At 34.7% G+C, this 141,938-nt stretch overlaps 19 protein-coding genes, 1 non-coding gene and 2 pseudogenes across 36 annotated transcripts in view; 12 read left to right on the top strand and 10 right to left on the bottom strand.

The window, feature by feature from the left end:
• The window catches only part of LOC129318625 (E3 ubiquitin-protein ligase ATL23), a 1,043-nt gene extending 156 nt beyond the window's left edge, over nt 1-887 (top strand). Inside the window, exon 1 of the mRNA XM_054963484.1 lies at nt 1-887. This exon is cut by the window's left edge and continues 156 nt beyond it. Coding sequence (XP_054819459.1) covers nt 226-612 — 387 coding nt within the window. The 5' untranslated portion in view covers nt 1-225 and the 3' untranslated portion in view covers nt 613-887.
• A 14,988-nt stretch (nt 888-15,875) lies between these two features.
• LOC129317662 (probable nucleoredoxin 2) lies at nt 15,876-19,513 on the top strand. The gene is made up of 2 exons (XM_054962008.1): nt 15,876-16,205; nt 18,010-19,513. The coding sequence occupies exons 1-2, from the start codon at nt 16,062-16,064 to the stop codon at nt 19,120-19,122; spliced, it is 1,257 nt and encodes a 418-aa protein (XP_054817983.1). The 5' UTR covers nt 15,876-16,061; the 3' UTR covers nt 19,123-19,513.
• LOC129317661 (RNA pseudouridine synthase 2, chloroplastic) lies at nt 19,005-24,438 on the top strand. Of its 3 annotated transcripts, none has more exons than XM_054962006.1 (8): nt 19,005-19,145; nt 20,631-21,009; nt 21,621-21,734; nt 22,238-22,501; nt 22,630-22,832; nt 23,213-23,291; nt 23,695-23,870; nt 23,961-24,438. In XM_054962006.1, exons 1-8 carry the CDS (start codon nt 19,123-19,125, stop codon nt 24,061-24,063), a joined length of 1,341 nt encoding a protein of 446 aa, XP_054817981.1. In that variant the 5' UTR covers nt 19,005-19,122; the 3' UTR covers nt 24,064-24,438. The 3 variants fall into 3 exon arrangements, with proteins under 3 accessions (XP_054817981.1, XP_054817980.1, XP_054817982.1); XM_054962005.1 differs by having other exon boundaries at nt 21,621-21,764; XM_054962007.1 differs by lacking the exon at nt 23,961-24,438 and having other exon boundaries at nt 21,621-21,764; nt 23,213-23,301; nt 23,695-23,833.
• Nucleotides 23,658-27,834, bottom strand: LOC129317663 (uncharacterized). 6 transcript variants are annotated; one of them, XM_054962014.1, is made up of 2 exons: nt 27,296-27,834; nt 23,658-24,151 (listed from the first exon to the last, which is right to left on the bottom strand). In XM_054962014.1, exon 1 carries the CDS (start codon nt 27,776-27,778, stop codon nt 27,320-27,322), a length of 459 nt encoding a protein of 152 aa, XP_054817989.1. In that variant the 5' UTR covers nt 27,779-27,834; the 3' UTR covers nt 23,658-24,151; nt 27,296-27,319. The 6 variants fall into 6 exon arrangements, with proteins under 6 accessions (XP_054817989.1, XP_054817984.1, XP_054817990.1 ...); XM_054962009.1 differs by having other exon boundaries at nt 27,272-27,833; XM_054962015.1 differs by lacking the exon at nt 23,658-24,151 and adding an exon at nt 24,714-25,044.
• Nucleotides 27,835-29,929: 2,095 nt separating this feature from the next.
• LOC129317804 (pentatricopeptide repeat-containing protein At1g20300, mitochondrial) lies at nt 29,930-31,763 on the top strand. Its single transcript, XM_054962191.1, has one exon. It carries the CDS (start codon nt 30,084-30,086, stop codon nt 31,659-31,661), a length of 1,578 nt encoding a protein of 525 aa, XP_054818166.1. The 5' UTR covers nt 29,930-30,083; the 3' UTR covers nt 31,662-31,763.
• A 4,085-nt stretch (nt 31,764-35,848) lies between these two features.
• On the bottom strand, nt 35,849-37,714 carry LOC129318593 (uncharacterized). 8 transcript variants are annotated; one of them, XM_054963442.1, is made up of 4 exons: nt 37,572-37,655; nt 37,174-37,219; nt 36,884-37,000; nt 35,849-36,293 (listed from the first exon to the last, which is right to left on the bottom strand). In XM_054963442.1, exons 3-4 carry the CDS (start codon nt 36,975-36,977, stop codon nt 36,151-36,153), a joined length of 237 nt encoding a protein of 78 aa, XP_054819417.1. In that variant the 5' UTR covers nt 36,978-37,000; nt 37,174-37,219; nt 37,572-37,655; the 3' UTR covers nt 35,849-36,150. The 8 variants fall into 8 exon arrangements, 6 of the variants coding, with proteins under 6 accessions (XP_054819417.1, XP_054819413.1, XP_054819418.1 ...); XM_054963438.1 differs by lacking the exon at nt 37,572-37,655 and adding an exon at nt 37,413-37,565; XM_054963443.1 differs by lacking the exon at nt 37,572-37,655 and adding an exon at nt 37,428-37,469.
• A 2,699-nt stretch (nt 37,715-40,413) lies between these two features.
• LOC129318979 (uncharacterized protein At1g76070-like) lies at nt 40,414-41,405 on the top strand. Its single transcript, XM_054964007.1, has one exon. It carries the CDS (start codon nt 40,502-40,504, stop codon nt 41,225-41,227), a length of 726 nt encoding a protein of 241 aa, XP_054819982.1. The 5' UTR covers nt 40,414-40,501; the 3' UTR covers nt 41,228-41,405.
• Nucleotides 41,406-43,825: 2,420 nt separating this feature from the next.
• On the top strand, nt 43,826-51,404 carry LOC129318183 (uncharacterized). 2 transcript variants are annotated; one of them, XM_054962812.1, is made up of 14 exons: nt 43,829-44,155; nt 46,038-46,149; nt 46,275-46,387; nt 46,527-46,649; nt 46,726-46,928; nt 47,240-47,315; nt 47,477-47,563; nt 47,667-47,747; nt 47,840-47,872; nt 47,954-48,007; nt 48,148-48,189; nt 48,521-48,599; nt 48,683-48,753; nt 50,927-51,404. In XM_054962812.1, exons 1-14 carry the CDS (start codon nt 43,988-43,990, stop codon nt 51,008-51,010), a joined length of 1,326 nt encoding a protein of 441 aa, XP_054818787.1. In that variant the 5' UTR covers nt 43,829-43,987; the 3' UTR covers nt 51,011-51,404. The 2 variants fall into 2 exon arrangements, with proteins under 2 accessions (XP_054818788.1, XP_054818787.1); XM_054962813.1 differs by lacking the exons at nt 46,038-46,149; nt 46,275-46,387 and having other exon boundaries at nt 43,826-44,155.
• Nucleotides 51,405-53,992: 2,588 nt separating this feature from the next.
• Nucleotides 53,993-59,210, top strand: LOC129318351 (phospholipase D delta-like; annotated as a pseudogene).
• Nucleotides 59,211-59,716: 506 nt separating this feature from the next.
• LOC129318350 (plastocyanin B'/B''-like) lies at nt 59,717-60,408 on the bottom strand. Its single transcript, XM_054963075.1, has 2 exons — nt 60,394-60,408; nt 59,717-60,253 (listed from the first exon to the last, which is right to left on the bottom strand). The coding sequence occupies exons 1-2, from the start codon at nt 60,406-60,408 to the stop codon at nt 59,717-59,719; spliced, it is 552 nt and encodes a 183-aa protein (XP_054819050.1).
• Nucleotides 60,409-66,054: 5,646 nt separating this feature from the next.
• Nucleotides 66,055-66,126, top strand: TRNAP-UGG (transfer RNA proline (anticodon UGG)). The gene has a single exon. It is a non-coding gene; the product is annotated as a tRNA-Pro (tRNA).
• Nucleotides 66,127-66,649: 523 nt separating this feature from the next.
• Nucleotides 66,650-67,348, bottom strand: LOC129318187 (plastocyanin). The gene has a single exon (XM_054962817.1). The coding sequence runs from the start codon at nt 67,264-67,266 to the stop codon at nt 66,763-66,765; it is 504 nt and encodes a 167-aa protein (XP_054818792.1). The 5' UTR covers nt 67,267-67,348; the 3' UTR covers nt 66,650-66,762.
• An 8,640-nt stretch (nt 67,349-75,988) lies between these two features.
• On the bottom strand, nt 75,989-79,974 carry LOC129318182 (L-ascorbate oxidase homolog). The gene is made up of 7 exons (XM_054962811.1): nt 79,730-79,974; nt 79,518-79,627; nt 78,663-78,933; nt 77,692-77,797; nt 76,761-77,472; nt 76,575-76,653; nt 75,989-76,487 (listed from the first exon to the last, which is right to left on the bottom strand). Exons 1-7 carry the CDS (start codon nt 79,871-79,873, stop codon nt 76,275-76,277), a joined length of 1,635 nt encoding a protein of 544 aa, XP_054818786.1. The 5' UTR covers nt 79,874-79,974; the 3' UTR covers nt 75,989-76,274.
• Nucleotides 79,975-80,734: 760 nt separating this feature from the next.
• Nucleotides 80,735-84,020, bottom strand: LOC129318188 (uncharacterized). Of its 2 annotated transcripts, none has more exons than XM_054962818.1 (2): nt 83,597-84,020; nt 80,735-81,151 (listed from the first exon to the last, which is right to left on the bottom strand). In XM_054962818.1, the coding sequence occupies exon 1, from the start codon at nt 83,940-83,942 to the stop codon at nt 83,610-83,612; it is 333 nt and encodes a 110-aa protein (XP_054818793.1). In that variant the 5' UTR covers nt 83,943-84,020; the 3' UTR covers nt 80,735-81,151; nt 83,597-83,609. The 2 variants fall into 2 exon arrangements, with proteins under 2 accessions (XP_054818793.1, XP_054818794.1); XM_054962819.1 differs by having other exon boundaries at nt 80,735-81,148.
• A 3,739-nt stretch (nt 84,021-87,759) lies between these two features.
• LOC129318180 (neutral ceramidase 2-like) lies at nt 87,760-90,885 on the bottom strand. The gene is given in 10 exon segments (XM_054962809.1): nt 87,760-88,206; nt 88,209-88,374; nt 88,458-88,627; nt 88,760-88,823; nt 88,917-89,045; nt 89,160-89,418; nt 89,521-89,776; nt 89,857-90,156; nt 90,264-90,472; nt 90,569-90,885. Coding segments are annotated over 10 exon segments (2,268 nt in total). The 3' UTR covers nt 87,760-87,808.
• A 2,834-nt stretch (nt 90,886-93,719) lies between these two features.
• On the bottom strand, nt 93,720-94,703 carry LOC129318186 (dehydrin ERD14-like). The gene is given in 3 exon segments (XM_054962815.1): nt 93,720-94,145; nt 94,148-94,204; nt 94,315-94,703. Coding segments are annotated over 3 exon segments (564 nt in total). The 5' UTR covers nt 94,540-94,703; the 3' UTR covers nt 93,720-93,863.
• Nucleotides 94,704-97,367: 2,664 nt separating this feature from the next.
• LOC129318189 (uncharacterized) lies at nt 97,368-99,835 on the top strand. The gene is made up of 2 exons (XM_054962820.1): nt 97,368-97,655; nt 99,082-99,835. Exons 1-2 carry the CDS (start codon nt 97,540-97,542, stop codon nt 99,287-99,289), a joined length of 324 nt encoding a protein of 107 aa, XP_054818795.1. The 5' UTR covers nt 97,368-97,539; the 3' UTR covers nt 99,290-99,835.
• A 378-nt stretch (nt 99,836-100,213) lies between these two features.
• Nucleotides 100,214-103,718, top strand: LOC129318181 (ATP-dependent zinc metalloprotease FTSH, chloroplastic). The gene is made up of 5 exons (XM_054962810.1): nt 100,214-101,771; nt 102,083-102,329; nt 102,409-102,592; nt 102,728-102,899; nt 103,024-103,718. The coding sequence occupies exons 1-5, from the start codon at nt 100,440-100,442 to the stop codon at nt 103,243-103,245; spliced, it is 2,157 nt and encodes a 718-aa protein (XP_054818785.1). The 5' UTR covers nt 100,214-100,439; the 3' UTR covers nt 103,246-103,718.
• Nucleotides 103,719-110,161: 6,443 nt separating this feature from the next.
• On the bottom strand, nt 110,162-110,998 carry LOC129318349 (uncharacterized). Its single transcript, XM_054963073.1, has 2 exons — nt 110,800-110,998; nt 110,162-110,622 (listed from the first exon to the last, which is right to left on the bottom strand). Exons 1-2 carry the CDS (start codon nt 110,840-110,842, stop codon nt 110,162-110,164), a joined length of 504 nt encoding a protein of 167 aa, XP_054819048.1. The 5' UTR covers nt 110,843-110,998.
• A 5,917-nt stretch (nt 110,999-116,915) lies between these two features.
• On the bottom strand, nt 116,916-119,513 carry LOC129318185 (uncharacterized). The gene is made up of 2 exons (XM_054962814.1): nt 118,615-119,513; nt 116,916-117,891 (listed from the first exon to the last, which is right to left on the bottom strand). The coding sequence occupies exons 1-2, from the start codon at nt 119,116-119,118 to the stop codon at nt 117,118-117,120; spliced, it is 1,278 nt and encodes a 425-aa protein (XP_054818789.1). The 5' UTR covers nt 119,119-119,513; the 3' UTR covers nt 116,916-117,117.
• A 14,329-nt stretch (nt 119,514-133,842) lies between these two features.
• On the top strand, nt 133,843-137,578 carry LOC129318346 (protein EARLY STARVATION 1, chloroplastic-like; annotated as a pseudogene).
• Nucleotides 137,579-140,762: 3,184 nt separating this feature from the next.
• LOC129318190 (uncharacterized) overlaps nt 140,763-141,938 on the top strand; it is a 5,506-nt gene continuing 4,330 nt past the window's right edge. The window contains 1 exon segment of the mRNA XM_054962821.1: nt 140,763-141,092. Within this exon segment, the coding sequence (XP_054818796.1) occupies nt 140,868-141,092 (225 nt within the window). The 5' untranslated portion in view covers nt 140,763-140,867.

The raw sequence follows: 141,938 nt of genomic DNA, 5'->3' as shown, positions 1-141,938 counted from the left end.
AACCCCTCCACGTCACCGTCTGAATCAAACTCTCTCTGGTATTCATACACCATATTTCTCTGTAAGTTTTTTTTTGGCTTCATTCATAACCATAAGTCGCTATGGTTTGCATCTGTGGTCACGGCCCATCTCCTTCCCCTTCGCTTCTCTACCAACCGCCGCCACATTAATTGGCCTCTCGCTCCTCTATTCCTCTGCCCCAATCGGAACATCCCACGCGCCAGAATGATCGATTCCGTTCTCCTGGCACTCTTCTTGCCCTGCCTTGGCATGAGCGCCGTCTTCATGGTCTATATGTGCCTTCTCTGGTACGCCACCACCCACCGCCCGCAGGTCGTATTGCCGTCCAAGCCCGCGCCGGAGAAGGGCTTGTCGGCGTCAGAGCTGGAGAAGATGCCCAAGGTCACCGGGAAGGAACTGATGATGGGGAGTGATTGCGCGGTGTGTCTCGACGAGATCGAGAACGACCAACCGGCTCGGATGGTTCCGGGTTGCAACCACGGGTTCCATGTGGAATGCGCCGATGCCTGGCTTTCCAAGCACCCTCTCTGCCCGGTTTGTAGAGCCAAGCTGGACCCTCAGCTTCTCAATTCCTGCGAAAATCCCTGTTGACTGTTAGCTCAACTTTCATTGATGCAACACTCGCCGCCGTTCATCGCCGTTGGGGAAATTAATACAGGGTGAAAACAGCTCGTTTGCCGTCGGCGCTCTGCGTCGTGTAGAAATTAGTTATAAAGTGGTGTGCGTTCTGGTTCTGGAGGAATGTAGCCAGGAAAGTTTATGTTTCTGGGATTGTAACATTGATTTGCCTATTATGAGTGTGGAGGCGGAGGATTTATGTTCTCAATCTGATTGATTGATTATATATTCTGTTTTCGGCGTTCAAATTTTTATTTATCGATGAATTTAACAGGTTATGGCTTGTGAATTGTTGGAAGCACAAAAATAGCTCCAAATTTTCCAGAATTTTCATGTCTGAAAAGGAAAATGAAATGGACGTTTGGGAGTGACTGGTCTGTGAGAGGGAGAGGGAGGGAAGGGACCAGCGGGGTACTCACGCGAATACACTCAAATGTTATGTTACTTAGGGATTTCGTTGAAGGCAAGTGGAGGAGAAGACTGTCTCTCGTGTGCTTTTCTTTTCCCATGAGAAGAAACGGAGTCAGATTCTGATTTCTGATTTGATTTTACTTTAAAGCACCAACTTGATGCCAGCTGCTGTTTTTCCTTTTGCCTTTACCACCATCCATTCATTCACTCCTTTCAACCATCCCCCTCTTCATAAATATCTGCCCACATGAGCATAATTAAAACAACACCATAAATAAAATTTATAGAAGGAAGTTATTCATTTCATTCATCTCCAACAATATACACTCATTTTCTATGCTGGTACAAGGCCAGAGTCTAATTATAAAATGAGCATCAGTGAAATGAGTCACAACGATAGAGGGTTGTGATTTGGGTTTTGTTGTGCTAATGTGGGGAGGTTCATTAATTGCGTGCTGGTGAGCGTTTTGACAAAGGGCTGCATCAGCTGCCTTCCTGGCTGGCTTATAGCTTGCGGCCCTTGTGGCTCCTCGTTTCATTTTTGCCCACCCTATGTGTTTCTAAATATAACAAAACATGAGTTGCTCCAGTATTTGTAAATTCTATTGCCATATTAATGATTTAAGGTATGTGTAAAAAAATATTGTACTATTTCTCTAATTTTAAGGGAGTTTATAAAGAACTAGTGAAAGAAACCGTTGTTGTAATTCGTTTTAAGCGAGCAAGAGAGAATTGTCACTGTCAGCAAGTCGGTGAAAACATGTGATCTAGTTACACGTAGGGGAAACACCATGGTTTACTAGATATTTCTTAGATGTGGGCCAGAAATAATCATCTAAACGTTATATAATTATTTTTCATCATAAAAAAATAGAGTTGCAAAGAGGCCATTGTATTGTAAGAAGAATGTTAAAGAGAAAGTGATCGATGCTTGGTTCTACTCATGAAAAACAGTTGAATTACCTTATTTTTAGGTTTTGGTTCGAATTGTTAAATATGCAAATGCATTAAATAAAAATACTGAAAAAATCCCTGAAAAGTGATTTGAAAGACCGGTCTTATGCGGGATGGGTTCGAATTAATTTGAAAAGGCATTGATATATACCCAAGGTTTTTAAAAAAATCAGTTGATGGAATAAAAATAAAAAACAAAAGTGTCACGTGGAGCTCAAAAGAATAACTTTTTTAATAAATTTTATATTTATTTAATATTAAGCATGAAAAATAAGGGCATGTTTTTTAATCTGTTACAAAACTGACTTTACAATTTTCCATAAAATTATTTTGACATGACTTCGCCCAAAATCAAATCCGCCAACACCGTGAAACATGCACTTGTTCATGAACAACACTGTAATTACTCACTAAGCTATGTGAGTGGAAATAGACCTGCCCACCTGACGTTCCTTTGCGGTGTCGGGTTTAATTAATCATATTTAATTATAAGAAAAAAACATGACATGTCCAGCAATAAAGGCGCGTGGTGAGTACATAATGGAATGGCATGTCCCAATTAACAATTAGTATTAGACTTGATGGAGATTCGATTTAAGGTTCGTTGGCCTACACACCTCTCCTAATTAATCATATCGCCAATAAATACGAAACAAATGCTAAAAATCTCACATCCCTCGCCTGTGTTGCTTTCTCCTGCGTAAGCTTGTTCCGCAGATATGCTGCCAGGTGGACAGAAAGAATTGGGAAAAATATTTTCTGTTTTGGCTGTACTTATCCTCTCTGAATTATAAGTAATTAACCAATACTTTTCCATCATGGATCTCCAAACGCCATATTTAGTATTAAAATAATCGATATTAAATTGTTCCTTGACGTTCTTATCTTATCTGAATACACCCAGTAATCAATTTTATGTTTTTATTTTAAATAAGAAAACCTAAAGGAAGAGTTCATAATTGCCTTTTTAATAAAATAAGCACACACAACCCCATAAAGAATGCTTCCATGGGCTGCAACAGTTAATTAATTTGACCTCGAATGATTCCAATGAGAACTTGCTAATGCCTACTACTTTAAAGAGAAATACAAAAACTTCTAATTAAGAAAATTTAAACTTTTTAGTGGCATATATAGATTTTTTTTTTCCACGTCAATCATAGGAATCGTAGATATTTTATTTCAATTCGGGAATCTCGAGACTCAATTAACGATGAACTTTAGATATTTGAAAAGATATTTGCAAGGTACTGAAATCAGACTATTCATTGAAATGATCCAGGTAGCAATCTATGGATTAATAGGCCGAACCATGTATAAAACCAGTTCACTAGTTTACTGATCAAACCAACTAATTTGAGTTGAGTTTCATTACCATAAATATTTGTAATTTATAAGTTATTTTAAATTAAAAAATCAAGAGTAATACACTCTTCAATCCATTTTATAAATTACTTATAATTAAATCACTAAAACAATGTGAGTTAGTTAAAATAAAGGATGTCCATGGGCTTAGTTTGGTTCAATAATTTTTTTTTAAAATAAGCCGATCCAAGCCAATTGATTCATTATAGTTTGGAATCTAATTGGCTTTCTCTTTGAATTAGTTTGGTTTGATTTCTAAGCAGCTTGATCTAGGTTGATTTAGATTTAAATCAAGTTTAAATTTTTTGTGAGATATTCTTCATAGTCATCCACATGCATTCATGCTCCCCGGTAATTTCTAGCTATTAATTATTATTTGAAATGAAAAAAAAAATCTTTTGAGCACAAAAAATATTTTTAAGCATATTTCACAATTAAAAATTAATATATTATTTCTAAAACGTTGATTATAAAAGTAAAAAATTATCATAAATAATTATAAATAACATTTAGCTAATTATAATATATTTTTAATAATAATTTACGAATAACTAAACTTAAAAACGGGAAGAAAACTTAAAAAAATTTATATAAATAAATATAATAAATACAATAAGACTTACTTCGGTTTGATTCAAATTTTTCAAAGTAAAAATATGAACCAAACCAAACTTTACTTATAATTAATTTTGATAATTTAATTTAATGTAATTGGTTTGAATTGATTTTAAATATTTTTATTAAAATAATAAAATTGTCTTGATAAGTAGTATTCTCTTGTCTTAAATTATAAGATACTTTTAAATAAAATTTTACATATCAATAAAGTTTATTAAATATACTTTACAATCTTACTTTTTCAGATTAAAATATAAACTTTCAAAAACATTGTTAATTTAATATTCTATTAATAAAAGAATGTTAAGAAAAAAATATATAATAAGGGTTATATTAAAAAAGTATCATTAATAAAATTTTATTTTTATTAAAATATTTTATATTTTAAATTATTAAATTTTTTTAAAAAATATTTTATAATTTGAAAAGGAGAGTCCTTGAGCGGATAAAAATGCTTCATTCCTAATCTTGTCGTTTGTCATTATGCCAGTAAAAAATGAGTGATAATCGAGCTCTAAGCATCGCCTTTTCCTTATCTATGGAATTCGAACATGACACGACCTTTCAAGCTTTGATGTCTGTTTTCCTTTAATATGACAATAAGATGAACCGTGACCTGTAATTTAATAAGTATAAATTATCACTGGATCTATATAATCTTGTCCACTTGTTTGAATTTTTTTTGTCCAGGCATCTCATTATATTTCGTACAGTCTTTTTTTATTCCTTTGATATTTTTCTATATATTTCGGTAAAGTTCAAATACTCTAGAGAATAGGCATGCTTGTCTCTTCTTCTTCTTCTTCTTCTTTTGAAAAGAATTTACCTCCGAACAGTTCTTCTATCTTGTCCAGGATCCCTTTAAAGACACCTATTTTAACCCTTAGCAATTATTAGTTAATAATTTATCATCAAACGTTAGCAACTAAGGGTCTAAAAGAAATATTTCATTAATCGGGGTTAGATCAGCTGATTAGGGTTGTTTTAACTTGACCACAAGTCTTGAGATCAAGACGTGGGTATGCAGCACTGCCAACCTTAATGGTTCTATAAATTAATCTGGGGCCATTGACGTAGTTGAAAGATGGCCTGTCCCAGGATATTGGGTGCTCACGCAAAATAAGAAATATTTCATTATGCATCAGTATTGGATTTAAATAAAAGGAATTTGTGCGAGATTTAAAAATTAAAGAACAATGCATGATGGAAATATTACAGATATAAAATCATAAATAATATTTCTTCCGTTGTTTTACATCCATTCGGTTTATGTTACTTGATTATACTATATCACAGAAACTCCAAATGCATAAAAAATGAGTTTTCGAACATGCACTTAATATTCAATTCTTAAACACATGCTGGTCTTGTTTATATTGTATACAATTAAAAAAAAAATACAAGGTTTCATTGTTAAATCATGAAATATTTTATAAATGTTAATTTGAAGTGAGTACGTGTTAACAAAATAATTTGTACCAAATTGAATGAGTGATTTGAATGGATGCTCAGTATAAACTATAAAGCGATCGGTAAACAAGATAGCGTCCAGCTATGAAAGAAAGCAGATAAAAAAGACAAAGGCGTGGATTGCCATGTAAAAAGAAATGTCATCATTGCACCATATCCCTAATGGAATCTATTAAACTTGTTTGAGTTTTAACTTTTAAGCAAGTTTCACACCAGTTAATTAGGCGATTAATTATTAGGTCCCAAATGTTGATCATGACTTCCTTCATCTATATCAGATTTTTAAGTATTTTCTTGACATTTTTTTTTTCTAAACGTTTTCCTTTGCTTATGTTTTGAATTGGATTTGGCAACAAAAACACAGATATCACACGAAAGGGTGAAGAGGTCTAATTAAAATATCGAAAAGACAACACAAGATGAAGAGATGTGTAGTGATAAATTGGTAAAGCTGACAATGAGCTGAATAAATAAATAATTTTACATGACTTGATAGTTCTTTCATATTTTATCTCTTTAATTTTACTATTTAATTTCAAGGAGTTTTATGTGTATATACTTTTTTTAAAAAATATATGTATGTATTTTTACAACTATAACTCTATAAGTATGCCAACGGCAACAGGCAATAAAAATCAAGTGACGACATCAAAAAGCAACAGGAAGGCGCTGGCTGTGCCTGTACGTGATAACGTAGAGTTTAAAAAATGTTGTTACTCACAGTGGCTTAAAATTTTGGGTATCTTCAATAGATTTTTTTTTTTTAAATTATCTTCATTTATTTTTTTTTAAAATACTCTCTTAACCCAAATTAAAAGATAACTTTGGAAAAATTTTATTATGAAAAAAACACAAGGCAGTTTGAGAAAAATAAATTTTTATTAATGATATTTTTTAACTAAAATTAGATGAGGATAAATGCTTGTATTTTAGAATGAAGGGAATATTTTTGAAGTCCCGTTGATAATATGTTTTTATGGATTCCTAAAATATTGTTGGCAAAAAATTATTAAAATGTCCTTATCTTATCATATATCAAAAAAGCCTAATCCGCAAACATTATTGTTGGAGTTCCGACAACAGTGACATTTGGAGTTCTGACAATGGAGGGTTGAGTTTTTTCTAATTAAGCATGAAATAACATAAGAGATTTAAATATTATGTTTAAAATTTTACATTTAAAATTTATATATTTAAAATCAATTGTTTGAATAGTATGAAAAGTTTAAAGATAAAAGAGAAATAGGTTAAGATTCAAAGCAAAAATAGAAAATTTAAAGTTATAATTTTGTAATCTATTATTCAGTTGAACATGAGAATGAGAAATGAGAGGAGTGATGAGACTAATGAAAGTGTTGATAATGAAAACATGAAAAAATGAAAGCTTTGGAATAGATAGAATTTTAAATAATTAGGATATAAAGTAGATTTGAAATTATAAGTTATAATAAAATATAAATTTGGATTTAAATTTAAAAAATATTACGTATCCAAGTAAAGGTTTTGGTTGAAATCCAAATCATTTCGCATCGAAACACAGCATAAGAGTATCTTAGTAGTCACAGATTAAATTATATCCACATTAAAGTGATAAATAGAATTTTAAAGATATTTTAACATATCACGGGCTTTCATTGTATTTTCAATTTTCTGTTGAACTTTATAGGAATTCTCCATTCTTCTTCTGTGATTGGGCCACGTCCACCCCCAGCCCCAAAAACCAAAAAACAGCTGTCAAACCTTTTTTTTTTTAAAAAAATGAGGGTCCACATACGATGTTTGAGTGTTCCTCGAAAAGAGTAAAAAAAAAAAAAAAGGGAAACTTGAGGAAAGGAAATGATAAGGCTATTTGCATCAAGTGTGAGGCGAGCGGTGTGGTGGTGGATGGCCTCACGAAGAGACAAAATCATAACAAAGAAAATATGCTCAGCAATTAGCCCTCATGATGACTGAATACGGAAGATGAATGGAAATGCTTTCGTTTTCGGCCACTTTAAGGAGAAGCATTTTCAATGTTCTCAATTATATATGTCGAGAGAGATATGTACGGACGCACGGTCGCAGGGCCGGGGCTGCAAGATCCGTGTGCTACCCATTCGTTGTTTTCCTTTCTTTTTGTCATCCTTTGCTCACTACACCTATCCACTTGTTTGACCATTTGAACCCAATGTGCGTGTCCCTCAACTTGCAGCCCTAATTTTTGCTATTTCTCTCCCACACGTTTCTCTCTCTCTTCTCTTCTTCCTCATGCCCACGCCGCCTTCATGTCACCTTCATTTTACATGCGTGTCATTACGTCCCTGCAACTAACCCACCCGCGTTGGTGTTCGTATTACTTAACATTGTACATGTGTGATAATACTGAGTATGGAATTAATAAGTAAGCTGTGTCTTGTCTGATTAGTCTGATTAACATGCATATACTTAGTAATGTTTAAGTATGCGAGTATGTTTACTGTTTGCATAAATTTGACGCCAGACAAATTATGTTTTTCTCAAATTTCAATTTTCCAACATGAGCAGTGGAAGATTGTTTTTGTTAAATGCATAGTCTAATAATCTCTGCATAAATGAGGAAGAGGAGTTCAACTTGAGTTTGGATTTGGTTTGGGCCAACTTATTAATTGAATTTGAGTCTGGAAAGGTAGAAATTAAAGAGAAGCAGAAAATGGCAGCTTTGAGTACGAGCTAGCCAGTTGCCGCTACGTAAGTCCGAACTCTTAAAATAATGCAATGTCTAAAAGTGTGCCGATGTGTTCTTTACATTTCTACATGACGTTGATCCTCTCTTGACATTCCACACCGTCGAAGCCTAGATTAATCTGATCAGGGGGCAGTAACATTGTTAACTTTTTCAGAATATTAGACGATAAAAAGAACCGATGAAATTCCTTTTTCTCATCCTCCTCTCCCACGTAGTGTAACTGCTTGAGAGGCGAACAAATTTAGTGTATGTTAATTTGTTAACATGTTTAGTAATGATCAGTTCGTTTTGATCAAATTCATATAAAATAACGTTTTCAACACAAATCTAAAATACAGTCCAAATTGAGCATGGCCACGCTTGCAGACCCAACGCCTGCTGGGTCGGGTGAAAAGACGAGGCATGAAAGAGGAAACAGCGATGACATAGTGCTTTCTCATGTTCAAAATATGAGTGAAACTTAAAAAAAAAAAAAAAATTGCATCCAATAAATTCATCACCCCCCTAAAAATATATATACTTCCTGATCATAGTATAAGGAATGGTTTAAAAATCTTACCTAATCTAAAATATAAAATATTGAATAGCTTTTATATTTATTTTTTTAAATATGCCCCTACTTTATTTATTATCCTTTTAAAAAAATCATACATTAAAATTTTAATTATTATTATTAAGATTTTTATATATGGTATTAATGAAGATATAAATGAAAAAATGCAGATATTTTTAAAATTTAAAGTATCAACTAACATTGTTCTTGAATCATGAATTTGTTAACTATAACTTATACTTCTTTCGTTAAAAAATGTAAAACAGTTTTAATCGAATCTCACGTTCAATAAAATAATTACTTATTTTTAAATTAACTCTATTTTTTATATTTATTCTTATTAAATATCTTGCAATAAACACGAAGTAATTCATTCAATAGGACACTTTAAAAAAATAATTATACTTTAAAAAATTAAAAATACTTATATTTTTTAATGAAATGAATATTGTGATTCAAAGAAAGTATTGGTTTTTCTTTTTATCTATAACCTTAATTATTAATGCACTTCGTAATAAATAAAAGATACATTCACACAAATATAAAGGTTAATAGATATAAGGAGTAAAATAATTATACTTTTAATTGGAAAATCCTCTGAAACCTAAACGCTCTCACCTATGTCCTTAAGGCCTCAACGCCGGCTGCTCTCTCAGACTGGGAGTAATAATTGTTCTTTTTAATATTTAGACATGAGTTTAAATTATTGAGTTTTTTATTTAAATTTAATTTCTATTAATATAATTTCTCATGTTTCTTTAAATTATTACATGACTCTTTTAAGTTTCAAAACAAAACTTGATATTGAAAACAATTTGATGGGCAGAGTATATTGATGAGCTGACGGACTTGTATAAATAACTAAACCAAATAAGTTAATTTTTAATATTGTTTATTGATTTTTCTTGTTCTGCTTCGCAAAGATTTGGCATGTGTGCCTGTAAAATTCAGTTTTAGTAATTTTTTTCATTAATCTACGTAGTTGCTGGCTCTATGTTCCATCATCCATGTAAACACATTTTAACATCATCCTTTTTTAATACAGTAAAGACTACTTATTCTTTTCAATAAAAAATATAAAATATTTTTAATTGAATTTCACTCATAATAAATTTTTCAATTGTCTCTAAATTAATAACATTTTTCTGTATTTACCTTTAAATAATTTATTTATTAATAAATGCATTTAAAAAATATGAATTATACTTTAAAACATTAAAAATATCTTATATTCTTAAATTTTATTTTTTAAAAAAAATGACTGATATTTTTAATGAGTGAGCATATCTATTTTTATAAAACTATCAAAAATGTTAATGAATACTCCCTTCAATCTTATTTATAAATTATTTCTACCAATCTCATTAATATCAATATAATAAAAATACAAAAAATAAAATTTATAAAATTTCAAACATAAGTTTTAAAAAATAAATAAATTATATAATATTATTTTTTATCTATCTCTCTTACTTTTAAAGAATGATTTAAATATTTTATTTAAAATAAAATATTATTATTGATTTAATAATTTATAAATTAAATCATTTTCCTTTTTTAAAAGGCAATCAATAAAGTGAATCCGAAGAGTACAAATTAAACTTGACCAAGCAAATTAATGATAAGAACTGATTCAATGTACCAATAACTTCATTATCATCGTTGGTGAGCTACTTCAAAGTGTAGGAGTCCTAGAACCAGCGACGCTGTGTCGCTGTGACACGTCTGCACTAGGTCTCAAAGTTTGAGCGCAAATTATTGCTAGAGTACAGCTTTTGTTTGTCTTCAGTGTCTGAAACAAATCTTTACCCTTCAACACTTGCAGTCTGAAATCAGGTAGCTTGATGGCCCTTGTTATTTCTTTGCGGCCCGGTAACGTGCATTTGTCGCTAAAAGCATGCAATTTCAATTGATTCAATTTCTTCCCTTTCACATGGCTCGTCGGACAACGTTCGCTTCCAGACTCTTCTCATAAAGCCGCGATTAGCTAAATTCCTACTCTCATGGCAGAAAATGGGACTAAAGCCTTTGCTTGGCTTGTTATAACGATGACAAAGGATTGCAGGAAATTTTTCCATGAAAGAAGCTTAAAGAAACGGGCCATTGGGAATCAATTGGAACTCAACTTTATCCAATTTAATTATTTATTTCTAAATGAAACATATTTTTGTGTTATTTAGGATTATGAATATGATGATGTAAATTAGCACTCACTTTACCCCAAACCATAACACGAGTTTTGATATATTTTGTTGTCTTGAAATATAAAACAATTTAATAAAAATAAAATTTCACTAGCAATAATTTTTCAATATAACTATTTAAGTGAAGAGAGAATTACAATGATTACAGTATAATAATTAAGTGTATATTTCTAAAATTTTATTAAATGAATGAAGAATATTTTTAAAAATTTATATTTATATTTAAAAAAAATTTATAAAATTTCATTTTTCATTTTTATTGATGTGCATGACGTTATCTAAAACTAATAGTCCAAGACAAGATGCAGGTTACAATTATTGGGCTCGTTTGGTCGTCAGAAAAAATATTGGGCTGAACTCAAATAACACAAAGACGATGTCCGAAAAACATACAATTATAAATTATGAAACACACGAGGGACACGGCTCTATTATTAATGTACTGAGGGGGATCGTACATCAGAGTACAGATGTACAGGGTACATTGGTACATGGGCGGAGGAAGCGGACGGCAGGGGAGGAACACTAATTGATGGAATCAGATCCTCCCAAAGGGGCACGCGTCCCTTAGCAGCTGCCTTACTGGTTTCTCACATCAATCCAAAGGACTGCCTCTGCCTCGCATCGTCGACGTGTCGAGGCCTCTGTGGGCCCACCCCCGAGGTTCAAATAATTGAAAGACAACAACTTCCACGACTCACGCATCTGCTGACACCTGTCCGGCCTTTTTCAATACGTGTCCCTATCCGTACACATCTCGTTCTCTTCCACGCTGGTCCTGCATCACCCTACTTACCGTATTCCCCACCAAGAATCCGATGCCCTCTGCTCACAATTTCAATTTTCAAACCTTGCTCCGCATTTTTATACCCACCAATTATATTGAATGTCGATCGCATTTTTCCATATCATTCCCATGCCTCTGATTTTTCGTTCATTCTCCAAAGTTTTATTGCCCTTTCATGTTAGAAGCATAGTAAAACCTTCAAATTGCATCTCTTCTATTTAAGTTCATCAATCACAATCGGATCTAAATTTTATTTTTCAATTTAAATAATTATGTTTTGTTCAAAAGTAACTTGAGTAATTATATTATTGTTTTTTATAAGCCTTAATTTCTAACGACCAAATAAACATATATGTTGTATGAAAACTAAAAAAAAAATTACTCTTTTGGTTTAAAACCAAAATCGCAAAAGGGAATAACATTGAAAGGATAGGTCCAAGTGACAATAGAGGCTTGGTCCGTTATTAAAAGGAGTTGTGTCTTGCATGTTCTCACCATAACATTTAAAATCTAGAGTGATTGAGCACGGGAGATTGTTGAAAAAACATGATAATATTATTTGACGTGCCATGAATATTGCAAGACCGTGCTGAGTGATCATTGATATTTTGCACACAAACTCTGAATTTTTCAGGCACGACAAGCTTAGCCAAATAATTAAAAAAAGGGGATTACTATCACCACCACTGTCATTATTATGGCCAGATATACAGTACACCAAATTTCATAGCTTTTCTTTATTAGTTATTCTTGATTTAGATTTGAATTTATTTTCAGTCTTCAAATTGTAATCGTTGCAACTTTATATCTTATTTTTATATTAATTAAAACACATTTTTTTAATTTTTTTGTGCCTTCATATTTGAATAAATTAAAATAAGAAAACTCGAGAACTCTATAATTGCCTTTAGACTTAGTGTTTCATGTTTAGTTTTTATTGTTCAAACATCACATCTAACTTACAAAAAATATTTACATCATTCATAATTCATGTCTAATATAATTTTTTTAATGATAGTATTAATTATTAAAAGAAACATTTGACAGCGCATCTAACATTGGGGAGAATGATAACTGAGAACCTTATAATGAGATTAATATTAAACGAGGATCTCATCATAACATTTCTTTTAGCTGCTATTCTCTTTTAATAATTATTCAATAATCTTAGATTCAAGGAGTAAATCCTAACGTTATGCGTTAATAATTGTTAACTGCTCATCTACAGAAACCATATACATTGGGAAACATGTTCGGCTGTTCAAAATATGAATTTTTTTGACAACAGGTAAAACTCATACTTTTTAACGCGTTCGAGTATGTTCTTTACCATCGATGATGCATAAAAAGTCACGATGAATTTAAAATTCTTGTTCTTTGGTTTGAATAAAATGGTCGGTATGACGGTATATGTTTTTTCTTTTTTTTAAATACATGTGGATATATATACATATTGCTTTCATAAATAACAAATTGCAAAGCTAACATTAAAAAAGGTTACACGTGCCGTAACTTTTACGTACATCATGACAATTTATTGCCCGAGCCTTTTCAACTCAGCCACTTAAAATTTTGCAGATCAGCCCGTAGACTATACTTTTACAGTCAGAGCCACGGAACACACCTTTCAGTGCACGAAACTTTCCCACTCTCGCTCAATTATCAGCTTATTGTGCTCTCTTTTCTTGTATTTGAAAATTTTTTATTATTAAAAGATTTAGATAAATTGAGCGTCGGTCCCCTAAAAGCTAAAAGTTTTTAACGAGCACATGTTTCAAATTTCAAAAAATATTTAAAAGTATTTATATATTTTTGAACAATAAATTTTTTATATCATAATAAAAAAGTTGATCGGACAATTTTGTAAATTATAGATTTAATTATTTTCAACTGTGTATCTATGTTGGGTTTGTCGTGCTGACACGTGGATCTCAGGGGGCATTCAAATCAGTCCGTGTTCAATTTCCTAATTGTCAAGGCCCAGGTGTGCCGAAGAAGTCCCCATCATTAATTTGACGTTGTCTCTGTTATTACTTCAGGGGAAGGGATCCCCTTCCTTTCCTTTCCATTCCCATCAAATTTTAATATTCTAGATTTAGTATTTATCAATTTTTTAATTTACCACGATGACAATATTATAAAATGTTAAATCTGAGTCATTGAAAGTTAACTGAGTGGTGGGGCCGAGAAATGGTGAAGATTGGGGACGCAGGATGAGTAAAATTAGACCCCTAAGTATTATCAATTACGGCTATCCTTATCGGTTACATACTTTTTAAACATAAGAAGCGTACTTTATCTAAAGTAGAGAGACTCCCCTGAACTGCTATAGTAAAAATATTAAATTTGGATCATTTAAATTTAAAAATAAACGGTCCTGTAATCCGTATCTCTCTCGCGGAAAGTGTGGAGAGGAAGGGATCTCCGTAAATGATGTACGCAAGGGTGCGAATTGAGCCTTTGATGACTCGCTTAGATGCTAAGAGCCTGACTTTTCTGCTCATGCCAAGCTTCACTCGGTTGCCTGGTCTTGTCTAACTGAGTAAATACTTTGCAGGGGAAATCATGGATCAATCTTTTTGAAATAATAATAATAATATGGTTTTGTGAAATGTAATAATAGCAGCGAGGTTTCAAGGGTTTTCTTGATATTAAATTTGTATGTAAAATTATTCTGACATATCCTTATAATTTAGAAAGTTGTAATTTTTTAAATTATTTCAGTTATTAGTCAAATTAAACTTGTAAATATTTACATCAAATTTATTGATAATCTAAAATTAGATGGATTTTATTGATAAAAAGTTATGATTTTTTAAATTATTTTAATTATTGATGGAATCAAATTTGTAAATGCTCATATTAAACTTGTATACGATATAAAACTAACTGAACTTTACATAATGAAAAAAATTTATGATAAAAAGTTATAATTTTTTAAATTATTTCAGTCATTGTTGGAAATAAACTTTCAAATACTTATAATGAACTTGTGAGCCAATAAAATTAGCTATTGGGGTATTCAAATGATTTTACATAAAAAATTAATTTGAATTTTTTTTGAGAACTCATTATTATTACGACGTGTTGCAAAATTAAAGGAGTTTTTCTGTTATTCTTCTTGCTTAGCATGGAGGAGTTTAAACGAATTTCCTTCCTTGCATTGAACGGCGGTATTGTCTTTTCAAGATCATGGATATACAAATTCAAAATGACACTTCTATACTCTCAACCTCTTTAAAACTGCGTTGTGGAAGACGCATGATGAAAAATACACCATGCCTTATCTAATATCAAATAAAATATAACAAACCAGATCTATTTTATTTTTTGCTGGCACCTTATAATTGTATTGAAAATTCACTATCAATTTTCGAACAAACTTTATAACTATAATTTTTTCAATATAACGGTCGCGCTCTTCACACCTGTATCGATAATATCTTAACTATTCCTTTTCAGTAAAAACTGTTTCTAGAATATGTAAGTAAGATCGTAGATAAAAAGGAATGGAAAAATTACAAATTATTACCACCCCGTCTTTAATTAAAAAATGAAAATGGATTAGCAGAGAAAGAAGGCAGGACTAAGTTTAGTAAAATCTCATATTTTTTAATTTAAAATTTACAAATTATCTAATTAATTTTTATTATAATTTTTTTCATTCAATCTCTATTAAATATTAAAAAACATATTATTAAAGCATGTGCAAGAGAAATAATATTAAATTTTTAAACATATTTAATGAATTTTAAGTTTTTTAAAATTATTGTTAAATATATTAGAACTTGTAAATAAATGAGATGAGTGAAGTCGCATATTAATTAATTAATTAACGTATTTTTAGAATCATTCGTTCGTACGAGTGTGCACTTGCCACGTTACTGTGGAAAATAAATGCTTTCACTGTTCAGCGGAGAAAGGTCGTGACAGAAAAGCGAAGGAACTTAAAAGGATTGACAGGTGTCCCCATAGTCTAATCATCATCATCAAACCTCTATTATGACACCACGGACCCGTTCTCTCTCATCTCAGCCGCTGGATCATCGGCAGCATTGTATCGAGCAATCTAGACCGTATTTATACACCTCGGTATCATCCTCAATGTGTATGCAACGCATACTAGCTGTGTCTCGGTACTGCCGATGATTGCAACGTGTGATGCACGATAAAGGACGAACAGGATGTAATGACGTGGAAAGAATGTGGTTCTTCGGACAACACATCAGTTCGCGTCTGATGTTGCTTTCGCTCCCCATTTAGCCAAGGGCTTGAGCCCCATACAGAGTGATAGACAGAGGGAGGCAGCGTGCGAGCGAGAGCGAGAGAGAGAGAGAGAGAGAGAGAGAGAGAGAGATGAGGACAGAGACGACGACGAAGGATGGGCCTGCTGGAGCTTTGTTGAGCAATGGACACTCGGGAAACTTGTCAAGCTCTAGATTCTCGTCCCTTCTTGCCTCCGAAGATCGTGATTTTCTGCTCTCTCCAACTGGGACTCAGGTTCTCTCTCTCTCTCTCTCTCTCTCTCTCGGTTCTGCTAAAATTCGGAAAAATTAAACAGTGTCTGAAAGCATCCATATATTCCGCTTCTTCCATAATATTATTTTGTTCGGCTTTTGTGTGAGATGGCGACCAGTTCCCTCTTTTTTCTGCTAATTGTTACGTGATTCATATGAAACTAGAATGAAGAATACTTTATCTTTGCCGAACCTGGTCATATTTCCAACTTTATATACTTTGCCGGAAAAGAACAAAAAGTTCCTGGAGTCTGTTAAATGACAACAGTCCCTATATATAAAAGAAAAAGGGAAGCTGATTTTATTTCTAGCTAGGAATCAATTAATATATATTATATGAGTTACTTTTTGTTTATTGGGTGACTTCAGCTCATTGTCTACTATCTTGTCTTTGGCAGTGGATATGATTAATTTAAAAATGATTGATGTCCCAATATTACGTCTATAACTTGATTAACTTCTGGTTTGTTTATCGGAGAGACTCGCTTTAGCCAGATGTATTGAGTCAGTCTTGCTTGCCTATTTTAATCCTTGCTTAAGAGAAAAACGTGACACGAGCTTAGTCTCTCTCTCTGTCCTGTTCTTTTTTTTTTCATATTACTGGTTGGATCCTTGGTCCAAATCCAACCTGCCGAATGCTGTGACATGCCTAATGCTTTTGACACCCAAATTCATGAGGTATCAGCTCATCAACTACAACTTTTGAAAGTTCAAGAATTTGAAATAACCTGGTAAACCCAGTTCGCTTCAGAGTTTGGCCTCCGATCAGCATCAAGATCATCTAATATGTGCATGGTTAATGTATAATCAGTATCACAATCATGAGTTATGACATTGTTTTTGATTGCCTGTGAAATGAGAAGCGTAGCTAAGAACCTGGCCATCCGAGTCCTTTTTTTACTCCTCCCAGAGAAACGGGGTAATATCAGAAAAAGCATTTTACTTTTGGACAGATGGTTGACTTTCTAATCCTTTTGTCTCTTCGGAATAATTATTGATTTGGCTTCATGTCCTGAAATAACTGCGATTGCCATTAAATTTTGTTAGGTTTTGTGGTGGTTCCCACCGACCCAGGTAAGATTCAAGAGTTGTTTAGAGCTTTTTTAAATTTTCCACTTGTGTTTTGAATGTAAGGATTAAGAGCTATTCCTAATTGCGAAATATTATCTTAATGGCTTTTGAGTTGCTTTGTTGGTGTACTAATTAAACTACTAATCGCTTAGCTTTCAAGAGTTAGAACTCACGAGCTGCACATGTCTTATGTATTAGTCCCTGTCAGTATACGTGAGATTCCACGCTGTGCGTGTCGTGCACAGCCAAGCATCCCAATCGAAAGGACTGATGTCACCTATAAACCATTCCTTTAGCCCGGCAACAACGTTGTTGCTTGTACACGTGGCCCATTTAGGTCCCGTCATTTTCCTACATATATATCACTTGTTGATATGGATAAGAATCCGCGCCAGTCTGTTCTTCAGTACCCCTCCTTTTTACATCCACTGTTATCATATTTTTGTGACTTCGGTTTTCTTTTGTGTTATTCGTTAATGATTTTTATAATAGATAAAAAAATATTTGAATCTCGTCTAAATAGTGAGCCCTTTTGACAATTTTATGCGATCTTTCCTATTTAATGATGAGCTACGCATTAAACTTATGCACGCGCGCACACGCATTATATAAGCTTTTAAGTCATCACAACTCATATTATTAGCAGCTTGATTTAAGGACATCAGCAGAGAAACCTATTCCAATTACGATTGCTAATTGGGGTATTGTGGGTACAGGTGAAAGTTTGTGATCTTGAAGGGAAAGTGGTGGGTCTTCTATTCGGTGCTAACTGGTACGCACCGTGCCGGAGATTCACAGAAATGCTGGTCAGCATTTATGAGGAGCTCAGGAGCAATGTCCCAGGTTTTGAGATCGTGTACGTGTCCTCCGATGAAAACCTGACTGCCTTTGACGCCTATTACGCTGAAATGCCTTGGCTTGCAATTCCATTCTCAGATTTGGAATCAAAGAGAGCCCTGAACAAAAAGTTCGACGTCGAAGGCATGCCTCGTCTAGTAATATTGCAACCCAATGATTATAAAGACGAGGCAATTGTAGATAATGGGGTTGAACTCATTTGCCGCTATGGAGTCCAACCCTTCCCGTTCAGTAAAGAGAGGTTGGATCAGCTGAAGAAGGAAGAGAAAGAGAGGCACGAGAACCAGACTCTGACAAATTTACTGACAAACCAACATAGAGACTATGTTCTGGGTCCCCCTCAACCTGACATCAAACATGTGCCTGTTGCTTCATTAGTGGGCAAAACAATAGGACTCTTCTTCTCAGCTCAGTGGTGCCTCCCATGCCTCAACTTCACTCCAAAACTGATATCAAGCTACCATAACATCAAGAAGGTCGTGGGCGAAGCTGGAAATGGAGAGGACTTTGAGATAGTTCTGGTCTCTAATGATCGTGACCAAGCATGCTTTGATTCCTACTTCAGTGACATGCCTTGGCTAGCATTGCCTTTCGGAGACCCAGAGATAAAGAAACTTGCGAGGCACTTTGATATCCAAGCGATACCTTGCCTGGTGGTACTAGGTCCAAATGGTAAAACAATAACCAGAAACGGAAGGAACCTGATAAACTTGTACCAAGAGGATGCGTATCCGTTCACTAAAGCCAAAGTGGAGCTTCTGGAGAAACAACTCGAAGAAGAGGCCAAAGGTTATCCGACATTCGTTTGCCACGAAGGGCATCACCACCTTCTGAATTTGGTGTCTGATGGGAATGGAGGAGGTCCCTTTATCTGCTGTGAGTGTGACGAACAAGGCTCAAACTGGGCCTACCAGTGTCTTGAATGTGGTTATGAGGTGCACCCCAAGTGTGTACGAGCTCGTTCATCTTAAATGTCTTTGATTGTCTTGGATAGGTGAGATCCCAAAAGTGTACTCCATAGTCTATATGCTAATCAATCTAATGTTCTGTGTTGATATGGCCAACGACATGACATCTCCACTTCTCATGGCCTCCTTCACTTTAGCTCTGGAATCTTTCATGTAGTTTGCGTTTTTGCCTCCTTATTCGACTGGTTGCTGTTGTATGACTAGTAACCACCATAACAGACCTGTAACTGTAAGTTGTGATGTGATTAGCTAGTGGTCCAATCAATTTAAAGTGTGATAATTAATTGCACAAGTATTGGATTTTCTGTGTCATTTTGAATAGAATGAGATTTCTAGCTTCATCTACATGTGAACTTGTTTAAGAAATTAAAATTTCTGTTTGGTTACCCATTAACCCTATGAAGCATGGATATTTTAAATTATTTTACATATTTATTTCAGTATTATGTTTGATGACGATATTTTTTTTATTTATATTTTGTCGGTATGTATTTGAAGAGCATTGAAATATTGTTTTTATTTTTGAAAAAATAATTTTTGATGTATTTGATGCTTTTAGATTGTGAGTTGATATTTTAAAATTGATATTTTAAAGTTAGTTTCAAGAAATTAAATTTTGTTAAATATTGTGATATTAATTTTTTATTTCTAATATATTTTTATAATTTGTTGTTAAGGCTAAAGATTATATCTTCTTTGAAGAATAAATTTGAGATATAAAAAAAAGAACAAAACTAATATTTTTTTGATTACAAAAATTTATGAATATAATTTTTAGCATATAATTCCCAAGTAGGAAGCTACGACAATTAAGCGTAGACGTGTAGTAATTAAGTATAAATAAAATAAAAATATAATTAATGATTTCGTTTCGTTTGATATTATTATGTAGGACTCATATAGTCTAAATATTTTCTTAATTAAAATTATATTTTAAATGTTTTATATAATTTTTTTACATATATATATATATATATATGTATGCATGAATTGAAAATGTGTCTTCTTTTATATTTTCAAAAATAAAAGTATCAATGTATTAAATATATGTATTAATATCTATATAGCTTTTAATGGGGGGAGTGTTTTTTAAGTCCTTGGTTTTTCTTTTCTTTTCTTTTTTGCGAATGTCAAGTACATTAGCTAGTTAGTTTAATCGTAAATAAACAAAAGACCATTGGTTGAAATTAGAAATTAAAACCATTGTTATATAAAAAAAAGATCTTACCAAAAAAAAAAAGAGATTAAAACCATTACTTCTCGACGAAAAGTTTAGTCAAATTAGTACTGCACTGTCTTACGACCCTGCTGGAATTTTTTCTTTAAAAAAAGTACGTCAATTTAAAATTCCTCGTGCCATCATTATTTTTATTTTTGGGATTTCAATTTTTTTTTATTGTTTTACCAGTAATTTGTGGGACTTCAATTTGAACAACAAATAGCTAGAAGGACGTTGTCGTTTTACTTAAGCGCTGATCCGCGGTACTTAAGACGTCGTTTTTGTCCGACAGGGGATGCGGTGATGAAAGGATGCTCCAGCTTCAGTCTTGTACATGTCGTGGTGCTTTCACAGCAAAATCATTTCGCCCCTCACCCGCTCTCTTCTCCACTAGGGATCGGAATCATAAGTTTCCTCTCAGTGTTTCGAGAACAATTAGAGGCTGTTGCGGCTTTGACGGAGACTTAGACTCCGATGGAGAGCAAGAAACGGTCTTCTCTAAGAGGACAAATTACGCGGGCGTCCAGTTGGAGGAGACTGTTGATGCCATTTCAGGAAAAATCAGGCTCGATTCTTGGATCTCTTCCCGCATCAGCGGCATAACCAGGGCTCGTGTGCAGTCAAGTATTAGAGCGGGGCTTGTTCTTGTCAACGGCCGTGTTGTTGATAAGGTAAATCTCATTGGCAATGGAAAAGTTTGCGCAATGGAATCTAAATAATTTTTTATTTCCTTGTGTGGGTTTGTGTTTGGTAAAACTGACCAGTTTTCAACATGTTGCGGAAGCGCGGCCATATGTGATGAATGAAGCATACGTGTGATTAACCGAGTTCACTTCTGCAAATCTAATAACAAAAATCATCATAGTTAGTTAGTTTATGAATTAAGGTGTGTTATGTCTTCAAAATCCATCAAAATATCTCTAATGTTTAGATTATGCTCGTACATTGTACCAATCAGTTTCTTAATGGAACCAATCTTAATCGGAACTCTCTTAATATTTGTTGGTGTTCATCTTTGCGCATAGAGACTTGATGAAGAATTCATCATTGCATATGATAACCATTACATTCAGTCATGAATCAACTTCAGATATCCTGAATTACAAGTGGCTCTTCCTTGATTTCAAGAGGAAGCTCAAACATTCCCCTGTTTGTATTTTAGTGCTCTTTTTGTTGATCGATTATTTCATGAATTCAATTGTAAAAAATAGCGCTTTGATGTCAATTGCCATGAACTCATGATAGGGGGAATCTGCTCGTGTTTATTGATTTTTTTGAGCAGGCTTCTTTCAATGTCAAGGTTGGGGATAAGATCAATTGCACGATTTCAGAGTTACAACAGTTGAGAGCTCAGCCAGAACATATGCAGCTAGATATTGTTTATGAAGATGAGCATGTACTAGTAATTAATAAACCTGCGCACGTGGTAATTTCAAGCCTACAGTTCTAAATTTTTTATTGGCGTGAAGTACTATTTACATACATGTTTCCAGTTTTCTGTTTGTAAAATTGATATATCTTTGACAATTAAAGCCGTCAGAACACACCATGATTTTAATAACATGGTGGACATAAACTAAGCGGCTGAAGTTTGCTTATACCTAGTCTTCAAAAACAAGCAGTCGGAGATATGAGCTGTAAAGCTTGCCTCTTATATGCATCTCATCTTATCCTTCCAAAATATTTTGTCACCCTCAGAACAGCCCTAAAAAAAGTAAAGGAAATGGAAAAAAATTGGCATAACCTGTTTAAACTGCAGAGCAGTAGGTTATGAAGTTTGAATACCTTCACGTTCTCTAATTTTTACTCCAACATGCGTAACTGCATTAGAAATATTTAGAAGGTATTGTTAATGCCTGACGGGGTCAAATTATTGACATGGTTTGTTCTTCAACTTAGGTTGTGCATCCAGCACCTGGAAATACATCTGGTACTCTTGTTAATGGCATTCTTCACCATTGCAGTCTTCCGAATGCTGAGATTTCTGACAAGGAAGTTCTTTCAGAGACTGAAGATTTTGATGATGATTTTGATAGCTTCTCTATTCGTCCAAACTCCAGTGAAGAGTTACAAACATATTCTTACATGTGTGGAGCATCAGTCCGCCCAGGGATTGTGCATAGGCTGGACAAAGGCACTAGTGGATTGCTTGTTGTAGCAAAGGTATTACATAATCTTGTGGTAATTGATCACAAGCTCCTACGTTGGTGAAAAATGGGAATCCTTGCTCTCTTACACTATAATAGACAAAAATATAGTTTTGTTCCCCTTTTTATATGCTTTGATGGCAGGATGAACATTCCCACATCCATTTATCAGAACAATTCAAGTTACGTACTATCAAGAGGGTGTATGTCAGTCTTACTGTTGGGGTTCCCTATCCAACCGCTGGACGTGTTGAGGTTCCAGTTGGTCGTGACCCTAATAACCGGATTCGGATGACTGCTGTAGCTGGATCAGTTAATGCTAGAAAAGCCCGTTATGCTGCTAGTAGGTGATTCACCAAGTAATATGCTTTGCATTGGCTGCTTCTGGTTATATTTGACTATGGGGATGTTAATATTAAGCAGCAACTAAAACATGAACATAGATGCTTGTGGTGGTGTGTGAAAATAATATGAAATTCGGTTTCTTTCTATGATCGAGGCTAATATACCAATTGCCCCTCCAGTGGAATTAGTCCAGCAGATTAGCATTTACCTTTGACAAAATGGATTCAGGATATTCTATTTTTGGCAATTTTGGGTCTTTGCTTTTAAGTGATTAAAACTGAATGGAATGGACGAGAATCTTACCTTGTGCGATCTATTGAAGTAGTTGATCATTGTGTTACTTATGTTTTTCATTGGAAGTTGGTTACTTGCATCGTATCAGGTACAAAGTAATTGAGATACTTGCTAACGGTGCTTGTGCATTGCTTGAATGGAAGCTAGAAACCGGGCGTACTCATCAGGTATTTCATGGTATATAGCTTGAAAACTAGATGTTAATGGTTTATGATATGATCATGTAAGTGGGGATCTTTGGTAAATTTTGAGGGGCCTGCTGAACAAGATATCAAAATTAGTGTTGGTTGAAGCCTTTGTAGGGAAAACATGACCTGCTACTTTCTAAAATGCCTTTGCTTGATAGCTGAAGATACCATCAAACTCAAGAAGTCAGTTTTGATGGCATGATTTGATATAAAATTGATGCGTCTTGTGTCCATCCATCATGAGTTATATTTTTATATATTTTCTTATCTAAAAGAAAAATCAACACTATTGAGCTTCAAGGTTATTATGTATGTTACTTGGCTGAATTACAGCCGAAAGAGATGGGAAACCTTGTAAAGCATGCTCTCATGGTTATTTCAGATACGTGCACACTCCAAGTATCTAGGAGTTCCTCTGCTGGGTGATGAGGTGTATGGAGGGACGAAGAGCATGGCCTTATCACTCCTACTGCCCAGAATACCGACAAGCTTGCGTGGCAAAATTGTACAAATGGTTTCTAGGCTAGATAGGCCTTGCCTTCATGCTTTGACCCTCGGGTGAGAGGATAGTACCATCTTACATACTAATTGTTTTCAGTTTCACACTCAAATTTGCATGAAAAATAAAAATAGAACATTGTGTTGCAGGTTTCGGCATCCTCATACGGGAGAGCAGTTACACTTTTCATGCCAGCCTCCCGCAGACTTCGATGAAATTTTGAGCCAGCTTCGGAATATTGGACGACCTTGAATTTCATGACGTTCAATTTCAGCATTCGAGTTTTGCCGCTTCATCATTGTCTTCTTGCTAACTATACCTCTTTCATTCCTGTTAATCACTGCCAAACAGGAAAATAAGCATTGAGGAAACGTTTGAGTTGAAAAAGGACAGGAATTCACGGAGAATAGTTTAGCCGAAAAAAAACTTTAGTTTTTATTCTTTTAATATTTTATTACATAATTTCTATAAGGTTTATATGTTAAAACGGTGAGTTTATTTGCTTTGAAACCTCTTATCATGGTAACTTGTGTGATTCATCCTGTTTGTAAAAAGTGACGTTACTACTGCAAGTATCTCTAAATAAATTTATAATTTATAATGCCATAGAATTTGGCATGTTAGAAACGTAATGGGCAAGGAAGAGGTAGTGTGAGCGTCAGAGCATTTGGCTCGGTGAGCCTTTGACACATGCTTACACTGTTGGTAATCAAATAAGTCCACGTTGTTAATTCAACATCATTACAACACGAAAAAGTGTAACTAGGTCAGCAACAAATGACAACGCGACAAATCTTCATTACTCGTCCACTTTTTTGGGCTCGTATGAACAGTCGGAACCGCTATAACTCCTTCACGAATTCAATTCCGAAGAACTAGGGCAGATGTTAGGAAAAATGAGTAAGACCGGTGATCACACAGATATACATCCTCTGAACTCATTACTTAATCAACATCTTCCAATAAAACACAGAACTTTAAGCTGGTTCCGGCTGCCTAAAAAAGGCATCTCTAGAGGCAGAAGGAGCGAAATATCTTTGTCAACATTAAACAATGTCAAACAAACAGTAAGCGTATCAACAACACGAGACATCAAACTCCAGAAAGCACTATCTATCCACCAAAAGAATCCGAACATGATCGATAAAGCAGAATTTAAGGTCTTTTCTGGTTCCTAAAATCGTGGGAAAATATTCTATCCTCGTAACACCTGAAGAGGCTTCTTATTCCTGTCTAGGAACAAAATCATAGAGGACCCAATTAGCAGGAATCCTAATGAACTGGGGAAAATCTGAAAAGCCAGTCAGGAAACAGAATAGATTTGGCACCAAGGGATTTTGTACCGAAAACATCCATCATGTAAATAATCACCTTCTAGACTTAAATGAGAAAAGCAAGTGCCTGGACCCCAAGACAAAGTAGATACTGACCCCGAAGAGAGATTGATGTCTTGGGTGTTACAGGTGAATTTCACAAGCTTCTCAAATGCCATTCATTAAGAGTATAATAAAACTCAAAGATACAAAAGATGACAGCACGCAACTCAAAAGTATGCTCAATTGGCAAATAATAAAAATGAACTTGTGTTTGGATTAATGAGGATTTGAATTTGAATTAAATCTTTAGTTTAGATATACAAAAATTTATGAATTTAAATTTGGTTTAAATTTAAATCCATTTTAAATTATAATTTGTTTGTAATTTCAAATTCTCTCCAGACATTAGTCATTTGAATTTTAATCACTCTAAATATATTATTTTCTTCTTCTTTTCACTATTTGTTCCCTGTAACTCTCATATTTTTTCTCATTTTTTTTTGTCCATTAAAAAATAAAAATAAACTCATCATTCTTAATTTTTCATTTTTTTTTCAAATTTTAATTCATCTCTCTTCTTTATTTGAAATTTTTTAAGCAAAAAAAAAAATTAAAATACATGCATTTCAAATGTGAAATTTAAAATGCAAGATTTCAAATTTAAAATCCAAATCCATCAATTCAAATGTTACTTCAATGTTATCCCAATCCAAAATTTCAAACATGTACAACAATAGCTTCTACCCCAAGTTCTGAATTAACACAGCTAATGACGGTGGTGTTCACTTTACACATTAGTCTTTTCCTATTCCTCTGTGCATCAATGAGAAAAGGATGAAGGGTTGAGTGAGAATAGACAAGATCAGGCAATGAATTGACAAAGATTTTTGTACAAACTAAAAATTTGACAAATTAAACAGGTCTATACAGAGAATGGAGGCAGGAATCAACATCAAACAAGGGCGTATTGTCACGGATGATATCTCCGTGACTGTGTAAAGACCAAGTTAATGAACGATCCGCTGGTTAGCCTCGCACAATATGGGTAAAGGGGGCGACATTAGCATTGGGGGTGTTCTGCCTCAGTCTTCAGACTGAGTGCACAATTGGTCGGGGGCTAGTGCCGCCTCCCTGATGAGCCCATGACAGGGCGAAACCAATGTGATCCGTATGTGGTAAGATTTGTCTTCCAGGACGCCGCACGGGCGCCGTGTGCTGCGCCAGACTTTCAGCCCGTAATAGTACGGTGAAGTAAAAATGTATGGGGCACCCCCACTAAAGCCGATTTAGCCAAGAGTCAAATGTGGAAAACCACAGGGTATAGAGCGTTAGAGCATATGACCGGGAAAAAAAAAAAATACAATGATAAAATCAACCTAACCAACATTAGATTTAAGGAAATCAGAGTCGAATTTGAATACTGCACTGATAAAATCAAGGTGTAGCACTCCTCAGGAACTAGACATGACTACATCCTTATGGATTATCAACTTTGGCACTCAGTGATGCATGAGACACTAATTGCATAAACATGGCCCATTGTTCTTGGCCTAAAGAATGCCCTAAACAAACCAGACACCAGATATGTCAGTAAAATAGATAAAATAAGACATACGTGACCGGAGAATATGACAGGCATAGGATAACCGGTGGCATATCATATGCACCATAACAACTGAGTACCATATGCTTCCGGTGATTACAGTTTTTCGTTTGTTCTTCTTCTTCTTTATTTATTTATTTATTTATTTTTTTTGGGGGGGGGGGATAGGATGTGTAATTAGCCGGAAACAGACATTTATGACAGTAGACAAATTGTGGGTGCTAATGTGGGTTCCGTAGGTTATACAGAGATTGAGAAATTCGCCGAGCTGTTCATGGTGTGGAGTTTATTTTTTATATCATATGTATAGAAGATATTTTAGGAATTCTTACATAAAACACAATAAAGAAGAATTTCCTCTCCCCGTTTTCCTTGGTTTCCTTTCATCTTCTGTCTGAAATTTGAATAATATTTACAACTTCATCGGTAGTTTTCAGTTCAGAACCGTAAATTTAAGTGAAGACAAACAATATCCAGATTTGTAAATCACACAAACAAGAAAGAAAGGAATAGGCTTTAGAAGATTGATACAACATAACACCTTTATTCAGTCGAAGTCACATACTAAGAATGGGAAGAAGAGGATAGGTCAGCGTGGATCTCCACCACCACGATCCTTCTGAATCTGATTGGCGAGCTTTTCAAGAGCAGAGTGAACTGCCTCGCGGCCACCGATGAGTAATCGGGTGACGATTTCAGGGTCGGTCTCGAAGCGGGCCTCTTCGAACTCCTTTCGGGCATTGTGACGGAGAATATCACGCCAGAGGACGCCATTGGGGTCAGGCCACACAAAGAAGCGGGTGGCCCGAAGAATATCGCGGTAAAGGCTAAGTGCTTCACGGCGAGTGCTGGTGAGTCGCCTCCGATTAATCAATTCTTCTTCTTCGTCGTCAAGGGACTTATCCTTCTTGACTAGATGCCTATCGAGAAGCTCCTCAATGGTGTCTGGGCCTTGGTGCAAGTGGCGCTTGCTCTGTCCGCAGGAACAAGGAGTCCAGAATTTGACAGCAATTGACATGCGGCGCCATATTTTCAGCTTTCCGCTCATTTCTCAGTTCTCTCCGGCGAACACCCTTTTCGGTCAGCACTCTGATTCATCCGGAGCTTGTTTTAACATGGCGTACATGATTTAAAAAAAAAAAAAAAGTGGTTTAAAAAAAAAAAAAAGAGTTGGCGTGATAATGTTAATGTGGTCGTTACTTGTTATTCATCTGGGCTTAGTTTTTGGACCTGCAAACAATTGGGACATTTTAACTTTGCAGCCCAACCTTACGGAAATTAGTCCTGTTTCACATTCATCATTCATCAGCATTCTATCCCTGGAATTTCAATCCCCTCTTTCAGGCTAAGCCCATCTTTTGTTTTGTTTTTGTTTGGTTTTTTTTTTTAAACATCTTATGTTCAACAAATAGTAATGGTTGAAGCAACAAAAAAGCAGCAGCAATTGGTCTCATATGTGAGAATTTAAGTTTCATTTCATTCACGATGGAGCGTTTCCAACTACATTGCTCACGAGTAACTGAAGTGAAAATCATCGATAAGTCTCACTTAAAAGAATTACTTTTAAATGAGTCTCATTAATTTGTAAAATATTCTCAAGTTGCTTGAAATATAGTTATAATTAATTTCTCCACTTTTTTTTTGCCGACTATAGTTAAATTTCTCCTACAAAAACGAAACAACACAAATACTGGACTCACTTATTTTAACAAATGCCGATTGACTGTCATTGATGATGTGGTCAATTGGAAAATAACTTTTTAAAATAATTATCGAAATATAAACATTTAATATTTATCAGTCAAACTTTACTGGCTTATAAGCAAACCTTCAATATTCAAAAGCCAAATTTTATTAAATTTATAAGCTAATTTTTTGACAATATTAATACCTTATCATTTACAGATTAGATATCATAAATTTACAATTTAAATTCTTAAAATGTGATACTTATAAGTCATTTTTTAAATTTACAAATCATTACTAAATTTATAAGTGGAATTAAGTATTCTTTGTCTTATTAAGTTATAAATTTAATGGATAAAATTAATTTTATATATATATGCTAAAGTGTTTTTTTTATCCTCTAATTTTATATAAAATTTTAATTTAGTTTTAGTGCTTTTATTGTAATACAGTTATTTTTAAATAATTATTTTTATCCTAATTATTGTTATTTAAAAAAATTAATTTAATATGTTAATATTTTAAAATGTTTTGTCAATATTTAAAAGTTTAATGTACATATTTTTATGATAAAACTAATGTTGTTAAAATTAAAGGATTAAAAAAATATTTTACACTAAGAGACAAAAATAAACCTCATATAAAGTTAAATAATTAAATATATATTTTAACATGTATATATACCCCTTATGATTCTATTTGGAGGACGTTTTCTAAAGTAATTTGTCTAAAATATAGGACACTTAATAATTATTAAAATTTTTTAATTTTATTTTTTTATTAGCATAAAAATATTTAATATAGTTATACAATTATTTAAAAATAAAAATAAAAATAAAAATACATGTTATTTTTATAAAAAATTAATATTTTAATCTTTAAGGTTTTAACTTGATATAATTCAATCTTTCAACTTTATCTCGCTATAATTCAGTCTTTATAATTTTAATTCAATTATAATTTAATCATTTAATTTTGACTCGCTGCAATTCATTTTTTATAATTTAATAATTTTAAATATTGATCTCTATATTTTAAAAAAATTATAAATATTAAAAATATTTTAGAATTTAGGACTAGTATTTTAAATTACTAAAACTTTTAAAGATTAAAATTCTAAAATAATTATAATATTTATATTTTTTAAAAAATAGAAGGATCAATATTTTAAATGTTTAAAATTATAGAGATTAAATTATAATTAAATTAAAATTATAAAAAAATCAGGTCATAATAAGTCAAAATTAAAAAAATTGAGATAGTTACTGCCATTATTCTATATTGGGAAAATCGCACGCAAAGATTGTTGCAATATGTTAACTGGAACCAATAAGAAATCACCCTCCCAAAAAAACAAATCTCAGTTTTTAATTAAACAATAATCACTGTAAATAACATTTTCTAATGGTGCTTATGTGCGATCCTCGCTTTTTATATTTGAGGCAGGAGAGAGTAAGTTATATAAAGTGAAAATGTATAATTTTATTGTTCGGTGAAAGGCATGTCCGTTTTTAAATTAGTTAGTTTGGATGAAATGTTTCATAATACATAAACCTAATGCATTCAAGCAAAGGGGATATGGTCTTTACTTAGCTCAGTAAGAGGCGGCGAACAGACCACACCTTAGCTCGAAAGCAGGGGAGGGAACGATCTGCTTCCTTCCTTCCATGGCCTTCATCAACTCCAGATTGCGCTTCTGCCGCGCTCTCACTCGCACTTCCAAGTTCTATTCTTCTTCTTCATCTTTAGTTTCAGAAGCTACTCTTCAACAAGACGTGAATGAAACAACCCAAAGCACTTCCTTATCTCCTGAAGAAACCGTCGTTGCTGAAAAATTTCACTCTTTAATCAAAGACCATTACCGCAACAACCCTAACCTTAACGCCGTTCCACCCACCCCTCATTTTACAATCCCCGATCTCTCCCTCGACTTTTCTCGACTCTCCGCCCACCATCCACTTTCCCCCTCCATCGCCCGCCGCGTGCTCGAGAAATGCGGCGGTGTCCGCCACGGTATCCCTTTCCTCCAATCCCTCGCTTTCTTCAATTGGGTCACCGCGTGCGAGAGTTTTCCTACTTCGCCGGAGCCCTATGTCGAGATGATTGACCTCGCCGGTAAGCTCAGGCTCTTCGATTTAGCCTGGCATCTCATCGATTTGATGAAAGCCCGAGGCATCCAAATAACCGTTGAGACATTCTCTTTTCTCGTCCGGCGATACGTGAGAGCAGGATTGGCTGCGGAGGCCGTCCACACTTTTAACCGTATGGAAGATTACGGTTGCGCGCCCGACAAGATTGCGTTTTCAATTGTGATTAGTATTCTGTGCAAGAAGAGAAGGGCAAGCGAAGCTCAGTCCTTTTTCGATAGCCTGAAGCACAGATTTGAGCCCGATGTCATAGTGTACACCAACCTGGTTCGTGGTTGGTGCCGAGCGGGTAATATTTCCGAGGCCGAGCGTGTGTTTGGGGAGATGAAGATGGCTGGAATCAAACCCAATGTTTATACTTACAGCATTGTGATCGACTCACTATGTCGGTGTGGGCAAATCACTCGGGCGCATGATGTTTTCTCTGAGATGATAGATGTGGGCTGTGATCCTAATTCCATTACTTTCAACAACCTGATGCGTGTTCACGTCAAAGCTGGAAGAACTGAGAAGGTATTGCAAGTTTATAATCAGATGAAGAGACTCGGGTGTCCCGCTGATACGATCACCTATAATTTCCTAATAGAGACCCATTGTAAAGATGATAATCTTGAGGAAGCTATTAAGGTTTTCAATTCAATGGTTAAGAAAGAGTGTGCTCCTAATGCATCTACTTTCAATCTCTTATTCAGATGCATAGCTAAGTTACATGATATAAACGGTGCTCATAGGTTGTATGCTAAAATGAATGCACTCAAGTGTCAGCCTAATACCCTGACTTACAATATATTGATGGGCATGCTCGCTCATGCGAGATCAACTGATATGGTCCTCAAAATGAAGAAGGAAATGGACGAGAATGAGGTTGAGCCTAATGTGAATACTTACAGGATTTTGATCACAATGTATTGCGGAATGGGACACTGGAACAAAGCGTACAAGTTGCTGAGAGAGATGGTTGAAGAGAAATGCATTAAACCGAATCAGGGGGTTTATGAGATGGTTCTGAGCGAGCTAAGGAAGGCAGGACAGTTAAAGAAGCATGAGGAGTTGGTGGATAAAATGGTTGACAGGGGATTTGTCTCTCGTTCCATATAGATAGAAGTACCATTGATGACTGCAAGAACCCTACTTACAATGACTGACAAATCTGGGTGTAATTTGCATGTTGCCATGAATGATTTGTTATAGCCTTTTCAATTTGTTCATTTTAAATGTTCTCCTTATAAGTTACCCTTCACATGTTTCACCAATATTAAAAAAAATTTTAAAATTCATTAATTCTGTTTTACAATTTAATAAATGTTCAATTTTGTCCTTATTAAAAATACATATTTTAATAATATATTTTCTCACTCCAACATTCAATGGAGTGTAAAAGAGAAAATTTATGATGAAAATTTAATGACATGATTTATAAATAGGATTAAAAAATTTTTTTTGTCTCTAATCTATAAATAAGATCAGAGGGAGTAAGAATTATTACTCTTTATCATTCAAATAGATGCTGTTACCCTAGTGCTAAGATGCTACTTTAGCTAAATTAAGACATGCAATGAAAGCAAATGATGTCTTAATGAAAGGATGATTACTTTTGATCACGAAAATTAAAGACTTTATAATGAAAGAGTAGATGAATCACTTTTGATCACATTTTTAGATAAGTCAATAATTGTGCAAATTGGCTTACATGGCAGGCTTTTAGTTTAGTAATAGTCTTGACATTAAGATTTTAGACAAACTGTCTTTAGGGTGCAGTAGCTTTTTAAGTACTGACATGACTTGATTGTCATCTTTTGCATAGTTTTTGCCGTGACCTTTCTCATTCTGGGGGGAAAAAAAGCAATTGATGTCACAAATTGATGTCCCATCAAAACCTTGTATCCAAAAGTTATCTGTACATGACAAACTACTTCAAAAATTCTGTATGACACAAAAGGAAGGGAGTTCTTGGAGTTAAAAAAGTTCCCATAGAGAGATAATGACAAAGTACTTTGATACTTTTTGTAATGGATGGGCTATAAACATAGGTTTAAAGGGCCAATCCGCCTTCCAAGTATTTCTTGAGGTGTAATTGATATCTTCAAGAATTTAAAAGTGTAATGTTGTTCTTGATATTTTGAAAATGATGCAATGTTACCCATAATTGATAAAAATAAAACGTTGACTATTAGTTGACTTTTTTCTGCTTATGCGGTGTTCCTATAAAGCCTTCACATCACATTTTATCATTTGAAAAAATTATAAAATAAAATAATAATATTAACAACAACAACAACAATAATAAATGGTGGTAGGTCCCACCACTTTTGCCCCACCCTTTCATCTCTCTTTTCCCTTTTCTTCCCTTCCTACCCCCATGCTACCATCTTCTGCCATGGTCACCGTTCATCATCATCTTCTTCTTCCCTTTATTCTCTCTCATCCTTTCCTCCTCATGACTTCACATCTTCTACCTCATGTTTAGATTGGCACTACTGCTCCTTGTGACCTACAAACCTCACAATGTCTTAAGCTGGAGCCATGCGCAAAGTTGCGCCCTACTTCGTTCTTGCAAAAGTTGTGGTCATATTGATCGGATTCCTTGTGGTGTCTCAAACCCCTTGTTCACCTTCCTCCTCCACACTCTCCTCTCTTTGCTTCACACTATGCTCTCTCTTTGTCTCTCTCTGTTATCTCAAATGCCCTTGACCTAGTCCCTTCCCTTGTCAACTCTACCTCTGGCTACCGAGTTTCCTTCTCAAAGTTCATCCATTCCTTTTCAATTTGACTCATTCCCTGCCCTCAAACTCAAGCGAGTCAAGAAGTATAAGTTTAACTATTCAACTTTACCTCAAGCGTGAGTGACTTAGGGAAGGCTTTGAGAGTGAAAGGTTCGATCTAATTTATGGGTTCTTTCAAGAGGTTCAATCTAATTGTGAATTTGGTTTTTGGGTTCATGATTGAAAAGTCGGGTTCGATCTGAAATTGAGGAAATTGTTGCTTATGTTTTTTTTTTGCCATGTTTTTCTTCTATTGTTTGGTATTGTACAAGTTTTTTCAATCTACTATGATTTTTTGGTTCAATTTTTTTTAGTTTGAGGTCGCCATTGTTTTCAACTTGTGAACTTCCTTATTCAATGCTATCATGGTTCTTTGGTTCATTTTTTATTTGTTGTTTCTAGTTTGATGGCTTTTTTGTTTTTGATTTTATTCTAGTTTTAGATCTCTGTCTTAGAAAAGATTGGTTTGGCTTGTGTTCCTGATTTGTTGGGATGTAATTTTAGTTCTAGGATTTGTTGGAAAAGATTGGATTTTGCAAAGGAAGAAGAAGAAGATTGTAGAAGCATGGCTGAGGAAGGAGTAAATGCCACATGGCATGCCCACACCAAGATGAAAAATCAAATTAACAACCAACATTTGGCCCCATCAATTCCATGTAATATTGCACCATTTTAAAAACATCTAGGCAACATTACTTTTTTACATACTTTAAAATATCAATTATATCTTGATAAAACTTTAAAAGTTAATTTGCACATTAACCCATAAACATATTAGTTGTCTATGGAAGTAGTTTGAAATGTTTAATTGGATTTATAGGTTGATAATGTTTTTGAAACTTATTTAAGATATCAAGTTGAACATTTATACATATTGAACAAAACTTAAAATTTTGAAACTATTCAAATTTAACTTGGATCAAACGTTGAAATTCTACTAATCATTATAATTATTGTTATCAAATACATTCTATATTTGAATACATATGCATTTAGATTTGGATTCGGACATAATTCCCTATTTGAACACTTAAAAATTTATGAATTTGAATTTTATTCAAATTGTATCTTAATTCTTTTATAATTTAAAATCCTTTCTAAATCCTTGTTAATTCAAATTTCTATATGCACCATTGAAACACTACCTAATAGTAATAATTGTTGTTACTTAAACTACTAAAGCAAAGAATTTTAAATATATGGATTTGAAATAAGATTTTAAATCCAAATTTCAAATTTAAAAATTTACCAATTCAAACACTACCTAAAAAAATTTTAAAAATAAAATAACTTGCAGTTTAAATATGGCCAACTTAGAATTCTACAACTTGTACTATATTTAGAGTCGTCAATTAGGGTTAGCCTTTAAAAAGCCAGAGCCTAAACTAACTAGCCCTGTTAAGCCCGATCACATTTTTAAGGTTTCATTTTGACTAGCCTGACCCTGATCCTTAAGGCTGAAGGGTCGTCTCTCTGAGCCTTAGCCTTATTTTTTTTTTATTTTTCAATTTAAAAATTTAAAAAATATATTTAAAATTCTAAAAAAGTTATTACACATAATACTAAATCTAAAAAGATAAATTCAAGACAATACCCACAATAACAAATTTAAGTCAAATAAAAATTAGCAACATCACAAAATCAACACCAATGACAGCTAAACTTTGCTAGCATCATTACCTAAATTTTAATAACTTTTTTTGTCATCAACATCAATATAATTTAAAACTTCTTCTTGTGAAGCCTCATCATTTGGCAAAGATATTAAATTTTTCATATATTCCTTCTGCATCATCATTATTTGCAACAAATAATAAACAAAAAACATAATTTCAATATATTTAAAATATGCAAAAATATTCAAAATAAACCAGTAGTAATAAGTTACCATTAACTCAAAACCATGCAAGGAGGATGAATAAATCAAACGACTATGAGGGAGGCAAATTAGGATTTTCAATTTTCTAATTCTTTTACTTTTAGTGTGTAGTGTTTCATTTTTATATTAAGTTAAAAAAATATAAGAAGACTTAAAAAAACCAACCTTTTATTTTTCAACCTCAAAAAGGTACCATTTTACACCTTCAAGAAACAGCCTAGCTCTAGATTTTTTCATGCTTATTGAGCCGGTCTTAATTGACGGCTCTATGTCTACCTCTATGTCTACCTCTATTTGACGGAAACATAATCAAATGAACATATGTAAATTCACTGGGGTCTGAGAATTCCTATTTTATAGGATTACACTTTTGTCCTGATTCATTATATCTCATTATACCTTTCGATCATGGAGTTGCTAAACAAGTTTTTGGTTCTTCCAAAGCGACCAAGAATCTTTTATATCTAGACGGAGCACACCGAGTAGCAAAATAAGTTAACGAGGGACCAATTTAGTTGGGCCGTACAAAAAATGGTGGGGAACATGGAACCTATAGGTCTTATAATATGATATTCCAAACAAGTCCAAAAGAAGGAACCTGTTTGCAGCCCGAGCTGTCCACCTATCTCATTCTTTCAGATCGCTTTGGCAGATAAATTCAGGTTTCTATCCTTGTTGATTAATTTCTTCAGGTCAACTGAACTCAAGTCAGTGAAATAATGGGGCAGAGGCAACCAGTGTTAAAATAACAAGCGATAAACTTTGAGCGGCACAGAACCTAAACAGAAATAGATACTGCCATGGATACAATAATTCAATCTTTCTAATCGTTTCCCTTTTCTTTTCATCTATTTTTCTTCCCTTACCAACTGGAAGTGCCATGCATGTTAATGGACATTGGAGCGAGTAACTCAAACGGGTTGATTTGCTCCTACGTACCAATCCATCAGCGGTGACCTTGCATGTCAAGCATTTCGTTGAGTCGTTTCATTCTTTCCAGTCCATCACTAACCAAATAACGGATCCTTTGCTTGTCAGTGCAGTTTCTGTTACTTTCCACCTCTTGCCTAATTGTCTGTCTCAATTCAGCTGTACAGTCCATTGCATTTGCAAATCGCAATAAGATATTTATCGCTCAAACTCAGTTAAAGGACCACATATAACAACTATACATAACAAGGACAGGATTGCACAACCAAATTCTCTTCTTCAGATTCTGATACTCTCTCAAGAGACATATCACAAGCTATCCATTTTAGGGAATCGAATGATAAAATGAAAATGCATTTCATCAGGAATAACTTCCTCAGAAAAATCCGTCTCTTTATCTCACCGGCCACTCACTCGTGTCCAAACACATTCTAGTAAGAAAAGTCATGTCATTATATCCCAAAAACTGTGACTGATGGCATGAGTTCCTGGCCAGTCATCCTACATTAAAAAAATTGACCTCTGTGCTTAGTTACGAATTGACACTTCCACCATATGCATTAGTATGAAATTGTCAAGTAAACTGGTGAAAGTAATCATTCCAAATTCTCAATGAATGGTACCAGGTGGCCAACAAAACCATTAACGGTCCCAAAAATACACCCAAAGTATGCGCGAGCGTGTTAAACACCAACTATAAACCCACAATACTATTCAAATAAAATAATAGCTCAAATAAGATTATGCACCTCTAGCAGAAGACGGGCCTCGCCTAGCCGTTCTCAAAGCTTGCCTGTAAAGTTTCAACACTCTAGCCCGGAGAATAAAGTCCTGTAGATACATGAAGAGAGCTGTCGAATGTCCACCTAAACATATTTACAAAAATCCAAAAGGTGACTTGATTGACTGAGTACAAAACTATATGATATAACAACTGCGATATCAAACGAAAGGGATAAAAGCGATCGGGGAACTACTTTGGGCTCAATTTGCCCAAGCAGCTCAAGTATGGATTCAAGATGAAGCATAGAACACCAACCAATCAAACTGTAGAAGAAAATGTGAAGATCCGAATCCAGATTTGTCTACACATTACAATCCAGAAAAGAAAGAGTGAGAGTGCACTCATTTGCGAATTTTCGCAAACACCTGGTGTGCTTTCAACCATCCAAAAAGCAAATGCCGAGCGGCACCGAAAAAGGAAAAGCGGAAACTCAATAGTGCCATCTTAATTCTAGAGATAAAACAGTAAAGGCGACAATTCCTTAAAATCAATACCCAAAATGGAAGCACCTCGTGTCGAGTGGAGCCAGTGTCCCAGAAAAAATATGGAAGGAAGAGAAATAGATAAGAGATCTTGATCGGCATGTGGTTTCAGTTGCTTGATTATTGTAAACTCAGGAAAAGAAAATTGAATCACAATAGAGAGAAACTTACCCCTGAGGAAGGAAAGAACCTAGCAAGTAGGGACGTACCCCTGGCAGCAATATCACCACCTTCGCTGCCTCCGCGTGAGGAAGGAAAGAACCTAGCAAGTAGGGACGTACCCACACGCGTTTAGCTTCAGTGCTCGTCAGGCGCCATCACCTGACGAGGCATCTCGAACCATTTGGACGGTTTAGATTCATCAATTTTATTTTATATTTTTTAAATATAAAATATAAAATTTTAATAAATTTATCTTATTTTAAATTTAGATCATATAAATTTAATTTAAATAATTCAATTAATATTATTTTTAAAAAATTTATAAATTAATTATTTAAATATATTTTAAATTTAACTTATCCAGAGTATATTTAGATAATTAATTTATAAAATAAAAAAAATTAATATTAAATATGCATTATTTAGATGAAAATTTTATAATTTTTTATAATAAATATAAAATATAAAATATTATTTGTAAATCTAGACTTTCTAGATGAAAAAAAATAGAATATGTAAATCTAAAATATCTACATTTTTCATCTTGACAATCTAAATGCTTATCAAGTGATAAACATAATGTGATGAGCACTAAAATTGAACCAATAACCACTCTATATAAAGATGGTGCAATTCTCCCATAAAATTTGCAAATATTATACTTTTCTTTTCTTTTTCCAAAATTACACTTTTTCCCTCTTCAAAATTGTAGTTGTCCCCATAAAAATTTAACTATTCCACATTCTCCTTAAAATTATTAAGCATACATACTTAAAAATATTGTTTGCTCTTATATTTATTCTAAAAATAAATTAATGATATAAATAAAATTAACATATTTTTTTAAAATTCTCACATAATTTAGTAATATATTATTTTAATTAATATTTTAAAATTAGATTAAAAAAAGTATTAACATTTATGTTTGGTATAAATATTGTCCCAATTGTTAAATTTTGTTGAATCCGTCACTGCTGGTGAGCACCCAGCGAAAATGTAACCACAAGCCACAACAAAAGGCAGTGGCATATGATGACGGTAAATTTACTAAGTTTAACCATAACCAAGAGGTTAGGACTGGTGGGGGGCTAGTCTCACATGGTTATCCTTGACCAAATGATGTTTTAACATTATTATTTATATTTATATTTTTCTTTATTTTTCTAAATGTATACATATTTTATAATCATAAAAAAAATCTAAGTCATACATTCACTATCTAATTGATTTTTCAAAAAGATTAACACGTCACTGTATAGATTGAAATTAAGAAATTACAGTATTTATAAATTATCAATAACTTCGTATCAAACAGAAGGCTACAAATCATGTGTCACGACCACAAGTTTTTTGGATAAAACTTACATCCAAAAAATACCTTGTAGGGAGAGGGTGTCCAATTGACTCATAACATAGCCTGTCCCTTAAAAGCCGGCATTCGTAACAGCCCACATCCCTCAATGCTTCACTCAACCTTTAGCTAGTTAGCTCCTATGTGGGAGGCCTTTTTTGCAAATAGTGACTCTCAACAAGAGCACCAACATCACAACTAGTAAAACTTACTCCTAAAAGGTATCTTATAGGGAGGAAGATGTCCAACTGACTTATAAACCATACTCCGCTAATGTGGGACTCGTAACACCATGTCCAACCAATTTAGAGCACAATTGATTAGGATTTTATTTTTAAAAATTAATTTAAATTAAAAAAATCCGATGGCTGGTTAGTAATCACTATCAAGTCATAAAAATCATGAAGAGCAAGTGGCTAATCCACCTTGCAGTGCAGATTAGGATTAGAAGTGGCAACTAAATTAAATTATTTTACGGATTCAAATTGCGCAATAGCAAAAGTCGCGATAGTGATTAATTTAATAGTCATAGCAAAGCATTCAAGTATTCAACTATTCGTGTAGTATTTTTTTTTTTCTTTGAGCTGAACTGTTCGTGTGATATATATGGCATATTTAAGCGCACAAAAGTGAGAAATGGTTAGTCGCGATAGTGATTAATTTAACAGTCATAGCAAAGCATTCAAGTATTCAACTATCGTGTGGTATTTTTTTATTTGAGCTGAACTGTTCGTGTGATATATATGGCATATTTAAGCGCACAAAAGTGAGAAATGGTTTAATTAATTACTACGAATTTTGAGCAAGTAATGAGGCGTTTACATTTTCGACTCAGAAATTCTTAATTATACTGCTTCTTAAATATACTCCCACCCCACATTTTACATGATTTTTTTTTGTAAAATTATGTATAGATGCCAATAAAATTCATTGGATATATTTTACAATCTCATTTTTAAAAAAACCACAAATATAAATTTTTACAAAAACTCTACATTCAACGTAACCTTATTTGTGAAAAAATAGAAAGAGTGAGAGAAAGAATGGTAATAATGTTGAGACAATTATAAAATTTTATTTTTGTTAAATAACTTATTCAAACCATTCCTAAAAGTATTTTGTAAATTAGGGAGGAGGTAGTATTATTTTATAATTTATATGTTGGCACATTTCTATAATTTCAACTATATGCCATTTCAATATTTCATAGATTTTGGAAATATGAACACCCATATATACATCATTAATGCTGTTCATAAGTAGTGAATAGTATGCCTTACTTAAACTCTGTCTGTAGAAAAACACGTCCCCTGTCGTTCTCATAAATCTGTTATATTTTCTTTTCAATTATTTATTAGGCGGTTTAATGAGTAAAGACTAAAGAGGGTTAGGTTGGTTTGCCCAGTCATACAAACCGACTTGATCTGACCAAAACTCCTCCGCGCCTACAATCATCGTTGACAAATTCCAATGATGTAAGAAAATTAACTCGATCAATGATCCTTTCAATGTTGTAACCTGTTCCATTTATATATAGAGACAATACGCCTAACAAATAACGAACCAATCCCAACTGAGAATCAAAGAAATGGCGAAACAACCAGATCTAAAGAAAAAGATATTGACGATGATACTGCCCAAAGCAGTAAGAGGAGCACTCACATTTCAGAGCCCTCCGTTCAGCCCAAGGAGGGATCTTCAAGTTGCTCACAAATATCATAAACACGGTGGCCGGAAGGGATCAAAAATGATTCCGGATGAAGCTAGAAGAAGATCAAACTATGGCGACTCGGACAATCGAAGTAGTAAGTCTCTTGAACCCACTTCACCAACAGTTTCGTGCATGGGACAGATCAAGCACAAGAAGCATCAGCATCAGCATCGGCAACTAATTAAGAAAGCCAAATCCAAGCACGTGACACTACCCAATGTACACCACGCGAGGCCACTTCTCAGAAATGTTTCGGAGGTTAAGAAGAAGAAGAAGCAAACGTCGACGTTTCGGAGGATATTCCGGAGAGGAAGGAAATCATTATCTCGTGCTTCGGAGGTTGACGGAGGATCAGCCGTAGCCGCTCCGGCTCTGAGCCAGATGAAGCGATTTGCTAGTGGACGTGGCACTTTGGCTGATTTTGATTGGAAGGCCCATGCGGTGGCGGCGCCGGAGGAGGATGGCGATGAAGACGATGGGATCCTAGTCTCATTCTCTGAACCTATTGTGGCTTTGCTTCCAAAGACAGAAATTAATCTGCGGAAGAGACGAAACATGGCTCCTCCACCGCCTCTTAGTTCGATTGCTCCGCCAACACTATAATCTGATTTCTTTCTATTTTTCACTTCAATGTATATTTTGTCGTGCTTTTACTTTTCATGGCTTTGTTCCATTTGTTAGATCATTTATGCACTCTGGTAAACTCGGCTGCGATGGGGCTTGTGGTCTCCGTATGTATGAATGATTTTGAAAGTTTGTAAATTATTAGCAAATTAAAGGATTGGATTTTCTTTTAAATAATCGATATTAGTGCTTCAAAGATCCGTTTAAGAATCCCTTGAATGTTGGAGCTGGTTTTAGGGTCGCTTGAAGGAAAGTGATGAGAATTAAAGCGAGTTAATGGGTCAAAAATGCCGTGGATGACAAAATTAGTCAAACTAGATAAATATATCGATATGTACATATCTGTTAGATGAAGATAAATACAAACATTTGACATGATGGTTGATGCATGCAAGTTATACATACACCTTGAGACGAAGTCAATCTCACCTTGACAGGAAAGGCCAACCTAACCTGTTCATTAAAACAGGCTCTTTTTTAAGTCCATCCTGCCAATTTTAACGGGTAAACATGCTCGCTTGTTGGATTGAATCTGCTTTCCGGCGAGCATGGTGTTTTGTGTTCTAATATTGAAGACAAAGTCATTGCACGTACAGAATCTCCATTTGTTATTAGTTCCATAACTGTCGACTTCTTTTATATACCGAGTAACTTTTTTGGCATATGACCATATTTGATGTGGCATCTATACATGGTCAAATGTTCATGTCGAAGTATGTGTGTTTTAGTCGATTCTGTTGTAATTTTATTCATTGGAAATTGGAATATATTGATTGTATTGTTGTAGCTGTTTGTTATCGAGAATTACAATTTTTTTACCAGATATATATTCTTGGAAATCTAGCTATTTCCTTCTCGTGTGTCTAGGGGCATGAAAAATATAATCAGTTTTTTTATATCCCTGTGTACGTGAACCTAAATGTGTTGATATATGTATCAATACCCAAGGTCACGGTAGCATTCGCCATTCTTCCTTTTATATCATGATTAAAGTTCAAGAATAATTTTTTAAGTATAAAGTGTAGGCTCTGTCAACAAGAGAAAATGTCTCCCTACTAAAAAAGACATGTAAATTTTTTTTAATTAAATTGCTATATATAAAGGGTTTAGATTCAAACCCCAACAATTTATTTAAATATCACATTAAAACTTTAATTAATCAAGGTTTAAGAATTAAATTAATTCTTGAGAAAAAATAATTTTAGATTTCTATATTTTTATTTTTTATTGTTTTAAACTCTCCCTGAATAAAGTGTAGAGACTTAAAAAAATTTAAAATATTAAAAAATAAAAATGTAAGAATTTATAATAAAATGTGAATAAATTGTAAAAATTTAAAGTTATGTTTATTTTTTTTAATTCTTTTATTATAACGACGATGGGCCCATTTTAAAAAAAAAAAAAAGGTGAACGAAGGGAGGGACCAGACGGGGGGTTTGGCTGGGTTGGGCTGGTGGGGATGGAGGAAGATGCAAATATTGGCTTTTGCAAGTGTAGCAGTTTCGTACATTAAACGTACACGCCTCTGCGGGTTTCGCGGTTAATGACTAACTTAATCCCCGCAATCTTGCTGCCTCATTCTTGGACGCTACGCATCCCCCTTTCTTTGGCATTATTCCAATTTCATCTCCACCTTTTCAATGCTCCAATCCAACCCTACAATCCGCACCTTCATATATTTTTGTCTTGAGATGTTCATTCCCGCCTTTTCAATTTTATTATGAAAATCGAAATACAATACACGTGGAAGATATCTCACCCTTGTTAATGGAAGATCATGGGTTAGATTTCACTTGCTACTTCAAGTATTTGATTTTTTTAATACTTTTTCCTTTTTCCTTAAATAAATAATATTTTCTTAAAGAAAAAGATGGAGATTCAGATAATATGGGATTTAAATACTCAGAATTTGGGATGTGTAAAATTCTCTAAAGTTTTTCCTTTTCAGTATTTTAATCCTTTTATTATTTTTTATAAAACATAAAATGTTTTTTTTTTCAAAAGGCGAACTTCGAAATTGACATGTTTTAACTTTGAAAGATTTAAATTCATCGTGAATCTAAGAATGATGATCACTGTTTGGCATCAAATCAGAGGGGAATGAACTGTGGAGTGATGCATACAAAATAAACATTTAGGAGAGTTTAGTTGATAGAAAGAATAAGAAATGAATGTATTAAAAAAGTTAAAATAAAATAAACTAAATCATAGTCCAATAAAATTCATATATTACAAGCCACAAGTGTGAAGCCATCACACTTCTTAATTTTCATAAATCTCATAAATCTTGGTTATCAATTTGGTGAACTAATTAAATTAATTTTCTTTCTCATAAAACATAATTGACCTAACTCTCCTTCACATCTTGATTATGTTATTTTTGCCTTTATTATTTTTCCAATTCATTTTATTCTCTTTGTTTATAGTAACCAAACAGATTCCTTGAGTGTAACAGTGTGAATTAATTATACGGAGTGGGTGATAGTGACGGGCAATATATCACGTAAAGCAATGGGCACAACAAAGTACGCTTGGTCTCGATATAATGATTGGAGTAAATTTATGGTTCTTTGAAGTAAGGTGAATATGCTTGGAGTGAAGCTAGAGGCTAAAACCACAAATAAAAGAGGCAAGTGGCTTTCATTGTAAGCTTGCTATATATAATTGCCCTGTAATATATAAAATATTGGTAAAGGAATAGCTAGACAGCTAGCAGAGAGCGATCGATCGGAGAAGGCGATGGAGAGATTGAAAGGAGGGCTGAGCCACCTGTGGATGATGGTGTTTCTGCATAACTTCTCGTCGTTCATGGTGGTTCCGGCCATCACAGACGTCACCATGGCCGCCCTTTGTCCCGGACAAGACGAGTGCTCCCTTGCCATTTACCTCACTGGTTTTCAGCAAGCGGTCAGTTTTTCATACTTGTCTCCTTCCTTCTTTACAATACCCGCCTATGTGCATCTCCTTCTTCGTTTAATTTTCTCAACTCCTATTTAATGTCAAGCTATCCAGAAACTACGTGTGCAGATCCTTAATTTGCTCGTTTGCCGATCGATGGCATCTCTGTCGTTTGCTCCTCCCTGTTGCTATTCTCCCGTAAGGAATAGCCCCATCGACTAGTTAGTGTTTCCCATGGAACTGTACGTTTCTTGTTGTGCGGCAACAAACTATTATTGAATGTATCGCAGAGTATAACTCAATTTTTGTTATTTTACTAACGCAAGTGTATAATTTAAACCGCATTGAAGCGAATGAACTACAGAATGACACGTGGATTAAAAAAGTATATACAGACTTGTTTAAAATTGTTTTTATATTATTTTTTTGAAATTAATATTTTATAAAATATATTCTGAGAACAAAAATAAGAAAATAAAAAAAAGTTTTTTTTTGCACTCTCCCATATTCTTCAAAATAATAATCCCATACATAAAAGATTTTTTTATTTTTTATTTTTAAAATAATATTTAATCTTTTCGTTCCTCAAAATACATTTGGAAAAAACATTATCAAATTATTTTTTATTTTAAAAAAAATAAAAAAACTATTTTCAGAATAAGTTATCAAACAGGCCTTATATTTCTTTTCCTTTGTGAAGACACTTTTTTATTTAAGAAAATCAAAATTAGAGGAACTATACTTTTCTTTAACTTCACACAATCTAATATATATATATATATATATATAACTTTGAAGTAAATGATAAAGACGAGATTCATACCATAATGAAAGTGATGTGCGATCTCTTGATAGAATCTCTAACATAATTTAAATATTGGTTTTTCGAAAAACATTAGAACCATTGATTAGTTTTAAATTAAAATCAACAAGATTTATTTCTGAAACTATAAAATTAAATTAATTTCAATATATTTTTAAAATAATTCATAATTTTAAAATTTAAAAATAAAATAAAATATGTTATACATTAATTAATATATAATACATAGTATAAATTATGGCTTATAACTTATTTGATTAATATGGCTTCTTATATTTTATGTTAAATATATAGCATCAAAATAATATTTTTTATTAATTTTATAATTTAATGAAAGCTTATTAAAAATGCATAAAAATTCCATCTAATTCTATTCTACTTATCCTTCGAAGGGGCAAAAAAGGCAAGCCATCCCATTCGAAGCAGGAACAGCGTCTCCCTTTATTTGTCCGGTCGGAAGAAATTTCCATCCAATTTCTTGGTGTCCGGTTTTTTATACCATTTCCTTCAAAGGTCGACTATCAATTTAAAAGGATGGCCCACTACTCCCTCGACACTCAACAGTCTCCATGAGGGACCCCCTACACCACATAATGCTTCGTCCTCTGTGTGTGTGTGTGTGTGTGTGTGTTTACTTTTTTGGGCCATCCTTCCTTTTCTGCCTTCGCGTTTCGTCGTTTCTTAGTTTTCGTTGGCGGATTGTTCCCCGACCCCGTACACATTTATTATTACGATCCTCACTTCTGATTGGGCCTTGAAACCCAATTCACCGTTGTTTGATAAGATCCCATTGCAGGCCTGGCCCAATACATCATACACCAATGCTTCCTAATTTCATTAGCTTCTAACATTGGCGGGGAAAATAGGAAACTCTGTTGATTCTGATATTCTCACAGGATTTGCTTCCTTCTCTGGCTAAACCCATTACTGCATGTTCTGTCTCCTGCTCACTCACTGCCACTGAGATAATACACGTATATCTAATGGATACAAAGAGCCAATGGCTCTACCTTTTTAAACCTTAATTTTATCGTAATACAACTTAAATAAGTTGTGTGATTGGAGCAGGTCATAGGATTGGGAACTCTTGTGATGATGCCTCTATTGGGTAATTTCTCTGATATATATGGGAGGAAGGCTATTCTCACAATCCCGATGACCCTCACCATGATTCCTCTAGGTACCATTCTTTCAAATCTCCTTTCTTCATTCTCTATACAACTACCATGTACTTGATCATCCACAGTATTGCGACGCGTTTCCATTATTCGTTTCACTCTCGACCATCTCTGGTTCTTGTGACAGGCGTATTAGCTTACAGCAGGACACAGAAATTCTTCTACGCTTACTACGTCTTCAAGACTCTCGTTTCCATGGTTTGTGAAGGAAGTGTCCCTTGCCTTGCTCTGGCTTACGTGGTAAACTCACCGATTCTTAGCTCTTACGCGGAATCTTCTGCAAGATTTTAAAATTGTAGTAACTTTTTTTTGTCAATTATCACTAGTTGTCTTATGTTTTTTGGAAGGGGTCTCTTTATGTTTTCCCTCAACATTTTAGGCGGATAATGTGAGCGAAGGGCATCGAGCTGCTGCATTTGGAATTCTGACCGGCATTGGTTCCGCTGCGTTCGTCTGCGGCACCTTATCAGCTAGGTTCCTTTCCACCGCGCACACTTTTCAGGTGACTACTTATCTCTTCTCCGTGAATCACATCTTAATTTTCACTATTATTAATCATTTCAATGTTCCTGCATTAGGTTTCTACTCTTGTTGCGGTGATGGCGGCGGTGTACATGAGAGTTTTCCTTCCGGATTCAATCATCGATCCCAATCTTTCTGCTCCACTCACTCCACAAGCAAAGCTCAAGACTGCTAAAATCGATTCACTGCCAAAATCAAATGTGAATCCCTTTAAAACGTTGCCTTCATTGAAGGACTTAACCTCCTTGCTGGGTAGTAGGTAGGCCAATTTACATTTTCTCACTCTCTTCTCTGTCTCTTCCTTACTTTATCTTCCTTACATTGAAACAAAACTTGTTTTTCAGTCAAGAAAAAAAAGAGAGAAAGAAAGAAAGAAAGAAAGAAAGAAAGAAAGGAAAGGAAAGGAAAGGAAAGAGAAGGAAAAACTAAACTTGTTTCATTGTTTAATTATTTTGCGTACAAGTTTTAGAGTAAGCGCTCCTGTTTTGGTGTTTGTAGAACATTATATCATAAGAAGCGGGGATCTTAATATTGTGTGTGATAATTGTGTATATTCGCTCATAATTGCAGCTTGATTGTTACACAAACAGCAATTGTTGCATTTTTCAGCAACCTCGCCGATGTTGGCCTTCATGGTTCATTAATGGTACTTTCTGATTTTCTTCCTTCTTGTTCTTTTAATTATACGGCAGCAGGTTATTATATAAATAACAACTAAGTAATTATTTTTGTTACCCTAAAGATTATTTTTAGAAATTTGCATCTGCATTTTGGCGTAGCCAATGATGATAAATCTTTTTTGTGCAGTATTACTTAAAGGCTCGGTTTCATTTCGACAAGAATCAGTTTGCTGATTTAATGGTCATTTCTGGGATTGCAGGGACTGTTTCACAGGTTCTTCTTTTATGAACCATCTTTAACCATCTGCATCTATTTCTCTCATAGTCTTCAGTTTCCTTGATTTTGCTGTGAATCTAAATATGAAACTTTGTCACAGCTTCTTCTTATGCCCATTCTTGCTCCAACTTTGGGAGAGGCAAGGTTGCTTTCAATAGGACTTTTTTTCGGCTGTCTGCATGTGAGCATTTTTATTTTTTTAATTTCTGTTCTATCGTACGAAATAAATTCATTGTCAAGTTCTCCATTAATAATGTGTGGACTGGGATGCAGATGATCATTTACAGCATCGCATGGGCCTCCTGGGTATGTATTTTCACATCATTGCGGATAGCAATTTTTTTTATATATATTTCTTGCAACTGTTAACATTTTGAAAACTGATAGGTTCCTTATGCTGCTGCAATGTTCTCAGTATTAATTGTTTTCGCACATCCTTGTGTAAGTTTGTTTCTCAATTTGTGTTTCTTTCTTTTTTTGTTTAATATATTCCTTACAATGAATAATTATTTCTTTCTCTTGTCTCTGGGCAAAGATTTGTTCAAAGCTTGAATTTGTCTAATTCATATTGCAATTTGCAGATGCGCAGTCTGGTATCCAAACATGTTCGTCCCTGTGAGCAGGTTGATCCGTTAAACTAAGAACCTGTATTAATATTGAATTATTAGGACATGTACGGTCTTTGTATTTGTTAAATTAATGCATATGCTATATCCCCTCTCAATTTTATCTGTTGCATGGCAGTCAAATTCAAAGGTTGTCTGAAAACTGGTCTAAGGAAGAAGAATTTGATTCATTGCAATTTGTGTCATACATAAATAATACAATTTACAGAATCTTTTTTATTAAGATAAAAGAGAATGATTTTACTTTGCTGGCATCATGTTTTAAAGCAGTTGGCTTGGCATCCATTCTGTTTATTTTGCCTCACTGATCCACTTGGTTTTCGTTCAGGGAAAGGCTCAGGGTTGTGTTTCAGGCGTATGTTCATTTGCGCATGTTGTTTCTCCCTTGGCTTTCTCTCCTTTAACAGGCCAGTGGAATGTCATTATGTTGTACCAGGTTTAAATTGCCATTGAAATTTATTAACAAACAATTTCTCCTTTCATTATGCAGCCCTCTTCCTGTCTGAGGGGGCTCCTTTCAACTTTCCTGGCTTCAGCATAATGTGCATTGGGTTTGCTTCGGTAAGACCATACTCTACCAGATGCTTAATTAATCTTTTTCTGATAATAGAGAAGAGAGTCCTTTGATTATTTGTGTCTTGTGTCGGTTTAAAATCAGTGAAATTCTGAGACTACAAATGTTGTATCTTTTTTTTTTTTTTTTTTTTTGCCTGAACTACCAATGTTGGTATCTGGAATCTAGATTGCAGTTGCTAATTTGTCTAAGTCAGGTATTGGAACTATTTATTTATAATTTCATGGGATGTTCCCGAAGGGGTTATATTTAGCATTGTGGTATCGAACGGTATCTTCATATCCTTTGTGGGTCCGTTTGGATTTCAGTTGAGTATAATAGATTATGAAAATAATTGATTAAGTGGTAGATTTTAATTATAATTGATTATGTTAAAAAATAATCTGTTTGGATACTGTTTTTTTAAAATTGATTTTAACAGAATTGAAGATATTTGGATAATTTAATCAAAATTAATTTTTAACTATATAAATTACTATATAATTTAATTTTTAAATATCAAATATTAATTTTTTAAATATATAAAGTTTAAATTTTATTAAGGAAAAAAAAAGAAAAAGAAGAGAGTTTAATTTTATTTTTATTAAATTATGTGCTTTCTTTGTAATTTTTTCCTGGACCTGTTTTTGTAATTTTTCCCAACGTTTTTGACAAACTTTTGGCAAAAAGCGAACAGAGGGAGCTTTTGAAAAAACGCGCGTTTTGGCCCATAATCAATTTTTGATCATTTTCGACTGTTTGGATAAATTGACAGAAAAAATCGATTTTAGACCCAAAACGCGCGTTCTTTCCTCATCCAAACGGGCACTGTATTTAAGACTGATCTGGTCCAGTCAAATCATAAGTTGCCTGATTTGAGGAAGCTTGTGAGGAAAGATAAGGGATCTGGACCCTCTCAGCGTCCATGTTTCTCAGCATCACTCAGCTCCTCAATTTTGCTCGTTAGATTTGTATCTCGTGCTCCATACTTTGCCACACCATCCTGTATTAAAATAATTTAATTTAAAAAAATAATTCTTTCTTTAGATTTTTTTTATTTTCTATTTTCAAAACTTATTTTAAAAAATTACTTTGTATATTTTTATATGTGGACCTACAGTCTAACTTATTTAAATTCTAGTTTGACATATTTAATAAAAATCTGTTTAAAAAAATCTACACAGTGAACTTACAGTCTAGCTTATTCAAATTTTGGCCTGACATATTTAAACAAAGACTTACTCTTTTGTTAAAAAAAGTAAGGCATTTTTTGAGGAATTATATATTAGAAAATGTAAGACATTTTTAGTTTTTTGAGATATAATCATTGTTTTTTTTAAATGCCCTTATTGATGAATGAATTTATATTTATTGTATGATGTTTAATAGAGGTAAATATAAAAAGATAGAATTAGTTTAAAAGTAGGTAACTATTCTATTAAGAAGTGAAATTCAGTTAAAAATACTTTACATTTTTAAACAGAGAAAGTATAATCTAACTTTTTCAAACTCTGGTTTGAACTACTTAATAAAAATATGCTTAAAAAATTTAAATGCTCAGTTTGCAGGTTTTTTTAAAAAAATTTTTATTAAATATATTAGTTCAGAATTTAAATAAGCCAGATTGTAAGTTTTTTTATAAAAATCTGTAAAATAAGTTTTTTAAAATAATTTTTAAAAATAAAAAATCTAAAAAAAAGTTATTTTTTAAAAAAATTAAATTATTTTAATATAGGATGATGTGATAAAGTATGGATACAAATCCGAGGGGCTAAATTGAGACACTGAGGGACACTGAGAAACATGGACGCTGTCCAGATCCAATGACAAGGTTGCTCCTTTGATGTCAAATCAATGGTTAAATTGGCCTATAATTATCAACTCTCTGGTTTTAACTCAACAATCATTGGACCAGATTTAGGCCCTGCGTTTAAATTATACAACCTAGGTGGCATCCATGCTGATCCTTTCCTAATTTTGACACATGCTTTTCCATTTTTTATTTCGGCCGACTGTTGCCCTTGTTCATTGATACTATTATGATATCTATCGTTAAATATTAGCTATAAACTAATTTTTTAATTAGACAACCTAGGCGGCATCTGTAGTATTCACATTACCCGTATGGATTTTTCAATTACTTCCATATGACACTGTTTCTTAAACGAATTTTGTTTACAGATGGTGGCTTTTGTTCAAAGTACGTTCATAAGGGGAGCTCCCCCTATTTCGAGTGACACGAGCGAGAATTGCTTGGAGGCATAATGTTAAAGATCATGATTATTATTTTCTCATTGTGGAAAAACACCCCACCTGGCTTCTTTCTTCCATGCCTGGCTGTGTGGTGTTTCGTATGATTACAGTGGCCGTGGGTGTTATTTGTCCCAACGTCGCCTTCAGCTGAGTTTTTGACAGAGAAACAAGATGTTGAAGTCCACCTCTCGATGTATAAGTTGGTAGAGTGTTGTAATTTTCAGGGTACTCAGTAGTCTCTGCCTGTCTGGGATTCAAATGGCAAAAGTACGAACATCAATATTGTTTTTGTACTATCATTAGCGTTTTAGAAGTGCTGCAGTGTTCAGGAACTGTAATAAGAAGCCCAATAAAAGTACTTATTTCCCTTGCTACGTTTATGGAAAGGGTGATAGCATTTGGTCCATTTTTCCTTTTTGTTTTTGTTTTTGTTTTGCCTACGTTTTGTCAATTCAAATTTATCACCAAATTAATGTTTTCAATTCAAGAACCTTACCTGGCCCCAAAAATAAGAAATCAAAACCTTACAAGAAAAGTGACATTTATAAGTGTGAAGAGTCTTGTTCTGGCTCGAAACTAACTTAACAAAACACAAAAATTTCATTGACTTTTGATAAAAAAGTAGGGAGAAATTTATCAATTTTGGTTTTTCATGTTACTCAGGCCCCTTATAACATTTGATGTTTAGGCAATTTTGTTTTTTGTTTTGGCTACATTATACATAATTCCAATGAACTTTTTGTCAGGTATGGATAATCTCTCTAACCTTTAGAATTTTAGAATGATCTCCCTTAAACTCTTACATTTATGTGGACAAGTTCTTTGTGATTAGTTTTATTTATTACTTATATGTATAACCTTAATCATGTGCTTAGTAGGAGAGAAAAGTAGGAAGAAAGGAAAAGTGAGAAAAAAGTGGAGAGAAAAGGACATTTTCTCCTGTTTGATTAATGAGAGAAAAATAATAGAGAGAAGAAATTAAAAGGAAAATAACATACAGAACTCACATATTTTTACTTCTAACTTTTCTATTCAAATATAAAAACATTTTGAAAAGAAAACTCAATTTTCAAATTTACATATGAATTTTTTCGTTTCCTTCAAATTGCCTCTCTCTATTTTTATCTTAATTTTTTCTCTACTTTATAATGTAGATTATTACATGTTTCATAATTTAAGAAATAAAAATTAAAACTGGACAAAAAATTTTTGTGGGGCTTTTGTAGATATAATCCAATGTTATAGGATCAAATCATTCAAACACTCCCACATTTATTATATTTTATATTATAATTGGTTTATTATATTTGTTAATAATATATTGTTATATATCAATAATAAAGCTTTTGTAAATTTTTAATCATAAGCCCCTTGTATATTAATATAAACATACTCTCAAATTTTTAAAAATTTGGTCCTTGTTTTTAGAGTACAAGATTTTTTTGTCCAATGAGCCAATTTATTATTTTTTTCACTGGTATCAGATAAAAGAATTTACAATCATATATTTATTTAATCAGTAATATATAACAAAAATTATATAAATTATATGTTAAAATATTAGATTTTATTATATATATGAAATTAATAATTTTTTTTGTTCTTCTCATTTTCTCCATCTAAACCAAGCATAGGGAGAGAAAATTACATCCTTCTAATTTTCTCTTCTCCCTTTTTTTTTTTTGGTGAGCCAAACAAAATAAAGTTTAAAGGAGTTATCTGCAAAGGGTTCAAAGTTTATGGGTGTTACATGCACATATATAAAAGTAAAGTTTAGAAGGAATATAATTAATGGTTAAGAGGTATATGTAAAGACTTGAAAGCTTAAGAAAGTTTATCATTGTATTTTATAGGTTAGGGAGTTATTTCTAAATGATCCAAAATTCAGAGGAATTGTGTATAATTTTGTCTTTTTTTTAATCAAACGTTATTAGTAATAAAAGAGATTGTCTAATTGGGAGTTACACAGTCATTTAACTATAGCAATTTATTTTCCCACTTCACCTTTTTATACAATTTTGCAGTTTTTCCCTTTTTTGACTTACTAAGAAGGAAAAAATGGTACAGTTACAATAACTGTTGGCTTTGCCTTCAGATTTCTATATTTATTAGCATGATCTTTGGATTGAAGGGAAATAGAGGTAATGAATTTGGATCTAAGCCATTGAGTTATGACCGTTGAATTTTATTAATACTTAAAAGTTATTAAAATATATTTTCTTTTAAAAATTTAAAAACAATCCCTAACAACTAAACACTTCTTACTTATACTATTTGTCCAAAATTTAAGATTTAATACTTTGTTAATATTATATAATAAAATATATTATGACAGTTATTTAATTAAATTATGTCACATGTGGTACTTATTGAATTAGTGATTAAGTGTAAATCACAGGGATTCAAAGAGGATCCATGGCATGGCAGGTCAATCTATTAGAGTCTCATTCGTTGGATGCCTTTGCATGATTATAATCGTCAAAGCCAGAACACTTAAAAAACGCATCACAAACTTTCGCCTTGGTCCCCAAATGAATCTTTCTTTTTGGCAGGCTTTAGAAGCTGTGATCAATAAAAGATTAATAATTATCAATAGAAGCTTATGCTTCTGAAAATGGATCCAATGTCGACACAACAGCAAAAAATCTTTCTTGTCAATTATTCACTTCGTCTCACCTATAAAAAACAATCTAGAAAGTAGTTTTTCATTTTAACCAAAACACATTTATGTTTACATAACCCCTCCACGTGTTGATGTAAAGGTAACAGAATGAAGAGTGTATAAATGTTCGATTCATGAGAAGAGAGGTTGCGGCCTTCAATTTTGCCGTTGGCTCTTCATAGGAGAAAATGTCCCACTGGTAAAGCCGCCTGGCCGTTTACGCTCTACGCTCCTCACAGGGCATGCTGACCTTAGATTAAAGGCTCTAAACACATCACATTTCTCTGCGATTGGAGATTGGAGATTGCAATATTGATCACTCTAATGCTTCAATGGTGGGAGATAAATCGGACAGCGTGGTCTACCTTCATGGGGATCTTGATTTAAGAATTCTTGAGGCTCGCTGTTTGCCGAACATGGACTTATTTTTGGAGCGTGTCAGTCAATTCTTTTCTCTCTTCAACTCCTACACAACTTCATTTTTCAGTAGACGGAAATGCCATCGTCACAGACAAATCATTACCAGCGATCCTTACGTCACCGTTTGCCTTGCAAAAGCTACGGTGGCTCGAACTCGTGTCATCTTTAACTCGCAAGATCCGCCGTGGAATGAGTATTTTAAAATCCCTTTCGCTCATCTAATCTCGTGGGTCGAGTTCAATGTCAAGGACAATGATTTGTTCGGGGCTGATCTCATCGGAGTTGCTACCGTCTCTGTCGAGAGAATCTTATCTGGTGAATTCATCAGCGATTGGTTCCCCATACTTGGTTCTTATGGTAAACCACCCAAACCTGATTGTGCCATTCGTCTTGAGATGAAATTCACAAAATGTGAGGATAGTCCTCTGTATAGTTATGGAATTTCTTCCAAGCCGGATCGTTTCAAAGTATGCGATTCTTATTTTTCGATATGTCATGGAGGATCAGTGACGTTATATCAAGACGCACACGTTCCAGAGTCGATGGTACCAGAAATTAAACTGGAGAATGGCACTTTCTTTCAGCAAGGCAGATGTTGGGAAGATATATGTCACGCAATTTTGGAAGCACACCATTTAGTTTACATTGTAGGCTGGTCGATCTATTATAAGGTGAAGCTAGTGAGGGAGCACACAAAGCCCTTACCTAATGGTGGCGATTTAATTTTGGGTGATTTGCTAAAGTACAAGTCAGAAGAAGGGGCGTGAGTTTTATTATTGGTTTGGGATGATAAGACTTCACACAGTAAATTTTTCATTAATACGGTATAACTTTTCTGATCAATTTTTTAATGTTCAGTTGTCGTTTGTATTAGCATATCTTATGGTTCATTCTATTTTTAACACAGCAAACATATTTATTTTCTACCGCCTTATGATTCTCACTTGAATTTGAATTCAATAAACATTCCTTTACAGGTGAAATTATATCTTTCCAATAGTGGTGATTCACTTTAAAATATAGATTTAATGTTAGTACTGGGATTCATGGATTTATTCTTCTCGTGATAATTGTTTTTAGTACCTTATGTTCTACTCGAGTTTGATGATGTTGCCAATATTTGCTTTACTGCTTATGTGGTATTGGAGTCTCATTTAGCAAAAAAGAAAAAAACTAGTATTTACTCTGCAGAGCGAACATAACGATGTGTCACTTTTAGTTTTCAAATTCGCCTTTTGTTTTGCCTCCAACCTCATACTCTTTAGTTTTCAGGCCTATTTAGAAAATATGATATTAATTCTTAACTTTTAAAATCACACTTATTTAGCACATTCAATCATGTTCATATTTTACACAAGATTTCAGCTTTTGTTGTCCTTGTATTTTTTTGGGTGGGGTTTTGCACATGCAAGTGGCTTGAACAGGTGAATACTGGTTTGGGGCCTTGTAGCACTTTTATTTCCAATTCACTTAAATCCATACGGTGCTCGTTTAGCTTTCTATAACCTTACATGTTAAATATTTGCTTGCAGGATGGAGTAATGCATACTCATGATGAAGAAACTCGAAAATTTTTGAAACACTCTTTAGTTTTTTGTGTGTTATCACCTCGATATGCCAGCAGTAAGCTTAGCTTTATCAAACAGCAGGCATGCTTTAGCAACCTTTTTCATATCTTGTCATGTTTGTCCCAGAAAGTTCCTCCATGCTTTCATCATGCTTTTCTATCCTGTACTCTGCTAGTGTCATAGTATTTGTAAATTTAAATGTTTTCTATGATAATACTCCACTTACTATAATATAAACTGTCTTAAAACTTTAATTCACATGTTCGTGAATATATGGAGGTTTCTTTAATTTATTTTATATGGCACAAAGTTCTTACCTTTATATGTCACTCGGCTGTTTTATAAATGATCTACCTAGGGGCTCTTAATAAGATTATATAGCCATGGAAAACTTGAAAACTTACGGACACTTTGTAATTTGTGAGACAAATTTCAGGTTGTTGAAACCCTCTTTACACATCATCAGAAATGTGTGATTGTGGATACTCAAGAACAAGGCAATAATCGCAAGATAACTGCATTTATAGGTGGTCTAGACCTGTGTGATGGTCGGTATGATACACCTGAGCATTGAGTTTTCCAAGATCTTGACACTGTTTATAAGAATGATTATCACAACCCTACATTTTCTGTAAGTATGTCGTCTCTCAAAAAATGTTTACATTAGTAGTAAGTTGTATAGTCCCATTATAGAATCTAGATGAGAGTTTGGAGTCAAAGGATGCAATACTGGAAGTGGGGAAGATCGAGAAATTCAAAACAATGACTAAGTTTACAAGACAGTTAGGGGGAAATTCTATGAGAATAATTCCAAGGGAGATCGGCAGCGTCTTGAATAATAGGCTAATCTAGGACCATTTGTCTATTTCTATAATTATGTGATCGTCGTTTTGTATTGAGTGTTGTGCTTTTTTATGCATTACAAATTATTTGTCTTTAAGGTTAATGTTAGTGTTACTTCCTTATATAACATTTGAATGAGGGAGCACATTGTTGTTTCATTATATAACACCTGGATATGATATATTGCAATCCTGATCTGGTCATCTCCATCTCTTTAATTTTTTTTACCAACATCTCTATCTCTTTAATTAAAAATGTAAACTTGATTAGTTGTATCAGATTTGATTATTGGCTATTATATCCATCTATTGTATTGTAAGTTGATAATGTCTTTGGCCTCGAGTCTTAAACTTCACATGTGCGTTGGTTTGGCTTCAGTTATTAATGTTACTTGATAGTTGTACAAAGTTGTAGTCAAGTAATGGTAAAAGGTTCCTGCTGTCCCTTCCTCTTAGCCAGCAAGGTTCATTTTTGTTTAACATCTTGCAGGATGCTATTTTAATTCCACATCTAACTTTATAAGCATTCTTCCTTGTCTAAATATTCGATCAATTTAGTTGAGAAAGCTAGTGCAAACTATTAAATGAAAATTCTTTTTCCTTTCATTTAAACAATAGGTTGGAATGAAAGGTCCAAGGCAACCATGGCATGATTTGCATTGCAAAATTGAGGGACCTGTTGCATATGATATACTTACTAATTTTAAGCAACGCTGGAGAAAGGCCACCAAGTGGTATGAGTTGGGTCAAAAATTTAAAAAAGTTTCTCATTGGCACAATGATTCTTTGATAAAGCTAGAATGCATCTCTTGGATTCTTAGTCCTGCATTTACTCAAAATGATGATCCAGAATTATAGGTTTTAAAGGAAGAAGATCCTGAAAACTGGTATGTTCAGGTTAACTAGTTTATAGTCTTTGTAGTTTCTTTTTGCTGCTTCTTTGAACTGAGAATTTGTTTACTTGAATTCATTTGCTTCACAGGTTTTTTGATTAATAGATTCGGGTTCATTGAAAGGATTTCCTAAGGATGTATATGAAGCCGAGGCTCAGGTTACTTTAATAGGATGAAATAATCTGCCGACAAACTTGATCTTTGACTACACATATCACATCTAAAATTGAGATTCCATTTTAGACTAATTTCTATTTTATTTCTTGTTGCAAAACCTTATTTGTGCAAAGAATTTGGTCATTGACAAAAGTATACAAACAGCATACATACAAGCCATCAGATCTGCTCAACATTTTATTTACATTGAGAATCAATATTTTGTTGGATCGTTTTTTGCATGGCCGTCTTACAAAGAAGCAGGTTTGGCAGAACATTGATGTCCACTTATGTCACTAGAAATTTCTTTTAACTTTGAATTTAATAGCTAAAAAATAAAAGTTGTTTGGCTTAGGATGTAACTTGGGCATGCTGGCTTATTGTTTGCCAATTGTACTTCCTTACAAAACGCTTGCCTTGTTGTGGTTTTCCTTAAAGCATAGATAATATATTTATTTTTAAGAGGAAGGGATTATCACGAAGTTTTGAGATTGACTAAGAGCATGTTTGTTTTCTTCCTTGTTTCCCGTGACATTTTGTGATTATCTAATAATGAGTTGAATAATGATCAGGTGCTGACAATTTAGTTCCTATCGAGTTGGCGTTGAAGATTGCCAGCAAAATCAAAGCCAATGAGAGATTTTCTATTTATGTTGTTATACCAATGTGGCCTGAGGGTGTCCCTTCTTCTGCCTCGATTTAAGAGATTCTTTTTTGGCAGGTAACATGGTGTGAAATATGTTTCTAGTTTATAGAATTTGTTTACAAATCAATTATTATTTTGTGATTGTTAAAACTGTTAAATTCATTTTATCAGGGACAAACTATGCAAATGATGTATGAAATCATAGCAAAAGAGTTGAAATCCATGCGTATACACAATAGACGCCCTAGAGATTACCTTAATTTCTACTGTTTGGGAAATCGAGAGAACTTGCCAGCTGAAGTTTTAAGTTCAAGCAATTGTACTTCATATGACGGTGACACAGTAATCATTCAACCCTGTCTTATTATTATTATTATTATTATTATTAAATTAAAAAGACTAAAGAACAGAAATAAGATACGATTATGGATGACCAGGTTTCAGCTTCACAAAGGTTCCAATGGTTTATGATTTACATGCACGCCAAGGGAATAATTGTGGATGATGAATATGTGTTACTCGGGTCTGCCAATATCAATCAACGATCGATGGCAGATTCAAGAGATACAGAGATAGCAATGGGTGCTTTTCAACCCCATCATACATGGGGAAAGAAAGGGGGACACCCTTACAGAAAGGTTTAAACAACACAACACATTCCCCAGTTTGTCTTCAGCACTTAAAAATATGAGGATCTCATTTTGCGATCATCTTGAATATGGTATATGCAGGTTTACAGGTATAGAATGTCTTTTTGGGCTGAACATCTTGGGATGGTGGATGATTGCTTCAAGGAGCCTGAAAGTTTGGAATGCGTGAAGAAAGTGAACAAGATTGCTAATGATAACTGGAAGAAGTACACAGCTAACTAGTTCACTCCATTGCAGGGCCACCTTCTGAAATATCCAATATACGTGGATGTTAATGGTAAGGTATGTCCCATACCTAGATTCAAAAATTTTCCAGATGTGGGTAGCAAGGTACTTGGCAGCCGAACTACCCTTCCTAATGTCCTCGCTACATAGTGCCCTCTTAGTTTCGATTCTAATATTCAAATTTGAGGGTTAAAAATATCAAATGGGTGACTGGATGTGACGTGCTTGGCAATATATATTAAAGGTGCCTCACCCGCCTCTGAATTTTGAACTATTTTTTTGTTTACAATGGAATGTAATCAAATCAATAGGCCAATTTATGTAAGTTGTAAATACTAATTAATTAGTAGGCTTGTGTTGCATACCACACCTTTATTAATGTTTAATTAATTCTTTATTGTTTTTTTTGTGCAGTCGTGGTTTGGATGCATAATCTTTTATTCTTGAATCATTCATCTCATCCCACAACACAAGATCACAGATCAATCTGTCCTTGTAGATTGCCACGCTAGCTCTAATTTCTGAACATTCTTATTTTCTAGATGGGGGGAGAGCATCCTAAACTCCAAAGGTCTTCATAGTTAAAACATTAAAAATAGAGCAACTGAATTACACAAAGGCATTTCACACACCAATCATATATAAATGCTACAAAATTAATTAACGGTGACTTTGTCGACTATACCAGCTCCTTCATAAGGCAAACAGTAGAAAGCGTAAGTCCCCTTCTCAACCAAAGAGACGCTGTTCGTCTCTCCAGGGCCATTCAAAAGCTCTTCCTCCGACATGGAGATCTTGAAAGCATCCACTCCTTCAGGAATCTTGTCCTCATCAAACACAACATTGTGTGGGAAACCAACATTGTTCTTGAACACGATCTTCTCGTCGGAGCTCACTGAGAAATTACTGGGGACGAAGGCAAGAGATTCGTCATCCCCGCCCAGCAACACCTCGAGAGCCATGGCATTGCTAGCTATCACGACGCTTATGGCGGTAGCCACCACTACCCCTCCAACCTCTTTGAGTGAAGCATTAATGCTGAATCTCACCTTGGGGTATGGTGACCCAGTCAACTTGGGTGCGCCGCTAGCTTTGGTGGCATTACCCTTGAGCCCATTAAATGATGGAACTGTAACAGTAAAACTGGTCGCAGTGGCCGTCCTAACTTCTGTCTCAATCCAACACTCGTACGACTTGTGTTATAGAGGATAAACAGTGGAGGAAGTGTAATAATAAGAAAATAGATTATGAATGATGTTTAATCTTTTTATTGTGTGGCTCAAACATGCCTAAGAATGTGAGGCTTGGATAATGGGACAAATGCCTATCTCACCAGCTCTCCTCTCATTGGTTACTTTAGATGTTATCCTTCAACATGGCATGACATTAGTTTTTTTTTATATCAAAGAGGGCCAAGCCCAAAATAGAAAAAGGATTACATCAAATGGGATCAAGACTCCAAGCTTTTAGAAGACAATAAGCTCCCCAAGAAATTAAGAGTCACCTCGAACAAAAAGAGTAATCGATCACCTCTTTTGCCAATTTATCTGCCACTTGATTTTGTTCTCTATTCTTAAAATGTATCTGAACATTTCATTTCCACTTAAGCATATTAATAACCTCTAACAAAATGAAGTTGCCCATTTCACTTCTGTCACTGCCCCTATTAATCTAGTTAACCAGATTCTTACAATTAGACTCTAATATAACATGTTTGAATCCAAAATCCTAAACGAGGCATAGACCTCTTAAAACTGCCCATTCTTCAACATCGCATGCATAATATTTGCCCAAGTTATGACATAATCCCATGATCTAATAGCCTTCATGATCTCTTAACACTCCTCCACAACCTACTTTCTGACTAGATAACGTAGCAGTCTCATCCACATTAATTTTCACCCCGTCACATAGTGGAAGGACCCGATTGTATAGTTGGGTATGATCCATAGAACTACTAGGTGCTTCATTATCCACATTCATAATAAAAGTTTTCCATGTATACGTAATCTCATTAACAAGTTCAATTGGTTTTTGAAAATCAGGCACCAAAATACTACCATTTCTCTAATTTCACAACTTCCATATAGTAACACCCCATACAAGATCCCAATTTCCCTTTTCATTGCCTAAATTGTTTTTAAGGTTTAAAGCAATCTAATCATTTAAAGAAGCAACAAAGAATTGAGATTGATACCTTGGATGAATAGCTATAGTCCCTTATCACTTGCAAATATCCTCATCTTCAGTGTGATACTAGTTACAACACAGGGAAGAATTTGACCATGAACTCCTTCAAGTATTGGTAGGGAGCCTATTGTGAAACATTTGCCACATAAAAAATCTAATTCTCTGTACTCCTTTCCACTTCCAAATGGCTTTGAAGGTAGTATTTAATAAATTAGGGGGATTTTTTTCAACAAAAATGTATGCCCTATTTACAGAGAAATAACCATTAGAGTTGCCACTCCAAACCATCATGTCATTTCTTTTGCACTGCATTGGCGGCATCATTGAAATTAATTTTTACATAACTTTCAATGACACTACTCGAGAAAAGCAAAGGAAGTCCCAAGAACAATGAATAGTCCAATCAATAACTTTGCTATCTTTTTCCTCCTGTGATAAATTTTTAACACACATATCTTTGACCTTTTTAGTTTTAAAAAGCTAAAAGTCATTAACAAAACTTACAAATTCTACATTCCTTATCCGCCATTTCATTCCCTCCTTAATGATGCTTTTTTGGTTGCAAATAAACTTCTAAAGCTGTAAGTCACCCTTTTTAGCTACTAAAAGATCATCCTCATCTCTTAACATGTATTTTCTTTGAAGAATGTTTGCCTACAGCTTATCACTTCCAATAATAATAATCCAAAAAGTTTAGCCCTTAAAGCTTTATTAACCGAAGGTAGTCTTCTAAATCCCAAATCACCATGAGTCTTTAGTAATGTCATTTTTCCCAGCTAATAAGATGATAAGCATGAGCTTGATCTTTTCCCTATATAAAGTTCCTTTGAAGCCTCTCGATTTCCTTGTATATCCTAATAGGCACCTTAGCAACTTGCATTAGTAAATGGGAATTGAACTCAAAGTTGATTTTGCTAAGGTAACTCTTCTAACAATAGAGAGACAATTTACTTTCCAATTTGCCAACTTAGTTTTAACCCTATCAATAATATACTTGAATTTCTCTAAAGGTTTTCCACTTTTATTCAAAGGAAATCCCAAGTAAGTGCCAATTTCCTTCAAGTTGTTCATCCCTATACTTATTTGATTCTCCTTCTTAATCTCGTGTCTACGTTAAGAGAGAAAAAGATGGAGGACTTATTCTTGTTAACCTTTTCCCTGGATGTATTAGTAAAAATCTCCAAACACCTTATCATAACTTTAGCCTGCTGTTCTGAAGCTTCTCTAAATAATAAGAAGTCATATGCAAACATAAGATGTGAAGTTGATGCCCTATTTTTAATAACATGAATTGGCTTTCACTTCTCCTCATGAACTGCATCACAAATAATGTGTGACAGCCTATCCATACAAAACACAAATAAAAAAGGTCAAATCGGGTCTCCGCAGAGGGAAAAAATTCAATTTGAGCCCCATTCCACAACACATTATAGGAAGTAGAAGAAATACAATCCATAACAAGCTAAATAAAATTAGATTGCATTCTTAATTCTTGAAGAACCTGACAGAGGAAGTCCCATCTGATTTTGTCATAGGCTTTCTCCAAGTCTATCTTAATTGCCATAAGTCCTCGCCTTCTTTTTTTTATTCATAATATGTAATATCTCTTGACCCATAATAATATTATCTTGAATCTGTCTTTCAGGAACAAAGCTGGATTGAAATGGGGAAATTACTCGATCCATCATCTTCTTCATCCTTTTAGTAAGGATTCTTTAAATGCACTTATAGTGCACTATGCAAAGGGAAATAGGCCAAAAATGGGTCACAAATTTTGGTTTCTCTTTTTTAAGGATTAGAGAGCTTAGTGTCACGGATGATATCTCCGTGACCATGTAAAGACCAAGATAATGAACGATCCGCTGGTTAGCCTCGCACAATATAGGTAAAGGGGGCGACATTAGCATTGGGGGTGTTCTGCCTCAGTCTTCAGGCTGAGTGCACAACTGGTCGGGGGCTAGTGCCACCTCTCTAACGAGCCCATGGCAGGGCGAAACCAGTGTGATTCGTATGTGGTAAGGCTTGTCCTGAGGATTATGGGGTCCTCTAGGATGCCGCACGGGCGCCGTGTGCTGCGCTAGACTCTCAGCCCGTGACAGAGTGGTATCAGAGCGGGACGTACTTTATTGTCGTGTGCCTGTGGGGTCTCACGTTGGGACTGGTCGACCTCAGCACCACTCCAAAAAGGCCCCCAAACAGGTGGGTCCAAAAGTGGGAACTCGGGCAGGAAGATTGGCCGTTGTCGACTCCACTCCTATTAGCTCACGGGTGCGAGTGGGTCCAAAGAGTGCAGGACTCGAGTGGCCACTCAACAATAAGTTAATGTGTTTGTGGCAGTACTGTACGTGCGATCGTTTGGCGGAGTCTTTCTCCCCTAGCACGAGGGCGTGCTAGATTGGGTGTGGGAGAATGTCACGGATGATATCTCCATGACCGTGTAAAGACCAAGATAATGAACGATCTGCTGGTTAACCTCGCACAATATGGCTAAAGGGGGCGGCATTGGCATTGGGGGTATTCTGCCTCAGTCTTCGGGCTGAGTACACAACTGGTCGGGGGCTAGTACCACCTCCCTGACGAGCCTATGGCAGGGCGAAACCAGTGTGATCCGTATGTAGTAAGGCTTGTCCTGAGAATTATGGGGTCCTCTAGGACGCTGCACGGGCGCCATGTGCTGCGCCAGACTCTCAGCCCGTGATAGAGTGGTATCAGAGCAGGACGTACTTTATTGTCGTGTGCCTGTGGGGTCCCACGTTGGGACTGGTCGACCTTGGCACCGCTTCAGAAAGGCCTCCGAGCAGGTGGGTCTAAAAGTGGGGACTCGGGCGAGAAGGTTGGCCGTTGTTGACTCCACTCCTGTTGGCTCGGGGTGCAAGTGGGTCCGAAGAGTGCAGGACTCGAGTAGCCACTTAGCAGTAAGCTGATGTGTTTGTGGCAGTACTGTACTTGCGATCCTTGGGCGGAGTCTTTCTCCCCTAGCATGAGGGAGTGCTAGATTGAGTGTGGGAGAATGTCACGGATGATATCTCTGTGACCGTGTAAAGACCAATATAATGAACGATCCGCTGGTTAACCTCGCACAATATGGGTAAAGGGGGCGACATTGGCATTGGAGGTGTTTTGCCTCAGTCTTTGGGCTGAGTGCACAACTGGTCGGGGGCTAGTGCCGCCTCCTTGACGAGCCCATGGCAGGGCGAAACCAGTGTGATCCATATGTGGTAAGGCTTGTCTTGAGGATTATGGGGTCCTCCAGGACGCCGCACGGGCGCCGTGTGCTGCGCTAGACTCTCAGCCCGTGACATTAGACTCTTGTTCACCTTTTTGATTGGAAGTTTGCCTTCAAACACTCCTCTAACAAAGTTACATAGGGAGGGCCCTACTATACCTTAGTTTACTTGAAAAAAGATTGGGGAAAACCCATCCACACCAGGTGCTTTATATGGTCCCATTGAGAATACTGCTTCTTGACTTCCTCTTCAAAAGGTAGATATGCTAAATCACATATCAGTGTTTGAGAGCCTCTAGGGAAAGAGGTTATAGTCTTCAATTCATGATAATCCTTCTCTCCTTCCTCATAGAGTTGTTTGAAGAAATTAATTACCATATCCTGCAAGTCAATTTCATATTCAACCCAGTCACTAAAATTATTTTTCAAAGCAATGACTTTATTTCTTCTTTGCCTTATAGTAGTCTTCAAGTGGTATTATCTAGTGTTCAATCACCTTGACTGGTCCAATTAACTCTCAATTTTTGAAACCGCTTTATCTCTTCCTGTTTCAAGATTTCATCCAGAACTCTGTGTAGTTCTTTTTTATAAATTCTTCAAGAACTCAGAGTAAGGGTGCAACGATGATTTTTGTATACCATTCAACCTTGCCATAATCTATTTCTTCTTTTTCTCTACCAAACCAAATATCTTTCTATTCCAGTCAAGGATATTAGATTTAAAATTGCACAGATTAAAACTTAAGTCATGTTTAACACCCTGATTCTCCTTGAGGAAAGTTTTGAAATTTTCATGTTTTAGCCACATAACTTCAAAACGAAAAGGCTTTCTACTAGTAAGAGCGTACTTACCTCCACGCAACTTAATACATGTAGGATTGTGATCAAAAGACAGAGTTCTAGGTAATACCTTGACCAAACATTCTTGGAAAGTGGTTAAAAAAGATTATTTGCTAGTGCCCAATCAAGTCTTTGATAAAGTTTAGTGAATCCTGCTACATGATGACCCTTCCAAGTGAATTTTGGCCCATGTGACCCTAGATTAGTCAATTTTTTCATTGAACCATCTAATTCTGGCCAAGTGATGTTGGCTTCCCCCAATTCTTTCATCTGGTGACGCAATGTCATTAAAATCACCAAACACTACCCAGGGTTTAGAGATATTTTTGCTAAAATCATATAGTTCTGCCATAAAGCTCTCGGAAGTTAAGAGTGCGGCAGTGCATAAATCGCAGTGGCGAGGAACTTCTCCCCTCCTTCAATAGAGCAACGAAGATGAATAAATAGCCTGGGTCGACATTATAGCGGTCGAGGTTTGAAGGTAACCAACAAAAAAATGAAAAGAAAGAGCAATAAACAGTAAAGAGACATGACGGTCGAGGTTTGGTCCAATTCATCTGACGAGTGACAAGAGTGGGTAGAACAATTGTAATCCTTATTTGGGCTCTCAGATTATTATTGGCCCCAAAACGATTGCCAAACGCACGCTGCCATTCCCCAAGTAATTGTCCCGGTCCCCAAATTCCCATTGGAGTTGAAGACAGTGCAGAGTTTTATTGAACTCATTGCCTTCAATTACGGGCGTTTGGTCTAGTGGTATGATTCTCGCTTTGGGTGCGAGAGGTCCCGAGTTCGATTCTCGGAACGCCCCTTTTGGTTGGAATTCCTGAATTAATTTTAACTTTCACGTTATATTCAAATGCTAGTCTGCGCAAATTTTAGCTGAGTTTGGAAGAATCTATAAACATCTAAATTAAATTTCAACTGTTTCTTCTCTTAACGCTTAAGCTATGTAGCATGGAATGCAATTAATAAAGCGCATATTGCAAATCATCCCCATAATAAGTAAGAAGGCCACATAGCTCTCATAACAATAAACAATGCGAATTTCGGTTTAGGGCTTCTTCATATATACAATGCACAGTGGTTAATATCCTGTTGCGTAGACGGAATTTAAAAACTTGAATTGATAGGAAAAGGAGAATCTGGAGATGTAGGTTTCATATTATGAGAATCAGAGAATGGAGCCATTCTTTCTCTATCCTGAACGGTAATCCTTAAAATCCATATTTAGGGTATGTATGTCCAGTGTTAATTTCTTCTTTGCTTCCTCCAGGAAGGAATCTTCCCATGCTCTCTAGCCAGGTCTAGAGTTATGTATGAAAATGCAGGAGTGAGAGCAAATGAATTACATGAGTGCATTTCATATATATTAGTTCATCTCATACACCATTGCTACAAAAAGACAATACAAAAGAAAATAGAAAAAAAGAAGGCTTCATTTTAATTAATTAACGGTGACTTTGCCCACCATACCAGCTCCTTGGTGAGGCGAACAGTAGAAAGCGTAAGTCCCCTTCTCAACCAAGGAGACGCTGTACGTCTCTCCGGGGCCATTCAGAAGCTCTTCCTCCGGCATGGAGATCTTGGAAGCATCCACTCCTTCGGGAATCTCGTCCTCATCAAACACAACGTTGTGTGGGAAACCAGCATTGTTCTTGAACACGATCTTCTCGCCGGAGCTCACTGAGAAATTGCTGGGGACGAAGGCAAGAGATCCGTCATCACCACCCAACAAAACCTCGAGAGCCATGGCGTTGCTGGCTATCATGGCGGTTGCGGCGGTGGCCACAAAGGCTGCTCCGACCTCCTTGAGGGAAGCCTTAACGCCGGAGCTCACCCTTTGGGATGGAGAAGCCATCAGCTTCTGGGTGCCGTTAACTTTTGCGGCATTGGCTCGGAGACCGCTGAATGATGGAACGGCAACGGCGGAGGAGGTGACGGTGGCCATTCGGAACGTCTTACTCGATACTAGAATCACGCAGAACGTCACAGGGGAGTAAGGAAATATAAGAATTTGAATTGTGAATGAGGTGATTCAATGGTGTGTGGTTCGCATAAATGCAGAACTGTGCGATTTGGATAACGGGACGCATGCCTATCCCACAAAGAACTACTCTGATTGGTCAGCTTGGATGCTATCCTCTGACGTGGCATAGATATTTCTCCTTCATGTGTGGATTATATCCGACGCTCGCCCTTCCAGTTTTGTGGCCCTGGATATTGCGTTCTCTCCTTCCATTCAGCGCACTCCCCCCTCCCTCCCCCAAAAAAATCCCTTTGTCTAGGCCCAAAAGCAGGCTTTGGGTCAAGGAAACCGTAATTATTTTTTATTTTTAAATTTTTAAAAATTAAATCTGATATTATAACATTGCATATTTATCGTTTAAAATATAAATTATAATATTCTAAAATTCAAAATAAATAATATAAATTATATTTTAAAATATAAATACTATTATAAAATGTAAATTTAATCCAAAAATTTAAAATGCTTCATTTTTTATACTTAAAATAAATGTAGTCTTAAAGAAGCAGCATGCTTTTTTGGGTTTAAATGGGCCAAGTTTAGAAACCCTTTAATACAATGATTTTTTAGTTCTTAAAATCTATGTCTAAAAAAATAGGCTTAAACAATTGTATTTTCATCTCTAGTTGTTTCAAGGTAAAATTTTTCATCGTAAAACAAAAGAGACTCATGAGAGAACAATTTCTTAAATGATATTCAAATTTTTTAAGAGATTAATCTCACAGCTGTTAGTTGTGAAATACTTTGGACAATAAAAAAAATAAAAAAAAATTTACTTTGCAAAACCAATATGAGGGACGGAGATTTTCTAGTTATGGATAACTGTAGAAAGGTTGCAATTTTTCAAAAAAAATTAGGCCTATTTGACAATTTGTTTCAAAACTGTTTTCTATTTTCTCAAAACAAAAAAATGAAAAATCCATTTGGCAACTTATTTTTAAAAAAGTGTTTTAAAGAATAAAAAATAAAATATTATTATAAAAAATAGAAAGAAAAAAACATCTTTTAAGTATTTTGAGATTATTATTCTAGATAACAAAAAAAATGATAATAATACTTACTTTTATTATTTATTATTCTTAAAACATGTTCTGTACAATACTAATTCTTAAAATAGTAAAATAAAAATAATTTTAAATATCCCATTAGCAAACTTGATGGGAATTTTTTCTTGGAGAGGAGTACGGATTTAGTTCTTGTCGAGGCCCAAGGGCATGATACGTGTTTTTTTTCTTCTAGTTAGTTAAAAGTTTTTTTAAACTCAATTCATTTAAATTTTTATGTACACCAATATAATTTTTATTCTCTTTATTTAAAAATATAAAATTTAATTAAATTTTACCTAAATATATTAGTTAATTATCTTCAAGTTAGTATTATTTTTTTATATTTACTCATATTTAATAAGGCATTTTACTTTAAAGTAAATATAGAATAATTTATTTTATGAGTACTTTTGAAAAAAAGCATGACAATTATATTTTAAAATATTACAAAAATCTCATATTTTTTAATGGAAAGAGTACTTTATTAAACGAAATTTTATTTAAAACATTATGAAACTATTTTCAGAAGTGCCATTGTCTTTTACTTTGACATTTTGCATGTTTGGTTTTTCATTTGGCCAAAAGTCAATTTATCAAAAATTTAGTTGATAGGAGTCAATTTAATAAAAATTAGTTATTACAATAAAATTTATATTTAAATATATTTTTTTACAAGCAAATTTGATAAACTAAAAATTTAAATTATATAATGAAACATGCTTTTGAATGTATAATTATTAAAAAAAATATTAATTTTTATTATTTGTAATTTTTGTAGTAAAAATTTTTAAGATTTTATGTTATTTGATATTTTATATTTTACTCAAGTTAAAGGGGACTTTATAACTACAATAATTGACTTTGTTTACCTCATTTAAAAATACAATTAGATAAAATTTTTGTGCTAAGCCTAGTTTTAAAGCAAATGGTTCATAGCTAATAATTAACGTTACTAAATAGGAGTATTGGTTATTATAAAATTTGGGTTAACTGTGAAAATACAAAATAAATATTAATCTGTACATGGATGATTGGCTCATGTAGAAGTTTTTCTTGTGGTTACAAGAAGGGTGTGGGCCCAAATATCATTCACCGTGAATTTGTGAATTTCTTTAAGGATATAAGAGGCATTAGCTGGATTTACACTTTAAAAGCTCCGCATAACCACATGGGCCAAATTCACTTTTAGGCTCATTTAGATACACTTTCATAAAATTAGCTTAGGTCGTCAATTATTGCCTAAATAACTTTGAACATATTAAAAGTGCAAAAGGATTTTTAGAATATGAAAAGGTGAGTACCCAAACCTCATCTTTTATTTCCCTATTTACAGACATCGTTGTTAAGGTTGGCCCAAAAATTTGTCATTAATGGTAATTTTAAAGAGTTGCAAAAACTCCTAACATTTAAACAACTCTAACTCATTAGTTTAAAATCATAAAAATAGTCAATATAGCTCCTGTACAGAGGACCAGGCAAGCAGTTTGTGCAATCCTGACAGTGACCACCCAGCTTTGCACGGTGAAGTTTAGAAACAGACACTGGAGTCTCATGCCTTTCCTTACCTTGATTATGAACTGTTTGGGTATTAATGAATTAAAACCAAACAAGTAAAATCAGAACCTGCACTCCATCCACTTCCCAGCTAAACCAAGCGTCGTATTGGAGTATTGGACTTCCAAATATGTCGAGCCATATCAACAAGTCTTGATATAGCTTCCAGAATACTGTTCAATTATATATACTGTGGATTTCATTGGATTTGAACTAACTTTTGATGCACACGCTTCCACTTCAATCACCTCCTCTTCCCTTTCCTAGTTTTCATTATCCAGCATTCTTAAATTTATTGGTTTGACAGGACATGAGTTAAATGGCCAGGCTGGGAAAAAACGCGATAGGGTTTGGATTGCATTGATTGAAGCACCCCTACGTTTAGGAAGATTCAAATGAGGGATATAAAGAAACTAGAAACCATTTTTTTTAAATAAAAAGTTAAACAGTGGAGTCATCGAAGGGGAACAGAGAATATGCAGCCACAATCATCAGAGAATATGGCAAGCCATCATTTGGGTTTTGAAAAGCAGAATGTTAAAAGCTAAGAGAAAGGAGGGGGGGGGGATACCCTACTCTTCACCAGTGGACCAAACACGGTCCTCGATGGTTATCTGTGTCAAACACCTTGTCCTTTCTTTCTCAGAGAATCACATGACATGCATTATTTAGTATTTTAACCCATTCCCATATTATTCACGCCTTCCTAAAATATTATTTTTACTCTCCACCTAAACCCAATCATTCTTTCTATAATGTATGTGTTCTCTATCTGCTTTTTCTCATGTTGTTCCGTTTTAAATTTTTATAATGCTCCCACATGATTAATTAGTAATTAAGAAGCAGGATCCAACGTACCTGCATGGGAAGGTTAATTCCTGTCTTGTAGTTGTGCTGTAGCAAACATCAAAGAACATGGTGCATTAACTTCTTCAATAGCATGAACTCCAATCAGACACCAAACATGGTACAAAAGCTGTTCCTATGATTATGTCATGAAATATCAATCTTACTACACTTACAACAATCTTATATTTGGGGCATGCGGTTTCTAGTTTGTGGAGAAAGTCTCCTGGTTTGGCAAGTCAGAGAGAAAGCTAAAAGATGAATCATAAAACTGCCTGTAAAGTCAATACTGAAGTTTCTGCAAACTGATATTCTTCTTCTCTTTTATCATTGCTGCTTAGCTGTGTGTTTTTCTTTTTTTAACGTTGGAATTATTCATCAAATAGCACATCTCTGTTTTCACTAGGCGCAGGGTTTTCCATCGTCCCAAATCATTCTTGGCTCTCGCAATTATTGAACTACACTGCACTTGGTGTGTACGTACTCCATTACAAGATGATTAAACATTAGCATGCAACAGCTTGCACCTTGGGCGTCATGTAAAGCCTTTTCTCAGTGAAAATAATTGCTTCCCAATTAATGGAACACAACAAAGACAGATCAGCAATTGTCTGCACAAGAGGTTCAAAAATTCAGTTGAAGGGACTTCGTTGCAGCGCAATGCAAGCGAGACCTCGCAATGTCATGATCATCCATGACTTTCGAGGAATATTACAGAAGATCCCATAGAATCCATTCCTAGCTAGTCGTGAACTATTTTTCTTGTAATAAATTTCTTGTTAAGCTCCAAGGGGGACGTATCTCAGTTAGTTTCGGAAGTGCAGCAATTAAGTTGCTGGTCCAATTCCAAATGCGTTGTGTTGTGGTTAAGCATTGTATGAAAGGAATTAGAAGATATATAAAAGACGAATGAAATAAATAAAGGAAAGGTTGGCATAGGTAGGCATCAGAATCGAGGGAGTGAAAAGATTGATGGACGGGATGGGAGTGGGAGCCGCGAGGTGAAGAATACCAATGATGATCCCTTTTGTGCTTCTAAATCTCTCTCACGACTCAGCATCGATGATTGAACCATCCATACATCCAATCTTCTTTGAGCCTGCCTCCTCGCTTTTTCTAGCCTCTAATATTAAAATACTCATTCCTAGCAGTTCGTAGAGCTACTAGTCTCACTGTTTATAATATATTAATTAATTGATGGCAGCCATGACCCACCTCATCTATCTCTCATCTCAAACGAGAACGTCCATATATATATATATATATGTATGTATGTAGTTATAGTTATATACACACATCCCATATTGGCATTATCGGGGGGTGGTTTAACAAAGGAATGCTTACAGAGTTTCTTGGCATTCTGTCCACCTCCTTGGCTTGGTTCAGTACTGATGAATCAAAGGAGGTGGGCATGCTGCCAACGGAGCTCTGTTAGCTTCTCTTCGTAAAACTCTCCCTCATTTCTCTCATCATTAATTGATCCTTTTTCTTCGCTCTGTACTGTTAACTTCTGGCCTTGATCTTGCCTTCGCTTTCTCTGTTGGCATCTCTGATACACCCACACACACACACACTCACACTTCACAGGTAATGTCATGAACGTATTTGCAAATAAGATCTGATTTCTGCGGGATGCTTTTGGCTGCTTCCAAATATATAATTAAGCTTCTTACAGTTGCTTAAGTTCATTACAATTACACACACAGACATAGAGACAGATATGGATATATAGCTGCGACTGCGCCTTTTTCTTCTTTATCTCTCTTCCTGCTTTTGTTTTCCTCTTAGCCTTATGTAGAGTTGCCGTCTCGTTGTTATCTGGATTTGGTTTTTTTTTTTTTTTTTGGGTTTCATAATTGGTTTGATCAATTTAAATCTTCTAAGATAAGAAACTGTGGCGGGCTAGCAGCAGACCAGAAACGGGACAACATACATTTGATCTACTTTCTGAACTGCACCCAAGTTATGATTGAATTAACCACTTATAGTGCATTCACAATATTAAACAATTTTAGTGCGTCCCTCCGTAACCTGGATGAAGACCACCTCCCACACAACTTCTTGATTGTTTTCCTTTCATACTAAGAGTATCTCCATCTGATAATCAAGAACAAACAATCCCTTTCAAAATGTGTAGAGATTACAGAAGTAGGTCCCCCTACCTCTCTTGACAAAGTCTTTTTCTTATGCATAGCTAAGGATTAATAAATTCCCAACAATATGATTGAGAGCTCCACCCATCTGCAGCCAAACTATGTAGACCTTGTTGGTAACTTCTTAATCGTTTTTATTTAATTACCACGTCCCTTATCCATGCAGAGAGGGCCCTATTTAATGTTCCTTTGTGTGTTTGTGTTTGTGTTTGTGTTTGTGATGATCAGTGCGAGCTTTTATGGATTAATTCATTCTGGACACAGTCCACACAAGTCCAGTCACAGGGACGCCTCAAATTGCATTGGGGGCAAAAGTGTCAATTACATTCATTAACTTCGCATGCGATACATGCGTGGCTCAGACGTATTAAACATTTTGTCAGAGGGTTTCAATTAAGGTAGTCTGGGTAGAGTACTCAAGTTGTTGGGTGGGGCGTTCAAGGATGAGGGGGATACATATTAGTTTTCGTGCAAGACGCGAATGTTTTTGGTTAGCATCGTTCTCCTTTTGTGGGCGTATGATTTGATTTGACTCTACGATGGATGAGGCTTATATATAGAAAAAGGGTTAGCCCTGCAGGATATATCCGTGCGTAAAAAAGAGGTTTACACGTACTGACTAAATAGAGTACTTAAAAATATGTTAAGATTCATGAGCAGTCGCCGCAAACTGAAAAACCACCCTTGGCTGTGATCTGAGAACGAAATATAATGAGAGCTCGGATACAATCACACAATGTCAAGGACAGCGAAGTAGTCTTGAGACCATGTCGCATTCTCTGTATAGGTGTTTGAACTAAATATAAAATATTATTTAAATAAGTTACATGGTTAGTTGGGTTGAGTAATTGAAATATTAAACCCAATATAATAAAAATGGTTAGCCCCGAGGCTCAATAAAAGTTATAATAAATAAACATGTTAAAATCCCGTCAGTTATAGATATTAGATCATTGGCAAGAAAGATATAATCTTAAGTAAATGTCGAAATCTATGTTCAAGTATTTCGGTGAAAAGGCTAGTTACCATAGTGGAGAGTATAGAATAAAGATCATGTCATGAGTTTTGCGAGATCTCTAATCCTTCGACAAAATGTGCTAGATTTCAAAAAAGAAGCTACCACTATTCTGATATTATGAATAGAAGAAGAAGACACACAAGAAACTAGTCAACACTTAATCAACAACTCATAATTTTATATTTGTTCGCCCTTTTTAGTTTATCAGTTAGTTTGTTAGTTTTAGATTTGTAATCTTTTCACATTTCAATAAAAATCGAACAAGTTTTATATCTTTTTACATCCGAGTAAACTGTAATAAAGGAACTTGTGACCCTTTTATTATCAATTGAAACTCAATGTCTTTGACATGCCTGATATTTGTTGTTCACCACAAATAATAGGGTATCTTTTTTCATGTACGCACCCAAACTATGGTCACCACTATCAATTATTTGGGACAAGGCTTTTATTTTATCTAAGCACCACTAATAATAATTAATTATTCCCTCTGATTATGGTATAAAAAAACATTTCTAAATTCAAAATGTATACAACACAAACTAGGAAACTAGGTTACTTTAGGTTAACCCACATATTTATTAAATAAGTTAAGCCTTTGATTAGGCCTATTTAAAACATATTTTAATAAGGATTAGCTTATAAGCCTAACAAAACGGCTTATTTACATACACCTTATTTAATAACATACACATTAATCTTACTATTTGATTTTTAATCAATCTATTTTTAGTTATATTTTTAATTTAATTGAACTTATATATTAATTTTAATGTCGTTATTATATTGATATGTCATAGTTAGTAAGTTTTCTTAATTATCATATGTTGGAGTTGATAAATCATGTTGTTTTATTGTTATAGAAATTGAGATATTTAAAATTAATATGTAAAGTAGGCCAGACCAAAGCTGTTAAGAAAAGCTTATACAAGTTTTAAGCCAATCTCAAGTCTCAGACATACCACACACGTATAAGACTATTTAATCAAAGCCTAACTCAACCTAACACATTTTCACCCCTAATATTGAACAATTTTTATAATTTTTTTTCACTTGTATCCTTATTTCATTTGTTATTTCTTTTGAAAAAAATAATGTATCGAAATTTTAATTATTATTATCAAGATTCTTATGTTGGGTATTTAATGAAAGTATAATTAAAAATATATAAATTGTTCTTGAGAAATTAAATGTTTCAATTAACAAGAACTGTACAATGAATTAATTACCGATGCTGTTGTCTCGAGGAGTGCATTTCAAACCCAAAGAATTCTTCAGGCCCGAAGCATAATTTTCATCCGTTGTTCCTAAAACAAAGTCTCCCTAATTATTTTAATGGTCTAATTCTCAAGAGCCCAATAAATGTAAAGTGGAGAATAAAGATTAAGTTTGATGAACAAACTATTTAAATTTATTTTTATAAAAATTTAAGTTTGAAAAAAATAACATTTTTTTAAAAAAATTAGGATTTGAAGTTTAATTCTGATAGGCCTTGAAAAAATAAGCTTGAATTTTAATGGCCATTTTAGATCATTTTTCATTTTGACCGTAAAAAATATATTTTATTTTTAAATTGAATTTAAATTAAAAAATATATGCTTATACTTTAAAATTAAATTGTTTTATTATTTATTTTTAATTTTCTAATATTATAATTTGTATTTTAAAAATATGAAATATCATAATTAAATTTTTTAATTTTAAAAAAATTTTAAAAATAAAGAATAATAATAAATGACTTATAGACCAAGCCCGTCTGTTTATCATCCTTAAATAAATGTTCATTCACAAACTTTTTGAAAACCTCTTATGCGCCAATTTTATTTATTTTTTTAGTAAATAACTAACTTACCTGATTTTAATTTGGGTAAACTAGTTTGGTAGCTCCCACATCTAGGATGGAAGGAAGCATCTCTTTAATGAAGAATAATGCATGTGAGAAACTGAAATACGGATTTGTGCTTGATTTAACTCCATATATATGCAAGGGGCAAAAGTAAAATCAAAAGATATGCCAGGAAAGAAAATTGCCAAGCACGAACATCTGATCTGACGTGTATACATATAGTAAAACTCTTCACGCGGTCACGAACATTTCCGTTTTCTGCTTTTGGGAAAGAATGAGACCTCGAGCTGAGGTCATCGTCAAAGAGGGTGGCAATCAACTAATGATACAAGTTCATGAATCCAGAGGGAAATCACCAAAAGGCAAAAGCACCCGACAGTTGAAAATCAGAAGCAAATAAATATTAACTAGTGGTAAAGTAAAGCAGGCAAGCAGCATGCCGAGCTAGAACGGCTTCGCTGAGGAAATCAAAGAGGTCGAGTGTGCCTTCCACTTGCCCTGCCACACAGACGAGCGTTCTTAGGAATGGGAAACTCGTCTCGGATAGAGCTTGATGTCGTATATACCCTTAAATACAACTGTTGTCCCAGGTACTGTCTTGCCCAGAACTCCGACCTCAAGTTCCACATCCCCACGTTGTCCAGCGCCACATATATCGCCGTCCACGACTTGGGATATACCTGCGTCGCCAACCCCCTATCAACTTTCACATATTTTCACATTTTCCTTTATTCATTTCATATATATATATATATATATTTTTTTACCTGAGTCGTGCAACGTGAAACTGCGTCTCGAAGATTATACTGGTTTCTGCTTGCATGGCTCCACTCTCCTCCATCCATTCTACAATCCCATTCACAATCACCACTTCGTAAGACATACTTCTTTTACAAATCTCGATCAAAATATGTGAGAGAGAGAGAAATAGAGAGAGCTAGTTCGATGCTCACCCGACCACGAAGAAAGAGTAGCCATCGAGATGATAGCTGTGAACAATGTTCTCCTTGTTTTGGAATACAATCTCAACGAAGGTTCTGTAGTCTGCTGACATCACGGATGTGTCGAGGTATATGCCGCCGCCAGTGGGCTTATCAGATATACTTCCCGGCCGGAATACCCCCGAGATTTTGAAGTAGTCGGCGAGCTTCAGAGGAGTGTCCGGCGCAATGTACGAGACGCTGTTTATGGCATATCTTTGCTTGCCGTTGACCTGACCAGCTGAGCTCTGCAGGATGATGGTCCTGGTAGTGTTGATGAGGCCGTAGTGGTAGGAGCCCTGAGGGTTGGGCCTGGGCCCACTCGCAGTAAGATTGGTCCTGATGGAGCGAGCCTGGTTCAGGGACCAGTCAACCTGGATGGTGGGCCCACCAGGGATTGGGCCTGTTGCGGGCCCAGCAGAGTTGCTGTAGTGAAGGACTCCAGTGGTGGTCAGGATCTTGGAAGTGAAGCGAGTGGAGACGACGATGTAATAGTCGCGAGGAGATTGATCGGCGGTGACCAAGACGGAGTAAGATTGACCCACGTGAACGTCAATTGAGGAGAAAGTGGTTTGAAGGGTGTGTGTTCCTTCAACCTCGACCAGCTTCATTTTGTGGCTCTGGATCCGAAAGTTGAGCGAATGTTGGAGCCCCACATTGGAAATTCTGAGCCTGTATGTTTTTCCTGTCGGCACAAAACAACGAAAAATATGCACCTTACAAAGATTCTCCATAACTTGTATTGAATAGCTTAAAATTATAAGGTTAATACTTATTACTCATGTATGTATCAACAAACAAGTAATAATAATAATAATAATAATACAAAAGAATATATCCAGTCAAAGCCCAACCCTGCACGGTAGAGTGGACTAACTAAGCTTAAACCTGACGGAGACGGTACCTTGTTCGACATTGAAAGAGGCTCCGCCGTTAGTCCCCCGTCCATTGATGAGGATTCCGTCAGGGAACGGCAGCTTCTTCCCGCGGTCCAAATGGGCCTTCAAGGTCTGTTCATAACCCAAAAGATAATTAGAAATGACAATCCACGCACACACACTACACGATACCAGGATTCAAATAGTTGGGACAAAATGAAAGGAATGGATCAAGGACCTTGTCACTGGATTTTGTAGAATCTGGAAGAGATAAGAATGGTGGTCGGTGGGCTTCGTATGTTTCTAGGTCACATAATTTTTTGATAATTAAGATACTTTAATTTTTGGCATTTTGAAGACTTCACAATTCGATTTGGGAGGGAAATTGCAGGGGCTTAGATTTTTTTTTTTTAAAAAAAAGCATTTACAACTAGTTAATGATTGGCTAATAGTTGGCACCCAACAAGAACAAAAGGGACGTCACATGATATTTCCAGTACTTTCTTAAGATTATCCTGCTGTCAATAATCAATGTGGGGTAGAGTGAAACGGGGGGCGGGGTTTGTTGGAGACCGAGATTCACGGGACTATACTGAAGGAAATTAAAGTCTGGATATTGATGCTTGCCTTGAAAGATTTTACTTTAATAGAGTTTAAAATATATAGTTTTTCATAGAGTTAATTATTTTTCTTGTCATAAAACTCCTTCATAATCCTTTCCCAGATTCATCATATGCTTCCCCCAGATGGTATTTGTGAGAATTTGTACTCATTCTGCCGACACACACAAGCCACTGTAATGCAAATCCATTATGGTCACACTTCCGCTCACTCATGTCGAAGATATTGACCCCATGCATTTCACTGACTTCTTTTGGCCTTCCTCAGAACGAGGAAGTAAAAAAGGCATTAAATTAAAATTACTTGAATCTCGCCTGCAGGTGAACAGTAATTTCGATGGAAATTGAAGGCACGAGAAAAAGGGAAGAAAACGTACGGTATGGTTGGATTTGTACCAATCGCCGATGAGGACGGTGTAGTCACCAGCGGGATCAGGGAAGGGAACCGGAATCCTAGGTCGGCTCAGAATCCTGATGCCTCCAAAACCGCCGGCAGCTTTGTGAAAGGCCAGCGATGGGAAGTAGTAGAAGCTTCCGATCTGATCCTTCACTTGCAAAATGTAAGTGAAGTTCTTCCCTTTTGGGATTGGGCACGTCGTTCCCTCTACACCATCCTCGAAGGAGTTCCTTCTGTTTTGCACCCCGTTCCTGTTTTTTTTCCCATTATTCTCATATTAATTCAATTAACCCCCTAATTCACATTCAATCTTCATTAATTCCCATTTCCTCATACCAGGGGAGGCATTATAATACTATACACTGTAGAACACGTACAGAAGTTGCAAGTGGTAATGTACAAAATTAACAGTGGTCCATTAATTGTGAGTGGATCATTGGCCTCTAAAATACGTCCCAATTCCCATCATCCCAAATCATTCCCGGCAGCAACTACAACTACGAGACCAATTAACAACACAACGAAGCTTTCGTATTTTGACATGAAACTACAGTGACACAATTATTTAATAATATGAATCAGATCTAGATGGATCCAGGTCCACACATGGGGTGTTTCATTGTGATTAAGTCGTCACCATGTGACTCCACAAACATTCCAAATGAATCAACAGGAAACACGAACCTAAGTCACGTATAGTCTCCGACACGCGTTTGGTTCGATACATAGATGCAGAGATAAATGTATTAGGAATTATCACATAATAATAATTATGGTTTTTAAATTTAATTAGAACTGGAGATGAGAATGAAAGAGAAGAACAGAGAAAGAATACCAGGAGAGAAGAAAAGGCTCGTCCAAGCTGTTGAAGACGTTAATGATGAGATTGTCATTGGTGACGGAGTGAATATCTGGACCTGGGAACTGTCCATTGATGAGTATTCCCTGCAACAACAAAAAAGCAGAGATCAAAATGTATAAATGGATCGAGCAAAAACGACATTGCAGAGAAAGGCATATTACACACACACACACACACACACCCACCCTCTGGCGAACACCAAGAGGATAGATGTCACCATAAGTAACATTCCAGTTGAAGAATCTGTAGGGATCTTCAGCCCCTGTAATGGCTATCAGAAGCAAGAGCACGACGCCAACGCCGCCTCTCGCCGCCATATTCAACCCCATTCTCTCTCTCTCTCTCACTCCGGGTATTCGCTTTCCTTTGATAGTGAACTCAAGAGACTAATAAAGGAGAAGCTACATGTGCAGGGAACAGGGATGGCACGCTTCACACAGCACTAGTGACGCATATAGCGGTGAAGATTGAATGCAAAAGGAAAATAGTTTTTCTAAAAGAGAAGAAATTTGTGTCGGTGGTGTGGGCATGTGGGGTCCTCCATTGACCTTTATGTTGCTCTTTGAACCTCTTCTAGTCTTCTTGTTAATCCCTCTCACATGGCTTAATCTGTGAGGAAGTGCATGCTAGCTATCTAGCTAGTTAATCGTGTTGTTTAACTTAGTGTTTGGGTTCTCCCGCCTAATAACGGGACGGCTATGTTTCTCCTGCACAAACTTTGGGCTCTAAAGTTACGTAACCACTTCAGACCTAACAAGAGGTAAATACTCAATTATGAGGACCCCGAGTTGGTTTGTTCTTTCATCCATTTAAAACTTGTGACGGACATGATTTGCTATAACTCACCAATCAATAGAGGAGCCAATGATTCGAGTAAACCCACCGATACATGAATCAATAATTAATTAATTTCCGGCGAATGAGACGTAAGAGCAAGTATTTCTGTGTTTTTTTTTTTTTGGCCAAATAAGTATTTCTGTATTTGCACCTTGAAAGTTACAATCAGGATAAATTTTTGAGGATGGCTAGTCTGGTACATGAGGAGTGAAGGAATTAATTATCATATGTATGGTTCTCCATTCCGATGAATCTGATCCCTTCTCGCACATTATGGGGAGTATTGATTTAACTTAGAAATGCAGAATGCGCACATGAATGATGGATTTGTCAGAGGCACGTATAACAGGAAATAACACCAACAGTAACACATGTATTCACAAACGGTTGCCCTTGTTCCCTAAGCACTGAATTTCGGCCACCCTCACGTGTTCACAACCATGCTAATCCAGTAATATCCCCACTCTGCCCCTTTTTTATATTATTTAATAATACATAATAATGTATAATCTATTGCTGAACTCGCTGAGTAATTTTTTATTTTCGTGAAACGAGGGGCGATCTCCCCACTTTCCGCCAAGAGAAACGAAAAGGCCGAGCAAGTGGATTCCAAAGGAGAAACGATTCCATTTTTTTTCATAACTAGAAACGAACGAGAAGCAGCAGCAGCCAATACCCATATCAGGCAAGCTCCGGCATTGGAGCGTGCATCGCGGTAAAAGCCCAGGCTCGCGAAAGTGACTTCCAGGAGAGGAAGTTCTTCACTACTACTGTTGGACCAAAAAAAAAAGTTTAAATTAGCTAATATAAGTACAATCTTCTGTTCAGGTTTCCCACCCTCCAACCATGAGCCAATAGTCAGTAGCACTATACTGTACCATCAAATCACTTGATACAAACCAAGGCATGCAACTGACATCACATCTCAATGATCTCTACTGTTCAGTGGGAATCATATATAACAATCCGTTGTTAAAAATATAAATTACAATGAACCATTAATAATCTCTTTTAACAGTCAACAACAATTATCTCTGTTGTTATTCCTGTTGGCTTGAATGAAATATTCCCATTTTTGCAAAAAACAAAAAACAAAAAGAAAAGCAATTACTTTATACATGGTTGCCTGGTCATCACAATTAACAAGATTGTGATGGTCGCCACTAGCCACCAACAAAGTTGCCGTTAGCAGCAACTACGTAGACTAAGATGCGGGTATAACAAAAAGATATGCAATATGACGTTGACTTTATTCAATGTTAAATAAACTAACAAACTAACAAACCAAGTTGTCATTCTGAACGACACTGAGAGTAGCACCATATTATGTCATCGCTAGACTTGGTGCCCACGAGATACGAACGGTTATGTGTCATTGTCGCATTCTATGAAATGCATTAAATCTGATAAGAACACATCCGACAGCATAAAAAAGATAGACTAAGCTTAAGGCTTTATATTTTGGCCAAAAAAGGCTGAAGGCTTTATATCAGCGCCAACATCTCCAATCAAGACTCCCCCCCCCCCCTCGTTTTCGAGCCTCATGAATTGACTCCACTAGTCCACTAGTTATGACTCATGACTTTCATCACTCACCTCGGACGATTTTAAATTAATTAAATTTTAAAGAAACTGATAACCAAGCCAAGTAGGATAAAATGATTATTAAACAGTTGCTAAAAGGATTATTAGAATAATTTCGAATATTAAAAATACATGTGCTAAAAGTGATCATAGTTATGCTCATCCAAACATTCCTCTTCTATTGTCTTTCTCACTATGCATAAGTGGAGTTTTTTCTATGCTTCTCAATTTGATTTCCCGACACAGTGAAAGACAAGGAATGGAAGGGATCCGAATCTGAGTCCAATTGCTGGCCTGACTATAACTCCCATGGCATCAGCATCGGGATTTTAGAAGTAGCTCCAGGACTATGTGGATTAAGAACACAATCAGCATACAGACACTTTCGAAGTCATGAATCCCACTTTAAATAGATCGCACCAGCTTTGACTATTGAAATAATTAGCTCAAATTCCCTAGTGAAGTAGTTAATCAATGTTACAAGCTATATAGGACAAAAACTTCATAAAACTGCAAAACCAGGAAAAGCTTCCTCTCCCTCCCTTTTTTCTCTAAGCCCCATCTTACCCTGCTAGCCGTATGAATCAGACTCCAAACATACGAAGATAAGACCCTTCCAGTTTTGGTGCCACAATTCAATCAAAATAGTATACTCTATTGAAGAAAGAATCTATAATTCCATAGCTAGTATAATAAAGCTTAAGGGTAAAGAATTTTAAAACAGCATGAGGGGGAGAAGGACCCTGAGCATGGACCAACAAAAATCCAAATCAGCATGACATGATTATCAGACAGAATCATGCATCAAAACTTCAGATCTATCAAACAAGAATCAACAGCTAAAGACTAACAACTATAGAACACTGGGATCTATATTTTAAGTTTTAACATGATGAGGAGCATTGCTTAGCCTGTTAGCCACTAATTTCCAAATCATTCACAACAGATAGATAGAATCACAGGCATCTCAGCTTCAAGTACTAACAATTTTATATCGTATATCAGGAAATCCAAATCCCAAAATTCATTTTCTGATTTAAGAGTGAAAACAATATTATGGAGGAGTCGAAATGTTGTTATTTTCATAGAAATGAAATCCAAAAAGGTTTTAATTTTTTTTTTTTTAAGACATGATCAGAAGGCAGAGTGATCCAGTACTGTTTAGAACTTCTACAAGCAAGATTAAACAGTCCGCATAGGTATTCTTAGAATGCCCATGAACCAGGACGCAGAATTCCAAAGTCCTATCCAACGGAGACAATAGATGATCGTCCAAGGGTTAAAACCTACTCGAATCGAGTTAGGGAAATCACGCTTAAACAATCGGAACCTCTTCATTTAGACGATAATTATCCCAAGAGCTTGGCATCAGAGAACAACAGATAGATTTTTTAAAAACAAAATATAAATGATTTCTTCATTGAAAATAAAGTTACGACCACTTTCTAGCTCAACTAAACTATGAGGAGGTCAATAAATTCTAATTTACTTAACATATCAACATAGTAGTGAAGCATGGGACAGAGTTTCCGAATGTCACTAGAATTCACTTCGTAGATTCAAAGCACAAAAACATAGCCTGTATTCTGACTGAAGTCGTGTTTTGATAATATGTAAGAAAAAATTGAAACCTGGATCCTATGATTAATCTTCTTCGCCGAAAAGAAGACGAAGGCGAGAAGCAAAGAGGCCGGTAGAGTCAAGAGAAGCTTCGTGAAGTAGTGCACTCTTGATGTTTCTCATGCGCTCAGAGAGGGACTCTTGCTCCTCGTTGAGCTTATAAGTATCCTCCTCAAGATCATGGATTCGGTACTTTTGCCCCAAAGATCTGCAACTCAGCAGAAAAATTCCCGTCATGGCCGCCAATTGAATGAAGTTGTGCTTATGTTTCTTCGCGTTGTTTACGAACCCTAACATTATCTTAGATTTCCGATTGTCGGCGGCGCCGGAGCTCCGTGGGGTTGACGAGTAAGCCATGGAGAGGTCCGATCACGCACTGTTCGCCCGCTCCGTTAATAGCCAACAAATAGCCCCTTGAAGTCCTTGAAGTCCTTGAAGTCGAAGTTCCGTTTGGTTTTCTTTCGTTTCAGGTAGGTTTAAAAAGCAAAATTTTATTTTTAAAAAATTAAAAATTATTTAAATAAAATATTTTATAAAAAAATACATTTTAAAACAGTAGTTGAAAGTAAATTTTTAAAACGTAATTATTTAAAATTTTTAAAAATAAATTTAAAATGTAAGTTGTTATTTGACCATACTATCCTAAGTTTAATCTCTTATTTTTTATTTAAAAAATAATTAATTATTAAAAATAAATTATTATTTTAATAATAATAATTAGGTATCAATTTTTTTAGTATTATAAATTGAATAATTAATCATATTAATTTTTAACATTAATGTATATTAAAAATTACAAATCTTTATTACATCTTTTAAAATTACAAATTAAAAAAATACAAATAACTAAAGATCAAATTTTTAGTATTATAGATCAAAATTTGTGTAATTTAAAATCTTTATTATATTTTTAAATATTTTAAATATATTACATTTGTATAATAAAAATTATAAATTATTATAAATTAATGTCCTTTTTGGTAATTGTACACTCAAAAGCATATTTCACTATCACAAACCAAACAACTTTTAATGTATCAAACTAACTTTTAAAAAAATATATACAAACACAAATTTCATTATAACAACTGACTTTCACTAAACTGACTTTCACCAAATGAACTTTTACCAAATGAATTTTTAACAAACTGAAAACCAAACGCACACTAAATGAAGCAAACCTGTTTAAGTGCCTGTTTGGGATCAATTGATTAAATTATAGTTCGGAGGCTCAAAAAGTTGTTTGGCATAAAAAAAAAAAGTTTGTCAAGGGTAATTAATAAATGAACTTTTCTTTCTCAACTAAAATTAGATCAAAGGCTAAATTTTAAAAATTTTACATTAGTTATGTTGAAATCAAAAGCTAAATTTAATACATTTTAAATTTATTGAATAATTTATTTATCTTTTCATAATTTCTTTTAAATTTGATGTTTTTATTATTTATAAATTCAATATTTTTATTATTTGTAATATATATATATATATATATATTCTTCAAATAGATATAATTAAATTTTTTAATATTTAAAAATATAGACTACATTGATACATTAATTTTTTTATTTTTATAATTATAAATATAATTTTAATATTTTCTTAAATTATCAAATTGCATACTTACATGTCTGTGAGAGACATACGACTCATGTTTTTTTAGGTTTTTTTACGAGGCCATGCCATTCTCAGTTATTATTTATTTAAATTTGTTTTTAATTATATTATTTAAATAAATTTCAGTTCGTCAATTCGACTTCTTGGCAGAAGAATATTCAAACATAAATTACATTATAATAACTGAATTTTATTCTAATTTTAGTTTGCAAACTATAGTTTATACAAAGTGTAGTTATACAAACGTTCATTCAAAAAAGCTCTAAGTTTAACAGTGGATTTTTCATTTTTTGGGTGAAGTACAATAAGGGGTTTTTATTTTATTTTCGGGGATGAAAGAAGTGCAGAAGGAGGCTATCAACGACAAACACATACCCAGGGGCAAAACTAGACTTTAGATTTTAAGGGGCCAACTTTTTTAATTTAATAAATATTATTAATTTAAGTAAATTAAAACGAATTAACTAAATATTGATAAAGAAAATTTTTAATATTTAAACTTACACTCACAATTTTATAAGAGGCAAAATATATATACTTATTATAGAAAAAATTATGTATAGGTCATGTGGAATAAATTTATTTATAAATAAGTCATATGAAATTTGAAAACACAGCTAAGTTCCTTAAAACTTGATTGTAATTTTAAATTTAGTTGTAAAAATAATAATATCCTTATTAAACATACATTACATCAATTAAATAATTAATTACAATTATTTCATCAGTAATTTACAATTGTAACTTCACATATGCAATAGTTAAACAATCATGTGTTAACAGAGTTTAATATTAATTATTTCCAATTACTTCACCAATAATTCATTGCTATAATTTTAACATTTCACAACTGTAACTTTATATATTCAATAATTAAATTGATTCATTTAATTATTGGATATGCAAAATTACAGTTGTGAAATATTGAAATTATGGCTATAAATTATTGATAAAATAGTTATAAATTATTTAATTGATATGAGGTATTGTTGTCTTTTTATTTCAATTTCAAATTATACTTAATTTACAAGTGACCTACTTGTGTTTTCAAATATCACAAGATTTATTTATAAATAAATTTGCTTTATAAAATTTATATGTAATTTTTCCTACACTCCACGCTTGCATGAATCAAATAAAAAGTGGGTGTTGATATTTTTCTTTTCATATGGTTCATAATTGGTGTTTAATATATATATATATATATATATATTAAGGAAGGGGTTTGGCCCCCTCCATCATTAACATAATTCTACCCTGCATATACCCAACAGGTAAAAAAAAAAAAAAAAGCTATGCTGTGTTTGGTATGAAGTATTGATTTTTATGCAATTGGAAATGAAAATGGTCTCACTCATCACCCTCAATCATCTCTGCTTATTTTCTTGCTTGTGTCAAGGTCCATTGTTGCTATGGGTCATAATCATTGCTTTTGCGAATCTTGTCTCTTCTATTTTTATTTTTGTTATTGCTTTTGTTTCTTTTGCTCTTGCTTTCATTATTGCTTCTGTCAAAACTGTCACCAACAAGAAAGGAAGCCACCAATACAGTCATCCATGGCAAATGATCCGTGCTAGTGAGGTGAAGGAGAAAAGACTCTGGTCAATTTTTAGGAGACTATTTTGACCATGAAAGTTTTAATATAAATATTAATTTTGCAACACCAGAAGTGGTCGATTTTAGTATTTTCATTAAGTGGGATTTAGTGATCCCAATAATTGGTGAATAATTTATACTAAATATATTAAATGTGGTATTCTTTAACTCAATTCTAATTCTTATCCTTCAATGTTGCGTACTAAATAAGGCCATGAAATCTTATTGAACATTAGCATTAGTTGGTATTTTTAAAAAGTGGACGTTATGTTGATTTTGATATTGGCTTTTTCAGAATTTGTATGAAAGCATATCTACATACAAACAAGGAAAAAATATAAGTTAGTACAATAAATTTAAGCTGGCTATGTTTTGCAGTGCGATCTATACTATTTAGAGATTTTTTGAAAGGAATTCTCAGATGGTGCTCAAATCTGTTATAGAATTGTAAATGATATGAAAGTTGAATGAAAACACTTATTAGCCTGGAGAAATGGGTATACAAATACAACTATACAAGGATGTTATGTCGAAGTAAAATCTTTTAGTTTAATTGATCACTTATATCTTGCATATCATCTTTCTTTCACCTTTCTCTAAAAAAATCAACAGACCCCAAGCTCACATGCTTCTATATTTCACAGGAACTCTTCATACAAGACCCTAGTGTCAAGAAATAAACACACAAGGAAAGAAATGTAACGTTTGACCCCATTATAAAATTAATTAAATAATTTTAAACGCACAGTAATACTAATCACATGTATCTTTGTGGCACAATCTCTCTGCATTATTATTTGTTATAGTGAACTCTATCCTTCTGTGTCATCTAATAATGCTAACACAAGAAAGGTTTTCCGTCGCATGTTTACGCCGCAATTTCTTCTGTTTCATTTTCGGATGGACAAATGAACGCTGACTTGTAATATGAAAAATCACATCCAGTACTTACTTATTTCTGAGAAAGATGGAGAAACGTAATTTAAAAAAAAAAGGGAGGATGGGGCTATAATCTATTGCCGTACAACTGCAAATGCACTCGATGCTCCAGTGAAGTATAGGGTGGGTGAGACAACAGTTTCCTTGGATGATCCAAAGTGTCTCAGTCTGTATACTCCAGAAACAACATCATTGGGTATTTCCCATTCTATGCTTGCGAAGCCATTCAAATGCAAGGAGCTATTATCTATTTTCCAGTGGAAAAACAAGCTCAAGTCGTCATCATCATAAACGCTAATCCACCTTTCTCCTTCAAGTCTTTCTACGGATGTAAACGTGCCTTCTGTTAATAAATCGTTTCTTGGATTTCCACTCCAGAAAGTGGCACTGGCTCTTTCTCCCTGTGTAAAATAGCCTCTTCCTGGGAGGGTCCTGTCTTCCTTCATATCACCAAATCTTGTCTTGTCGGGTTTGAATCTCCAAAGGGACCGAGTAAGAGGCTGATTTGTACAGAAGAAAGGTCTGGTGGTGAAGGATCTGATACTGTGATTCTCTCTCCTTTTGCCATTGCTTGTGCTAGTTTCTTAAATTCTTGGATGTATGCTGATAATGTGTGAGGTCCATATAACGTTGAAGCAGCCTGCAAATTCCACTTGTTAATTATGGGCTTGTACATATATATATATATATATATATAATTTCCTAGTAGCTCAGTGAAGTTACCTCATAACGTTGCTGCTCATATTCTTCAAAGGTTGCAATATATTGGGAATAAGTATTAGTGAGGCCTGCAATAACTACATGGGTTTCATTATTGAATTCCCCGTTTCCATTGCTTATCAATGCTTCCAAAACTGCCTCCCTTAATCGTCTGCCCGCCATTGTTGTGAACTCTGCAGTACTCAAAACTTAAGATTAACAGATCATGTTGAAGCCCTCTTCTTTGGCTAAGCATACAAACTCATCTATCAAATTCAAAAAGTTACTTTCGAGTTTAAATGAAAGCAAAATTGAACAAAGCAAACCTCCAGGTACAGACAGAATGATGAGTTTTCCTAGCCTTATAATTTGGATTGGAAGAATTGCCGGCTGCACAAGCACATAGTCATATGGCCCACAATATGATTAGTAACTTAATCATTTCGTATCACTGCTTTGACTGACAATAGGTATTGGCCTTACCGCCCATGCATAAGGATCAAACATTTCACCTGTGCTCATCAGAACTGGCTTTGGCTTTTGGCACTCCACTTGATATTGGCTTGGCTGCATTTTTAGAATATCTCTCAAGTTCTTCCATAGTGGATTAATCTGCAGAGACAGGAGGTCGTTAATATAAATCCAAATAGTCATAGGTTCATTCTTTTAAACGAATCACAACTTAGACGAAACTTAAAAAGAGAAATAGAGACCACAGGTTTATACCTCAGTGTCACCTTGCTGAAATCCAAATACACCTGGGCCATCAGTAGTGCCAGCAGCAAAACCAGCACCCACAGCGGCAGGACAAGTTTTAACAACCTTGTTGCCTTCAAGCTCCACCTCAATATTCGTGAAATTGAGATACACATGACGATAATCAATGTTCCCACTCAATTCCTCTGAAGCAGAAGTAAACAGATCCACTGCAGTTTTAAACTGCCTCTCACCTATGATCTTTGTGCTTAATATTTCATCTGGGTAGCTGTTTGTTTTTGATAAAACAAATTGTGAGCACACGCGCATCCATTATATTCCACAAAGAAGCATGATGAAATGAACGTCTAGTGGGGTTACAAAAGAGTACCCTGGTCCCCTGCCAACACAAAGCTGGTCATTGCCATGACATGAGGAGCGATTAAAGTCACAAGGTTTCCCAGTATCAATGCAAAATGCTCCAAGCACATTTGGAGTCACATCTCCAACATTTGATTGGCAAAACGCTCCCACAAATAAGTCTCTTTCCTTCTTCCTAACTTTGGACGCTTGACTTCTTTGCTTCCCGCTAGCCTTTCCTCCTGTCGCTTTAATCGTCCTTGCTTTCTCCACCAACGTCTCAATATCTGTCGCATACATGTGTGACCCAGAAGAATTAAAGCTGATGATTGAGCAGAAACAGAGACGTGAATGAAGTTGAACATACCAGAAGGTGATAAAGTAGAGTTGGTGTTGGAGGAGGAAGATGTCGAAGCAAACCAATCTTCAAAGAGCCTAGCAGCTGCACCCTTGTTGTCTCCACTAATGAGCTCGTTGTCTCTACTCATAGAAGTGCCATGAGTGGCAAACCAGCTGAACGCTCCAACACTTTTCCCAGTTGAAGCATCGACGAACTTGAGCAGAGTCATTTCTGTATCAACATTAGAAGTGTACCGACCTCTCTCCTCTGCTGGGTTTAACAGATACGCACTCGGGCTCCTATTTATTCCCGCATTCTTCACCTCTCCTGCGCAAAACCCATCATAGAATCTAACCTCAAACAGAAAGTTTTACTCTATATATAAAAAAATACGTACACATAGGTATGTGTTCATCTATATAGATAACGCGCACCTTTGTTGATGAAGATGGAACCAGGCTTGAGGTTATTGTGCGCCTGAATAATGCTCTGTTCTATTGCGCTCACAATCACATCGAAGGACTGTCGTACAAATCCCAGGGAAGTCGCTGAGTAGAGAAGGTACTGTAGATAACCACCAGGTCCAGCATGTGAATGAATACCGCTAATAGCTACGTTTTCTTGGGTATACAAATTTCCAAACCTAAAACAAGAAACGAGATCACGTTGATATATAAAAGAATCACGATCACGACAAACAAAAGGATGGATTAATGGGTTGGGTTGTTTGAGATCGTACCTTGACTTGAGTCTTTCAAGCACTTTAATAGTGATAAGCTGGGATGCCATACAGGCGTCAAGATTGACAAAAACAAACCTGGGACCTTGAAGGTTCTGATGAGCGACGATGAAAGTTCTAGCTCTTAGACGGAAATGAATACCAGCTGAGTTCTGGTCCAAATTGCCGTAACCCATCAGGTTGACATCGGCGGCGGGACCAGTCATGTCATAGCTTCCGACTCCGATTAAGTACTCACCAGCTTCACCATCTATAGCTAGAATCCAATTCCAGGCACATACCAACCCTAGAGCAATAACTAGTGTGTTCTGTTGCATTTTGTCCCTCCTTTTCCCTCTTGCATTCATTTCAGTCTCGTTATATATGCATGGTGTGATCGGGATTCTTGGATTCTGATGCTGTTGTCGTGAACATCCAATGCTTTTCTTGCTGGTAAAATTCTTAGGTTACAGCGTATCCATGTAGCAAAGTGACAGACAAAGTATTCTTCTGTCTGTCTGTAGCCCCTGTAAATACATGCACTTTGCCGCCATATGGGACTGTAGTTATTTTAACGTCGTCGTTGGCAGCAATGATCGCTACGTGCCATATGTTAATTTCACATTGCTTCCTTGATTTTGGTTAAAACTGATGGCAGGCCCATTAAACATGTACACAAACAAATCTACTGGGTCTTTCATTGGCATATTATTGTCCCTTGCTCTTCCTCATTGTGCTATGTCAAGCAACTAGGAGGACAGGACATCAGGTACACACAAAGTACTGGGAGACAGGGTGGGGGATTTGTTTTTGGTTTCATTGATAGGGATTTTAGGAAATTTCCAAAACATAAAGTATAAACTCCACTGGGAAGAACACAAGTTCTTCATTAAATAGAATAAGTAGAAGTATTTTCTTTTCATACTGTTCAGTGAAAGCAGCTAAATGTTATATGCAGTTAGTGTCTCCATTCACTGGCTTGAGATAGGATTTGAAGATTCTTTATTCGCGTGATAGCAGTGAGATTTGAGAAGTCACATGCGAGAATCCCCCAATGCCTAACCTAGCATTAATATTTTTTTTTATTGCCATTTCTTTTGATACAATGTGGAACAACGATCATGCTGTACTATGCTACTACTCTTATGCTTCTGGTTTCTGATCTACTCCTTTTCAATTGATTCCTGAGTCCCAGACATGTTGATCGTGCGCCCCATTCCGGACGTAGTCGCCTCTTTTAAAAGATGATAGAATTAATTGTACCGTGGTAGGTAGTCATGTGCCCTTTTTGTACGGTCTGATCAGACTAGGACCACATATTCAGTTAGACACAATGCCTTGAGTAATTATGTTCATTTTTCTTTCAAAATTATTCTTTTTCAGGACTGAAGTCTATTTTCAATTCTGCGTCAATATTCTATTGGATCTCTCTCCTTCACGTAACTCTTATCTAAGATGGATGCTATTCTCCTCTCATTCGTTAACTTCCATCTCGGCCGTTTTTCCTTTAGATCGGTCCCTTAAGTGCAGGAGATCGCAATAATACCCATCAAAAGCTCTGTTCCTTTCTTCCTGGCACCAAACTAGCGTCAATCACGAAACTCCCTCAACCAAAGGAGAGACACACTTCCAGTTTTGGAGACATAATTCATTCAAAGTAATGTTTTCTAGTTTTATATTAATTGTTGGTTAAAAAAAAAATTTACATTAATTAGCGTGGCTAGAATAATAAAGCTGTACTAAGCTGAAATTTTTTTGCAATAGCTTGTTCAAGAAGTCCAAATATGTGATATCCATGTCACCAAACAAGGGATTCATAGTTAGGTTTTAGATTTGTATCCGAGTATCGATGATTATGCAAGCTTAGCTAGCGATTTCCCGATAAAAATTAGCACACAAGGTCTAAAAATATAAACTTTCTGGATTTTGTTCGAAAAAATACAGTGCGCATTCTGTACAAGAAATGGAGGCCCATCACTCGGAGAATTAAAAAGCATACTTTTAAGTTGAGTTTGTAAGCATCCAAGTTTAGAGTGGGAATATGAACAAGCCCGGCCCTTATGAGTTCGGCCCTTAAAGGCCTGAATCTAAAATTCGGTTCTCTATTTTAAACCATGTTTCTCACGCCTGATCCTTATGTAAAGGACTCAAAACTGGACGCGTAAACTCTTTTTCAAAAAAAAAAAAAAATAAAAATAAAATCAAACATTATAAATTAATTAAAATATTTTGAAATTAAAAAAAATAAAATTCTCATAATTTTTTAAAAATTAAACAACACACGTTAGAAGTCTAATAATAAAATTTAAATCTTGATTAAAAAATAATTCATTTTTTATAAATATACAAACATAATAATTATAGAAAAATAAAAATATCAGAAATTTTATACTATACACTGATATTTATTAAATTATATTAAATTAATTTTAGAAGAAATTAAAATTAATAATAATATAATGTGTGTAGGATCAGGTGAGCAAGTCATTGACTTCAAATACGTGTTTCACCAAAAAAAAATAATAATAATATAACAGAACTTGAAAAGGCTACCTGAATCTGAACCTTTTTTTTACAGGATTTATTAAGGCCAAGCCCTCAAGTCCGATTACTTTAAAAAAATTTATTTTTAAAACTTGAATTTTTATTTAAACAGGACCTTTAAGTCTGGCTCTTCAAACCCGACCCTTATTCTCGACTCTATTCAAGTTAAATGGTTGGTAAGTAAATTCAATCATTCCAAGTGTTACAGTAAGTGGTGTACATATAACGACACCGCTCGTTCATTTGCTAAACAAGTCAAAAAATATAAAGAACAAGAAAATCTATTCCACTGACAATAGTAAACCATAACCAACAGCTAAACAAATCAATAACGATACATACATACATACAAACATATATATCTTCAGAATTCAGATAACTGCTAACGCACTTGAAAGTTCAAAAGATCCGCATGATCTGGTCAACATTCACCCATTCTGTAACGTTCGTGAGTGGTCATACCCACATAACCTAATGAAGGCATAACGATACAACATCCCAGATAATGAAAAGAAATTGTACGTGTGTACTCCATCCATATAAATACATAGTCTCCTCACATTTTCTTGCCAAAAAAAAAAAGAAGCTCTAAATTGTGAACGATGATAGATAAGAAAAAAGGGAGAAATTTAAACAAACTTCATACATATATGTACATATATGGTCGAGATAAACATAAAGCTTGTAGACACACGAAATTAAAGACAATACAAGACAATGATCAACATAGCACGCAATGAAGATGACAAATGGTGTGAACAGAACAGAGCCCTCAATCACAGCGAGCACTTCCCTCCTCCTTTTCTTTGCCTTGGTGATCAGCAGTAGTTTTATTGGGGTGATAACCGGGAATCTTTTCCTTGATCTTCTCCAAAATACCCTTCTTTTCCCCGTCACCGGTGGGTGATTGAGAAGGAGGAGGAGGTGGGATCTCCTCCTCTGTCTTATGCTGACCTGGCAGCTTCTCCTTGATCTTGTCCAGCAACCCCTTCTTCTCTTCCCCCTCATCACCCGTCTTTGTCGTTTCCCCTTCCTTCAGCCCTTTCTTTTCTTCTCCTTCTTCTTCTTCCTCTTCTCACCATCTTCTCCTACTTCCTCCTCCTCCTCGCTGGACTGCACTCATACTCAACCAATATAAGCACACACACGCGCGCGCGCGCACACACAAACGTGAAAATGTAATTGACTGGGTTATATCAGAATATTCTCATGAAGATACTTACGGAGCTAGAGGAGCTGTTGGATCGGTGAAGCTTCTCCAGCAAACCAGGCTTCTTGTCTTCTTCATTATCGTCACATACCGTCACCTTCTCCACCTCAGTGACTACGACCTCCTCCTGGACTTGAACATGATGATCGGGACTCTCTCCTTTTTTCTTCCCCATGAAATCGAAAAGCCCGCGCTCCTGGGTCTCCACCTCAGTCATGTTCTGCTTCTCCTCCGCCATATCTGAGATGTTACGAGCAACTTGGAAGATCTTCTTAAGCAGCTTGCTTGCAATGGGTGATACAGTAACTGTAAGTTGCTCTCTGCGTTCAGCTGATGATGATGATGTTCGGGTCCAGGTGGAGTTATTTATAGTTCCCAAAACGCGGATTAGACGCTCATAAGATTCAAAATAATGGCTGTGTAACCGACGTGTCGATTAAGGAAAGAGGAAATTAAATTTAAAACCGGGAAAATGATCTCACCTTAACTGCTCTTAATCTCGCGTCACGTGCCTCCAAATGTACTGGCTGCCATTGATGGACACCACAAATATCGCCCCTAAACATGTAACGGGTTTATTGCCGTTCGAAGCATGTGTAGCGATCACGGAACCTACTAATCGAGTGCCAAAGCAGGCTCCGGAGAAGGATGATAGCGACACGCCATACTGTTGGCTGTGTAGTCGGACCAATAAGAGTTCCGACACCTGGATGCTTGTACTGTGGGACCTGAAAATATGTCGGCCTCGATGCCCGATAGGATTAAACTTTGAAAGGTCGGTGGCTCGGTGCTACTGAAGGACACGTGGCAGATTCTCCATGAGAAAAGAAAGGAGAGATCTCTCTTCCCCTATGAGAAGGAAGGGCGCTTCGAGAGTTATGTTGGTGGGTGCGGCTGGAATCGTCATGGTGGGACTTGATTTGTCGTTTCCGAAGATTAATTAAATACGTATTTAGGTGGCCGGACGGTGTTAGCCTTTTTTTTTTTTTTTTAACCGCCCCCCGGTTTTTTCCCCCTGATTCATTTTTCTTTCACCTTCTCTGCTTCTCGCAACGAACGTCTGATTCAAGGTTTGGATGAAGTTTTTCGCATTTATTAATTTTTTTTCTTAGAATGTGTAGATTTTAGTGTTAATTTTCTAATGAAAATATGACGATTTAGAATTATTTATGAACATCTCGGGCAAAAAAAAAGAATTTTTATGAACATGATATTATTTTTTTCACAGTTCAATCATTTGAGAAAAAAAAATGCTTACACTATATCGTATTCGTGTGAGTTTGTTAAACATTTTAATAATAAATAAATAAAGAATTACTCTGACAAAAAATAAAGAATTACATCTAAACTTGTTTTTAATTCAATTTTTATAAAATAAAAAATATTTTAGCCTCAGAGTATCAATCCTCATACGGGCTTATAAAAAAGTGTCAAGTTAATTCTTTATAAATAACAGAAAAATATAATCATTGATACTTATAATTTTGTCATATTTTATTTTTAGTTTTTATAATTTGTTTTCATCTTTTTAATTTTGATAATTTTAATAAAATTAATTGATGTTTGTCCTTTTAAAAATTAAAAACATTATTGATTTGTTTGGATGGGAATAAAACATGAAAGGAAATAAAATATGGAGAGAAAACGTAAGAGAAGATAACTTTTTTTTATATTTGGATGAAGAAGGAAAAAAAAGTTAAAGGAATGAAAAGTGAAAGAAAAAATGAGATACTAAATTCACCATATTTTCTCTTTACAAATGAAGAGATTTTAAAAGTAAAATATTTTTTCTACGTCCACCTTTTACTTTACCATCTTTATCCTTTATTTTTCACCTCATGAATTCAGCACTCTAATTCGCATTATATTTGTTATTATAATTTATATGTTACATCATAATAAGTGATAGTAATTATTGCAAAAATAATTTAACATTAATTCACATAAATTTTATCATTATGGAAGTTTTTGATTTAAAAATTAATGACTGTACATTGTTCTATCTCAATGTTGTGCATGTCTCTATCTTCTTTGAAAATTACATATTTTAAAAATGTGTGCCTTTCATATTTTTTATAATATTATGTATATATAATTTATTTTGTATGTTCTAGTTTTACATGTTGTCGTGACTATATGTAAAAGTAAAATGCTCTCACTAACAAATCAAGATTCAAATTAGAATTTATTTATTTTTTTATTATAGTTAATTTAAAAAATTATCCACTTGTTAATTTTGTAAGTAAAAAATAACATATGTTTTACTAAATTATTTAATTTTCAAATGTAATAACATTAAAATAATTTTCACCAACTAATTTGATTTTAAATGAGTTCGACGGCGTTAATTTTTATATAATGTTAACTTTTAATACATTTTTATATATATAATTACATTAAACATATATATTTTAAATAAAATATTATAGTCATTGTGATATAAGTTTATTTCCTCCTCCTATTTTTTTATGTCTATCCAAACAAAAGAGCGATAATTTTTTTTTTTCAGTTTTCTTTCTATTTTTCATTTTCTTTCATTTTTTTTTTTTGCCTCTCAACCTTTTTTTTTTTCTATCCAAACGAATGTACAGGAACTAAAGTAAAAATTTATAAAATTATAGAAACTCATAATTATGTTTTTCCTGAATAAAAAATTAAATCATTTTCGGTTACTTCGTAAAATCAAATCGGAGAAGTGAGAAGTCTCTTCTTTTTCTCGATATCATGCTTGTGGCATTTTCTACCAAGTAATGCGAGCGCCACATAACTATATTTTTAACCAAAATAAAAAATAAAAAATGAAGCACCCTCTAATTAAGAGGCCTGAAATAACCATTCAGACCCAAATAGTAGAGAACCATTTTTTTGGATCCTGAACAGTGATAACCCAAGAACATACCAGAATGCAATGGGATTTTAAGCTAATGTTTCATAATTGGACCTTAGGCCCAAACTAAATGGACCACGTGGTGCTTCGAAATTAAACGGTGTTGAGAATGACCCAAATAGGAGAGCAAGAATAAATTCGGACAAGTTACAGGTAGGGAAGGTCCATGGAAAGAAAAATAATGAAAATGAATCAGATGCTGTTTGGGTTCGAGTCTTTCCCTAATCGAATTTCCAATATTCGCCTTCATGCCTCTGCTGTAGGTCTTCATCTTCGACATTGTCGTTCCAAGGACAGCAAAAGGGACCTCAGGATTTCACAGATTGGGAAAGGAGAGGGCGGGAGGCTACGATGATAACTCGATCGAATCTCGCCGAACAGCTAAGAGAATATCAGATTCGATCCAAACACGACTGGGCCTCTATCTCCTTCTTCTCCTCCACCTCTTCAAATTTTTCGACTTCTAGGTATGTCAAACATCGGATCCTGGATTTCTCTCTCGAAAATCGGGTTTTTGACATTTCCCCTGGTACTGATACAATTTCCCCCTTTTTCATCCCGTTTATTGCTTTTTTATTGGAATTATTGCATATTGCCTGGTCCTCTCGTTGGTCATCCGCTGTGAATTGCACGTGTACACGTATTTGATTGAAAATGTTACTGAATCTGCCATTTTCTTTTGAATGTAAGTATTCGTCTAGGTTGTTTAGGGTCTTAACTGGGCGGTTCTTTCTGCTTCAATGTTTGTTTCACATTTTCTGTATCTCATTTTACATTGTAATTTAGCAAGAGGCTGACATTGATATGACAAGGTAAACGGTATGGCAATAAATTAACGGGCCGGTTGATTGATTTTGGCTAGGTTTATGAATTTATATTCAAATTATCCACATGAACATGCTCGGGAAATTTATATAACAGAATTAATGCCCCATCAAGATATAGCCAGGACAGATAACTTGATTAATCCGTCAAAAGGTATCTTTGAGATCCTGTTTTTTCTTTCCCGCCAACGAAACCGGTTGTAGAGAACAAAAAATTTGCGATCTATTGTAAATCATAGTATCTTTCATTCCTTTTGAAATTTTATCTCTCTATATGTTGGGTGTCATGTTTCTGTGAAGAAGGTTATGCTTGTTCAAGGCAGTGAACTATATTTGTTAGATTCAATGATTCATAATAACAAGTTATTATGCTTAGATTGAACAGCGTCAATAGACGTACTCATTAGTTTTCTTGAGCCTGAGGATCACGTATAATCATCTATACAAGGTTGTCTAACCTGAGTGGCACTGCAGATTTTAAGTATAGGAAAAACATGCTTACTAGTTTACAAAATTTTGAGGTGGGGGCAAAGTAATGTTGACTCGATCAGTTTTGGTTTCACACTTCAACCTGCTTTCTTTCTCCTCATTAAGGTGAGTTAGGGGGCTTACCAAGGTTACAGTAAGCCTCGCGGTTCAGATAGAATTTATAGAGGTTATTAGTTACTCATAAGATCCTCCCATTGAAGATTTGAACCCATGTAATTCTTTCTTGCTAGAAGAGCCAATTGATTTCGTATTTGGTCTTTTGGCATGCGAATGGAGTTGGGTAATGATGTTTAATTGGCCTAACTTAAACCACCATTTAATTACCTCAGGCAACCTCAGTTTCAAATTTGATTAACTCTGTCTAACTGGATGGACGATTGCTGGTTGAAATCGAATTGAGATCAGAATTATAAAATGACATTCAACATCCTCATAAATTTATTGGCAAAAAAAATCTCGTCAACTTAGAATCCCTTTTGAATGTCTTCGTGCAAAGAATTGCTGGACTTGTGTCGTTTTTTTAGGGTAACATTTATATAATAATATTGATGCCTTTTGTTCCCTTTCTCTCTCGGTGCAGGGTGGATGTTGTGGTCTTTGTGATATGGGAACTTGTCATTTTAGCATTCCTGGTCTTTTCGGCAGTCTCTTTGTACTTTAGGAACGTCCGGCTAGCTTTTATATTAGTCAGCATCACTGTTTCATTGCTTTTATGCATGAAAATTACAAAGCAAGTAAGACTGGCGAGGAAAAAGAAACGAAGGATGCTTCTTCCATTGTCCATGTAATTGTAAAATGATAGCAAGTCTTGATCTCTTGCCTATACTATGCGCATTTCTTTTCTCCCCAATCCCTATATAATGCATTAGTGGTCCTGAGCATTCTCGATCAATGATCACTGCCGGTGGTTCGGCGACTCTTTCATTATTGGATTGTGCCACATCTAGCAAGCTGATGAAAGTATATAATTGAAGATTTTACCTCAAATCAAGCTTTCCAAATTGACGCATGATATGGAAGATGGGTTGGTCGAGCATAGAAATAATAATCAACATGTGAATTCCTGGGTGGTTGCTTGCAGCGGATAAGTATGCTACCTCTCCACGCTGTTTGAACCAGATGCACCTTTTATCCACAAACCCGTTGTATGTCTTAATATTTCTGAAATTTGTTTGCAGAAATTTCTTTCTACTTATCTCTGATATATCGACTCCTCGGTTATGTCATCACTAACTTGTAATCTTTGAACTACAATCTAAGTGGGATATTTGTTTTAACTGTTATCTTATATCATTTGATTTCAATGAAAATCAACTGAGTAATAATTATTTCAATTGTGTTTTGGAAATGTCTTTGATGAAATAATTCAGTTGGACCAGAATAATTTCAACTTCTTGATCATGCAATGGAATTATTTTGGGATGCGCTAATGGTTCAAATTTCTTCGGTTACTTTAGCCCAATAGAGTAGATGGGGCCATGTTTCTGTATCAAACCCGGCCCAACCAAGAGAGGCTGAAACTAGAAGAAGTAAAGCTAGTCCAATATCTTGTCTTTATTTGATTATTTAGGTCAGCGATAAAATAAATGGATCCAATCTACTCCACGTAGAAGATATAAAACACCACCCAAATTTATGGCACGGCTTCATCCAAGCTTTGATTCTTTCTTCAGATTTACTCCGATTGTATTTCTTATAAGAATCTCCGAGCGTACAATATATTACTGGTTCTCTCACGTTACTAGGACACAGTCGCCGTGCGAGGCTTTTCCTTGGCCTTTGGATTTTTTGTTTTATTTCTTTTGTTTGTTTTAGTTACCATCCTTTGTGGCGCAGACCCAGCGGCCAGCAGTTTATTTCGAGGTAGGAGGATATTATTCTGAGAACGGGAGCTAAGCTGCGCGCGGACAGTGCAGAGAGAAGTAGCGAGCCATAGCCATGGCTTTCACCACCAACGCTCTCCTTTCTTCTCACTTTCTTGGAAGGAAGGTCCTACTATCGCCCCCAACCCCTAAAACAACCAAATCGTCAGTTCCACCTCCACTTTTCTTCAAGAGGAGGCTTTTGAACACTCACTACATATTTAGCAGAAAGCGTGATTCTAAACATTCGAATTCGAAATCCTTACCTTCCCAAGCTTCTTTAGCTGCTCTAATCTTCTCCTCTCTTACCCCTCAAGCTCTAGCCGCCGATGCCGACAATTTCAATCCTCCTCCGGCACCTCCTGTAATTGAGGCACAACCCACCAAACCAAACCCCTCAAATTCTTCCCCTTTCGCTCAAAATCTTCTTCTTACCGCGCCCAAGCCCCAATCTCAGGCCTCTCCGGATCTCCCTGAAGGTAGCCAATGGCGTTACAGCGAGTTCTTAAATGCCGTCAAGAAGGGCAAGGTCGAGAGAGTCAGGTTCAGCAAGGATGGTTCTGCCCTTCAGCTCACCGCCGTCGATGGCCGCCGAGCCACCGTTATCGTACCCAATGACCCGGACCTTATCGATATTCTGGCCATGAACGGTGTCGATATTTCCGTCTCCGAAGGTGATTCGGGTAATGGGTTGTTTAACTTCATTGGCAATTTGCTGTTCCCATTCCTGGCATTTGCTGGATTGTTCTTACTCTTTCGCCGAGCACAAGGCGGACCTGGTGGCCCTGGTGGTCTCGGTGGACCCATGGATTTTGGTCGATCAAAGTCCAAATTCCAGGAAGTTCCGGAAACTGGTGTGACCTTCGGTGATGTTGCTGGAGCTGACCAAGCCAAATTGGAGTTGCAGGAGGTTGTTGATTTCCTGAAAAACCCAGATAAGTACACTGCCCTCGGAGCTAAGATCCCCAAAGGATGCCTTCTTGTCGGACCACCCGGTACTGGAAAGACCCTTTTGGCTAGAGCAGTCGCCGGCGAGGCCGGGGTGCCATTCTTTTCTTGTGCAGCCTCAGAATTTGTTGAATTGTTCGTCGGTGTTGGTGCATCTAGAGTGCGAGATTTGTTTGACAAGGCCAAGTCCAAGGCACCATGCATTGTATTTATTGATGAAATTGATGCGGTGGGAAGGCAGAGAGGGGCAGGTCTGGGAGGTGGGAATGACGAGAGGGAGCAGACAATCAATCAGCTATTGACAGAGATGGATGGGTTTTCTGGTAATTCAGGTGTCATTGTTTTGGCTGCAACAAACAGACCAGACGTTCTTGATTCAGCATTGTTAAGGCCTGGAAGGTTTGATAGGCAAGTGACTGTGGACAGACCTGATGTTGCTGGTAGAGTTAAAATCCTTCAGGTGATCTCCTTTTAAGACAATACAGATACAGTAAACAGGATGCTTGGAAAGCATTAGATACACTTAGTACGTATGACCAAACATGCTATTAGGGTGATGTAGTTCGATTTACGTGATAATTGCGAATCAATGTACTTCATACCTTCCAAGTTTCGGAACACTGCAGCGCAGTCTTAAGTTTGAGCGTGAACGTGATATGCAGGATTGCAGGCCTTATCTAAAATCCACATTTAGTCATAGGTGTCTAATCTAATGAGTGTGCTGCTCTAATTTCTGTACCTAAATTCACTGGCCTTCCTTCTCTTTGTTAGGTGCATTCCAGAGGAAAAGCACTTGCGAAGGATGTAGACTTTGAAAAAATTGCCAGAAGAACCCCAGGATTCACGGGTGCTGATCTGCAGAATCTAATGAACGAAGCAGCTATTCTTGCAGCTCGGCGTGACCTCAAGGAAATAAGCAAAGATGAGATATCTGATGCACTTGAAAGGATCATTGCTGGACCAGAGAAGAAAAATGCCGTGGTCTCAGATGAGAAGAAAAAATTAGTAGCTTATCATGGTATGCATGTTAAATAAGCTTGAGCCTCATAGCTGTTCATTTCAATTCCTTGACAATGTTTTTGCATTTTAATTTTCAGAGGCTGGCCACGCTCTAGTTGGTGCTTTGATGCCTGAATATGACCCTGTAGCCAAAATATCTATTATTCCTCGAGGCCAAGCTGGTGGTCTCACATTTTTCGCTCCCAGCGAAGAGAGGCTCGAGTCTGGACTGTACAGTAGAAGCTACTTGGAAAATCAAATGGCGGTTGCTCTGGGTGGAAGGTCAGTTGAGTTTGCATGCATCACTGAGGGATCTTTATGTTAATTTGACAAACTGTTGTGAGGTTATACGTGTGAAATACTTCCTTTACAAGTTTGAATATTTTGCTGCAAATTGCTTTTGTTATGCCAATTCAGAGTTGCTGAAGAGGTAATATTTGGAGAGGACAACGTTACAACCGGAGCATCAAACGACTTCATGCAAGTCTCGAGGGTCGCGAGGCAGATGGTTGAGAGGTTTGGGTTCAGCAAAAAGATAGGACAAGTAGCCATTGGAGGACCTGGTGGAAACCCATTCTTGGGCCAACAGGTGGCATTCTAATTTTAAAGTTGATACTTGATACATACACAGTTCCACCCACCCATCTAGTTTATCATCAAATTTCCACATTTGGATCCTAATTTCTAAGGGCATGCCTACTTGTGGTATGCAGATGTCAACCCAGAAAGATTATTCCATGGCTACTGCGGATGTTGTAGATGCAGAAGTGAGGGAGCTGGTAGAGAGAGCCTATTCGAGGGCGAAGCAAATCATCACAACACACAGTGACATCCTTCACAAGCTTGCTCAGCTGCTCATCGAGAAAGAAACTGTGGATGGTGAAGAGTTCATGAGTCTATTCATTGATGGAAAAGCTGAATTATATGTTGCATAATGCGTATATACCTAAACTCAGCCATATTTGTTCCATGGCCACCATAAGGTTAGCAGCTACATACATAGAGTCAATTCAATGTTTTTATCATAGTCGAGCAAAAGAAAGAAAAAAGGCCAAAAAAAAAAAACAGATTACATCAGCTTATGTAAATTGGATTAAGACTGCGCCGCCTGTGTTTATTCTCTTTTGAGGGTTTACAGAATGTTAATTCTGGGAGATGTCTGGGAATGTGGAATGAGTAGGCAAGAAGAAAAACATGACATTTTATCCTAGACTGCCAGACAACACTCTAGTACTTTCCTGTAGGATTTTTTTTTTTTTTATTTGTTTGGCGCTGTTTACTTAGATTATAAACTACAGTTGATCATTCAAGAGTAGAGAATCAGGCTATTTTAGTATTTAGACAATGCATGTTTATTGAAGAACTGGCAACACATGAAACTATCATTTTTTAGATACTATTGCTATTATTTGGTTGTAGTTGGGTGAATCAAGCCTAGGGACACATGAGATATCTCATGTTGCTGCCAACACTTATGGTTATTTTTGTATCTTCAATGCTTGAAGAAAGTAGCACTCTCTTCCATTTTAAATATAAGATTTGGTTAACTAAAGAATGTTAAGAAAATTGGTTATTTGTCATTATTGTGTAAAAGATGCGCATCGCGTTTTTTAAAGTACTCCTTGGGAGAGACACGGCATCAAATGTGGGAGATAAAAGGAGGGAGAAAAACTGTAAAATTAATGAAGATAATCTGAGGAAACAAGTATTACATGATAAAAACAAAAGATTGAGGCACTTTATTTAGCATCAAAACAAATACCTACAGTGACGTATGTATAAAAAGTGGAGGACAATGAAGTTCTGTTTATTCCTTTTTTCTGCAATCGTCTTCAATGATCTGAGTTGTAACTAAGAACAATTATGGGGGTTTCATCAAACATCAAACCTGTGATATCCCCTTGATTTTTATTTTATTTTTAACAGGACTGTAAATAAAACTAAAAACAATGACAAGACAAAACTAAGTGATGCCTGCTTCCAAAAATACGTCGAAACCATGCTTCTAGGAATCACGTGAAGACTACCTCCATGAGCAAGAGCATATTTAGCCAAGAAATCCGCATGAGCATTGTTATTTCGATCCACGCGCACTAACTTAACCTGCCATCCTCGTTGCACCATTTGTTGAATCTCGTCGATCGCATGCCGATCAACAGGAAGTTCATAGTCATCTGATTGATTAAGTTGAATAGCTGTCACTGCATCACAAGGCAGAGTAACTTCTCGATAGCCAGACTCCCAAGTTCGCCGAAGCCCTATCAAACAACCCCATAGTTTAGCAGTGAGACTATCCCCTTCTAACAGTTGTAATGCAAAAGCTTCCATAATGTCCCCTCTCGCCGTCTTCAAGATACCACCACAACCAGCTGCAGACGTCACAATAGAATATGCCCCATCAACCCCAATTAATGCCCACACTCACTTCCTGTGCACTTTCTTGATTACTAGCATCAACATGACAATTAATAGCAGAGTGCAATTTCTGTTTAGCACGTACCATACATCTAAGAATACCCCTGGCTTCTGCTACACACGAAGCCATTCCTTCATTTGAATTCTGATGAACCTTTTCATTCCTCCTTTCCCAAAATAGCCAGCACATCACTCCAAAAAGATCACAGCATCTGCTATGACCCTCGTCTCTCTTATTATGTATATTAATGGCCAGCCAAACTTGTATATCACTGTGGAAGAACATTCCTTGCTCTAAAGGATGAAATAAGTTCTTCCAAACTTCTCTTACCACACCACAATCCCAAATAACATGCAAAACATCTTCTCTACTTCCTTCACACAGATCACACTCACCTGAAGTATGCAATCCTCTCTTAAATAATGCTGCATTTGTCATCAATCACCATGCCGCACCAGCCACATATAATTCTTGCACCTTTGAGGGATTTTTAGTTTCTAAATATTTTGACCAGATGGAATCAAAATCAAATGCTTGTATGCAAAGAGCCTTGTACACTGAGTTTACCGTGAAGGCCCTATGTTTTTCATATCCCCACCTCAGCTTAGGTTGATCCGAGTTGTTAACCAGCTCAAACCCTTGACTTACTTGTTCCCAAGTTGCTTTAACTCCACTCGACAATCTAGATCTAGGCCTCTTCAAGTTAATCGTATGCAACACATCCACCCCACATCGGCATTTACCTCGTACCACTTGAGCCCATAGAGCATTGCGATCTGTGACCAATCTCCATCCCACCTTCATGAGATAAGCTTGATTCTGTAACCTTGAATGCCTTAAGCCTAAACTTCCACACTTCTCACCACGCACTCGATCCTAGCTAACTAAATGAGAACGTTATCTCTCTGAAGTGGATCCCCACAGAAATCCTCTAGCACTTTTGTCTATTTCATCACAGCAACTAGCAGGAAGTAATGCAGTTTGCATAACATATGAAGGGGTGGCCAAGATCACAGACTTAATTAAAGTACTTCTGCCAGCTAATGGAAGAGAATGAGTCTTCCAATTATTCAGTCTCCTATGTACCTTGTCAATGACAAATTGATAAGTTCACTTAGAAACGCGGTCATGATGAAGTGGGACTCATAAATATTTACCAAGATCTGCAGCTCTACCGAAACCCAACTCTTCACTCAATTGAGCTCGAACATTATGATTAACATTTTCAAAAGAAAAAAAAAAATACTTGGGTCTTGGTAGTACTAACCCTTTGTCCAGAAGCTGCACAAAATCTATCAAGACACTCTTTTATAATATACACTTGGGACAAGCTTACTTCTATAAATATAAGGAAGCCATCTACACAAAAATTGATGGGAAATAGGAGGTCCCAATTTATTTAACCGAATGCCTTTCCAATTATCCTTGTCCATTTTAGCCTAAATTAAATGAGCTAGTTTCTCCATACATAAAACAAATAGATAAGGAGATAATGGATCCCCTTATCTCACCCCTCTAGATGGCTCAAAATTATCCGCTTTTCCACCATTTCAAAGTATCTGCATAGAAGGGTAGAAATACAATACTCAACAACCTTTGCCAAATTTTGAGAAATATTAAGCTCCTTTAAATAATATATGACAAAACCCTGTTGCACTCTATTGTATACTTTTTCAAAATCAATTTTGACAGCCATAATTTTTTTTTTTTTTTGCTTTTCATAGTTCTCATAGAATGGATGAACTCTTAGGCAACTATGATGTTATTAGAGCTAAGTCTCCGTGATACAAAACCATATTGATTTGATGAAATAATATGAGGTAGATGTGTCTTAATACGATTAACAATCACCTTTGTTACAATCCTTTAAATCACATTGCATAAACTAATAGGACAAAAATCTCGCAAAGTCTCCTAATGCTCCTTTTTAGGGATTAACACAATATATGTTTGATTCACTTCTTGAATATTTTGAGGGTTTCGAAACACATCTTATACAAACTAAAAATAGATTGACCCACGACCTTTCATTGGAAATGAAAGAATAAAGCATTTAAACCATTCGAACTAGGGGATTTTAAAGCGCCCATATTAAGGATGGCTTGAGATATTTCTTCATTGCACACATGAGCACCCAATGCACTAAGTTGATCATGTTGGATTGGAGGGAAAGATAACTTGTAAGGTCTCCTTTACTAATCCACACTTGACATAACACTCCTAGATAATCATAAGATTAACCCCGACAAGTTACCCTACCTTGATTAATTATTTTCAAAACACTTTTGAATTCAAGTTGTATTTTTCACAAATTGAGATCCCAGTTTGAAAACCATTCAAAAATTAATTTTCAAGGACATCAATTGGTCTATAAATAGAGTTTAAGATAATTGTGGAAGCATGGGATAGTATTTGGTGATCAAAAGATTCAGAAGTTAATTTAAAAACAACAAATGAGACTACACAGAGGGATGTGTTGCAGCATGTGCGCATATGTCATAGCATGTCCCTCGCTATACCTTACGCCACAGTGCATTGCACAGTTTGACATCAACTATGTTGTCAAGTTAACAGCACAAGGGCAAACCTTCATTGTGCTTCATTTCTCCTTCTAACATCCAATTGATGTAAACTAGGTTTATATAAAAAGTTCTTTTCATACACTAGCTTGGCATGAGTCTTACTCCCAAATAATTTCACACAAAAGAGTTGAACACCTAAACTCATTTTCACACTTTTCACAATACATAGGGTGTCCAAAACCCAACTCTTGTACCAAAAGCTACAATCAACACTTAGAACACACTCAATGGATTGACACTACCTATGCAACACACCACATGCATAATATAACTCATGTATATCATTCTCAAACTTCAACCCCTTATATCAAAACATGGGAAGGTCCAATATAGCATATATGTCATAATAAATTCCTTTTCATGCATTCACATTCATACCCTATTTGCATCAACAATCCTGCCCTATCAACGTCATCATTTTATATTACACAATATCAAGCGTTCAAAATATAAATATCAGCTCAACAACTATTTGATGCAAGTGAATGCATGAACTCAAAACATGATATCCTAGTTAGCAATATCGATATTGCATTACACATAAAATAAACCAAGATAAGGCCTACCATAGGAACATGTGGTCATATGCCTCAAGTGCTTTTTCCTTTTCTTATTTTGAGCCAGAGCATGTAAATGTTAAAAGAGATAGGGGTGAGCACAACTACTTAGTAACCAAGATTACCCTATGCAACTGCACATTAATTGGCATTTTTAAAACAAATCATGTATGAGGCATACAATCAAATATCGTATAATTTCACAAATATCACATGTCATTTCACATAATTTATCATAATTTATCTTTTCACAATTCAAATGACAAAGCACATTGCCACATTACTAACAACCATGTCACAATGGCCAAATCCAATATTCAATATTCATTATCACAATAATAACAACTATGTGACAATAGCCAACTTAAATATCACAACTTGCCACAAACTTAAAAATCATGTGACACATCAAATCATATATATGATTGAACTAACATTATATCCTCCTTATATCTTCAGATTGAAACCATGAGTTATAAAATTAAATAAGCTTTGCCCGTATAAATAGATTATCCAAGCTTAATAATTGTGAGAAGTAACCTAGCCAAGGTCATTACTCTCACTCTCGAACTATGGCTTCCCCCACTCTTGAATCACTGAGGTGTTGTAAAACCTAAGCTACTTTCCTCAACAAATAACTGGAGATAGCTAAGTTTGAGTCCCTTAACAAACAATAAAACAATCTCTAGACAAATAGTTAGAAAGTGGCTACTTTTCGATTCCAACGATAGGTAGCCAAGCTAGCTTTTGATTCTAACAATAAGCAACAATACTATGGGATTTTATCTCTACCTCTCTCTCTAGGTGAACTCTCACCAATACGATCATGCATCACTTATGCTCATACATAGCACATTATCAACTCATAATAGCAAACTCACTTTCATATATTCAATAAGCTACAACATGTGAGCATTATATATGAATCCACATATTGTCATTTCATCACACACATATACCATCACAAGATTCCATGCATCATAAGTTCATTTCTCATTTTGTCATCATATATTCATATCACATTGCTCACAATTTCATATCAAGTTCTTTTTTTCCAACAACACAAAACTATTCATTATCATGTTATAATTAAAAGAACTCATCATAGCCTCATTTATGTCTCTCAAAACATGCTATAAATTAGAATAGAAAAATTTCATCTATTCTTACTAATCACATACTATTTTAGCGATAAAAATCAATTAACCTACAATTACACAAAATAAATTTCTCTGGTTACCTCAAACCTTTAAGTGGTCAAAAGTTTACCCCTTAACAAATGCTTCACAAGCTTGATGTCAAGCCTAATTCGGTGCTAGGGACAATTAATTAAGTCTACAATCATCAATGTTACTCTTTACAATCTCTTAACTTCTTATTTCAACACTGTAATTATTACACAACATCAACCTTTGAGTTTACCCCCGACCAATGGATACATTAATTCCCATAAACTATAATTAACTCATATGAACTTGAGTAATATTGATTTTAACATCCAACAACTCAAAATCACTATTTATACAATTTCAATATAAAAATGTCTAAGATTCCTACTTTTAGCATTTAGACTTACTCATTGGGTTTATCCACTCCTTTTAGCTACAACTATCGTCAATAAATCTATTAAACACCATTAGTAGGGTCCAACCTTCCTCTCAACCAAAATAATTGTCATTTTCATCTATAATGAGAAACTCAAGCTCAAGGACATTAAAAATCATTAATATTAAATTTAAACAACTTAAACGACTTCTATTAACTCTATTTAAATAAATAAGTTTTAACTTATAGCCTTAAACATTGAAAAATCACTTATATATCAAGCCCTAACTCTCAAATCTATTAAAAAGAGGAAAATAACAAAAGATTAAGGTTTGAGAAACTTATTTCAAGTGATTGAACGGTCCAAAATACTCCTAAATCTTTAAATCTCCAAGCCTTAATAAAGCCCTTAGCATTCTCCTTCATCTTCTTGCATGAAGTTTTGAATTGATTTTGTGACTTATTACTATAAGACTTCATCCATATGTCATGGCACATGTCTCCACACATCACGGCACGTGGCATAAAGAGAGTTTCTTACATTTCTGTGATTCATGTGTTGCAAAATGCAGCATAGAGCCATTTTCCTTAATTTTTCTCCCATTTTGAGGTTTGGGTGACCTGATCTCACTTTGGAATTGCATTCAGAGCTGAAAACACTCATTAGTCTTCTTTATCCACATACCACACTAATTTTTATTTAATTATCCTTAATTAATCTGATTAACAGGAAGTTAAATTTTTTAAGTTGTTACACATTCACTATCAAGTCTACTACAAGTTTGCCCATCCTCCATGAATGGATTGAAGAAAAAACAAGTAGCTTCTTCTTTGATTTCTGACTCATCATAAATCCACTCGCCACTATTATTTTGGATGGCTTCAATTCTGTTGGCTCGCTTTCTTGCATGGTGAAAATATTTTGTTTTTCGATCACCCAGCGAGAACCAATCACCCTTAGCCTTTTGCGCTCACATAACTTCCTCTTGCAGAAGAATTTCTTCAAGATCCACCCAAAGTTGACGTTGTAGCTGTTCGGGAGATGAAAAAGAGCCCTCATCTCGAAGAATTTTATTAATTCCCTCAATACGGTCCCAAAATGTCTTTTCTTCCTTCCCAAATGCCCAAAAACTTCCTTGCTCCAAGTGATAATTTCAGTGGAAAAAGACTCAATATTAACATTCCATAATTCGCAGTTACCCATCCAATTCCCTGACAAAACGTTAAAATTCATCATGTAAAACCCAATATGTCATAAATTTGAAAGGTCGATCAACAAAGCGTGTTGGAGAGTAGGCTCCATACGAAGTAAAATTGAACGATGATCAAATTTAAATTGAAAAAGAGAACATGCACTCGCTTGGGGAAAGGTGGATAGTAGATACGAACTCATTATTGGATAAAATCCGATCAAGCTTGCTCTTGCAACCATCCCGGCTCCATGTGTGGAACGGACCAGAGCACTTCATGTCTGCCAGGCCCAAATCCATAAACCAATTGAAAAAATCTCTATCGATTGTTTTGATACTCCCCTTAATTCTAAATATATGAGTTAGTTGGGGGATTTATTTTGATTTTAAATATAGGATCTCAATTCTCTCTCTCTCTCTCTCTCTCTCTCTCTCTCTCATCTAATGTTTTAACTTTCAAATTATCATCAGTACGTTCACAGGTTTTCATATCCTTTTTGTCACCTATATTTAATATAATCATTGAAACAGGAGTATTTAGGAAAAGGATAACACGCTTTTTTTTCTCACAATAATGACAAACAAGCAACTTCTAATTTTCTCAATTTCCACAAATTAGTTAACTAGATGTTATATTTAAGATTGAACGGATCAAATATTTCCATGGACAGAAGAAGATAACATAATTATTGAACTAAGACTGGTAGTTTTGTCTAAAAAACCATGTGCTAGCTGTAGTTATCTTCAGTTGGTGCAAACATGTGGTTTTTTTCTCCTTTCTGGGTGCAATCATATGCTTCATGTTCATGGGGACGCTGGGCATTATCGCATCTGGACAGTCCTCTGAGATATGGCACTCATAAATTAGGTTAAATCCCTATTTAATTAGCTATCCATTCATGATAAGTAAGCACTACTAAATGCCCGACAGAGGCTGGAGCGATATCCCAAAGAACATGGGTTCCAATATAAGAACGACACCAATCCAACTCCAGAAACTGACACGTGTTCAAGGGGCATGCTGGCGTGGCTTCGTCAAGTGTAGCCACGCAAACACAGAAGAAGACACTGGTCAAACATAGAAAGGGGGGGTTCACATATAAGTACATATATAGAAAACCCCTTATTGTACATTAGAAGAAGATCCAAGTTTGTAGTTCGTGAAACCCGGGTGCGTGAATACTGAATAGACATAAATAGATCGAAGGCAAGGGGGTACGGAGAAGGGAGGAGGAGAAAGAGATGAGTACGGAACAAGTGTGGAGAGAAACAAGAAGGGAGGGTGATAATGAGAAGAAACTTGGGGAAGGACCTCAAATATCGAAGATGGAGGCGGTGACACGTGGAGCGTACGGAGGAGGAATGTATGGCACAGAGAAAGGTGAGGAGCAGTTGAAGAAGAAGGCGCCTGCAAGTGACACGCAGAGTGCTGATGGCCCCGTGGAACAAACTCGGCTTCCCCTCAACCACCATGCTCCACCGTCCACCGGTGATCGAGATTTAGATATCACCGGCCAGTCTTACATCCAATAGTTTTCTCTCCTTTTACGACCCTTTTAATTTCTTTCGTCTCATCTTACTTTTGACTTTCGTTCATGAATATTAGCTCCCAGTACCCTGCGTCATTGTATATTATATATGTTGTGTTGTGTTTGTTGTATTAATCTTTTCCGTTGCCGCTCGAAGTTATCTTTTATTTAGTCCCTTCGAAAAGAAAAGAAACCATGTAAAGAGTTGTTGTTGAACACAGGCAACTTTCCCGGTATTACTTATCAGCAATTAGTGCTCGGTCTAAAATTTTTGTTTAGTTCCTCAAACGGTGAAATAAAATAAATCTTAAAAAATAAAAATAAAAATAAATTAAATTATTATTTTTTATTAAATATAATAAAAATTAATATTATATATTATAAATGTGAGAATTATTATATCTCTCAAAAATCTCATAAATTATAAATTTTAATTTCATAAATAAATTATTTATATTTTTGTTATTTTATTTTTATCTTTACTTTTCAATCAACTCCGTTCCCTTTCTCTAAGTTATTTTATATAAAAAGTTATCATTATCATTAGCACAATTTTTATGATTGAATCAGACGATTTCTTATGAAGGCTAGCATGCTTTTAGAGATATTATATTTAATAAGAATGAGTTAAAAACATTTATTTTTAGAAATCTAGTTACTTTTTTTCCTGTGAAGTAAATGGAACTGATTTATACTCTTTTGGTAACATTAGAAGTTACTTCACGTTATTTTCAATTATATTTGTTATTAGGTGTGTGTCTTAAATTTTTAAAAAATAAAATTTAAAAACAAAAAACTCCATATATTGTGGACAGGGACAGGGACGGGGAGGAGTACAGAGGGCCCGGGGAAAGCTATGATGCTATGTCTATCCAAAATGTAGCTACTCACCGACACACCATAAACACTATGGCCCATTGGCTGACGAGCCTTATTAGTCCAGCAAGGAAACTAATACTATAGATTGGAAGATATAATATTTAAGAATATAAAATATTTTAAATATTTCAAGACAATCTCAAAAGAAATACTAGATAATTAAATTACTAATTTAAAATAATTTTTAATTGATTAATTATAAAAGTTTCATTCGGTTAAAAATATTTTTTCAACATAATTGATTAATTTATTAAAAGTTTCATTCGGTTAAAAATATTTAAATAATAATAAAGAGTATTTATTACAAGTAGGAGAGAGGTTAAGCATCGATTTGGTTTTTTTTTTTTTTTACCTTTTTAAAAAGAAAAGAGGTATATACTCTACTTTAACTGTTTGGCCAACTAACGATGGACACGACATGAAAGAGCTGTATTCTTGAATCGTGCCTTGTCCGTTAAAATTAAAATGCCTGTGGGGATCAACTTTTCCTTTTCTTCTTTTTTAAGTGCCGGGGCAGGCGAGACGTGAGAGGGCAATCACACCGCCCATAAATGTTACATGTGGGGACAGTTTCGGCATTTCGCCGATATATTGATATCGATACCATTTCAAATACTATAAATAACAATTAATTTTTTTTATTACAAATTACAAAGTCAAGAATAACCGTGCAAAGAACAAGCAAACCAAGTTATATAAAAAATTATTACTTCCTCTGTCCTTATGTATACTTTAATCAAATCATTCAAACAAATAAAAGTTGATTATGTAATTAAACATATAATAACATTTTAATTTTATCCTTAAGTATTATAAATAAAAAATAATTTTTTTTCAAATTAAATTAATAAAAATATTTATTTTTTCTCTTTTCAATTTAACAAGAGTATGATGATCCGTTTATTAAAAAAATATTAACAACATCTTATATTTAGAGATAAAAAAAATTTTAAAAGACTTCTTTTATTATAGAGACAAAGGGAGTAATTTTTTGCAATGTTGTAAATAACAATATTAAAATTGTTTAAGTGCTTGATAAGCAAAACATTAACACACTTATTTGCTTTTTTAAAAACATTTAAAAGTTATAATTCAATCTCTCTTAAAAAAAATCTCTTATTTTGATCTAAAAAAAGGGCGACTTTTGACAAAAATTGTGTTGGATGGGCAACAGCAATTAATTTAAAAAACTTTAATTGGACCATAACGCATACTATATGTAGCGACAAACTGCACTTAAATTGTCGTGATCCTGAAGAACTTCCCATGTGTATTAAATCCTTCGTTCGAAATCTGAATTTAAAAGTTAATAACGTGTTTTTGGTTAAAGCAAAAATCATTACATTATATGAAATTAAAATAATTTGTGGTGCACTGGGTATCATAAAATTTTGTCACGTTCTTTTCTCAATTTTATTTGAAACTTTTGTGTTAATCTTTCTTTTCCTTAAAAAAATGGATTATAGCTGCGACTCTACAAGGCGTGAGGTTTTGGTCTGTTAATCTTAGTGTATTAAATACTTAAGAATTAAAAAAAAAAGCTTAAAAGGTTACTTAGTCTTGAACACGATAAATTTGAAGAGGAGGTAGCGTGCGAGGATATAAATGCAAGTTTGCAACTTGACTTGTAAAAGTATCACTAAAGGTGAAACTGAAAGAAAGGGGCGGAGAGCGAATTGGGGACAGCCTCCAGATTCCAGATTGGGACGAAACATGATTAAAGACAAATAACAGTGGAGGAGATTGTAAATGTTGGAGAATTTCTTTGAACTTTTTCTAAAAAAATTCAAATATATTAAAAACGAAAAGAATCATAAACAGAATTAATAATTTTAATTGTGAAGGATTGTTACAATTTGTTAGACCTTCTAATATAAAACTAGTGCAAAGCAAACCTGATTATGGGTTTGTCGTTTGCCCCTGGTACATGCCTCAATGGGAGCTGTTAAAGTTCTTACCTTCAATATAAATATGTCATACTAACATTTTTTTACCACGATGGTACTGATGGTTTTATGAAATTATTATAAAGTTTACTGTCTCTCATTTCATAATTATTTATAATCTCTTCAAGTCTTAAACCGTGTTTACCTTGTAACCAGTGTTAGTTGTGGACACATATTAACTTTTGAATATAATTAAAAATTAGAAGAATGACAATTGGGTCTTAAAAAAATTTATTAATGACAATAGAATACTGATAATTTTTTAAAAATAAATTATAAATATATATTCAAACAACTATAAATTCAAGAGTTTTAATCGTAAATAAAGTATTTAAGTTTTAAATAAAATTATCAATTTATGATTGATATTCCTATCTAAAACTGCTTAAATCAACGCTGCTCAACGGTCAATCCTCAGATTTCTTTGTTAAGAAGATCTAACTGTTATTAATTTAATTTATTGAGACTTAATGGTTACGTTTGCTGGAAATTAGTAAAGAATCCAGGAACAGGTCAACAAAATGAATTGATTCACAAAGAGAGGGACGCCTCAACCAATGTGCAACCACCGATGGGTGAGAGTGGGATGGGGATGGATGGGGCTTCACTAAATCAGTGCCAAATCAAGCGCTTAAGCTTCATGTCCGCGTTACGGTTTAAAATAAGCTCTCCCTCCCTCTTCGTCTTTTATGATTCCACGTGCTATCTTGCTTCTCACGTTCTTGTAACCCTCACATGCGCACTCACACATTACGCCATCACACCTCACCAAAATTCTCCACAATTCCGTTTTGCTTTCTCTCAACTGATTCGCAATGCTAATAATTATTACTTTCTTCAAAATATTATCACAACTTTAAGTAATTTTATTTATAATATATTTAAAATTTTTAAATAATTTTTATCACCGTTACAAAAAAACAAATGATTTAATTTAATATTCAATCAAAATGATATTTTTCATGTAAAATTTATAAAATAATCAATTAACTTCAAAGAATTTTATCTAATAATATTTTTTATTCATGTTAACAAAAAATGGTCAACTTCTGTTTAAGTATCAGTTAAACAGTCAATATTCAAGAGATTTGATAGATTGATCACTTTTGTACCAACTCTAATAATAGTATAAGTATTTTTGCTCTTAGGCAATGAGTTTGCGGGCATTTTTTTTTCTTCTTATTAGTTCACGTTAGCAAAAGCTGACATGTGACATATATAGTCAGTATTTAATGGTCAAAGTTAATAGTGTTAGTTCAAAGTTTATCATTTGATCACTTTTACACCTACTCATATAATGTAATGGGTATTTTTTTTTTTTTCTCATTTTAAGATACTAAATATTCTTGGCTGTATTTTTACCCTTTTATCCTATTTATTATCATTTGTTATTATTGTTAGTAGTGGTAGTTATATATCCCGCTCAATTACGCCCCTACACCAAAGTTGGCGGGTGTGAGCTGCCTTCCTTGACCCATTGCAACGTCACTCATCCATATCCACCTAAGTTTTAAACATATCTTCCTTCAAGCTAGTCCTGTTGCTGATTGATTAGCTGAGACTCCCTCATAAACAAAAATATAGACCATAACTTTCACAGTCCATGTATCAGACTCATTAGCACACACTAATAAATAATTCACAGGTATATACGGTCTTCATATCCTGTCACCCTTATGTCTTTTACAAAGCGCGAATCAGGCGCATTTTCACTTTTTTATACTGATAACTTCTTTTGGCCTGATGATTAATTGTAATGTTAAATCAGATGGAGTGTTTTCAAAAATTATACCGGTAGATCCAACAATTAGCTGAAGTATTCAAGAATATAAATTTAAGTATTAATCCCACGCGTCGTTACCTCGCACGACAAAACAAATGAGATGTGGAGGACTTGAACTAGACAACTCTTTGGTTAATTTAAAAGGAAAAAAAAAACAAAAAGCAAAAACTCAAATATCTCAACAAAACAACTTTATCCCATCGTGACATTGCCCTTTAAGCCATCAACAAGGCCAACCCTGTACAGCCAGTCAATCCCCAATCAATGTTTACTATTTAGCGTTTTCTGGAAGGGATTAATTCACAGGAAACCATTTCACGGTCGTCATTACAGAAAAAGAAAAGGAATAAGAAAAAGGAAGAGAATTACTCTATACACGTTCACGTGTGGGCCAAACCCAACGTACAAATTTCAGTCGCCGGCGGCGCGTCCCACGTGACTGCCCGTTTTTGGAGTATTTTGAAATCTCGAAGGCAATCTTCCAGTTTCATACTTTGAATACGCTTCCTCGTTGCTGCAAATTTTTTTCCGGCGACTTTATCGAATCGAGCCTGCCATCCCTCTTCCCAGCCTCCCGAAGCGTTACAGAGACGGAGGCTCCCATTCTCCAAACGGGTCCAACTCCACCCTCTGTTCAACACCGCCATCGCTCTCTCCGCGCACTCCCCTTTACAAGCGGCCCTGCAGGGCCTGCATTTCGCTCCGCTCAGAGGACCGGGGCTCGACAACGCAGCCACCGGCACGCCGAACTCGCTCGGCGGGAAATCGTACCTCCGATCCGAAACGACGCAAAAAGGCAGTCTCTTCGTCACATATGAAACCCCGTGCGTCGTAAGCTGGGCTTTGAAGGCCGTCTCTGAGTTGAGACTGTGGAATCCCGCGGAATCTAACGCCGGTATCAGCGAGAGACGTGACAGGGCCACCGTTGATGTTCTCTGATCTCCAATCCCTAACCGATCATTCAGCCCTCCGTACGATGATCCCTCCGGCACCACGTACTCACCGGCGATGAAGTGTTCAGGGTCCAGCGGGCGATTCCAGTACCCGTCCACTCTTGTTCGGACTATCCAATCGTATTTGAAATTTTTCTTCGCCTCGTAACTTTTTATCATCGTGAGACATCCTTCTACCAGATTGAAATATTGGAGCAGTCCCTGCAACAACAATAAATTTCCAAACAAAATCAGCTCCTCCTCCTCCTCCTGCTTTCAAAAGTATGTTCCTTGAAAGTACGAAGTGTTATGCTGTATCGTAAAATAAAGTTTTTCTGTTGCGGTTATAATCATGGAAGACTCAACAGTTTTACAACATCAAAAGTTAAGAAACCTCCTGGATTAGTGGGAATGCATTTCCCGGAGGAGGAGGAATTCCACCCGCTGCTACCACCATAATCATGCCCCTTTCAATATCAACATAAAAATCCAAAACTAACATTAAAGCAAAAGGGAGAAAATAAAAAAAGAAGCATCCTTGTTGATTTGCAGCGAAGTTTAAATTAAAGTGGAAGCGTACAAGGGCGAAATTAAAATGTTGCCCACGAATAAATAAAAGTAGTTATCCTCCCTCATGGTTCAGCAAACATCAGATTGGGTGTGAAATGAGATGGAAACAACACCCTTTTCATTATAACCGGACGAAATCCGTTAACAAGCAGAGTACTGTTCTCAGATTTTGGAGATTGGAAATTAAATGAACCTTGCTAAGGAGAGGGAGAAATACGATTAAGACGGATCCGCTAGACTCGGACTCTCAGATTCTATATGATCGTTCGGAAGAAAAGAAGGAAGAAATTCAAAATATATACCGGTGATTGCGATGAAGGATTTCAGAAATAGAAACAGAGACACAGAGACAGAGAAGAATCATTTGAAACGAACCTGGATGGCGTTGGGAGAATTGAGTGCGGTGAGAACTCGAGTCTCAGATTCGGTCTGCGGCAAGGGCTGAGGCTGGAAGATGCGTACAGAAGCAACCCTGGGCGCATTCTTCAAGAGAGAGAACTTGAAGGCATCTTTGTCGAGCGGGCTGTGCAAGAAGAGGTCGGAGTTGGGATATTGCTTCAGAATGTTGTCGATAATGGAGGGTCCAGTGAGCTCGAACCTCCTAGCCCCACCAACCAGACACACTGCTATTCTGGACCGCACCACCAACTGGTCCTTCGAGAGAAAATCCCCATTGAAGGTGGAATTGCCTTGAAAGGCATGGCTGATAATAAAGCGGCGGAGCGGCCAAAGAGAGCTCAAAGGGGTAGAAGGGAAAGATGTGGAGAAGAAGACGACGAAAAGAAAGAGAGGAGAACCTATAAACAGCAGCCAACGCCAATCAAGACATGAAACCCATTTGGCAAAGGGCATGGCTATCTTTTTGGGACTCCCTTGCATCTCTGATTCACTTTTCTCTTAATTTATGCATTCTCATCGTAAAGCTTCGCCCTTGAAAGCGGAATCGAATCATGTGTGTATAGATATATATGTATATATATATTGACACACACACACACGGGAGCAAAATATAATTCTAGAAACAGTGTTGAAGAAAAACGGAGGGCGCATTTGCCTTCCCTGACTTTTTTATACTGGAACGACGAAGGCAGGTAGGAACGCGGTTGGTTGGCATGACAAAACGTAGATCAATTAGGCTATACATCTGAATCTGACGATGCTCTTTCATGGGAATGCCCAGAATGAATAGCCTCTCTCCTTCCTGATCCTGAGCTTCTTTAAGTCGCACACCTAATTAGATAACCTTTCGCTGCCTAACTATGTTTTGCTAACTGATTAGTATTGTAATTACTCTGGCCAAAACAATGAGTATTATAATTACAGGTTTACAATTACGTAGTCGTAGTCTTACTTTGTGAGCTGTTTCTGGTGCTATTTTGAATTTTCACCTCTCTTCCATTCTGGTTTCGATATTTTTGTGCCGATGCTTTTTAATTTTGTCGTGCGAACCCCATTTTGTTCAAATCATGGCTGCCGTGCTTCTTGCGCAACTCCCGAATTTTTTTGTGCTAATTGATTGTTGCCTCTATTTGAGACCGACCATGTTTGTTGCATAAAAAGCGTTTAAAAAAAAAAAATCTCACACAGACTAAGAAAATCATCAAATAATCTAATTTTTTTGTAAAATTACTGTAATACTTTTTTCTACTGGGAAGACGAATTACTAGTCAGCTCGCAAAATAAAACGAGCTAAAAAATTTAACTCAATCCATTTTTTAATAGGCTAACTAACTCGTGGGTTGGTCTGAAAAAAAATCAAATTTTTTAATAATTTAAAATTTATATAATATAAATATAAATATATATATATATTATATTTTAAAAAAATTAGCGATTAAAAAACTTATAAATAAATAAAGTAAATATAGAATTCAATCAAGTAAATTTATTTTATTATATTTTTACTATCAATTATCTTCTCGTCTAGGTGTGTTATCTTTGTCACTGAAAAAGAAAATTTGAATATAAACTCATATTATTTTTCTTAGTGAATTCATATTTATAATTTTAATCAATAGATCTTATGAGATTAATAAATAATATATATTCAAAATATTTTTATAAAAACTAATAAATCATCTTTTCAAACTATAACAAAAATTTTACTTACAAATTATAAAAAAATTTACACTATATTTCAAATGTAAAGAACATATTTAATTTATATATTTAAAAAATATTATTATTATTGTAAATTTATAAAAAAAATATAATATAATTTAAAAATAAAAAATTATTTTTTAAAATATGTCAGCATGTGATCTAGCCCATTTTACCCTGTTAATTTTGCGGGTTGGGCTAACCTAACCCGTTTTTAAAAACAGATCAATTTTTGTAACCCAGTCCGTCAAATTGTGGGAGTTAAACGAATTAGTTTGTGGGCTCAATTCATTTTCCCGACTCTACTTTTCCCATATGAAAAGGGTAAATCATAGAAAATATAGTGAGAAAGCACTACTTTTAATTCTACACTTTACATGAGTTTTGATATAAGACTTTATACTTTTTTTAATATTTCAAGTTCTTATACTTTTTTTCATCTACAATAGTACTTCTTATATTTTCAGAGAGACATTGACATAGCACAAATAGTATAATAATGTTGGCATATTAATAAATATTGTTAATTTTATGTTTACATATCAAACTGATACTAACAAGAATTTTTTAATAAAAATTTAAAAAAATCTATATCTGAAATAAAATTGGTTGACTTTGAATATTTAATTTTTTTATTAAAAATTAATAATATTAATTAACATGTCAGCATCATTAATGCCATTTGTGTCACATCAATATTCATTTGAAAATTAAGGGACTAACGCTACACATAAAAAAAGTGTAAAAACTTAAAATACAAAAAAAATGTACAAATACTTATATCAAAACTTGATCAAAGTAAAAGATCAAAAATATTGTTTTCCCATAACATTCTGATTAAATTGCACTTTCGATCTTCTAATTTTATTAAAGATTTCAATTTGATTCTTTGTATTTATAAATACAGTTGTAGTTTCTTGACCCTAATGCTATTAGTTTCAAATAGTTTTTTTTTGGCCAATCACTATCATCTAAAAAATTAAACTTAAAATGTTAGTATTTAATAATGCTTTATCAATATTTAAAACTTTAATTTAAAAAATTCTTTGGACAAAGCTAATAGTATTTGGGTTAAAAGATTAAAAAAATATTTCAAACAATTTAAGAATTAAAATAAAATTTTCACACAAAATTAAGGAAATAAAAGTATGCTTAAGCCTATGTGATACTTGTTTGGGGAGAATAAAATCAGTCATACTCTGCTTTAAGTCATAGACTATGCGCAAGTTAATGAATAATAGAAATTACAGCTATAACAGCACTGGTGATTATTTATTAAAAAGCAATTATGCTAATATTAAAAAACAAGCAAGTACATTGTACTATATTGGTTTTATATATCAGTCATATTTTAAAAGGAAAAATGGGCAAAAATATCAAAGGAATTATTGGTTAGGTCATTTAAGCAAGAAAAAATGTGCTAGTATCCATTGAATTGTTTTTTTAATACGTTTGTGACTAAATTAATAAATTTTATATCCACAACTTAATGATCAATGTTGTTATGATTGGTCATAAATGTATAAAAAAAAATTTATGGAAAGTTATACATTTTTTTTTGTTTCATTTTACGCTATTGGAGGACCATGTCCAATGATTTTTTTTTTAATATTCTATTACTATTGGCCCTTTTTTAATTTTAAAATTAATATAGTTAAATGGGCATTCATTGGTCTGTCTTGAAAAATAATATTAAAAAAATGAAAACAAACGCAAACAAGCCGTAACTCTAAACACTGGGAAATAGTTGTAGTCCGTATTTGTTTGTATTTGACTGAGTAGTACGTAACAGATCAAACTTATCGTAAACCGAGCCGAAGTATGTGCTTTTTCGGCGTAAATCACGATAAAAGGCCACACATCCTCATGCGAAGTTATTAGGTGACGTGCCACCTGATGTATCAATTTCAGCAATCACAGCCATATCAATTAATAAAAGGTAATCTGTGCATTTTGCCCGGTAAGAAATTAATGAACAAATTCAAATCAAAAGGGCAAAACTCAGACTCAGGCAAGCTTTATCTATTTGTCTTCATTGGATGTGATTTTAATATTTTAGCGGGAAATAATTGGGGATTGAAAAGGATTGAGATAGAGATGAGGGGGTTGTTACCACCTTTCTTTGTTTTGGTGTGGAAGATTCGTTATGACTTTGCCAGGAGCCCACATGGGATTGATTATGATCTTGGATCTTGGAAGGACGCGTACCCGGCACAGAGAAAGAAAGCGAATCAATTCTTCGCGGGTGGATAAAGGTGATTGGGTTGCATTCAAAAGGTTTCTCTCCACTTCACCTCATTGCTACCTTTAATATTTTATATTTCCATTATTCTTTCCCTTTTTTCAATTAATTTTTTTACCCACGATGAGAAAGTTAATCATATAATCACTTTAACTCCATATAATTCTGTACTTAAATTTTAATTTAATATAATTTAATTTAATTTTGATTTAATTAGTCTATACATTATGACTTGGTTCAATTCAATTATAGAATTTTAACTACTTAAAATATTAGTTTTTTAACTTTAAAAAATAACTTTAATCCTTATAATTTTACGTTGTTTTTTTTTTACTCTTAAAAATATTTTTTTAAAAAAAACTTTTGAATGAGTGGCTTGATTTTAAAATTTTCAGAAATTGTGATATCTTTTTATTTTCAAATATAAATATCTTAAAATTATTTACATTTTATATTTCTTGTTTATAAAACATATTATTATATTTGGTCAATGAAAATCACAATCCGTTAATAAATTATTATCACTATTAACCGTCAATCGTCATCACTATTGATTAATTTTTAAATTTTAAGATTGATTTTAAATTAATACAACCAAATGAATTTTATTTTTATTTTATTTTAAAAAATAATTTTAAAGATTGTATTAGAACAATTTTAAATTTTTTCAAAATAAAATGAAAAAAATTGATTGTATTAATTTTAAAATTAAAAAATCGGTCAACAACAATGATCACCAATAGTTAATAATGGTGGCTTATGATTTTTTATAATCAAGTATACTGTATTTGAAAACAATAAAAATAAAACAAAACTAGTTTTAAAGTTTTTTATTATTTTGTTTAAGAAAAAAATAGAACATCCAACAAGAGATTGTGTTCAACAGAAGTAGTTAATCCTTTATAACATGGTAAATTAATGTTCAAATCTCTACTGAAAAAGAAACTCATGGTCGGTGCTTAAGAATGCATTGAACAAGATTATTTCTAATAAAATGATACATATAAATAATAAAAAAAGAACAATTTTATAAATAACTAAATTCAAAACATTTACTCGAGCTAGTTTTTTAAAAAATCAACAAGCTTTAAGTTTTACTTTATTTACCAAAAAAACATAACTAGTGATCCCGTTTGTAACGTTAGTCCTTCTATTTTTAAATTTGTCTAGAGAGATGATGGTGAAGCAATTATAACAATATAAAATTATCTAATGTGTATAACTAATAATGTTAACAAAGATGCTAACATGTTTAAAATATAGTGAATTGGCAATTTGAATTTGGAAAATTTAAAAAAAGAAATTTTGACAACATCACTTATCAATGTTGAAAAATGTTCTCCAGTCATGGCAGGTTAGGCCTTGTACCCTATACATAAAATGTTCTAATTTAATACCCTTTGTATTGCATCATCGTTTCCCTGATCATATTTAAAAAGGAAAATAATTAAAAATCACTTAAGTAAATTATTTACAGACAATAACAAATAACAAATTCTATTTGATAAAAAATAATTCATGTTTTTATTTTAACAATAATTCACTTCACATTGATCATTGATTGTGAGTAATTCCTTCAAGTAATCCTTAAATGTGATTGTCCTTATTTAAAAATAAAGTAATTAACATTGCAAATGAAAAAAAAATCTATAACGACTTAGAACATTAAAGAATATATAAGAATTAATAATAAAATACAATAAAATTATAAAGATTAATAGTTATATTTTTTATTTTTTTATTCATGAGCGTGGTCGATGGGAATAGTTTCGATGGATTCCTGAACTTTCCGCGGTGAGCTCCATCGATGGATTCCCTGCAGGCTGCAGCCACGCCATCGTTAATTTGGAAAAAGGGCAAAAAGAATATTCCACTGAGACCATATTTATTAAGCTTGACCAAAAAAGGTATATTAATTAATCCAGGCTCCATGTGTTTTCCACGGATGTTCCACCGGGATCACCGTGCAAGACATTATGTTATGGTGTTATGTTTAGTACATTTCGGGTACAAGCACATGTATACCCGCATTACTGATATTAAGATTTTTGAAAATTTCATAAAAAAATGACTTGTGATTTTTCATGCATAATCACCCAACTTGTATTAACCAACACACACACACACACAAAAGAAGGATAGATATTTCTTAACATTGCAAGATGTTTATTACTTTAACCGACAATATATAGTAAGTTAAAAAAAAAATGCCATATGCTATGCTGCTATGAATAAGAGGGAGCACATTTGTGTATCCGGCTGCTTTTGACTCAAAGGAAATTTTGACTTTATAATGCACGCAGCACCACCATGCTGACTAGTTTGTTTAATTGGCCAACCAGCGTGTTGATTCGTCTAGTTAATTTATTTATCCGTCAAACAAACGTGGGACGATGCCAGTACCCGCAGGGAAAGTGGTGAATCTGAGTATAAACTTAGTTAAAATTTCTTATCTGCCATGTGTGTGTGGCTTAATTAAAATTAACAAAACAAGCACAAACCTATTAATTTGAACATTTTTTGTGAGCTGTATGTGTTTGCATCTGGCTTCATTGTTCATCAAGTGATGAGTATTATAGTGCTAATCAATGGTTCTCATGACTTGATGAGCATCTTGATTGTCCAAATTTTTAATCTAAATCCTCTAGATTTTATGGTTTTATTTTGTATATTTTTATTTTATCACCAATCTTGATAATACAGATTTAATTTAGATAATTTAATTGAGTATTAAATTTTTTATAATTTTATAAATTAACTATCTAGATATATTTTAAATATTTTAAATTTAATATTAAATTATTTAATTTTTTTGCAAATTTTTTATCTTAGTAAATATTATATTAAAAAATAAAAATAATGTTCAAACGGACACTTTAAAAAATTAAAAAAAGTTATAAATTAAAATTTTTTAAATATTAATTGTCTGAAATATATTTAGATAGTCAATTTATAAAAATATTTAATATTAAATTAAATCATTCAAATTAAATTTACATGATCTAAATTAATAATATAATAATTTTATTATTATTTAGAATTTTTATTTTAATAAATATAAAAAGAAAACATGTAAATCTGGACCTTCAGATTTATCATGTGATGAACACCATGAACACTAAAAATGGGACTCGCATGTGCATATTATAGTATTTCACAGTTCTTGGCCAGCTGCTTGCGCATTATACACGGACGGGTATGCCAGTGCGTGTGCATGGAGCCAAAAGCGGATCCTTGCTATTCTCCTTTGCTTTTATTTGACAAAAAAAAAAATTACATGGACTTTCCGAAATATATCAGTTTAATCATTTAAGAACTGAATTTTAATCGGATTAAAATTATAATGATTAAGTTACATCAAATTAAAATGTAGAGACTAAATTTAACTAAATTAAAAATATAAGAATCAAGTGGTTGATAAGTAATATCAGAGGTTGGAATTGAAATAGAGAATAATTGAAGGGGGAGAGGAAAGTTTGGGGGACGGATGAGGGCGAATTCTGATTCTTACCTTATCATGTCCACATGGCATCCTTCACTTCTCTATCTTTCTCACATTCGGAACTTGCCACTTCGCAGTTAAATGCGGAGTACATCAAGCCAAGAGTCTTCAAGGCCACCACAATTTACATTTGATTATTACGCTGACAGCACAAAAGACAAATAGGGTAGGACCTCAGCCTAATTTAAAATTTCGTCTACTTTAGGAAACAATTGAATTAGAGAATTCAGTAATTTAGGCTGATCCGAACTTAATACGAATTTGAACAGAGCTAAATTTAATTCATACAATGAAGAGACTAATTTTGATAACCCAATATGTTGCTTTACTTCTCCTTTTTTTTTCTCTATCAGAGATAACAATACATTTCAATTTGAAAAACTTAATTAAAATAACAAAAATATTTATAATCATATAAAACTTTTCATAAAATATTAAAAGCCAGTCGTAATAAATTGATTGATTTAATTATATTATAATTATAACTATATTAAAATAATTTTATAAAATTAGATCAGAGCAAGTGATCTGAAAGCTTGATATCCTATTTAGTTTAATTCGAAAATGAATTCAAATGTCATTGGTCTTTTTAGTCCTTCAGTTCAACTTTTTTACAATATCAAATCATGTTGCGTTTGTTCGGATTGTACAAGATTAAAAGACTTTTACACAATTTTATCATTATGCAATTAACAAAATTGTTGATTTAGTTAAGAGTTGAAGATCATTTTTGTTCATAAATTATTTTCTTATGAGCATTGAATATTCTATATTGTTATGTGATGCACATTAATTCAGCAACTAATAAAATCGAAGCATTTGGCACCTTTCATATATTTTGAAGAAACGAATGTTCATTCTAGCATGCACCCCCAATGATATGAGAACAATAACCAAGGAGAATGACTATGGCTTCGAATGGTCTGTTTGGGAAAGGTACGGGAGTAATTGTCTCGGAGACTCTCCATGTTCTCAATTCTATTAGATATAACTCTCCTTGTTATCAATTCTATTAGATATAAACTCTCTAAATGGATATTCATTTTCTTAATTTCAAAGAATACCCTTCTTATTATTGGATGATTTATAACTCTGATGGCTTCTTTATTTTTTTTTTTTTCACTCCTTTGTTTTGGAGTTGCAGAGGTGGATGGATTGGTGGAGCTTTAGGAGCTATCCCAGCTACAAGATTGATGGAGTGAGAAAAAGGATAGAGATCGTGAAAGGAACCGAGACAAAGACAGAGACAGAGAAAGCAACAATGATCAATCAAGTTGCAGCAATAGAAGGCAAGGGGATAGGTTGATGCACAGCAACAATAGAGAAGATGATGGTGGTGATACTGTAGAGGAGAGTGTTAATGATGAAGATGACAATGAGGACTACGATGTTGGCTGTGGTTTAGTAAGAACGCTTCCACTCGACCCGTTATTGCTGCTATTGTCATCCATATTGAACCTTCCCAAAGGACAACTTGTTTTTAAAGAAGATTCTAGAGAGGTCTGGTTTGGGACACAAGACTTACTTTTCTCTTCCATTCTTTATCGTGCCACCTAATCTGGGTATGGCTAAAGCGATGAAGGAAGCAGAGGAGGTGACGTTTAAAGCCATTACTGAGCTTCTGGAGAAAAATGGTGTGAGGGCCAATATTCTTCTCTATCTTCAAATAGCCGTTTATAGCAAATTAAAGGAAGACAGCAAGCACTCCAATTTTATTAGTTCCTAAAGTAATTTGCACCAACTCATAATAGGATACCCAGTGTTTTGTAAAAAAGTAGTTTAAAGGTAATAATGGCCTTTAACTTTTTAGAGGATAATGTTCTTCTGTTGCAAACTTGGTAACTATCCTTTGACCATTGCTGAATTGCTGGATATATATGAAGGCCTACAACTTTGTTGGTCTAAAGGATTTACTAGCATTGAGGTGTACTCAGATATTGTTGAAGCTATCAAATTGCCTGTAATTTACTCCTTAAGAATTGGTTGGTTTCTATTAATTTTATTTCTAGAGATGTCATTAATCGATGTCATTAATCATGTCCACAACCTTGCTAAAGAAGAGCATTTGTTGGAGAGCCTCTTTTGTATTTTTGATCATTTCATATCTTTTATTAGGTAGGATAGGGGGAAAATGATGATTGATTGATCATCTGTGGCCTTTTCTTTTGTTTCCCTGTAATGCTTCTTGTTTCAGTTTATGAATGCTATTAAGTTTTTATTAAAAAAATGTACACTCTTTCCTATCTTATTTATGATGTAGAAAGTTTTTTTTTTGTTGGTTATGTTTACAAGTCATGTTGTTAATTTTTTATTATAAATTTATTATTTTACCTTTCATTAGATGTTGATGAGAGAAAATATACATATTTTATATGACAAAATAGAGAGCTTATTAAACTTTTAGATAGAGTTAATAATTTTTAAAGTCTTCTTTATTTTAATGAAACATACTTGGAGCAGTTTATAAATAAGAAGAGGCGTACTTATCTTATACATTATTTATAGCTAATTTCAATTGCCTTGCGCATTATTTACCAGAGTGATTTTGTGCGTGTGTGGCTGCAGATGAAGGGCATAGCCCTATAAAAGTAAATTAACTAAGGTGGGATTGCAATCCCAAACACTCACGTTGAACTAGACTCTTCAAGAAAGGAGGTGCAACTACAAAAAGCTCATATACTCCTAGTCCTTTTCTGTCTAAATTGTCTGCCACCATATCAAGCTGACGTGGCACCTACTGAAACTCCAGATGCCACTGGCTGGATAAACAGAGCTGCAGTTGCCATGGCGTGAATTCCCATTGTTGGAATCGACTAGCGTCTTAAAGTCACTCTCCAATGTAACACATTTGAATCCCATACATATCCCAAGCAACGTTTAAACCTTTTAGCACAGCCCCTTCTTCTGCTTCAAGTGGATTACAAACACCAATATTGACTGTGAAACCCACTGCCCAATTACCATTACAGTCACGTATAACACCCTCATCGCCCTGCAATGTTCATTGAAGTCCACATTCTCTTTTTGGCATTACGAGTCCACATTTAATTTCATCCTGTTTTCTGGCGGTGGCTTCCAATGTTGGTCCCCCTGCCAGAGTGAAAATTTATCAGAGTCCATTCCAACTATTGAACTTTTCAAAGCCAGAACCTATTGGGCCAATAAAGCCCAAACCATGATCAGGCGAATACAAGATGAGGTAGCTGGGCTTCAGGCCAACTGGACCCAGCATCACAGGTTACGAAACAAAAACCATTACTGCAGTTTGTTTTTCAAAATTTGTAAAACACACGAGACTCACGTGGTAGGACATGCTCATAAAACAGAACGTCTTGAAATCGTCCCTGGCATTTGGTCTTTAGACCAACGAATAGCCATGTCATGGTTATTGTGCAAATGCTCGAGCTAAATAATAGGTTGAATATTTCCATCAAACAACTTCAAGTTACTACTAAGAAAAATTAGGTAAATACGGAGCACAGTAGCAACGCTAAAGAACAACACACAGAAAATTTCGAATTAAGACAGACCACGGAACGGGCGAAAGAGTAGCAGAACACATTGGAGACGTGGATTATCAGCCCACTTGAGCCTATCAATCGCCCATTTCTCATTATTAGGTCCATTCATTTTAAGCTACGGTGGAACTAACTTTCCGGAGCCATGGGTTATTAAAACAGAATACTCTTCAACGTAAATAATAATTTGACATTAAAATAAAAACATATAAAATTTTTTATTTTAGTTTAGTAGATAATGCTCTTATGCATAGTACTGATAAATAAGACAACTTAAATGGTTAAAACGGGAAATTTTTGAACCCATGATTTGGTTGATTCAATTAAATGTTTTATTCTAATTAATTTAGCAATAATTTGACTACAATCTTGGCCATTAATTTTTGAACCTTAACTTTTTAATATTTGCTTTTATGTGTAAAACCTTCATGCTTGCCAATTCTTTAAGGCCATCACCGGTTTGATTGTGGAGGTACAACGAGAGATGACAATGCTTTGTGGACTGTTAGTTTTAAAGAAAGCATTGGACCATTGACAAATACAAGGGGAAAAAGGGGTGCTTCCTCCCCATAGTCTCATAGTTTCATGGATATCATTTGAAGAAAATGTGGAAATTTAGTTGTTGCCATATTCTTGATGGCTTAAAATTTCCCCCCATGTAGGTGAGTTTAGATTTTTCACTGCATAAGCCTTTTTCCTCAGTCATTACTCAACTCATTAGTACCATTTATGGTCTGCCCTTGCGTTGGGAGACATGTAACAATTGGGAGACATGCAGGCACTATAATGTGCAGGTTTACATGAACTGTTGGGGGTCTTGAATTTGGTCGCTAGACATGACCTCACACAGCACCCTTTTAAGGGTATTATTTGATCTGCTATGATGCTATTGCGTATAGGGATTTGATAGTTCTTTGAATTTTCTTCACAGGCAAACAACTTAAATTATTTGCTCGTTTTTCAACCTTTAATGTTCAGGATGAGGTGTGAAATTTTAAACATTTGTTCAACCTTCACTTATTATATAAAGGTGATGAATGATAAAAGAATGATACCCTTTTAGCATGTAATCGTTTTCATTGATAGTTAGCCTTCATTAAAAAGAGTGCACTACATTGATGATTATAGTAATAAAGAATTCCACACGCGAGGGGGGAAGAAGTTATTTAGAATGATTTTTCTTTTTTTTGGTTTGGCTTGGCAGAAACAAGCCATATATTAGTTATAAACATGGAACAATATTCGGTAAATTCTGGCGGAAATTGGTCTGGCATTGGCATGCGCCGCTGTCAAAGACTAGGAACTAAGAAGTAAGAACTACAAGCCATATTAATAGCAGTAATATGACGCATTGGATTTGGAGGTAAATTTGGTATGAATGTGCTGGGGAAAAGGAAAAGGAGTTCGTGTCTATCCAAGGAGCAGGGGAGAGCACGTGGAGTCATGGAGAGCAGAGAGGTTCATGGCTTGGTTTCCTCGTCAAAGAGCAATGAGTTTATGGTGCCACGTGGCATGCTGGACGACCATGAATCCTTGGAAACACGTCATTCAGAGCCAAACGTATATCCACAAAACACTTCTAATGGTCAACAGGCGTTTTCAGCCTTCAGGTCTGCTCAGTTACAAAAGCAGCTTCCACGTGTCATTCATTAGACGTGGCATTCCATTGGATAGATAAGGGTCCTGGCACTTTCCAGATCATATATCCATTCCAATTTTCTCGTTCTCCTAAATCCCAATCCTCTTGAGTCAGTATCAACTGTGGCATCTGTGAATATGCACTGTCTAGAATAGAGAAATGTTTATGGATTAAAATGCTGAAAAAATGTTTCATTTTCTTTTTATACGCATCAACTATGGTCACATCCTTTGATTCGGATATCCTCTTGTTCGTATGCCTCGTGTTCGCCTCTCCAGTCTCTTTCTGCCTGTCTTGGTGCGTGTTCAGAAAACCTATTGAATTTGACTTTATGACATAAGAGTAGTTTATCTTGAAAGTTTAAAAATTTGTTTTCAATAACTTTGAAATAATACGTTAAAGTTTATAACATAGTGGCATGGTAACATATCTTACAACTATGAGATTGTATGTTTGATCTGTTTGTAACCTCAACTTAAAAAAGAGAATAAAACTTTCTACATCACTACTCTCTTGGCCATTCTATATAAACATATTTAATTGGAGAATGGCTTCAGAACTCTCATATGAGAAAATAATGACAATAAGAGTTTATTAACAAAAAATTCAACGATGAATGAAATAAGGTTTGACGATTTAGTTGTGTATATTGAACTTTTTTATTATTTTGAGTCTTTACTGTCATTTTTTTCATATGGAACTTTTGAATGTGATCCTCCCTATGGTTTAATATTTCTTATCTTCTTCTCATACTAAATTTTTTATTTTCCATCCATTTTGTTTGCACATTCAGGAAGAAAAAGAGGATGACAAAATATTTTAACTCAAAGGCGCCACATATTGTAATCACACGAATATTTTTCTTTAATTTTCTGAATGCATCTTTTACCTGTACTCTGAGAGAATAGGAGTTGGCAAAAAGAGAACAAAAATGGAATTTATGCAGAAGAACATAATTTAAGGTATCTGAAATTCCTCGTTCAAGGAAAGAAGAAAATGACACGTGGCAAATCCAAAGTGCAGCAAAGAGTAAGGGGAAAATCCATATCAGAAAATTGTGGGTCCCATGTGGGCTCACGTGTGTGCGATTAAACAATAAATATCGGGATTCGCCACTCCCGATGGATCCGAGCTCCTCCTCTCTCGTGCCCAACCACCGCTTTTGCTTATCTTTCTGTTCCAATTCAACTGTCTATAAATCAAGATTCCGATTTTCCCTCTGCTTCTCCCTTCACCCCTCTTCTCTTTCCTTTTTCCAACCTTCAGAGTCTTCATCCAAACACTAAACACAGTTTCACATTGCATTATAGCTTCCACAAGTCGAACTCCAAGACTGTCAATGCCATTTTTCCTTAATGGCGGCGGCAACTTTCAGAGGCTACTCTACGCAATTTGATTCCAGCTCAGACTTCTCCATTTTTAATATCATTCATGTTTTGCAACACAGAAGCTGTGGTTCCGCCCTGATCGAACTTCCTCTCTCTCAAATTTGTTGCTGTTGTCCCGACTCATTAATTCCCGATTCGGCAGAATCTCTCGGTCTAGCAAACACGTTGAGAGAGAAACGAAGAGAATGGCGGTCGATAGTACCAAAATCCCCCACAGGGTTCGTATTCAACGTCTCATGCACTGCCCTTTGCTTCACCATGTACGTGTCTAAGTTCCATTACCAGCCTATGTCGCTATTTCACATAGATATTCACCCTATATACTGTATATCAAATTGATAGCATAAACATCTCAGCATTGGGGTCTGTGGGGTGACTAATGTCAACTGTGAAGGCCTGGCATGATTTATGCTAGTATGCATTGGCAGTGGTTATACGATGAACTCAAAAGGCCAAGAAAGCTTTGCATTCTATTTTCGAACTTTGACAACATTTATGTAATAGGAAATATTGCATAAAGGAAGTATGTGCAGATATATGTTTTTTTTTTTTTTAACAGAGTGTATCACACCAGAGCAAATCAGTTGTCAACTACCAGAACCGTTTTTCTATTTTCTTCGCGTTTCCGACTTGTTTAGAACCAGTAGGAGCCTTAAATTGTTTCATGAATTCTGGCGAATGATGAGGGCCGTCTTATGGCCCGTGAGAGATTGAAGTGGCTTTATCTTGCATCAAACTGATGGGTTTGCTCAAGCACGAAATCAACGAGGGCTATATCAATTGTAATTAGTAAATGAAATGACCTCATTCAATAATGAGATGATATTTGGTTGATACAAAAATGGGTATACTGTTTTAAGAATAGAAATTCTATAGATGTCAATAATGTGATGGAGTTATATTCTTTTACCTGCATTGAAGACAGATGGAGGAACAACGCTCAGGATTCATTCATCCACTTTTCCTCAAAGTAAATAATGCTTTGTCTTGGGAAATGCATTATACCATTGCATGAAAATGGATTTTTTTTTTTTAATCTTTACAATTTCCTTCTGATGAATTTTGCTCTGAATGATTATGCTCGCCTGGTCATACTGGCCGCAGATCATCTGCGAAGCAAGAAAAATTCTATCCTCGCTGCAACCCAAGAAATTCAGGTCCACAGTCACGTGATACTCCTCCAAAAAAGAGTATTATGATTGATATTCTTGCAAATGATTGAGATGAAGAGAAGCCAGTGTTTTCAGTTGGCCAACGAAACGTCTTTAAAAACTATTCTTCTTTGTCTTCTTTGGTTTTTTCAGAACACTGGTATAGCAAATGAGAAGGACTGGGGTATCAACTTGTTGAATGAAAACGTAAGTGAGTCTGGCGTTAATGAAGATTGGGAGTACCTGGTTTAGAGAAAGTGGGGAAGAATTGGGTGAAAATGGTTATAGATGTAGATGGACAAAGATGGGAGGTCAGTCTTTTGGATGGATCCTCAGAATGGAAAGAAACGGTATATGTAATTTTATAATTTTGAAATTACTACATAATGATCAGGAATAAATTAATTCTGCAGAAAGAAGTCAGTGTTTGTTAAAGTTGAATGAAAGCTTGTTGCTATTTCTCTTCATTTTTCTCCATGCTCAGTTTTCAAAGATTATCTTAGGAAATACCTGCTAATTCTGTTCGTTAATTGCTTGGGACCCTACATTATAAAAGAATTGCCATAGGACTTCCAACCTTTAGACCATAAAGAGTTAGCTGCTGATTTACGGAGATAATGTATCATACATGCCGCATGATGTGAGAAAAATAACTTGCTGGTCAGCACTCTACCTTTCAGCATATTGTTGCCCTTCTTCTCTGTCCTGATGGCCTGGCAGACTAGAATTTTTTTTTTTGATCTGTCAGGTTGAAAATTAGATTGCTTAGATCAAAAAGTCCAAAACGCTGGCCAGTGTATCAAGGAGAAGGTCAAATAATGAGAAGAGAATCTTGATGTGAAAGTACTTTACCCTTTGCACACCTTAGGAAATGTTAAATGTGATCTGCATACAACTCTTTTGGGGAATGCAGACCATAATTTTAGATCAGCTATTGTAATCTCAAAAATTGATTGATTAATTTTTTATTCATGATTTTCAGCTTTACCACCTTCTAGCAACTAATTTAACTAATGAGCAGTTTTTACTGATCCTTGAGTTACCAGCACAATCATGTACACTGGATTAGCAGATGTTTGATAGAGACAGTAACAGTCATCAATACACAATGCATCAACCTTTGCCTATTGTCAAATTTTTCAAAATGCAACGATTTGCCGAATTCAGCCATGATGTGATTGTTTTGAAGTTTCTTTTAAGCATACTGTTTCTTCATAAGTTCTTAGGTATACACTTTTCAACTTTGAGGGAAACCATGTGGCAGTTACATATTATTTTGAGCTGTAACTAGAGGATTTTTCACTTTTGATATCTTGTAGGTCATGATTCCTTTCATGGTTCCTTAATTCCTTTGTATAAATATCATGTTTATCAACTTATTTTGGTTAAACTTCACTGCTAAGTACCATTAACATAAGATATTTGTGCGTATATATTAGTTGCCACAAAATAGTTTTTTGTTGCCAATCAAATATGATGTGAGATGAGGTTATTTGAAAGGGAAGTAGTTTCATGTTTTTTCTTTAATCCCATCACGTGCCTTTCAGGCGAACTTCGTTCTTAATATGTTATATTTATAACCTTATTAGCATCATATAGCAGGTGGTTCATTTAATTGGCTTTATTGATCTAATTGACAGTGGTGGGAGAAGAGTGACTGGACTGGATATAAGGAGCTAGGTACATTACTTCTTTATATTTGCTAGAGCAGCTTGATATTTGATTATATGGAATTTGTTCTGAAAATGTAGGAACTCTGATTGTTTTTGGTGGGAGTTGCTTTGGACCCCTTAAGTTTAATTAGCAAAACTCTAGAGATATTATGTGTGCATGCGTATTTTGGTCAAAGTCGATACAATATAGAAAGCAGTCATTTGGCTGGTCCCTGGTTGTGTCTAGAATTATTTCTCTTCACACACCCTTCTCCAATAAAAGTTATTGGATCTCAATTTGTTTTATTTCGGTCAAAGTTAATACAAAATAGAGAGCAATCATTTGGCTGGTCCTTTGTTGTGCCTAGAATGTTTCTCTTCACACATCCTGCTTCAATAAAAGTTACTGGATCTCATTTTGTTTACTCATGATCTCTATTTGGATGAGTAGTTCCTGGCAGGAAGTTTCTGCCATGTTTAGTTAACCATTTACTTTACTTTCAATATTCTGGTCATATGCATTGTTTTTTTCAAACTTCTATTGAATGAAATGGCTGCTTTAAAGACTCAAACATAATGTCAAAATTTCCTTGTATCCCATGCCATACAATATCCTCTATCTTTTGCATTTGACAAGTAGGTTATGCTGCTAGTAGGCTACTCAATTCATAAATTATGAATCTACTGAGTTTCCCTGGACCTTCATTCTGAATTGGCAGTAATTTTCATTTCCAAAATTGGCAAATTCACCAAATATTTTAGGGGGCTCGGAAAGAATTTATTTTCCCCAGTGTGCTGCATATTATAATTACTACTAGTGCAATTGATTATAGAATTTGCGTCCTACAGGCTATAGTGTCATTATTTGCCATCCACTTAAATAATCAAAAAGTTGTCCTTGAGCAGGTGCATTTCATTAGTTTCATATATTCTTACAGGTGTGGAGAAATCTGGTAAAAATGCCGAGGGGGATTCATGGTGGGAAACATGGCAAGAAAACCTTCATCAAGATGAATGGAGGTCCGTTTTTGATTTTAAATCATTTCCATGTTGACAATAAGGAAAGTGGTCATCTAAACTAGTGTTGCATACTTATTGTTGCAGCAACATAGCGAGAATAGAAAGGAGTGCACAAAACAAGCAAAAATCAGGAAACTGAAAAATGCTGGGTGGTATGAGAAATGGTAAGCTGATCTAGTATATAACATCAAATATTGGTTTTCTTTATGAATCATTTACAATGTTTGTAGGTGGGAGAAATATGATGCAAAAGGCTGGACCGAGAAAGGCGCACATAAGTATGGTAGACTGAATGACCAATCATGGTGGGAAAAGTGGGGAGAACATTATGATGGAAGAGGATCTGTTGTCAAATGGTTATTTTTAATTATCCTTTCATATTAATTTTTGCTTTAATGATCTTCATGCCATTTCACGTTTCCATGTGCTATATGCCTTAGAATAGGTATATATAGGTTAAGATCCATTGACGTTGGCATAAAGCATAAAATGTTTTTTTCACCAAAAAAAAAGTGAAAATATTTCTTACAGCAATGAATTACTTCTGTGATGATAATTTTTTTTGGAAAATTTTTAATTTGATGGAAAGCTTCCATCATGTAGATCTAAGTAAACAAGTTCATTATCAATCAAAGATTATTTTGTATCTATTGATATGTCTTAATCTTCATATTATGTACTTTTAAAATCAGATAAAAAAGGGTCAGCATTTGATCCATAGTTATTATTGTTTTTTAAAGTCTGTTGCGTAAGTTTCAACTTGATAATTGCATTAAAGAATTCTTCTGTTGCTGACTCCTAGACAACTGGAATTTATAGCTGATTGTTTTAGGAGTGCAGGGGGTGTCCACTCTCCAATTTTTCATGTGGAGTTCACTTTTATATCAGTTATGATTGATAATCTCCTTCATGCATCCTCCTTCTGATTTATATAAGTTTTATTAATTCTCAGAGACTGATAAATGGGCTGAAACTGAGCTTGGGACAAAATGGGGAGACAAGTGGGAGGAGAGGATTCTTTATGGGCTTAGGTTCACGGCATGGGGAAACATGGCATGTATCTCCTGCTAACGAAACGTACGTTCTCATGATGATTTTAGTGATTTTAGTTTCTGTCTATCTCAATTTTTTTGCCTTCTCTCCATGTCATTAGCCCATATACCTCCATAGATAATCTGCGGGTCATGTTAGCTCATTTTTATTCCTAAACCTTAGCGCAAACACTTGTTCTCATCATGTACTTGATTTAGGGAGGTTATTCTGAGTTAGCTTTCTCCCCACCCTTTTTATATTCCCTCACAATTACATAATTCACGTTACAGCAATGTCGCATGGTGTATCTTCATGGTGAAGAGTTCCTCCAAGGAAACGAATCCTGATATTGAAGGACAGATTAAGTTTTGGCTATCTTCCTAATTTGGGTGTCCATTGACTGATAAAGTTAATCACCAAGATCTTGAGTTGTTTGGTTCAAACTGCTTACAGCTGTGAGTTTAGGATGGCATACTTTCAGTTTTGCTGTCAATCCATTGAAATGGATCGAAGGCAGTGACATAATTGGTCCTGTTCATAAAAACACTGGTCGCCCCCTATTTTTCCCATTCTAGTTTTGGTCGTCACCTTCATATGCAATGCATTGCCTTTACACTCCCACCTGCGTGTTCATGGACTCAGGAGCGCGAAATCGACCTTTTTTCTTTCCAAGTTGCTGATTTAATAGCAAAAAGTGGGGCTTCTCATTCTTTTACCATGTTTCATGTTATAAGCATTAGCAGCCATCAGAATACCTTGCTTGGTGTCTGGCTGGCTTCTTCTCTTTCTTTTTTCATCCTCTATGCGGCTGATCATGGCCATATTTGGTTTTAGCGTAACGTTAAATTTTGTTTTGGTGAATAGTATGATTTGTTTTCCTTCCTTTCATCAGGTTGGTCAAGACTTGGGGAGAAGAACACTTTGGAAACGGGTATGGATGGAATTATGTTATGGCCGATTGTTTTGCTAAATTACTTTTGATAACGGCTTCTTGCTGACTTGGACTAATATATCAAATCTATTAAGAACGTCTTGCCTCATATGACCTTAGGAAAAGCTACTCGTGGCACCATTCTACCAACTGATTAGGATTTTGCTTGTTTCAGGAAAGTCCATAAATATGGAAATAGTACAAACCGGTGAAAGCTGGGATCTTAGTTGTGGACGAGGAGGAAACTTATTACGAGTAAGATTACTGCTTTCCTAGCCTATAATCAATCTCTCGTATTTTGTTTTGAAGGAAATGAGCATACATCAAAAAAATATTAAGCTGTATAGTAAATCGTTGTAATTGGAATTTGATGATGTCTCTTTATGACGGGCTGAACCTCATATGGTTGGGCTGATGTGGTGGGGATTCAACTCAGTTACTTTCCATCGAGCCTCGAGAGAGGCCGCCTGGTGTCTTCCCCGATCTGGACTTCGGTTCACCCCACGTCATCTCAATCTGATGTCCCCCCTCAAGATTTGCCTCCTACAGACTAAGGAGCTGATTTTTGTGATCCATATTTTTATTTTATCATTGTCTTTAGAATGATAGAAAAGTCCCCCAACTGATGCTTGATTTGTAAAAATATAAGGAGCTGATTTTTGTGATCCATATTTTATATTTTATCATTGTCTTTAGAATGATAGAAAAGTCCCCAACTGATGCTTGATTTGTAAAATAATTGTATGCATCAATCATTTATTCATTCTTTCCATCTTTTTTTATTTATTATTTATTGGAAGGGTATTAGCATTGACTTTGGCATGCATGTGGTGTCAGGTTAGATGAGGAAATTGTAACGAGTGAATATTAAATGGGAAAAAAATATTTTCACAAGGCTCTTCTGAGATTTTAAAAATATATGGTACAGCTCAAGAGTATGGTTAAACTTTTTTGTCTTTTAATATCAAAGAAGGAATTTTTAGTATTTTTAATTTTATTGAATGACTTGAGATAAAAAATTCTTAAAAAATTTTCTCAAATGTTTTCCTTAAAATTAAAAGTAATAATCATTTCCAGCCCAACCAGTATAATTTACTCAGAAATTATTTTCAATTATTAAAAAAGAATACATAGTTTTGTAAAATTAAACCAGACTATATTATGGTCCTTGTTTTGAGAAATGAACAATAATTTAGGATGTTTGACACCTATTTTAAGAATAGTCTTCTGTCTTTTAGGATAAAAGGATAAAAAAATTTGTTTGATAATGTGTTTTTAAAAAGTGTTTTAAAAAAAAAAAAATAAAATATTATTTTAGATAACAGAAAAATGAAAATGATTTTTTAGTGTTATGAGATTTTGTTTTGAGAATAAGAGAGAATAAAGAACTCAAAACATATTTTACAAACATTAGTTCTTAAAATAATAAAATAAAACACTTTCAAATAGCCCTTATAATTTTCTCGTGGTTTTCTATACAAATATATGGAAGGTGATATTATATAATAGTGTTGTTAGAGTTGGGAATAAGGGCCAGGTTCGAAGGGTTGGGCTTAGAGGCCCTGTTTAAATAAGAGTTTAAACTTTAAAAATTATTTTTTTAAAGTAACCGAGTTTTAAAGCTTGGCCTTGATAAATTTTAAAAAAAAAAAAAAACTCAGGTAGCTCTTCAAGCCTGGCTATATTATTATTAATTATTTTTCTTTGATGGAACACATGTTTGAAGTCAAAAAGGACTTGCTCACTTGAAACACTTGATCCTACACTCATTATATTATTAATTTTAATTTATTTTAAAATTTATTTAATATATTTTTAATAAATATTAGTGTACAATATATAATTTATGATATTTTTTATTTTTCTATAATTATTATTTTGTGTATTTATAAAAAATAAATTATTTTTTAATTAAGATTTAAATTTTATTATTAAACTTCGAAATGTGGTGTTATTTAATTTAATAAGATTATAAAAATTTTAATTTTTTTAATTTTAAAATATTTTAATTAATTTATAGTGTTTAATTTTATTTTAATTTATTTTAATTTTTTAAAATAATGTTTGCTGGCCCGGTCTTAAATTCTTTAAATAAGAATTGAGCCTTAAAAATGAAATAAAAAATAAAAAAAAAAATTTAAAGACTCAAGCTCTTATGAATCAGACGCGTAAAGATTGAGTATGCTTATTTTTTAACTTTACGTGTAATAACTACATACACCAAGAAATAATTTTGAGGTCCCAATCAACCCAGTGGAATTGGGTTTTGGGCCTATAGTTAACAAGCCCCCACTAGGAGTGAGCATCAGACGACCCAAAAGCCCAAATCGAAGGACTAAAATGAGTTATGGAGGGTCACCGCTCTCTGTCTGCAGTGTAGGATTTGGAATTTTCAGGGATTACTTCGAAGACGGTCAATTTTTTCGCTCTGTTATTTCGACGGGGGAGCTGTGATGTATTCGCTGACAGTGAAACCCTTCGTACCTCAATTAGTTTCTACTTCTACTTCGTCTTCAACAATTCTTGTGTCCTTCCGAACTCGCTCAGCGTCATCAGTCAACTTTCCGAGAAACTTGAGGCATAATGGAAGATTGTTTTTGAGAGTTCAAGCATATAATTCCTCCGAAAACGACACTTCCAACAATTCAGGCGATTCCAAGTCCTCCAATGGCGCTCTGGTACCTCTTATCTACTGCTCTCGTCTTAATTCAATAAATGATATAAACGATAGAAGATGAATATTCCTTATTGCAAACCTCATTTACATTCCTTATACTTGCTTACCTGTATTGATATTTTATCTGTATTAGTGTTTCTTTCTTTAAATGGTGAAGCATAAATTGCAGTATTCTTATCGCCGGCCGTCCCTGACCACAACCTTAAGTCTTGATATTCGTTCAATGCGTGACGTGTCATTGTATATCCTTGCGAAAGCCGGCTTCTGCCACACCTTAATCTTGCTGGTTTTCAGTGTAGTGGTCTATTGGTAGTCCTTTCTCAGGCCGCTTCTTCCTAGTCCTTTGGGTATCTGTCACTTTCGTATACTGTTCCTTCCTAAGTCGCCATTTTCGCATTAGCTGGCTCTCCATGCAAGCATCTGTTGATCGAACTTGAGCTAACAGCAGAATCCTTCCAAAACTAACCTCCCTTGGGCGTCCAGGTGGCATTTTTCTCGTATTTTTCCTTAGGCCAACGCTTCCGTGAAGAAGGGCACTCAATGAAGCAAACAGTGACTACGATTTGAGATGAGAGGAGAGCCATCTAAAAAATTAGTTTTTCGGAGGGAGAGCTGCATGGCTTAAGTACACCTTAAGCCCGGATGTTTTCTCGATATACGGACATCTAAATTCCATAGATAATAAATTGATGTAGGGCTTATTAAAGATGTGCAATGTAGCTCTATCAATCTAATCTGACTTAAATGTTTAAAACTGGTGATATACCGTGTGCTAAGCATCATTTAAACATATGATGATATTGTGGATATAAATCGAGCCAACCACTTTGTAATATGATATCTTTTT

This window comes from Prosopis cineraria, unplaced genomic scaffold, assembly GCF_029017545.1.
Source record: "Prosopis cineraria cultivar Desert tree isolate PC_DT_omini unplaced genomic scaffold, ASM2901754v1 PC8, whole genome shotgun sequence".
In the NCBI taxonomy this organism is placed as follows: Eukaryota; Viridiplantae; Streptophyta; class Magnoliopsida; order Fabales; family Fabaceae; genus Prosopis; species Prosopis cineraria.
Note: the sequence above shows the minus strand (reverse complement) of the source record. Positions and strands in the feature narration are given on the sequence as shown.

Excerpts from the sequence above, each read along its gene's own strand:
- LOC129317662 (XM_054962008.1), top strand. The coding sequence starts at position 16,062 with ATGAGGACAGAGACGACGACGAAGGATGGGCCTGCTGGAGCTTTGTTG. Across the intron at positions 16,206-18,009 it reads TCTCTCCAACTGGGACTCAG|GTGAAAGTTTGTGATCTTGA; the intron begins GTTCTCTCTCTC and ends TTGTGGGTACAG.
- LOC129317661 (XM_054962005.1), top strand. The coding sequence starts at position 19,123 with ATGTCTTTGATTGTCTTGGATAG. Across the intron at positions 21,765-22,237 it reads TTAATAAACCTGCGCACGTG|GTTGTGCATCCAGCACCTGG; the intron begins GTAATTTCAAGC and ends TCTTCAACTTAG. Across the intron at positions 22,502-22,629 it reads GATTGCTTGTTGTAGCAAAG|GATGAACATTCCCACATCCA; the intron begins GTATTACATAAT and ends CTTTGATGGCAG.
- LOC129317663 (XM_054962014.1), bottom strand. The coding sequence starts at position 27,778 with ATGAGCGGAAAGCTGAAAATATGGCGCCGCATGTCAATTGCTGTCAAA.
- LOC129317804 (XM_054962191.1), top strand. The coding sequence starts at position 30,084 with ATGGCCTTCATCAACTCCAGATTGCGCTTCTGCCGCGCTCTCACTCGC.
- LOC129318593 (XM_054963438.1), bottom strand. The coding sequence starts at position 37,502 with ATGCCGATCAAGATCTCTTATCTATTTCTCTTCCTTCCATATTTTTTC. Across the intron at positions 37,220-37,412 it reads ACGAGGTGCTTCCATTTTGG|ACAAATCTGGATTCGGATCT; the intron begins GTATTGATTTTA and ends TGTAATGTGTAG. Across the intron at positions 36,294-36,883 it reads AGGCCCGTCTTCTGCTAGAG|CTGAATTGAGACAGACAATT; the intron begins GTGCATAATCTT and ends TGGACTGTACAG.
- LOC129318979 (XM_054964007.1), top strand. The coding sequence starts at position 40,502 with ATGGCGAAACAACCAGATCTAAAGAAAAAGATATTGACGATGATACTG.
- LOC129318183 (XM_054962812.1), top strand. The coding sequence starts at position 43,988 with ATGGAGAGATTGAAAGGAGGGCTGAGCCACCTGTGGATGATGGTGTTT. Across the intron at positions 47,564-47,666 it reads TTGCAGGGACTGTTTCACAG|CTTCTTCTTATGCCCATTCT; the intron begins GTTCTTCTTTTA and ends ACTTTGTCACAG. Across the intron at positions 48,190-48,520 it reads ATGTTCGTCCCTGTGAGCAG|GGAAAGGCTCAGGGTTGTGT; the intron begins GTTGATCCGTTA and ends GTTTTCGTTCAG.
- LOC129318187 (XM_054962817.1), bottom strand. The coding sequence starts at position 67,266 with ATGGCCACCGTCACCTCCTCCGCCGTTGCCGTTCCATCATTCAGCGGT.
- LOC129318182 (XM_054962811.1), bottom strand. The coding sequence starts at position 79,873 with ATGGGGTTGAATATGGCGGCGAGAGGCGGCGTTGGCGTCGTGCTCTTG. Across the intron at positions 78,934-79,517 it reads GAGCCTTTTCTTCTCTCCTG|GAACGGGGTGCAAAACAGAA; the intron begins GTATTCTTTCTC and ends GAAAAAAAACAG. Across the intron at positions 76,654-76,760 it reads TACTCTTTCTTCGTGGTCGG|AATGGATGGAGGAGAGTGGA; the intron begins GTGAGCATCGAA and ends ATGGGATTGTAG.
- LOC129318188 (XM_054962818.1), bottom strand. The coding sequence starts at position 83,942 with ATGGCTTACTCGTCAACCCCACGGAGCTCCGGCGCCGCCGACAATCGG.
- LOC129318189 (XM_054962820.1), top strand. The coding sequence starts at position 97,540 with ATGATAACTCGATCGAATCTCGCCGAACAGCTAAGAGAATATCAGATT. Across the intron at positions 97,656-99,081 it reads TCAAATTTTTCGACTTCTAG|GGTGGATGTTGTGGTCTTTG; the intron begins GTATGTCAAACA and ends CTCTCGGTGCAG.
- LOC129318181 (XM_054962810.1), top strand. The coding sequence starts at position 100,440 with ATGGCTTTCACCACCAACGCTCTCCTTTCTTCTCACTTTCTTGGAAGG. Across the intron at positions 102,330-102,408 it reads AAAATTAGTAGCTTATCATG|AGGCTGGCCACGCTCTAGTT; the intron begins GTATGCATGTTA and ends TTTAATTTTCAG. Across the intron at positions 102,900-103,023 it reads ACCCATTCTTGGGCCAACAG|ATGTCAACCCAGAAAGATTA; the intron begins GTGGCATTCTAA and ends TGTGGTATGCAG.
- LOC129318349 (XM_054963073.1), bottom strand. The coding sequence starts at position 110,842 with ATGGTTGCAAGAGCAAGCTTGATCGGATTTTATCCAATAATGA. Across the intron at positions 110,623-110,799 it reads CGGATTTTATCCAATAATGA|GGAATTGGATGGGTAACTGC; the intron begins GTTCGTATCTAC and ends ACGTTTTGTCAG.
- LOC129318185 (XM_054962814.1), bottom strand. The coding sequence starts at position 119,118 with ATGCAAGGGAGTCCCAAAAAGATAGCCATGCCCTTTGCCAAATGGGTT. Across the intron at positions 117,892-118,614 it reads ATTCTCCCAACGCCATCCAG|GGACTGCTCCAATATTTCAA; the intron begins GTTCGTTTCAAA and ends TTGTTGTTGCAG.